The sequence below is a fragment of the Calidris pugnax genome, unplaced genomic scaffold (assembly GCF_001431845.1).
Source record: "Calidris pugnax isolate Ruff unplaced genomic scaffold, ASM143184v1 scaffold148, whole genome shotgun sequence".
Lineage (NCBI taxonomy): Eukaryota > Metazoa > Chordata > Aves > Charadriiformes > Scolopacidae > Calidris > Calidris pugnax.
This window is the reverse complement of record NW_015090926.1, coordinates 4499581-4643759: the sequence shown is the minus strand read 5'-3', so window position 1 is coordinate 4643759 and position 144179 is coordinate 4499581. Positions and strand designations below refer to the sequence as shown.

Here is a 144179-nt window from a genome sequence, read left to right as displayed (position 1 = left end):
TTAAGAGCTTGTTGGGTTCAGCTTGGAGAAGGCTGAGGGGTGCCCTTATGGCAGCCTACAGCTTCTTTGGTGGAGGGCAGAAGGACAAGTGCTGGTCCCCTCTCTCTGGTGACCAGCAATAGGACACAAGGAAATGGAACGAAGCTGCATCAGAAGAAGCTCAGATTGGACATTGGGAAAAGACTCTTCCGTAAGAAGATGGTCAGTCCTTGGAACAGACTCTCCAGGGAAGTGGTGACAGCACCAAGCCTGTTAGAGTTCAAGGAGCATTTGAACAATACTCCTGGTCATATGATTCAGTTTTAGATGGCTCTTTGAGGAGCAGGGAGTTGGACACAGTGATCCTTATGGGCCCCTTCCAACTTGAGAGATTCTATGATTGCAGTAGCCCTTTCTCCTCCTGCGTACAGTTTGAAGAACTCGTTCTTGTACGTGATGACTGAGACTGTACTTGAAGTTGCACGTGAAGACAGGGACACTAGTGGAAGCAGATCTGTAACTAAGAGTTGAGATTACCAAATACCTCTTAAAATTGCTTTTTATTGTTGCTTTTTGTTATTTTGAGTACATCAGAGTAACTGTGGTAATTTAATCACCTGATTTTGTTGTTTTGATTCTCAAAATTACCCTTTTTTTTTTTTTATGGCACTCTGATCTTCTTGTGAATGAGCAGTACCACTTTAGTCCTTCTTCAGCAGATTCTGTAGATTCTTTCCTATATTTTGTGCTGGTTTCCTTTATGCAAATACTAAGGCTATAATTTTGAAATACCCTTAGTTAATGAAACTCTTATCACTTCACTCTATCACTTCAATTCATCAGTGCTAGTTGCAGCTGTCTTTGTTTAACCACTTATACTGATTTATTTATTTATTTTAAAAAATCTTCTAATCCAGTTTCTTCATGTTTAATAATTTTCCATGTTGTAGTATAGATGAAAATATACTAAATCCCTCACCCCCAACCAGCTCTACTGCATTGTCTTTTGTCTGGGAGAAAGATTTTCTCTTTCATCAAAGAAAGATGGTATAATCTGCCAGGGTAATGTAAGTAAATTCGTATTTCATTTATTCTGTGACTTCATTTTTCCTCTGCCTCTAATTATTCTTTACTTCACTATCTGTTCCATTCCTCCTTCTCTTTGATTCTGTTTTGTTATAAGCACCTTCAGTGAAACTAAAATGAGTTCATGTGCAGGTACGTAGATGTTAAATAGCAGTAGTTCCAAGGTATGTTTGTAAACTACGGTATGATGGTCAGCCTTGTACACTTAAAGGCTGTCTGATGCTTCCCACAATAAGTTTCTCAGGTCTGTAGCTTATAATGTTGACAAATTATTAACTATTGCTGGGGAAGTCTTCCGTGTGAGGGCTGAGGTGTTGCTTTGCTGTGGATAGAGGATAGAGGACCGAGAAGCTGAGATTAAAAGAGAACTTGAGGAGAAGCAGGTGCAGAGGAGGAGTTGAGATGACGGTTAAGTCCACTGAAGCAAGCCAGCATGCCCAGAAATGTGGCATCTGTAGATACTATTGGGACTGTGACCCAATGGAGATGTGCAACCAGAAGAGGGAGAAGTCCTGTGAAGTCTGGAGATGGGTTGACAAGGATGTGAATTGGGTGAGGAAGTGGAAAACTGGACGAGGAGAAGGACTTATATGAAGTATTGACCAGAAAACTGAAGTGCAAGACTGGAAGATTGAATATTAGACTAACGGTAGAAGAGAGGAGCAGGCAGGAAAGACGGATGGGAATGGGTCATACATCTAACCTGTGTTGAAACAAATGCGTTACATTTCATGTCTTTGTTAACAAGTACTTAAAAGATTACATCAGTAATTATTGAGTATAGTTGCATGCTTTGTTCTGTGAGGTTCATTAATGTGCATTAATAATCCAACATCAGAGATACACAGTTATACTTACTTTCTTCATCCACATCTTCCCAGGAAGTCACAGCCTTTTCTTTTAGAAGCAGATGCCTGTCTGTCATCTGTGATTCCTTCCTGAACTCTCCCACTTGAGTCAGCTTTTTGCGAAGCTACAGCTTTACATCTGTTCAGGTACTGAAGGTGGTTATAGTCCAGTGTTTTATCTACAACAGCAGCGCTTATTGCTTTGGGACTGTTTTTGATTCTGGAGTGCCAGCCATTATTTTGCTCTACAAGTCAGCATCTAATACAGTTCTTTCTCCTTGAACCTTTTCCATGGTCCCTAAAGCTGGATATTTGCAGGAGTGAAGAAAAGGAACTTGAAAGCTCATAATGCATGCTTACAGCAGTCCATTTAAAGAGGAGGGGGAAAAAAAACCAACTATGAAAGCTGGCGTTCGTTTTAAATCAGCACTGCTCTGTTGCAGATTTCAATGATATATTCTTTAGTTTTCCATGGATTATTTATATTCAGACTGGTTAAATTCAGTTGGTTTTAATTCTTTTCTCAAGCATGTTGTACCCTGGACTCAAGTTAAGGAGCTGGATTGAATGGTACTAAGAATCCCAATCTCATTATGGAAGAGATTAAGGATTTCTGGTGGATTTTAATGCATCTTTTTATCCTGACTTAAAATAGCTTTTGCTTCTTGCTTGTTTACTGATGTTTGTATTGAAACAGTCTTAATGTGTTTTGATCACAAAATTATTAATTTTTAAAGTATGTTAATTTAGAGTAGTCCTTTCAGAATAAATTTCTGTGATACCTAATTTTAGAGAACTTAGCTATTCCTATAAAAGCTATTCCTATATAGCATAGTTTTATTACATGTGACAGTTATGAGAATGTTAATTAAGCAGTGATTCCTAGTTTTGTTTCTTTTTGACAGCAAAGATGGGTTTTCTACTTTTTTTTTTTTTTTTTCCTTTCACTCTCTCACCCAGCTTTCTCCCTGTGAGGTTAATATAGAATCATAGGATGGTTGATGTAGGAAGGAACCTTTGGAGATCATGTAGTATAACCCTACCCCCCTAGCTAAGTGGGGTGAACTAGATCAGTTTCGACAGCAAAGATGGGTTTTCTTCTTTTTTTTTTTTTTTTCCTTTCACTCTCTCACCCAGCTTTCTCCCTGTGAGGTTAATATAGAATCATAGGATGGTTGATGTAGGAAGGAACCTTTGGAGATCATGTAGTATAACCCTACCCCCCTAGCTAAGTGGGGTGAACTAGATCAGTTTCCCCAGTGTTCAGTTCAGGTTTTGATTACCTCCATGGTTGAAAACTCCACAGCTTCTCTGGACAGCCTTTTCCCATGTTTGACCACCCTCATAATAAGCAAGTGTTTTCTTTTGTTCAGACAGAATTCCTCATGATTCAATTTATGCCTGTTGCCTCTTGTCTTGTCAGTGGGCACTGTCAAGAAAAGTCTGATACTCTCTTCTTTGCTGTCACCCCATGCTAATTAGTCTGATATGTATATGTATGGATAAGGTTCCACCCCCTCCCCAGCAAACCGCCTCCTCTTTAGGCCATAAACAGTCCCATCTCTCCTTATATGGCAGATGCTGTAGTCCCCGAGTCATCTTGGTAGCCGTTGTCTGGACTTGCACCGGTATGTCAATGTCTCTCTTGTACTGGGTTGCCCAGAACTGGACACAGCACTCCGGATGTGGCCTCACCAGTGCTGGCTGGAAGCCGAGGGATCACCTCTCTCAACCTGCTGGTGATGCTCTTCCACAAGCAGCCTGGGATGCCCCTGGCTGCCTTTGCCATAAAGGCCCATTTCTGGCTCCTATTCACCTTGTCCACTGGGGCCCTTACTGCAAAACTATTTTCCAGCTGGTCTAGTGCCTGGGGTTCTCCCTTGCCAGATGAAGAGCTTTGCGTTTCCCTTGGTTGAAGTTCATGAGATTCGTGCGGACCCTCTTCTCCATCCTCTTGAGGTCCCTCTGGATGGCTGCATGAGCCTCTCATGTATTGGCCAGTCCTCCCAGTTTGGTGTCATCTGCAAACTTGCTGAGGGTGGACCCTGCCCCACCACACAGATCATTAGTGAAGATGTTGAACAGGACTGGAGCCAGTATTTACTCCTGGGGTACACTGAGAGTGGCCGGCCTCCAGGTGGACTTTGTGCCACTGGTTGCTGCAGTGCATTGAGCCTGGCAGTTCAGCTGGTCCACCTAACTGTCTGGTTTTTTAGACTATATTTCACGAGTTTCTCTGTGAGGATGTTACAAGAGATTGTGTAAAATACACATACGTGGGTGACTAAGTCTATTTAGTTAAAATAATGCTTCTCCAAACCAGTGTGTTAAATGGCTATTCTGGAGATGCACAGAGAAAGGGAAAGCTTATGTGGGGGTTCTGAATCCACCTGCTGCTACATGGTCAGGGTACAGCTCTAGCAATGGCTTGAGGTCGGTTTTGCTGACGGTAGTTTTGCAAGCCTGAAAACGTGTTTCTTCAGGATGTGATCTCAAAATCTAAATTGGGCTTACATTGTTAGTTAATAAGACAGAGTGATTTATGTGAAAATACCTTCTGATACCCATAAGAAACCACCTATATAATTTACTCAAGAAGAACAATTATCTTTCATATTTTCCATAACTCACAAGCCATGATGGTAGTGGCAGTGAGTTGTTATGGTCTGTCTTTTGTGGAGTGGACCTTAATGACTCTATCGTGCCAAAGATGTTTTAGCACTACAGTTTGTATGAAGGTAAGAGTTACTCTTACCGATGAGAGTAATCAGCATTTCTGTCTGTAAGAGGTCAGTAGTACATAGCAGTGGTTGTAAAGCAATCTCTGCAAGGGTCATCAAGTCATAGGGGTCTGCCCACACACACCCCTTTCAAGTGCTTCCTTTTCTGACGTCCTCAGATGTTGACCAGCACAGGCATCTCGTAAAAATTGGCGTTTTAGTTCCCACCAGAGTGTCCATTGTCCCCAGAAGTACGCTGGGCAGGTGGGACTTTGAGCATCGCTGTAAGCCGAAGGTTCCAACAGACGTCGCTGCGGGCCAGTGCAATGCTGAGACTTCTGGGGAGGAGACCCCTACCTGCTTTCTGCAAAACAGTTGGAGCACACAGCTTTTAGTGAACTGCATGTTGCAGAACATATTAAGGAGTATTGGCTAAGTCTTCTGAAATTAAGGGACAGTGTCTTTCAACAAGACTGTCCATCCAGTGCCAAGATACAACCAACCTTCTTTGGTTGCAAACAGGAACGTGATGCGCATTGCCATGTGGTGATGGCCTCACAATAGTTTGTAAGTGGTGTAACCTTGGACTCCTGCTATTCAGATTTACTAATGCTCATATGATATGAGCTGTTGGCCAGTTCCACCAACGGGTGGGTGGATGGAAGAATTCACAACTGGTGTTTTGTTAAGGCATTAGTATGCTCGGCTAAACTGGCTCCACAAGGTTGATGGGATATAAGATAAACCCATGCTACCTCTTTTTCTCCGGCCCACTGGTGAACCATTTCTCCTGGAAGTGACAGCCATTGTCTGATTTAATATGAGTGGGAATGCCTAACCATTGGCTCAAAAAGTGAAGGCCCTACGTAGTGGCCTTCTGGTTGGGTGGCCTGGGAAGTGGGTGGTACAGCCAGGTGGTTGTACGTGTATCTGCCATCACCAGTATTTATTGCAAACCTTGGCCTTTTGGAAGCCCCCCAATGTAATGTACGTCAGATGTGGCCTAGGGCCACCCAGTACTCTATCTTTCTATAGGGCTGTTTTGGCAGTTTTCTTGCTTCTGTTACTCTGCGGATCTGGTATTTTGAAAAGGCATTTTGAATGGCCTTCCAGGAGCAAGGAATGCCTCTGGTTTGTCCCCATTTGTAGGTAGCACCTGTCTTGCAATAACTTGACTTCTTACGAGCCTGCTGGGCTAACACTCCCTCATTGAGGGGTACTGCAGAAATACATACCTTAGCTGACTGATCAGCAACAGCATTGTATTCCTACTCTGGCTCACCATGATGTGAAGTGCAGGCACCTACATGTCTTAGAGAGCAATGATTTTGCGCTTGCTCTCTCGTGTTTATCAAATCCTGTGACCAAAGAGGTTTACCGTGTATCATCCAGTCATAAGTGGTCATTTACTAGTCCACAGTGTGAGACCTTTATATACTGCCCAAGAGTCAGTATAAAGATTTCTGAAGTTGATACCTCTTCCTGTACCATAGCTGCAGCCATCAGTCTGGCAACACTGGCTGCTCCCCCCTTCCCTTATAGGTTAGAAGGGTTTGCCCAGACATTTCAAAGGCTGTTCCTTCCATTGCAGTTTGTCTTTCCCATTACCTTGTGGACCCATCAGTGAACCGTACATTCTGCTATGGTGGGGCCTGCTGTGCCCAAGATGGAAGCAGACCAGGCGGTGGGACCACACTGTCATTAGCCAGGCCTGTTTGTGCTGTTTTCTTTTGTAAGGCACTGGTTGGGCTGGGAGATGTAAGCGTGGAAATGCATCATTTCCATTTCATACTGCTAGTCTGTTGTGCCTTCCCAGAGGCGTTGGACAGAAACCACTGTAAAATTGGGAGCCTTGCTGTCAGTAACCATTGCCTCTTTCTGTTTCACCTAGGGCTGAATAAGCAGCCCAAAATTGTTGTAGTTTTGTGCTGATGGGAGCAACCTCTGAGACCAGAAGCCCAACATGTATGTGCCACCTGTCTCCTTGCTGCCAGACACTCCAATAAGCCATGTCTCCATCCGATACTAGGGCTTTGAGCTCAAAAGGCTTATTGGCTAGTTTTTAGCCTAAAACTAGTTCATGGGAAACTGCTGTCTTTGCTTGTTCTTGTAAGTGGCTCTTAAGTTTTCTTCTGGAAAGAACTGACTTTTTTTTTTTTTTTTCTTACTGTGTTATGTAATGATCTTAATATCTGGGCTAAATATGGTATAAATTGCCTCTGAAACCAGGAAAGACCAATAATCTTCTGTGTTTCTACTTCGCTCTGCATTTCTGCCATGTAAAGTATGGTTTGTTTAGCTGATTTGGGCATTATTCTGCTAAGTCTCAGCCAAATTACCCTTCCAAATATGACTTCTGTGGCAGCTCTGAATTTTCTTGGGATTAATTTCCCAACCGTGATTTTGCATTGCCTTGGTAATGTTACTCAGTGCTTCTCCCACTTCCTGCTCAGTGGGACCAGTGGTCCCCCCAGGGATGCAGATAACTTCATCCACGTAGCTGAGTAATTTACGGTACGTGGAAGTATTGAAATCTTCCAAACAGTGGGCTGCCAGCCCCTGGCAAGTTGTGGGTACTTGTGGGGCAGTACTGCAAAGGTGCACTGCTGACCCCTGCGGTGCAGATTGCTCCTGTGGTTCATTAGCAACTGCAATGCCAAAGAAAGCCTCTGCTGGGTCCTACCCTGCATGCCACAGCTTCAGATACAGCTTGCTGGAGAAGAGCAATAACATTGGGCGCTGCAGCTCTGAGAGCGTGTGGGGCAGCCTTGTTTGGCCATCATTAACCAGCTGTCAGCTTTTCTGGGAGCACTCAGGCACTTTCACTGTCCAGATGGGGCTGTTGAAGGGGGTGAATGGGCTCTCTGAAAAACATCAGCCTCTAATAGCTGTAATCATCTGGGTGATCTCTCTGTAGCCTCTGGACAGCCTGTGCTGTTTGGATGCAGCCTGTTTTGAGGGAGGCTCCAAATTAGCAGGAACTGTAATCAGTTTTCCCACAGTGGTGGTGTGAACCCCAAAAGAATATTTGTCCCTTGGTGTCGTGAATAAGTTTTGCCTGCCAGCAAGGCATGACCAATAGTGTCTTCATGTGCTTTAACTGACCACACTTTTTCTATGAAAGTCAGATAGGAACCCAATTGTAATAGCAAAGAAATTTAACAAGCAGTTTCTGCTTACACCCCTACCCCCAGCCAAGGGCTAAATTTTAATGAGTTTATTTTTCATATACAGGGACAGGTCCCCGTGAATTACAGTGACGTCAGGCCTGTAACCATTAGAATGATCACCCACTGATGGTTATGACTGCTCCAGTGCACTCTCAGTGGAATATAAGGCTTGTTACCTCCCTATAGGACCCCAGCCACCCATTGCGTCTTGATGGGGGGAAGATCCAAATCTAGTTGGTTGATACAGGTTTTGTGTGTGAGTCACCAGACTCGGGTCATTAAGTGCTCCTGGTGTACTCTCCCTTTCCCTGCTGAACAGGGCAGCAGAGGCTGTGATTAGTCTATCCACTGTCCTGCTTTCTTTGTGGCTCATTTTTTCCTTTCACTTGTGAATTTTTTTCTCAAAAACAGAGGGTGGTTTCCTATCAGTTTTGTCTTTTGGGACTCCAGAATGGAGTAACACTAAAAAAAAAAAAAATCTCATTTTGGTAACTTTTTCCTGTTGCAGAGGATATATCCACAGAGTATATGCAATATATCTTCTCCTGAGAGGTGGGGTGTTTGTCTCTTTCCTGATGCCCACCAGGCAAAAGGCACTCCAGCAGATTCCCTTGCAGCAGTTGCCCGTATTGACATACAGGCTTCCCAAGTTTTAAGTACAAGGCCTGATATAGAGCATCCATGGCTTGCCCAAGATCATTAACTCCTCAAGTGCAGCGTCTTCCACAGGGCTACCAATGCACCACACGGTGTGTTCAATCTGAAATGATTGGGCCAGTGTTTAGAGAGGAGATAGTGAAGAGAACATTTCAGAGCAGGCTTCTTTTTAGAGGTTATAGTCATACCGCTTTTGAAAGCAGGAGTGCACATGATGAGTACATTAATGTAGTATGGTAAAAAAGACTGATAAAGCTGAGACTGTATCTGACCTGAAACAAAATCAGTAATGACCAGATAGATGCCATGAAAAAGAGCATGTTGCAGTGAGTGTTTCTCACCTTTCTTTCTGAAAAGAGTTGATCAAACAAAAGGGCACTGTATGTGTCTGCCTCAGTTTTGACCATGTTCTGCTTCTATCCTGAAAAGTCTGATATCGGCTTTCTCCCCGCCATGGGATATAGAATGCTCATTGCTTCTTTTTAACTGCTTTTGTCTAATGTCATCTGTTTCATCTTCAGAAGAAATTGAATTGAACAAAGCGAATAGCTGCTTCTTCTGGTTTGCTTGTGGCAAATAATTTTTTAAAAAAGAAAAAATTACTCTGAGCTGAATTAGAGACCCATTACTATTTTTGTGTGGTTTTCAAAAGACATCTCTGATTTGGAGTTTGTGCTTCTAACAGTAGCCTCAGTGTGATGTGATACTTGGCCTTTTATTCCTAAGGATATGTGAGGATAATACAGATAGATAAAGCAATAATACATTATCTATATTATTATATTGATTCATGAACTGTTGCTGTGCTCATGATATGTATCAGTGGAATTTGTGGACATGTGTAGTGAATTGGTGAGCAGTTCAGTTCTTCTGCTTGCCTTAATTGGCTTTTTAATCTAATCAGCCTAGAAGCTTTTTTTTTTTTTAAAACAAATAAGCACCGGAGCTAGCAATTGGAATTGGGAATGCATTTTGGCCACTTGCAAAAGTCAGATCAGCTTGCTGGATGTAATTCTACCATTAAGTTTGTGTCTTGTGGTAATGATTCCTTTTTTTACTGTGTTGTTTCTTTCCCCCTGGGGTAAAGGTATTGCATAGTTAGCCAATGCAGCCAGGGGTTGTCTCTTCTTTTGATTGCTTGTGACTATTTCTTGCCGTAGCTGCTGGTTCAGAAATGAATTGCAAGCATGATTTTGATTGATCAGAAGCAATCTGTGTTGGAAAACTTGCTTTGAAGTGACGTAGCTTTCCTCAGATGTCTGTGCTTAGTCTCGGTCCACTGCTTGATCATGGGAGAGGATCTTTCATCTGTGGAAATGTTTGGTTCTCTGGTCTTCCCAAGGCTATACTCTGGTGTGTACTGAGGTTTGCCTTGCTACCAAGGAGCAAGAAGAGGATATAATCATTATTTTCTGGCACCATTTTTCTCACTTCTTAGATGACAATGTAGTAGAAAACTTGCTGATATTCTCATTGGATTAATTATGTGCGTGTTTTTTTTTCTTACCATGTTGTGTCTTGCAGCCTTGAGCTTCAGGAAGATGCCTAAAACATTAACTTGTATTTGTTACTTTTTTGTAAGAGTTGAAATATAAATAAGTATTCCCGTGTAACTAATCTTTGGTTTTACAGCAAATATGCGCATACTTTAAAAGAGGATTTGTCTGTACTACCATTGATATAAAACTTGTTAGCTGTGCAACATTTAGAGATGAGCCCGTAATTGTGTATTGAGAGTGCATTTTAGTTGGGAAGTTTGGTGGTGTAATTCGAGCAAGTGTGTCATCAAGATAGTTTAAAAAAGATTCACACAGAAATGGGATTTACATGATTATCAGGGCTTTAAAAGAAGTGTATCCTGTGAGAACTCTGTCCTTCATTTTAAGTTCTGTTTAAAATGTATTTTAATACATATATACAGTAGTTAAGACAAATACTTATGTACAATATGGATTTTTTCATTTGCTACTTTTCTCTTATTTCAGAGTAGTTGCTTTTGCCAGCCAGTTCTGTTCTTCTTCTTGTCCTGCCTCCCCTCCCCCTAATTTTTTAAATTTTAATTTTAAATAGAAATTTAATTTATTTTTGAAAGGGCATTGCTCTTGATCCAGAAACTGTGACTACGTAGGAAACGGGTCTAACAGACCTAATATAACTCCCGTCTCTTTAAGGAAATCAATTTTCATTACAGGTGCTTCCTTTATTGCCATCTCTGATACTTGAAATGTGTAAAATTAGAACTGGAAAAATATATTAGTAGTGTAAGAACAGTGACACTGGTATTCTCTCTCAAAGATGAAGTGAAATAAAGCTTCATCATAGTGTAACAATATTAAGCAAGCGCTCTGAAATCAACATTGATGCTTAGACATTTTAGAAAATCTGCATGCGGGCTTTTGCAGCTGCCACGTTGCACTCCTCATGGAGAGCTGGAAAAGCTGGTTTTGTGTGAGGGAGGTACCTCCAGGTGAGGTTAGCAGTGTTCTGTAGTATCTAGTGTTAAGGTGCATCAAAAGCTGCTGGCCTTAGGTAGGCATATTCCATGGATTTTTATTAGCTTTGGGAGACCTTCCTCCTAGCGCTTCATAGCTTAACACCTTTGCTTTTTTCTGGATCCTGTATGACAGTAAGAAGTAAAAGAATAAGGTGGTGTCAAGAAGGTTTTAAAATGAGTTCACATTGGAAAATAAGCTTTAACCAAAAAATTGACCAAAAAAAAAAAAAGTTGCAGAAACTGCGAACTAAGTATTTTTCTTAGGAATACAGAAGCAACGTCAAAGTGTTGAAGATGGCTTCTATAAAATATTGCACATACAGTACTTTCCTAATGTCAAGCTGAAGTGTTTTCTGAAAATGACTTGCAAACAAAAAGGATTAATGATTTAATTAATCTCAAACCCAACTCTTTCTATTTGCATAAGTGCAGTTTCCTGTCATCTTCAGGCAATTTGCAGGTTTTGCTGCTATAAATAGTGTTCTCATTATTTAGTTACTCTTTTTGACCTCTTTTATTCAGATTCTGTTCTTACTATCCATTTAGTGGACACATTTATGCTAAATACATTTGCAAAATAGATTAGAAATTATTATCTTGTTATACTAAAGTGCTTTTTGAAGAATTTGTATTCACTGTGAAATACAATATGAAAGTTTCTCAAGGTTCAAGTTTCTTGTAACATTGGAAGCTTCACCAACAAGATACCATGTGGAGTTACTAAGGTTTGTTGGTGGTCTTGATGGACAAATACACGTGCCAGCAAAAAGGGGTAACCGTGGATTAAAGCCGCATTTGTCGTTGAAGTTCTTTGGTGCTGCCAGGATTTTCAGGATGCAAGCTGATGGACCCTTCTGGCTGTGGGCAGAGCTGCCTGCCACTCCTGCCGGTTATTTCTTCTCCTCGTGGCTCCAGACCTTTCCCCCCTGCCCCTCCTCAGCTGGCTCTTACCCAGGCTGACTTCTTGTTCTGTCTTCTTCTGTGTCTCTGTTTAGCCAGTCTCAATTTTTCATTTCTTCAACCAATCGACTTTCAATGTGGTTCGTATTTTCTTTAAAGTTGTTCCCATTAATTTCTTTCTCTCTTGCTCTAGACAGGCAGTCTCTGATTTGAAATTTGGGCATTTCTCCTCTGTTACAATGGCAAGGAGGTTGTGGGAGGGTGAAAATTAAGGGAAAGGTAATTTTCCTGCTTTTAATTACTGGATCTGTAACCTGGCCTTGTCAAAACCTTTTGTGTCTGGAGGGGGAAGGAACCCTATTTTGACAATGCTGCCCATAAATGTGAGAATGTTGGAGCTGTTACGGTTGGTACTTACAGTCTTTCTTTCCACCAGTCCCATTTAGAACAATTGCTTATCAACAAAGAGTATTACTGGAATGTGTTTGCCACGTTTCTGAGAGCTTTTTCTTCTTGTCTTTTTCTTTTTTTTTTTTTTTTTTTAGAAGCTGACAACAAAACAGATCATAAGAACACAGGTGGAAATAGCCAGCGCAAAGATTGTCAGGGAAACACGTTTTAATCTTTTTCTTTTTTTTTTTTTTTTTTTTTTTTTTTTTTTTTAACTTCCAGGTTTGGAGACTTCTAAAAATAACTCAGCTTCATAGTTATGTCTTCAATATATTCATTCAGAACAGTTGTTTGCCTATAACTGGCTTTTTTAGATTGGACTGGTTTTCTGTAGTTTTTGTGGTTTCCTGTTTGTATTCTGTGTATAGGTCTGTGCCCTCTTTTGAACTTGATTTATTTCTATCATGCAGTATTTTCATTTAATACTGAGTAGTCTTCTCCTTCAGCAGCTGAGTTGGGGAAATCAATACTGAGTTACTGCTTTATTGAAATTTAGAAGGCCACTGTTGAAAACTTCTTCATTCAGACTGACCTGAACTTTTGAATTTGTGTTATTAGATGGTTTCAAGAGCAAATATTTCCAAATAATGGAATGTGTTTTCTAGTAGCATGTAAGCTTTATTCTGTCGGTCAGTGCTTAGAAGCTGTATATTCACAACAGGGCTCTGTCTCCATATAATTACTGTGGTTTTCAGTAAGCACTAAAGCTTTTCTTTGGATGATGTTCAAGTAATGAAGATCTCCATCTGTGTCTTATTTCATCCCTGTCAAGACGACTTGACCTACATAGAACCACAGTAGGTTGCTTAGGAAAAAAATTCGAGTTACAGTGTATGTGTGTATATATTAATTGAGTATATGATCTCTTTTCAATTTTAAGAGCATCTATACAGTTATTAGTAACAAATTGAGGTAAGAGCTTTGTCAAGCTTTACAGTTTCTGGTTATTACTTTTATTTGAAGTTGGGGGTTGTTGATTTTTTTTGTTTGTTTTTTTAGTAAATGGGTAATAGTTGTCAAGGGCAGAAATTATCACTTGCTGACCTTGTTTGGCACTGCAAGTTGAAATTTCACTTGGGGCTAGATTAGCTTAGTTGCATCTAAAAGTGACTTGTTTCCTTCCAAAGCTGCATTACTACTTCATTGAAATCAAAGTCTGAACAGTTGTGTCAACCATTTACTGTGAGTATGGCCTGTCTCTTTTGAAATCCTGATGGAGTGTGATGTGGGTTCACCTTGGCTGGCTGACAGCCAGCTGCTCTCCCACTTTCCCTTCTCAACAGGATGGGGGAGGAAATAAAATGAAATAGCCCATGGATCAAGATAAAGACAGGGAGATCACTTGCCAATTATCATCAGAGGCAAACAGACTTGAGGAAGATTAATTTATTGCCAGTTAGAATTGGAGTAGGATGGGCTGTCCATGGGCTGCAGCTTCCTTCTGGGCATCTCCACCTGCTCTGGCACGGGGTTCTCCACAGGCTGCAAGGCGGGTCGGATGTCTGCTCCGATATGGGGGGCTGCTGGGGAACCTCTGCTCTGCCCCCTGGAGCACCTTCTCCTCCTCTCCTTCACTGGCATTGGTGTCTGCAGGGCTGTTCCTCACGCTTTTTCCGCACTCCTCTCTCATGCTCTGCTGTACAGCATTTCTGGCTTTCTTTGATACTCTTTCCTAGAGGCAGCCCACCTTGGCCAAGGGGCTCAGCTGTGTCCTGCGATGGGTGGGTTGGAGCTGGCTGGAACTGTGTGTGTCTGGCTTGGGGCAGCCCCGGCCACTTCTCACGGGGGTTCCGCACCTGCTGCCAGCACCTCACCACTGACACCCAATAAGACTATCAAGCAAAATTCAAAACTTCATGTTAAAAATGATGTGAGTAATCCATTGTGGGGACGCGTGCTTTATATAATCCTATAGAACAAGTTGCACAGAACTAGTTAAATGGTTCAGTGTTTCCTGATTGCGTTTGCACATGCGTCTCTTGCCGTTGAACGTAGCTGGTGAAGGGTAAAATAACTATTAGTTTTCTTTACAAAATCACAGAATAGTCAAGGTTGGCAGGGACCTCTGGAGATCATCTTGTGCAACCATGCGACTTAAGCAGGAGCACCTACAGCAGGTTGCCCAGAACCATGTCCAGGTGGATTTTGAAAGTCTCCAAAGATGAAGGCTCCACAGCCTCACTGAGCTACTTGGGCCAGTGCCTGGTCACCCTCACAGGTGATTCCTTCAGTTCTTGAGCACCTCTGCTTGTTGCCATGAATGATCAAAGATTATTGAGAGTGGCATTGCAGGGACATCAGCCAGCTCCCTCAGTGCATGGGTGCATCCCATCAGGGCCCTTGGACTTAACGTATGTCCAGTTGGCTTAAGTATTGCCTGACATCATCAAGGGTATGGCTTCCTTGCTGTAGGCTTTCCCCAGTGTCCTTGTATGGGTTGTGATAATGTGGTGATATTTAGTAGGACATTTCCTCTCATTTTCTGAGATAAAAAGAGGGCAAGGGATTGGTTCAGGTAAGGTTCATTACTTGCCAGTACACGGACATAAAGCATTTAATGCAGTAATTCAGTGGGTTTTATTTACTTTGGTGGTGGTTGTTGGTGCTGTAGCAGTGTCCGCTCCTGCTGCGGGTTAGCTTTTGTCTGGTGTGTGAGAGAGGACAGCTGCAGTCCTGTGTCTCAGCCTAGCGTTGATCTGCAAGTGAAGAATATGCTTTTAATGGAAATGTGATATTTAGGCTGAGGCACGTGCGTTAGGCAGGTGGATGGGCAGTTACTTCAGCCCCTGCAGCTCCGGTCATCTGCATTTTTACACAGATAACCGAGCTGCTCCTTGCCGACTCTTTGATTTTAAACATGAGCTTTGTTTGTGTGTACTCAAAGAATGTCCTCTGAGCCCAATTAGAACAAATATTATTACAGTCAGGATTTTTTGTCTTTGATTTAACATAGCTTCCTGAAAACGGATGGTAGCACAGACTTTGTAAAGCAGCAAACTAGTTCTCATCTTAAAAGCAATTCTAGTATCTTGCGAATCTGAATCTTCTAAGGCCATTTCCCTTGCTGTGCATGAGCTGTCAGGTGGGTTGTGTTTTTTGTGCTGTTAATCTTTGAGGTGTCTGTAGCAGATCTTAAATATACACAGTTATAACTTTCAATGAACTATACCCTAGTTATTTCCTTCTTTCAAGGGAGGATTAGGGAAAATTAGATTGTTTCAGTTTAATCACAGAATATCAGATAGGATTAGGCCTGGCATATCCAATTTTGTGACTCTCAATTAACTCATTTGCCAGCCACAACTTTCTTTTAAAAGTGAAGCCTGTCATATATTCATATTTAGAAAAATAACATATTGATTGGTAGTATAATGGAACTTCAACAGTTGTGTGAAATACGAAGCAATCATGCTGCACTGTGCACGTGAAGAGTGGAGCATATTGTGATGATACTTTGACGTGAGTTTTTCATTTGTATCAAATTCTAAGTCAATTTTTCTTCAGTTCTTGTGAGCTATGTCAAACTGTCTTTTCTCTAATTTTGCTAAAATCTTAATGCATATCTATCTAATATTTCTTGAGGTTTGTTTTGAAGACCAAGTATAGCAGCTGCATAGGAGATACCCTATGGTTTTGGCCCTCCCTGAAGTGCCATGTTGAGACAGCAGCGACAGCTCTCAAATACAAATGCTGAAGCTTCCTGGGGGTGAGATATTTGGGTGTTGGTGTGGTGCGTGCCACTTGAAGGAATGCTTCAGGCATCCTCCTCCTTTTCATCACTGGGGGCTAACGAGAGCGTGTTGTGTGAAGTTCTGTCCCCGCTTAGGCAGGGGAGAAGTTCATCAGTTAAGTGTTACATAGTGCTACCTGGCAGTACTACTCTTCTCTAAAACAGAACCAAAATATGATTATCTGTTAGGTACTATCAGCTAGCTCTGCTGGCTCATGTTGCGTGTTTAGTTAGCTCATTGTTTTGCTTTCTAAGCTCTCTGTGATTCCTGATAATCTTATGGAGTGGTTGCGTGGTATCCTGTTAGAGCTGTTCACTCTTTGTTAGTGAAACTGGAGCTGATTGTTGCAGGGAGTATTTCGGTTTTATTTAAACCGGTGTTAAGTGCAAGAGTTGCATGTGTTATCTGTAGATACAGGTTTAGAAGTATAACTATGTGGGGTTTTTGTTGTTGTATTTAAAGGACACTTAATACATCAGAGCAATCTTTTAAGAGATTTATATGCAGATGAACAAAAAGGTGCTTTGTTTAAAGGCTTGTTAAAGTCCTGCATCTCTTAGCATGGTCTGTCTTTCCAGTTTGCTTTAAATAAAATATTTTCACTGGTTTTGGTTACTTTTTGTTTTCTGCACCCTGGCAAAGCAAGTTCTACTTAAACAATAAATCCTTATCCAAAGCAATTTTCTCCGCGTTTTATACTCCAGCAAGGATTTGTAAGTTCTCATTTTTTGTGCCTACGTAGGTGTATTATACATAGAACAAAGAAATACATTAGTAATAAAACAAGATGTAGTGGCAATGGGTTCTGTTTTCTTTTTATATCGGTCCTTTTTTTGTTTATATGTGAAACCTTTTTGGATAAAACATTACAGCTGTAGATACTGCCCTTGTTATTGTTTTGCAAAGATCATTGCTATAACTCTCATTTCACTATCCATGGTACAAATCCTTTATTTTAATTGACTAGATCAAGCATGTCTGTCTCGTTGTAATAAATTTGGCCACTTTGAGTCATCTTTAAATAAAAATAAACCTTCCACCATAATCTGTATTTGCTCACCTGTAGGGCCAAGTTGGAAAGACAACTGGCAGTGTAAGGTGCATATTTCACTGCAAAGACTGCTTCGGCTGAACTAATTTAGGGAGCATCGCTGTCCTTGCTCAGCTTGCTTACCAGATGTTCTGCAAAGCATTCTCTTGTCCTAATTAAATATTAAAGTTTCCTTCATCAAAATTTATTGTGTATATTCCTGTGTAAGAGCTAGGCAGAAGCTCGTGGAAGACACAGAAATAACACACTCCATCTGTAAAATGTCCAGTGCAGAGATTTGCTGGTTCTAAAGCACTGTGCAACTGTAAATCACGTCAGCATGAAAACTAAGTCAGATATTATAATCCTTCTTGCATGCCCCTCTCTCAGACTTCCCGGTTACAGGAGAGAGTTTGTAGCCACAATATTAAATTTTCTAATTTTTGTTTTCAGTTGGGAGTTGCTTATCTGGAAAAGTAACCCACTTAATTTGGGACAGTGGCTCTTTTATTTTTCTAATAGAGAGTAGAGTTTGAGGCTGGGAACATCTGTGGCAAATAATTTGTGCCATAAGCAGGCTGAGGCCTTTTCATAACTTACTTAGGTGTAATAAAAGCTAGAGGCATCTTAAAGTGCAGTGATTGTGGAAAGGTCCTTCTTCCAGAGATAAATTTCTGACTCAAGAAAACAAGGTATGCATGTGTAATGGAGACCTTTGTGAGATTTGGAAGCAGTGTGAACTCAGTATGCTCCTTGAAGTGGAAATGTCGTTGAAGGTACTGCAGGATACTGGAGTAGAATGATCAATTTAGAAGAATCGGTATGTGGTTCTCAAACACTTAGTTGACCTTTGGTGCATTTCAGTCAGCTCTTACGCCAGCAACGCCAAAAAATGGTGGCAGCCAGTGACAGAAGGATAACTATTGTAGGATGAAGCAGGAAATTTTGCTGTAAGTATTGAACGGAAAGCTCTTGTTGTCATTGCATTGGCAGAGCTGCAGAAGGTATCATCTGATGATTGAACATGTGTTTATAAAGCTAAGGGGGTGGAAGGAGGTTAACGTGTATTTCTTCTTTAGTGTCTCTGAGAGGAGCAGTTGGACAGAGCAAGACTAATATTTTTACATGATGGAAAGTCAGGATTTACTTGGGAATTCTTGTGTGAAATGCAGAAATGTAAAATGAAGTTTCAAGAGCAGAGACAGCAGTCTTGGAAAGTGCGTCATTGTTTGCTCCCCCTAACAGGGTGATGTGAACTGCTCCATCCTTACAAATATAAGTAAATACTGTTGTGTGCACTGATGTTCCTTTTAAGGACATGTTTTGTTTTCTACCAAAAAAACTCCTCGTGTGTTTCAAGTATCCGTGTTTACAAGCATTAATTGCATGTGAGTATTGTGGCACAATGTTGTGTGTAGACCTTAGTCTTCAGAGCCATGCTTGAACTGTAGGAAAGATCTACTGAGCGTTTTTCTTCTTACTTTTTTTTTTTCAAATGCGAACATATTAATACAAGTGCCTAGGTACCTGCTGTTTGTAAATACATTACGCTGTGTCTATTTTAGAAGCAGTGGTATAGTCCTGTCTCTTTCTGATTTTCATTTTTGTAGTTAATCCCTGCATATTACATGAAGCAAATGTGCCCAGGCAGGAGGTGTTCTGCTCAGAACTCTAATTAAAAGGATGCATAGAAGACTTAGGAAAAATAGGATGTGTTTCAGGCACTTAAGGGGAAAGATTTGTGCAGCTGGAGACAGAATCACCTGTTGAGAACAGGTGTGCTGCCGCTTTTTACTTTTTTTTCTCTGCTTCCCCTCCCCTCCCTTTTTTTTTTTCCTTGAAGAGATTGGTGGAAGTGGTGATTCCTGAAGCATGTGCAGGTGTTGGTCCCCCTCCCCCAGCATTACAACATCACAAAAGATGTTTGTCATGAAGATGTGTGCGGGAATAAACAACATCTGAAAAAAAGAAGTTGTGTTAGCACTCTGCTGTTAATGCTGCTTCTGTGAAAGTCTTCTAGGAACTACCTGGTACATAATATGCCTGAAGTGGGACTAGTGCCAAATTAGGGCCAGATTTGCATGGGTTTGGTAGAACCACATGAAGTAACTGAAATACTTCACTTGGCCTTTCACAACTGTGTATTATTTATATATGTATACTCTGTGATATGATGCTGTAGAGCAAGGAGTTGCTGCTTGAGAGTACTTTCCCTCCTTTTTACCACTAGTGTTGGTGGTGATAAGAATTGTAGCTCTGATTTGGCAATGTATCACTGTAGAAAATAAGAGAAACCCTTCAGTTGGAGATGTACGTATATGAAATAAAACACAATTATCTCCTATTTCAAAGTGTTTTCTGAATTGAATTTAGTATTCATAATCCCTTATATTCCAACATACTAATAATATATATTTTGATTGTAATACAAAGGTATCATTTCCTGCTTTGACAAATAATTCTCTGATTATTTTCAGCAATATTCTAACATCGGGTAACTATTCATCACTTTATAAGCTGGTACTTCCTATAACTTGTCCTGTACTTACCTGTTTAACAGTTAGTTATTGAAATCTGGGCATAAGCCATTTAAATATGGATGGGGGGTGGAAGTTACTGAAAATATTCCAGGAAACAGTGGTGAATTTTGTGTGTGTATTCTTGATCTCTTTCGCAGAAATTGTGGGTGGGGAAAGAGCTCTGCAGAAGAGATGGGAATAAGTAGCTTGGAATGTCTGTTAATAAGAACAGGACTTCAGAATATGCTGTTGTGATTGCTTGAGCTACTCACTTTCATTCTTTCTATTGCTATAGAATTGAGATTCTTGGAAGATTAGGAGTCTTAGTCTAATAGTCTTAGAAGCTTAGGCATACGAGGAAACCATTACATGTGTCTGCAAAAATGAAGTCAAGATTGCTCTTCTATATACCAACCCTAATTTTTTTAGTACTTGAATTTTTGACCTTAAGAAAGAATGTGCTCTGCGCACATCATTATTTGCAATCCTTCTGACCGATGTTGATATCCTGTCTACAGTCATAAAAATAACATGACTGCTTATTGTTGTGGTGGTTTTGTTTTTTCCTCTTGGAACCCACTCTTTATTCAGCTCAAATGAAGACTCTTAAGAAATGTGCAAAACTGTAATTTGGCATCTTTTTCTTCCCTTTTCCTCCTGGCCCCCCTTTATTGGTACTTGTATTTGACCAAAATTGATTGGGTTTCCCTGAGGATTCTGAGATATTCTAGTTGGAAAAAACTGAGACAGTCACTTAGCTACTAAATCAAGACCTCTGAGGTGATGGATTTATTGGATTTATTTATTATTACATCCTCTGAGGGAATGGATGTAATTTACTAGATGTGCCAGTTACTGTCTGTTCTTCCTCTTCCTAAAACAGAAAGGAGGTCGTGGGGAAAGTGTTTTGGATGGTTTGGAGGTGGTTTTGTGTCAATCTAGCAATTTAAGATTGTGTATGTTTTGATTTTCACCCTTTGTAACTACATTTTCAACTTCATAGACCAGATTGTGCTACAGTTCTTGAACTTGGCTTCAGGCTGATCTATTTAGGTTTGGGGTGGGGTTTTTATGTTTGGGGTTTTTTTTAATTATTATAATTATTAATGAATTATTGAGAATGGATTAGAGATGGTAAAGGCCTTTGCATCTTTCATGCTGGCTTTAGGAGAAGTTTCGCTGTTCATATTGCTGTAGCCCTTTTGGCTTTTGGGCTTCCTAACAAGAGCTAACTAGCTTGTTATATCAGTCTCTAAACGTGGAGTTGGAGGGAATAGAGCGGGTACAATTTTCGGCTTCTGTTGAGCTACTATTTTGAGCTGCTATTTGATTCTATATTTATGTAGCCACATAGATGAGTGCTGTTAGTGTCCTCTAGAGACCTAGTACCTGTCTCAATAGAGAACCAACAAAAAAAAACCCCAGTTATGTCTTTCTACGTTTCTGCAGTTAGAGTGAACTTACTTGAATTGTATTTATGGCTTTTATCATAAAGAAAATTCTCCAGCTGTTTTCTGTTTCCACTCTCTATCTTTTCTTTTCCTTAAAGTGTGCGTAGAATATAGGCATAAAGCAGCAGAGACTATGATGGAGAGCAATACGCTTTGTATTCCATACAGTAGTTTTGAAAGCAGATGTTGAGTACAGAAAGTTTGCTATGGAAAGCAGTCTGTGTATGTGAAATATCTGAAGCATTTTGCACTTGTATTTGAAAGGGGTCCACAAAGTGTGCTTTTTTTAAAAAAAAAAAAAAGGTGCAAAATTTAGTCTGCAAGATCTGTTGTTTTGAATGACAACTGACCGTGAAAGTGGTTGGGCCAGTGGCATTCTTAATCTGTCATCTCGTGATCGGAGTTTGCGGCGTAACTGTGGAAAGCCCAGCTTCTTCGCGAGGTTTTGATTGATGTTAGAAATGAAAGAAGGACATTCATAAAACAACCAGTTTACAGCAGCTCTTCTAGCTACTCCAAATCAGAGGAATCCGAACTAACTGTGTGTTGAGCATCTCGGTGTATTGGTAGGAAGCTGGCATCAGCCTCCCGTGTAGGAACCGGTGTTGATTTCCTTAGAAAGAGGCGGATGCTTTTGCATTGGCAGGTGGCAGTCTGAACAGAACCCTGCACGTTTTAATCAGCCCCTTGTCCTCGACGTTGGCTGACAGTGGTTCACGAGGAGGTCGGGTTGCTGACTGTACAGTTCAGCATGGTATGCTGTGTTCTTGTCCCACAGGTGTGGAGCACGAACTGACTGTCTCAGCTACGATGCTAAAGAACTTGTGTAATGAATCATCCTGTGAACTATTTTTTCCTTTGGAATAGGTTTTCTGATGAAGTCTTCAGACTTCATCGTATCATAGAAATTAATGAAAGCACCATTGCAAAATTTGATGTTATTGATGAATTGACAACCACCTTTGGTTTCTGGTTTGTTTGGGTTTTTTTTTTTTTATTGGTTTGTGTGGTTTTGGTTTGGTTTGGGCTGGATTTTGATATTTTTTTTTTTTTTTTAAATACCTAACCGTCATGAGGAAGTTAGGATTAGCTTGGAATAGAAACTGTCAAAGATTACCCAATAATCTGATCTTTAAGGAAAAAAATAAAATTAATTTCAAGATTCTAACTTGCAGCTTTGAGTCAAACCGAATAGATAAAATGATTGATTCTGTCTTTTCTGGGGAACTAGTAAACTTTTAGAAGAAGAACTATTAATTGATTGTACTGCTCAGGCAGAGCATTAGCTGGGGAAATGACCAGTAAGGGCAACTCGAGTGCCTAGAAAATTCAAAACTGGAGTGTCTGCATCATTGCTCTCTAATTTGTGTTAAAGCAGTGAAGCTGACTTCACAATAACCTTATCACAGTGAAGCCAGACATACGTACAGCAAGTTCCTCCCCCATGTGCCCTTAAGAATTAAAATCCAAACTTTTTGGAACTAGAAACTAAAACCTATGTGTCTTGGACGTTTCTTTTGTCCTTTTCCTGCTCCATCCCCTCTGCGTCTATTTTGAATTTGTGTGATTCTCATTGGGCTGTTAGTTTTGAAAAACCAAATAAACCCCAGCTGAGCTATTTCTATGCAAAATGAAGCAATAATGCTGCAGTTTTATGGAAGTCTTAGCCAAAACTTATTACTCAGCTCTCCCCTGGCTGTAACATGTCAACACTGGTAATATTTACGTGAGCTTTGTCCTTCGTAAGTAATACATCAGCAGATAGTCATTGAAGTTGAGAGGGACATGTCACTAGAATAAATACCTCATGTTACAGCACGTCATTTTAAATTGTACCTGAGCCTTAATATTAGGACTTTGGCTTCTGTTGTGATCAGTCTTTGACCCTCCAGTGCAGAAGAACGCTCCCATAATTAAACCTATGCTGTGACTTGAAGAAGGGAACATCTCAATGTGGCGGTATCAGTGTGTGCAAATAGAGAAAACAAAATGCAAATGCTTATGAAATTACTACCTGACAGTATTACTTCTTGACCTGTGACTCCTGGCAGATCTTGCAGATGTCAGAAAATTTCAGTAATGGATTCAGGCTATGACACTTGTCATTTAAAAAGTCACATCACAATTAATAGATTCAGGATTCAGTGGTTTGGGGTTTTTTTCTGTATAGTGTCACACTCGTTGCCTCCATTTCCTTCTGAGCAAATGGAAGCCCAGTAGCACGAGCCTCAGGAAGTTGTTAAAGCAATTAAAGGCTTCTCTCTCTCAGCACATTGCATGGTTACCATAGTATCCTCTGCCTCCAAGTCTTTACTGATGATGTCAGTATGCATACAGGGGCTATTCACAGCATCTACATGAAGATGATTCAGCCCTTACTAAAGATCATAAGCATCTCTCCATATGTTCTATTATCTAGTGTCATTTCAGGAATTCATGAGAGTGGAAGGTAAGTGGCTTTTGCTTTTTATTTAATAAATTTTATACATCCTTAGACTGTGAGGTGTCAGGGTTGCTTTTTTTATCCTTTGTTGCATTGTTCACTAAATGCATAAAGTGTGTTTTAGCTAAAACAATTGCATACCCTGTGTAATTTAAACTTGGCAAAGTCTAGCTAATCTTCAGCAATATGAAAAAAAAGGCAAACTAAATTTTTCTGAAGTTAAAAAATGATTTATTAAGCAATTAGAGAATTTTTAGCAGTTAAAAATCCCAGAGCTTTTTTAATCATAAGAACACAAATTATATAATGGGAGCACTACCTAAGAGTTCAAGCTTTTTTATTAAAACAAAACAACAACAAAATTTAAGCCCCAACTCACATTGCCTTTTCTTTTTACTTATTTTCTTTAAGTGGATAGTATAACAGTGGATGAACATACTCTCATGCAAGCATTCCGCATGCAATTTTGTTTGTATAAGGAAATAAGAATTCTTACTGAAATCTGCTGTTACTCTTTTGGAAAGCAGAGGTTCTGTTGTTTGTCTTGAACAATGGAAAAACATAATAAAACATTGAATGAACTGATTTTATGAAAAACTCAGAATTCCTGCACATTTTGGCCTTGCAAGCTAAGTTTATTTGTGAGCCTGAGATGCTAAGCTGTTAAATTACTGGATTCGTGTTGGAATTCTTTTTCCTCTTCCAGTCCACTTTCTGCATTGCTTTAAATTACCATGATTGCAAATGGCCATGCCCAGTATTTAAAGTGTCTGATTCTGTCTTTTACTAGAAAAACAGCAAAAACCCACCCCGAAACAAAATGCCTCAACCCTATAGCAGCTAAGCTACAGAACTATAATAAATGTTCTTTTTAAAGTCTTCTCTTAATGCCTTATATAACTTCATTTTGGGTTTATTGTGTATTTGAGAACTCCACGGGGTTTTACTTATAAGGCAATCTATGTACTTAAAAGTAGAAGAATTTTGGGAAAGGGGTGGGCAATGGGGAAAGAACTCAGCATAAATGTAAACAAATTTGTAAAAAGGGAGTTTGGTGTTGCAGGAAATTCTACATTAAGATGGGATGTTTTGCACAAGCCCGCCAATTTACCAGTCTTACCACCCCCCTGCTCCCATTAAATATACAGTATGCTGTAATTTTTCTTTTTCTCTGTCTGTTTTGTTTTATGCTTTCTGACCACAATTTCCATTGCTTTATTTAGACACTAAGTATTTTTGTGGAGTGGGGTCCTCTTCTGACATTTCTTAAGCTAAGTGCTTAGTATCCACTGACTAATAAAACACTTTGCTGGTCTAATGAAACACACAAGATGAGATGCGGAAATACTATTAATCACAATAGACATGGTGCATTAGAAGAATGAAGAAGACAGTCTATTATGAGGGATTTTTAAAATGTTTTTCAGTCCACGTAGGCTGAGGATTTTTTTCTTTGTAGTACAAATATTTATGTGCATTTTCTTTGTCTACTTGACTACCTGGCTCTTAGTTTGGATATTAATATAGAGAAGAGTATTTTAGGTAAACAGAAGCAGCCAACTCGAGTTCTCTTGTAAAGCTGATGTCTATTAACCTTCATATTTGATAATTTAAAAAAAAAGTCTCGGGTTGGTCACAGTGTATTCCTTTACTTCATGACTTTAGGTGCTGTGTATCTTTTCTGTTTTAACCTAGAAGGCTATCTAGCAAGTAAGGACAACAAGATGCATAAAATGTTCAGGAATAAAATATTTAACTATATGAACTCTATTTAATTATTAGAATTTGCATTATTTTAAAGTGGCTCTTGTAAAGCTGATGTCTATTAACCTTCATATTTGATAATTTAAAAAAAAAGTCTCGGGTTGGTCACAGTGTATTCCTTTACTTCATGACTTTAGGTGCTGTGTATCTTTTCTGTTTTAACCTAGAAGGCTATCTAGCAAGTAAGGACAACAAGATGCATAAAATGTTCAGGAATAAAATATTTAACTATATGAACTCTATTTAATTATTAGAATTTGCATTATTTTAAAGTGGCTTTCCAAGATTTTGGGAAAAAAAAAAAAAACCACCAACCCTGAGAGTTCTATAGTCAGAGCTTTGAAACTGCTTTGATTAAATGTCAAAAGTTTTCTATAATTGTGCAGAAGAAATTAAGACTAAAGTTCCACTATAATTTCCCCTCCTGAAAGCTCTGGAAAAACAGTTGATTCTGAGGATTTTTGTCTATTGAATTCCATTTGAGCAGTTCCATATTATGTGAATAGAAAAACATATTTCAAGTTTTGTATGTTGGTTGTCTCATGTAGCTTCTCATGATGTTGAGAAGGCTGAAATGCAAACAAGATTATGATCCCAAATATTTAGGAGTGCTATTTTAAGCCAGAAACTGTTTTAGAAGACAGGTGGAGATTTCAGTTAGGAAAAAAAAAAAATCCTTTCTGGAGTACATTTAAGTGGACCAAACTGTGTACAGTTTTATGGTTTTCATGTATTTGTAAATTGTTTTTATCAAACAATTTTTTGTGTACTCTTTGACATGTTTTTTCAATGGGCCACAGTGAACCTAAACATAGAGAGGTTTTTTGGAAGTTGAGTTATCATATGTATGTATATACATAAGTAATTTTGGCCATGGGAGACAATTTGTTGAAGAATGTTATCGTAAAGCCTAATTATCTGACCACAGATTCTATTGACAGTTTGCTGATGATTTGCATACATAGCTGGAGATTAAGTTTCAGTTCTAGTTCATTTTAATTCTGCATAGTTATATCCTGAGTAGTTCTTTAAGTGACTTTTTTAAAATGCGAGGAAAAGTAAGCTGTGTTCAGCTAGTGGCAGGCACTGTGTGGGAGGACGCCTGATATTTTTATTTTATTATTTTTTTCTCTTCAGGAGTTCTTCCTGCTTTGTGTCCCGGCATAGGAGAAAGAATGAAATTCTGTACCCAGTGAAAACTCTTGAGTATTGTTTTTGGAGAGCAGTTGTAAGAAATATTTTTTTTTACTTTGTCACATTAGACACAACCATCCAGTAAGTAATACATGTAGCAACGGAAAAGTGATTGTCCAAGGCAAAACATGTTTTAATGACTCTTTCTATGTAATGATGTAGCAGTAGTTTGGGGGCTGCTGTTTTCTTCTTTATTTATAGGGGTGTTTTTCCCCCATCAGGACTTTTGACTCCATGTTCAGATTTCACATTCAAACATTTTGTTACAGAAACAAGACTTCTGTTTGTTCTTCCACTAAAATCCTGTTAGGCCCTTTATAGGGGGCATGTTTGGGTGTACTCTATTTGTATTGCAATACTTGTAGAGGTACTTGAGATCTTCTATTACAGGTGGTGTCATTAATCATTGGCATGTTTTCTACATTCTGAGCAGAAAACAGGCAGGATTATAGGAGGATGGGGGTAAAGGATAAGCACTACTTAAAAAAAAATAAACATGCTTTTTCCAATTCTGAACACTGGCCATAGAGAAGGACATTACAGAATTACAGGGGGTTTCAAAAGGATATTGAGAATAAAGAGATGGAGATAATTACCTTAAAAATGGACTGAAGAAGTTATTGAAAGTAAAGAATTAAACAGAGTAAATTGGGAGCCCTTTCTCTTGCGATTATATAACAAGAGAACAAGATTATGTAAGCTAAAGTTAATAAATTTTGTTGTTGTTAAGTGAATTTGGTGCCTGGCTACTGCTGAAGAGAATAGTGTTGCTCTTGCTTTCCTTGGCCTCATTCTCCTGGTGTTCTTCTCTCCCTTCAGCAGTCATAGGGTGAGTTCATCGAGCTGGCTGATGCAACAGAAACCCAATCTCTTAACGAAACAAACACCTTTTCCACAAAATTAGCAAGATGAACCTACTCTTCTTGGAGTCGTGGACTCACAAAGTCTGTTGCAGTGGAGAGGATGGGGTGAACTGGCCCATGGAGCATGAGCTCTGAGCACATTCCACTTCATTAATTTAGCCATAAAGTGGGACTGTGCCCTAAAATTTCGGTGGAGTTTTATGGTTTTTAAAATCTCTCTATTTAAGTACAACTGTGAAATAGAAGAGATGGTTGGCACAGGAGTTGCTCCCCAGGTATATGGAACACATTATGGGATGTGAGCATTTTGGATTTGCACAAGGCAACTTATGGGATGGGTAGAGGAGGAGCCAAAGTCGAGGAAAGGGGTGGAGTGAGGCGATTTGAGGATGAACAAGGGTGTTAAAAAAGGGCCAGTCATGTGCAAATAGTGTGCTGGTCAGTACACTGGTCTGGCCATGCCCTGCGCCTGGCCCCTGCTGTCTGCCCTGTCTGCTTCTTAAATGCCTTTCTGACTTTCCCTGGTGGGGCCTGTGTGTCCCTGGCACCAGCAGCTGGAGCAACGTGTGAGTGGGGCTATGGTGGCTAACGAAGGTAATGCTGGACTAGCTGGTGAGTAGCTGAAATGGCCTGGGAGCCGAACGTGTGTGCCTCCAAGGACAAGACCATGGGAGGAGATGGCCAGTGAGGGGACCAGGAGGGTGCCAGCAAGCTGCCAGAGCTCAGGCTGGGGGGCCTTTAGGGGTAAGACTGTAGGGGGTTGCCTGCTGGGGGACCAGGTGTGTGTGTCTGTGTGTGTAAGGCTGTGCCAGCAACATGAGCGTGCCTGTGGCCTCTGGGGCTCATATGTCAAGATTCCAGCAACTGGGGAGACTAGGATCCAGACGAGACCAGCTACTGAACAGACCAAGCATCTGAGTCCAGCAGCTGGAGGGACCCACCCTGCATGTAGAGAATCTTTTGGTCAGAGGACCTCCATCCTGTCTCAGGCAGAGGGGAGCAGGATGAGGCCGTTGGTGCTCTTTGTGTCCGTCTGTCTGATCTGCGTGGCTGGCCACGTGTAGAAGTAGGTGTGTGATCTATACGTGTGCTTCGTGTGCACACGCTTAGTGGGAATACATGCTTAACCTCACTGTGGTTGGATCTGGGGACTCGGGGCTGCAGCCCCCTTGCCTTTCTCAGCCTGTGCTATCTGGCCAGATTTTTCTCCAACACAAAGTTTTCGGCCATTTTGCATAGTTATATCTTTAAAGCATGGAGCTTCTGCCTTTTTTTCCCCACATAAGTTAATTATAATGGAGGAAATGCGTAGTCTTTCAGGATCAATCAGCAATGTTTACTCAATTGCCTCCTGTCTTTTACGACATTACTTGTACATCTGTATGTGGGATGGGGAGATGAAGGCCATGTAGCTTGCATTTTAGTCAATAGGAGAAAAATTGTGCCCTAATCTTGCTAAGATTTGCTGACAGGATGCGTGTAATATTTTTAGCCTTTTCAAAATAAATGAAATTACTGGGAGATAAGCACTCACATAGTTCTGTAAGATTGGATCATTTAATCAGGAGGGCTACAAATGTACAAAAATCTATATGCAACAGTTGTGTATCTTTATCGTTTGTTTTTTCTTTCCCCATTATTCCAAGAATCTCTCTTCCGTTGTGCCCCTGAGAAGTAAAATTTCCCCTCTGTAGCTGTATGAAAATGAAGAACAATCTGCATAAAAATCTTTCAGCTGGCTTTCTTTTAATTGCCTTTCTTTTGTCTGGAACAATGTTGTACATGTTTGTCTAAATGTGTATTAAAAAAAATGATAAAACAGGCAGAACTTGTAATTAGAACTGCTATTTTCCTGAATGAATTCCTAAAATTCTGGGGTTTTTATAAATACTTCCAGTCCATATTGGCTGGTGACCTGTTTTCATTCCACTAGTGCATCGATTGCCAAAATGATATTCTGCTGTTCTAAAAATACTGCTTTCTGGTCTTGGGAGTATTGTGATATCCTGTAAATATGATCATTTTGCAATGGCAGGTGGCTTAGGTCATCATTCTTTAGGAGGAAAAAACTATAAAGGCAAATACACAACAAAAATAGTAGTGTACTTAGAAAAACATTATAGCATTCTGTAGAGGTTGTGTTATCCTGAACTGTCTGGTTTATGTCTGCCGTGTTTATCTACAACACATAATTTTGGAAATTTTTTTAAAAAGCAAAAGAATCTCTTGACAGTATTTAGCTTGTTCTGCACGAGAGGGAAGTAGGACATAACTGATCTTTTTTTTCATTTTTACTTTTTATTTATTTAATTTTGGGCTTGTATAGTCTTTGTGTTTTGGTTCTTGATATACCCCCTCTTCCATACCCCCTAAGTTGGAGTGTTGTTGGTTCTCATACCCCTGAGTATGAGTCAAAACTGTGAAACCACACAATTATTTTGCCTTCTTGCTCTCAATCTTTTGACTACTTAACCTCAGGATATAAGCACTGCTGTGTGTCTAGCAGAGGCATTAATTTATGATTCAATTAAGTACCACTGTTCCTGCAGTTCCATCGTGTATTACTTCAGAAAGGTCGTAGGTGAGGGGTTTTTCTTTTTCTTTTTTTTCTTTTCTTTTTTAAACAGGACTATTATTTTCAATGTACTAGAATTAATATCAAGGTAAAAGGATTTTAGTTGGAGCTGCTGCAAGAATCTTCGCTGAAAATAAATTAGACTTCAGTGAAAGCTGTACAGTTTATACTGGGAATTAATTTGATTTTCAGTTTTCTGAACGTAAATCTCTAAGTGATTTACAATGGAAAACAGTGGAAGTCAGAAGGGAGCTTTAAGTCCAGAACTAAACCAGACCGCCTGGTCTCTACAGGGGTGAAACAGTCTTGGACCTCTCTGCAAGATTTCTGTGTCTAACTTCCATTACTTAATGAGCAACTCCAGGAGCTTTTAAAATTCATTTGTTTATATATATTTTATTTATTTATTTATTTTTAGAACTAAGCTGTAGAATTAGGCTGAAAAATCTTTTTACTTGGTGGTATGTAAGGAATCTCTTACCAGCTGTTTGTGTCCTTACAACACACCTGAAAGAAGCTTTAGTGCATGAGGAGCATGGTGGATCAGCCACTTTTGTTCCTTAGATTCTTCAGCTGCAGAGGAATGGGCTGATGGGCTAGTGAAGATTGGATTACTACAATAAAAACAGTACTGTTACAATTACTGCACTACTTCTAGTTTTTTGTTTATTCTTTAATTAAAAATTTAACATGACTTGAAGGCCTTGAGGCCTTTTGCTTTATTGGTAAAGACGTCCATGAAAAGAGAGTTGTAGTTTATTCTTTCAGAAATCCCCTCAGGGAAGTGACATATGGATTTGAAGGGCAGACAAGTAGCAAGTTCTTCAGAAAAGTAGTAGAGAACTTCAGTGTTGCAGTGAGTTGGTGTTTAAAGTGGGCTTTGTAGTCAAATTAGAAGGAAGGTGATAGTACTAAGTTTCCTTGAGGTTCCCCTGGAGTACCCTAACCTAGATCTGAAGAGCTGTGAAGTGCTCCATTTAGCAGTGTGTCCTCACTCCCTTTCCTGCTTGGAAGGACCCTACCTGGAAACAGATGTCTTAGGGGTTCCCTGGCTGACAACTCTCGGGACTGCCACCTCAGAGTAATCTCTGCTATAGACCTTTTGGATGTTATAACTCACTCCTTAGTGTATAACTAGAGCAGGTTGGCATGCTTTTTAACCCTTTCCCCCCCCACCACGTGGCTAAATTTACTAAATAACCCTGAAACAATTAATCAATTTGGCTGAGTATCAGTGCAGATTTGCAAAACTGCTAATAATAGTAGCTGTTCCCTCTTCTAAATTGACTATTTTTTTAAGGAGCACTAGGCTCTCAGAAGAAGTAGAAGGCCGATTCAGTTCCCTGCTTTGTCTGAGGGTCATCTGCCATCCTCAAAGCTTCCTCAAAGGAAAACAGGGGAACCCAAACAGCTAACTGTGCTATCAGTTCTATAACAGACACAAAGGGGGAAAGATGCTCAGTCCCTAACTTGTAATTTCAGGAAATCTCATAAAGAAGACTGTCTGGTTTCATGAATGTTTGTGTCAAATAGAAAATTATGTGTCCTGGGAGATGAGAGATGTAAGGTCACAGCACCTGGGGCAGCAAAATAATTTGAACCCCAATTCTTTCAAGGAAAAGAATTCTTTCATCCCAAGACAGTGACACTTGGCAATTTCTTTTGTTCAGGAAAAAATTGAGTTTGATTTGATGCGAAACTGCCTTTGTTTTTTCAGTTAATTGGCCTAAAAAAAATGAAAATGAAATCTTAAAGCATTTCTGGTTGTGAGATATAATGAGGCTTTATAAATCTATACTGTTTCAAGGAATTAAGTGTGCACTATGCATTTTACTTCACTTGGTGGTTACAGTAACTCACCAGTAATAGAAGTTACCATGTAAAAATTGGCAAGTATTGTATTTTCTGTTCACCTGTAATTAAAATGTGATATTGTAATAGGAAAATGCTATACCTGTCACTTGACTCCAATGCAAGCTTTTAGAAGGGTCGTATATTAGCTCTGGTGAGCTTTATTAAGGGCGGCATGACTTTTCAAGAACTGGTGTGATGTTTTGTTGTGAACAGTGCTGTGGTACGGGTGGGCTTGATTTTAGTTCTTGGCTTGGTCCCAAGGTGCTTTGCATGAACTTTTGTTTCAGTTCACAATCTGTGTAGTGAATTAGCTACTTCGCTGTATCCTGGAAATCACTAGAAGCAAAATTCAGAAACACTTGTGAATTATCTCTTAGATGTACTCGTTGAGATATCCACATATATATATAAATACGAAAAGAGTTAGGTTTTGTATTTCACACTTTTCATCCTTGGTATTCTTCAGGAATCATTTTGTGACTGAATAGTGTAGTATTTTTTCGGTTTTTTTTTAGCTTTATTTGCTATTTCAGTACTTCGTAGTATGTGTGCTTTGCTCTTCAAGTGGCATTGAATATTGCACAATTCTTTGTGTTGAATTTAACAGAGGTAAGTTATGTCTTTTATCTTTTACTTTTTTGTCATGTTTATGTGGGACAGCAGAGTATGAAATTCTTTGGTCTTAATGTAGTCTTCAAAGCTTTATGCTGGATTTTAGAGAAGAATGCCACAAAAATGAAAAGAAAAACAAATACCCAAACATAATCTTCTGTACTTGAATGCAATCTGAAAGCCTAAAACTTATATTTTTATTTTGTAAGTGAATAAGAGTTTATTTAAGTAGATATTTTCAACATATATTTTAACAGAAAACTATTTTTTTCAGGAAGCTGTTAAGCTTTATTTATTTTTTAATACTTTAGCCTTTTCCTTAGCAAACAGTGCAAAATCACTACTCATGGGCAACTTCTTTTAGTTAAAAAGAATTTGTCTTTTAATATTACAAAATTGCGAAGCCATTGGAGATATAATGGATGGTTTTGCTATAGTAATTAAAACACAGATAGAGCTTATAGCTGAGGCGTATTTGAGTGGCAGTCGGTATTACTTGGTGCTGAGCATAAGCAGCATGTGCATTTGTCCTGAGTGAAAGGGTGTTCTCAGGAGAACTTTTTCTGATTATCATGAGGCAATTTTAACTTCTCTGCGTAGCAAAATGTCTTGCTCCTGTCCAAAGATACTAAAGATAATTGGAAAATAAATCTATACTGTTGGGTAAGACAGAAATTTTAGGGTTGCAGTATTTGCTAAAGGGATGATTATTAGTGATGTCAAAGATAAGTAAATTTTTTTTTTTGGACACATAGTATTCACTATGGCATCTAGTAAATGGAGAGTTTATCATACAATTAAGATAGCAGTGAGAATGTTTCCAATTTTAAGTAATACAATGGATGCCTTCTTGTAGATTTTGAAAAAAAAATGTTTTGCAAATAATGTATTGTAAAATTCAGAATTTATCTACAGAAGAGAACTTTTCTGGGTTTTTTTGAGATAATTTACCATCAAGTTTAGACTGATGGAAAAATCTGTATAAACATTTGCTTATGTGTTTAACACACACACCCCAGAAGGAGCTGTCTTAGTTGTCTTTAAGCTTGTCCCTCGTCAGTTTTTTCCCTTAATCTCTCATGTAGTCAAGTATCAAGTTTTGGTTTATTATGTAATATAAAACCTTTCTGTCCCCTTTGTGCTTTCCTGGACGTCTTTAGAACTGCGTGTTAAGTAGAAACAGTTCAGTCACGTCTATGAGAGCTGACGGCCTGAAACAAAAGATCAAAGACAACGGTGAAGTATTCATGCTTTTCATTTCAAACAAATACTGAATTGACTCCGAAGTACAATGTTTTAAAGTTCAAAAGTAACCATTTCGTTGCTGATCAAAGCAGACACAAAATAGTTGCCGTAGGCAAAGATTCAAACAGTTGGGATGCAGTTTCCCCAATTGAAATGTAGTTGGTTTTATGGATTTTTAGCTTATAAGAAAACTGGTCTGCTGTCTGGGCTGGAAATCCAGACCTATCAGCTCAGGCAGCTTGATTTTCTCAATTCATAGCATGTTCATGACCATAACAAACTGTGGAAATTAAAGCAGTCTTTACTATTACTACTTTTCTTTCTTACAGTGCAATACAGTTTTCAAAATGGGCTGAATAGTGACATATTTAACTGGGAAAATATTCCACTCTGTACTGAAAAGATTAGGTGACTTCTAAAAATTAAAACTCCCACTTGGATTGTTTTGATTTGGGCTTCTTGAGACTTCTGAGAGACCATGTTATTTAGATGCAATCTATGTTTTCTTGTTTCAGTCAGCACAAAGCTGCTTAATTGCACTTCCCTGCTGGAGCTTACCTCTCTCCTGTCCTGCCAAGAGCTCTGTGCAGAACTGGGAAGGAACTTGCCGAAGTTTGAATAAGCTGCTACTTAAAAATAAACAAACAGCAAACAAACAAAAAGTCTCTTCAGTGAATTCAGCTAGCTGATGTAAGGATGAAGGTGTTTCTGTTGTCTCAGAGGCACCGTACACAAACAAGCATTTAATTTGTTACGGGTGAAGACCAGGATGGAGATGGGGCTTTAAGCAACCTGGTCTGGTGGGAGGTGTCCCTGCCCATGGCAGGGGGTTGGAACAAGATGATCTTTAAGGTCCCTTCCAACCCAAACCATTTTATGATTCTAAGTATAACAGGGTATAAAAAAAAATTCTGTGACTTCTGATTTTTAATGGGAGTAGTTGTAGCTATCAGTAAAACACAATTTTGAAAATGTTTGATCTGGTAAGATTGTTTTGAAAAAGAAAACAAACTTTTTTGATTATACTTTAAATAGGGGTCTTCGCATTGCTTGTGCGAACAGATAAACTTTTATGAATTACAGCGGATTTGCTTTATAAATCTACTTTTTTTTTTTAAAAACAAGTTGACAGATTTTTATTTGTCAATTTCCGGGAGTTTCTATTTTCTGATTCTTCGTTTGTACAACATTATGACTGACAAAACTGAAGTTAGGGCTGCTACTGAATACCTGGCTTCCCACTGTGTTTGATAATGGATTTTTATGATTACTTTGTTTCCTGTCTTTAAAATCAACAAACACTTAACAGAAAAGCAAACTTCAGATACACACTGCATCTGTGTCCAGAGCGGTGTCTTGGAAGGACAGTTGTAGTTGGTATCTTTTTGCTTAACTTTCTGGAACTGGGTGGCAGGAAAGCACGTGGTGCAGGTATGCTTTGGTGTAGATCTGTTGTCTGCCTCAAGTCAGCGGTAGCTGCTGAAGCCCCCTGGAAAGCTGTCAGGCTTTCTGCTTGGTACTGCCAGTGTTGCGGTGAAAGGGAGCAGTGCTGGCTTTTATTCGTGCAGTGCTAAATATAGCTTATATTAACACAGCTGTGTTTTTTGGTTGGGTTTTTCTTTCCCTTCTCAAATGCGTTACAATGACCATCAAATCATACCAGGCCTCTCTGCTAAATAACTTAAAAATGCAGAAAGTGTTTTTCTTTGCAGCTTAATGCAGAACCTGATTACGTTCTCTTTAGCCAAAATATGGTGCCAGAACTGATAGATGATGCAGCTGTTTTGTCACCTGATAACATCCGATGCAAAACACCTATGGAAGTACTGGATAAGTAATGAGAGATTAAATAGAGCTGCCTGTTTTGAGAAGGGGATGAATAGGAAAATCTAAACATCTGGGGAAAGCAAGAAATAGTATTTTAGAACCCTTTCTACCTGTTCTTACTAGAGAATGCTGGCAGCATCCTCTGTTTCTGTCTTCTCCGTTAAAACCTCTTTGAAGTTCTAAAAGCTGTTAAAACTGTTTGAAAGCAAATTTGAGGTGACTCTGCTGCTAGTTACGAGTTTCTGGAAAGTTCTTCCATGTGGTAGGTATGTGGCAAGGAAACGAAGATCACCTTCCATCTAGCAGTTAAATTAAAAACGTGTGAAGAGTACGTGCAGCCAAACTGCACCAGGGTTGGGGTTTTTTTGTGGTGCCACCTTTTTTCTGCCTACGTGCCCTTCCTCTGCACCGCATGCCCTTCGCTTCTGCAGAAGTTGAGCTCTGTGGCTGTTTCCTTAGTCAACTGCCTGTAAAGGGAGCGTGGAGCCTGAGTAAAGAACAAAGCCATCTGTGGCCTCTCCGAGGCATCTGGTTGCAGGCATGGCAGTGGCGCTGGTGCTTGCTGCTTCAAAATTGCTTCTTTGCACTGGGTGCAGATAGTTCTTTGTACTTCAGCAGGTTGCCTCTAGGAAAATACGGCTTTGTGACACAAGGTTAAGGTTTTGTTGATGTATCTAGTATCTATTTATTGCAGTACCAATAAATAAAGCCTGTTATCTGTGATTGAAACCCCATGCAAATAAGAGCACAAGAGGGCAGCTCAGGCTCCTTCCTGGCAGCCTCCCGCAGCTTGTCTCGTGGTGCTTGCAGAGCTCGCATGCACGCTGCTGTGCAAGTACCAAAAAAAACCCCAAAAAACCCCACTGTTTCAATCCTGTTGCTTCAGGTAGCTTAGGTGGAGGAAGCAAGCAGTGCGTACAGTCCCAAAGTGGGAGTTAAACTCCTAGGTATGCTGTGATAGCTCTACTCAGAGTATGGCACTGTGGATGGTATGGGTGGTTGTGTTTCTCCATGAGTATTCATTTCATTTACGGTTTCTGCAGACTTCCTCAAGGAATAAATAAGGTGTGCAAACTGTAAGGCAGTTAATTTTGCAGCAGGAGCTTTTTTCATTCATGTAACAATCTTTAACAGAAGCATAACATGATTGGTTTTGTTAAAGCAATCACTTTTGTTGCACTGGGGAGGAGGGCTGTTTCGAAAGTGGTACTGCTCCGAGTACTCCACCCCCTACCTCAAAGAAATAGCAGCATGCATTAGGTTACTCATTGTAAAGCATTGACTCAGTTGATGCTTACTTACTCTATTTTTTTTTTTTATTGCCATATAGATGCAATTTTAATGATCTTGCAGTTCAGCTTGTTTGCTTGCAGGTTAGGATATCAAAACATGTCTGTGGTGGGTTTTGTAGGGTTTTGGTTTGGTTTTTTTTTTTCCTTGGTTGGTTTGGGGTTGGGTTGGGTTTTTTTGTTTGTTTACTTTGATTTTATATTTCCAAACTGGCAGTTTCAGCTTCATATTTGTTAAGGTGGCCCTTCGCAATAACAATAGAGTCCATCTACATAAAACTCTATAAACCTTACTAAAAACTTTCTTTGTTTAGTAGTGACATGTAGTGGTTGCAGAACGCAATAAAGGCTTAAGGATAGTACCATCAAAAAGAAGAGCTTAGGTTATTCGTTAGCAAGAGAGTGCTGACAAGATAAGAACATTGCGTTGCTACTTGCTGGAAAAACTGAAAAACGCCAACAAATTGCACAAGTGATACAACATTTAACAACTTTTCAAGGGCTTGTGGGTGCTGTGGTGGTTGGAGGCTGTCTTGGGCATAGTGATCACAAAATGACAGAGTTCTTGATTCTTGGGGAAGTCAGGAGGGGGATTAGCAGAACTGCTTCCTTGGACTTCCAGAGGGCAGACATTGGCCTGTTTAGGGAGCTGGTTGACAGAGTCCCTTGGGAGGCAGGCCTGAAGGCAAAGGAGTCCAGGCTGGACGTTCTTCAAAAAGGATTTCTTAAAGGCTCAGGAGCAGGCTATCCCAATGTGCCGATAGATGAGCTGGCGGGGAAGACTGGCCTGGCTGAACTGAGAGCTTTGGCTGGAACTTTGGGTGGAAACAAGGGTTTATGACCTTTGATAGAAGGGGCTGGGAACTTAGGAGGGCTACAAAGTCGTCATGAGACTCTGCATGGAGAAAATTAGAAGGACCAAAGCCTGACTAGAACTTAATCTGGCTTCTGCTGTAAAAGACAAAAATATTTCTATAAATAGCTGAGCAATAAAAGGAGGGCTAAGGAGAATTTCCATGCTTTATTGGATGCAGGAGGAAACAGTGACAAAGGCTGTGAGGAAAAGGCTGAGGTACTTAATGTCTTCTTTGCCTCAGCCATTAATAGTAAGACCAGTTGTTCTGAGGATACCCAGGCCCCTGGGTTGGAATACAGGGACAGGGAGCAGAGTGAAGTTGTGCCAGGGGAGGTCTAGATGGGATATTAGGAAATATTTCTTCACTGAAGGGATTGTCAAGCGTTGGAACAGGCTGTCCAGGCAAGTGGCTGAGTCACCATTCCTGGAGGTATTTGAAAGATGCATAGGTGTGGATCTTAGGCACATGGTTTCGTGGTGGACTTGGAACTGTTAGGTTAATGGTTGGACTCAATGATCTTAAGGGTCTTTTTCAACCTAAACAATTATATGATTCTATCTGACACCCCCTAATGTGCGCCTCTGGTGCCTGCACATGACTCGTTAAAGGAGATGCTGTTGACAATCCCTGGGCTCAGAGATAGTTGTGGCAATTACTTAAGATTGAATGTGGGAAGGAAGAGGCGTAATATAGGAAATGTTCTCAAGTCCTTTGCAAGGTAATGGCTGCTTTTTTTCATTTCCTTCAGTATTACCTTACTAATGAATAGTTTTATTTAATTGTATAAGTGTCATAAATAAACACGTCCTAAACTTCTGTGTTATGCAAGTGCACAAAGAAGTCTACTGTCGCATTATCTGATGATACGCCGACCAGTAACAAAGTGTTTGAGTTGCCTCTGCTTTCAAGCATTATCTGAAAAAAAAGTAGTATCAACATGTTTTATAAAGATCTAATAAAGTGCTGTGGTTAATTCTAATATCAAGTGGTGTTTGTGGGGTCTTTGCTGATGATACAGCATACCATTTTTCCCTTGAAGGCTTTAGCTAGAAATGACATTTATTCACTGCAGAGAACCATTGCTCTGTGATAATTCTGTATTCCTCACAAACAATGTGACTTTAAATAGACCAGGCACTGTGGATGGTATGGGTGGTTGTGTTTCTCCATGAGTATTCATTTCATTTACGGTTTCTGCAGACTTCCTCAAGGAATAAATAAGGTGTGCAAACTGTAAGGCAGTTAATTTTGCAGCAGGAGCTTTTTTCATTCATGTAACAATCTTTAACAGAAGCATAACATGATTGGTTTTGTTAAAGCAATCACTTTTGTTGCACTGGGGAGGAGGGCTGTTTCGAAAGTGGTACTGCTCCGAGTACTCCACCCCCTACCTCAAAGAAATAGCAGCATGCATTAGGTTACTCATTGTAAAGCATTGACTCAGTTGATGCTTACTTACTCTATTTTTTTTTTTTATTGCCATATAGATGCAATTTTAATGATCTTGCAGTTCAGCTTGTTTGCTTGCAGGTTAGGATATCAAAACATGTCTGTGGTGGGTTTTGTAGGGTTTTGGTTTGGTTTTTTTTTTTCCTTGGTTGGTTTGGGGTTGGGTTGGGTTTTTTTGTTTGTTTACTTTGATTTTATATTTCCAAACTGGCAGTTTCAGCTTCATATTTGTTAAGGTGGCCCTTCGCAATAACAATAGAGTCCATCTACATAAAACTCTATAAACCTTACTAAAAACTTTCTTTGTTTAGTAGTGACATGTAGTGGTTGCAGAACGCAATAAAGGCTTAAGGATAGTACCATCAAAAAGAAGAGCTTAGGTTATTCGTTAGCAAGAGAGTGCTGACAAGATAAGAACATTGCGTTGCTACTTGCTGGAAAAACTGAAAAACGCCAACAAATTGCACAAGTGATACAACATTTAACAACTTTTCAAGGGCTTGTGGGTGCTGTGGTGGTTGGAGGCTGTCTTGGGCATAGTGATCACAAAATGACAGAGTTCTTGATTCTTGGGGAAGTCAGGAGGGGGATTAGCAGAACTGCTTCCTTGGACTTCCAGAGGGCAGACATTGGCCTGTTTAGGGAGCTGGTTGACAGAGTCCCTTGGGAGGCAGGCCTGAAGGCAAAGGAGTCCAGGCTGGACGTTCTTCAAAAAGGATTTCTTAAAGGCTCAGGAGCAGGCTATCCCAATGTGCCGATAGATGAGCTGGCGGGGAAGACTGGCCTGGCTGAACTGAGAGCTTTGGCTGGAACTTTGGGTGGAAACAAGGGTTTATGACCTTTGATAGAAGGGGCTGGGAACTTAGGAGGGCTACAAAGTCGTCATGAGACTCTGCATGGAGAAAATTAGAAGGACCAAAGCCTGACTAGAACTTAATCTGGCTTCTGCTGTAAAAGACAAAAATATTTCTATAAATAGCTGAGCAATAAAAGGAGGGCTAAGGAGAATTTCCATGCTTTATTGGATGCAGGAGGAAACAGTGACAAAGGCTGTGAGGAAAAGGCTGAGGTACTTAATGTCTTCTTTGCCTCAGCCATTAATAGTAAGACCAGTTGTTCTGAGGATACCCAGGCCCCTGGGTTGGAATACAGGGACAGGGAGCAGAGTGAAGTTGTGCCAGGGGAGGTCTAGATGGGATATTAGGAAATATTTCTTCACTGAAGGGATTGTCAAGCGTTGGAACAGGCTGTCCAGGCAAGTGGCTGAGTCACCATTCCTGGAGGTATTTGAAAGATGCATAGGTGTGGATCTTAGGCACATGGTTTCGTGGTGGACTTGGAACTGTTAGGTTAATGGTTGGACTCAATGATCTTAAGGGTCTTTTTCAACCTAAACAATTATATGATTCTATCTGACACCCCCTAATGTGCGCCTCTGGTGCCTGCACATGACTCGTTAAAGGAGATGCTGTTGACAATCCCTGGGCTCAGAGATAGTTGTGGCAATTACTTAAGATTGAATGTGGGAAGGAAGAGGCGTAATATAGGAAATGTTCTCAAGTCCTTTGCAAGGTAATGGCTGCTTTTTTTCATTTCCTTCAGTATTACCTTACTAATGAATAGTTTTATTTAATTGTATAAGTGTCATAAATAAACACGTCCTAAACTTCTGTGTTATGCAAGTGCACAAAGAAGTCTACTGTCGCATTATCTGATGATACGCCGACCAGTAACAAAGTGTTTGAGTTGCCTCTGCTTTCAAGCATTATCTGAAAAAAAAGTAGTATCAACATGTTTTATAAAGATCTAATAAAGTGCTGTGGTTAATTCTAATATCAAGTGGTGTTTGTGGGGTCTTTGCTGATGATACAGCATACCATTTTTCCCTTGAAGGCTTTAGCTAGAAATGACATTTATTCACTGCAGAGAACCATTGCTCTGTGATAATTCTGTATTCCTCACAAACAATGTGACTTTAAATAGACCATTACGTAGCCATACAAAGAAGATTGTAAACCTGTGTTACCAAAGGAGACCGGGAGTGCTTACTGAACTGGCAAGAGTAGCTGTTACAGTAATCCAGCTTTGAGTAGAGAAAATTGACATTGAGTTCTCAGGCCTAATTTTCAGAAGAATGAGTATATCTGAAATCAATACCCTTGGTTTTAGTTTGTAAACGGTTTGCAATGCCCTAGTCATTGGATAAGAAATGCAGTTTAGACCATGGAGTTTCAGTGGTGGGGTTTCCTCCGTCCTGATTTCCGGCTTCCCATCTAGTATTTCTGGCCTTTGTTTGTATTTGTCATCACACAGCAATTCCCATTTGAACCTTCTTTTTCTTAGCTTTAAACATCCAAATTTAAGTTTGCCATCAAATCAATGAATCCTCTAGACAGAAGACAGAAGAATGCAAACCTCAATCCTCATGGTTCTGTGGCCCTCTTGAACAGTCACGGTGCCAGCGTGCACTGGAACTTTTATGGGACATTGTACCATATTATGTCTTCATACAAAGACAAATGTCCCCAGTGTTGCAAAAAAATCTGTGGAGAAGATGATTTGAAAGGCAGTCTAAAAATCAGGTTTGTCATCTGGCTTTTTGTAACAGTAAGGTTTTATGGGTTTGGTTAAAAACTAGGAAAGATAATTCTGCTTATGATGCAGTGTATAAAATGCAACAGCTTTGTTGATGCTACCAAAACACTACCAAAAGTGCTCTGAGTGGCAAAAGTATTGGTATTATCCCTTCCTGCTGTTTAAGTCTGAATTGAAAGATGGAAGCCCACTTCTGGAGAATAAAGGAAGACAGAAATATAAAGTAAAAGCTTTTGAGTCACTGAGGCTGTCGTCTTTGATGATAACAAATAGCTGTATTTGGAAAAGAGCTGTATGTCTTTAGACCTACAGCCCTCATTTGTGGAAGAGTCATGAGGTAGTCTTTGAATAAAAAGAGGGAAGGACGCAATTTGAACCTGGGGAAAACACAAATCTCTCTTTGACTGGTGTGGAGGTTCTGCTCTGTGAGTTATGCCCTCGTTTCTCATGCAAAGAGAATTACTGTCATTTTTTTGTTGTTTGGTCACATGGCTTCCATCTTTACTTGGAGCTTGAGCTTCACCTTATTAAACCATGTTCTTTCGTACTTTAATTTCAAGTGCCTATTGCCAGAAGGCAGTTCAGGTAGAAATGACAGATTTATGGCATGCTTGTAACTGTGGAAATCACAAATTTAATTTGAAAGGGTAAGGGCAAGTAAACACTGTACTCCAAGGTGAGCTTGGAGTGTGTTGTATGTCCCCTGCCAAGCTGTATGCCTCCATACAGCATTAGAATATCAGAAGCGGAACTGATGTGTAATACTAAAGTCTTTTTTCCCCTTTCCATGATGGTTGTTTAAGCTATCCAGATTCTGTGGGCTAGCTAGTGTGGTCAGACTTTTTAAAGCGCTTTATCGTAATTACTACCTTATTTTTATTTACAACAATTTATTTATTAGTCAGTGAAATGACTTACTTTATATTAAGTTGTCAATCCATTGGTTAACCAAGTCTTTCCTCACTTGGGATAGTAATAGTGTTAAAAACTTTAACTGTTCTCAACTGATGTAGGTACTGAGCTTTCTGATAGTGTGCTTAAGTCTGCTCATAGCTGACCTGCTTCTCCATTTTTACAAACACACTAAAAAATCTGGTTTCTTTCTGTTTTATCAGTGGTTAAGGAGGACTTACAATGTGACAGTGAAATGTTTGTGTGAACAATTTTTAATGCTGACCTAAAAAAAATTAATCTTTGATTATTATTTTTTTACTTTGCTCTCAGATCTCTTTTTCTGTCTGATTACTTTCAACTACTGCAGCTCTGAAGTCTTTTGGGATTCAGTTTTTGGGACTGAGCTTGAATAATTTACTTCTGAGTAAAAGGTGTGTCTGAAACTAGAAGTAACTCACTCTAAAAATCTGTATAATGTTTTGTTTAGCGCTTGAGAGGTAGGTGAAGTGAAAAAAATCTGTAACTAACTCAATATGTAGTACTCCTTATATTATTTTTTAAATGAACGTTTTTGAAAAGTCTATACTGCAAAGATGGATGTTCTTGTCCCAGGAGGAACAAAATGCAGGAAAACAAAATACTCTATAATTTACAGAGCAGTAAACCTGTAAAAAGTGCTACAAACTAAAAAAAAAAATAATACTCTGTTTTAAAATCCTGGTCTTTATTATTATTATTTTAAGCTTTTCTACTGCTATTTCTATACAGCAAATGAGTGAATTATTTCTTGTCTCCTCAACCCACACACCCCACCACCGCATAGCTTCCACCCTCTATCAGAAAAATCAGTCCTGTGGAGTGGGGATTTGGGGAGTGGGGGATTTGGGAGTTCTTGCTAAAGAAACAGATGATGTCATGCTAGGAGGAGCTAAAATACTACTTTGAAGAATTGGTACACGGAGGTAGGTGAACCTGTGCTGTGTTTGAAAAAACTTCTAAAAAACACTGCAATGTCTAAGAAGTCTTTCAATCCGCTGTTATTCCAGTATCTAAAAGTTCAGTAGTACGCCCTTAATAAGAATCAATATATTAACTAAAAAGTGTTTCCCTTTACTGGTCTAAAACTTTATTTTTCTTACAGGTTCATAAAGTTCACTAAACAAACGTGAAGGTTCTGTAGTTGAACTAGACAAAATACAGTTTCTTCACAAATCTGATTTTGGACGAACAGTCTCTTATCTCTAGTTTGTAGTTGTTCCCTGCCGCTGCATTACAGTGAAACCCTAAAATGTCATCTGAATTAAAATTAATTAAGAATAAAAATTTTATACAAATTTCTGATAGCAAAATATTTTCCCTAGGTTTTAATTGAACTAGTGCCAACTATGGGAACTTGATTATTAAAATACAAACCATAAAAAATAATGTCTGTTATGCTACAAATAAAAGTCATTCCAGCATTCCTTTTAACATATGCATGTGCTTAACGTTTGGTGATGGTTATGCAGCCTGGATCATGGCCAGGTTTCCAGTGCATATGCACATGAGCGAGCCTTCTCAGGAGTAATCCAGCTGAGTTCACGGGATCAGGCTTGCGCTCGTGTGGACAAGTCATGTCTCTGCCGATTTGGTCTCTATGGGCTGTATTTGTAAGAGTACTTAGTATTCAGTATGATTATAGCTTTGGAGAATCTGGCATAAAGGAATTGCAAGCCTTTCTGAAACTTGGCTTCTTGATATTTGTGCAGACAGCCCGAATCTCCTTCTGCATGCTGGTTAGTTTGAATAGCGGAGTGTTGATCTTGCGCATTTCTTCTTTTTTTTGGCTAACTGAAAAACTTGCACCAGAAAAAAGGCATCTCATCTATGAATAAGAAATGTTTGTGATGCTTCATGGGTTTTTGTATGTCAGAGTGATGAGTCTTTGGGCTGCAGTAGCTCTGATACCCTTTCATGGATTGTGATTATGTTCTTATTTTTATTTTTTGAAAGGCACTCAGTCTTAATCTTGGTAAAGTTTGTCCCTGCCACCTCTTGACAAGCCCAGAAACATGGTGGATCTCATTGTTTCTTCTCTAGGATTTACGACCAGAAGTGTTTGTCTGTTCCTTGTGTTCCATTTCTCTAGGAATTCATGTTCTGACTGTAAGGCTTGGATATTTCTGCCATGTTTAAAAATGTCTTACATATCAGTGTAAACTGATTTTTATCTAAGAGACTAAAAATTAATAGGACTGAAGACATTCTGATTACAAACTGAAATAAACCGGTAAGTGATGAAGAAAAAAATAGGCTAAATGGTTTTCCACTCACGATTCCTTTTATTTAAAAGTTTAAAAGACTCTACCTGTAAAATAGTGCAAGTAAATGTCCAGGTAAAGAAATGCTACCTTTCATTCTGCATCTTGTTAGACTGTGATACTGTCCTCGGGATTCTGTTAAACCTAGCTGCAATTGAAGCAAAAACAAAACAACAAAAAAACACCAAACAACAACCTGGGTTTTATTACTGCTTTCTAAGCAGATTACCACCTTCTCAAGCAAAAAAATGATGACCTGAACTGAGCAGCAGTGCTGCTCAACAGAAAACTTGAGAACTGTTGAACCTGTTGAACGTTTGCAGAAGATCTTCAGAAGAGCTTGCATGGCGGCTTGTTCACCAACTTTCATGTCCCCATTTCTCATTTTCTGTTAGTGTGTGTCCAAAATTGATTAAACCAAATTCATAGCTGTGAACAGCAGAACAGCTTGCCCTGGCTTTCTCTGAGTTTGTATCTGCTCTTACCTACCACCATGCTTTTGTCATTTAGGTTGCTTGCCTACCTGCTCGGTTATCTTGGTGTTCCTTTCCCTGAAAAGTCCCCACCAGAGTCCCTCATCTCCTGGGACCACCCCCTCACCTCTGCCTGTGCGAGAGGCAGGACCTGGTGTTGGTGGGGCTGAGCTGGCAGAGGGGGTTGAGCAGGAGGCCAGGCAGAGGAGCGCTGCAGCCCTTCCTGGAGCAGGGAAAAGGGACTCAATCTGTCACATCCCCTCATCGCTGGTCATCCTGGAGAATTTTGAAGCTATTTCCAGCTTGGCCGATTTCAAACAAACTTGGAGTGAGTTGAGAAAAGGATGTGCAATGCTACTACATAAACATTTCTCTTAGCCAGATTAAAAATCTTTACTGGTGTAACCTGATGGTAGTAAGCTTAAGAATTGCACAGTTTTGCTTTCTGTATTTAAAATTATAACTTCTCAGCGTGCAGTATTTCTCTAACACTAATCTGTGGTTGTGTATGTGTAATTTGTCTGACCTTGGGTGTTGGTTTTCAGCAAGTTTTAACTTAAGCTTCTTGGAGCGTTTGCAGTGTCACCGAGGCTGTAAAACTAAGCCTCAAAATGGGAAAAATACTGAAATAAAATATGTAAATCACTTCTTTGTATCCATTATTCTCCTTCAATTTTCAATTATCTGCTGTTCTTGCCATAGTTCTATTACTGCTCTGTGGCTGAGTCTGAGATGAACTTTTACTCTAGAGTTCTTTTGTAATGCTGGACAATTACCTAATTAAACAGTCCTTGGTTGTCTCTAATGAATTGTTCCAAACTTCAAACATTATGGTCTGATATTTGGAAGTAGTAAACGCTGCTTTTAGTCACAGGTAACTGTGCTTTCAATTAATGTAATACTTTAACAGGGGGCGTGGGGGTGTGGTAGAAATCGTCTTTTCTCTTCTATTTCCACCTCTATTTTTAAAGCATGGTGTTCCTGATTGACAGGTGGTGAATATTCAGAATTAATTTGCTTTGGGAAGAGGTTTGGCATGGCTTTTATCTGCCACCTTTTCATCATGTGGAACTGTTTACTTCAGATTAGTAGAGCGATATTATTAGAGCTTCAACATCTTATAGTTGAGTTGATAGTGTTTTGGACTGTTGCTGTGTTCACTGGCAGTTTTTTGTGTGCTGAACAGTTTCAACCTAAATGTGTTGCTGCAGGATAGACTCATTATATAATTTGTATTTACTCTGCCATTCATTCCGCTTATGGGTAAAGGCTGTAACTTAAGTGTCGTGAGGAGAGGCTGAGGGACTTGGGTTTTTTTAGTCCAGAGAAGAGAAGGCTGAGGGGAGATCTGATCAATGCTTATAAATACTTAGAGGGTGGATGTCAAGAGGATGGGGCCAGTCTTTTTTCAGTGGTGCCCAGGGACAGGACAAGAGGTAACACGCACAAACTTGTACATAAGAAGTTCTACCTAAACGTGAGGAGGAACTTCTTTCCTGTGAGGGTGGCAGAGCCCTGGAACAGGCTGCCCAGGGAGGTGGTGGGGTCTCCTCTGGAGACGTTCAAAACCCACCTGGACAAGTTCCTGTGCAACCTGCTCTAGGCGGACCTGCTTTGGCAGGGGGGTTGGAATCAGTGATCTCCAGAGGTCCCTTCCAACCCCATGTGATTCTGTGAGCTTTGTACGTACATATATATATATTTATTTCTTTTTAGAGATCACACCTGTTTCGTTCAATTATCAGAGTAAATACTAAAGGCCTCTTAGTAAAGTACTTTGCTTGATTCTAGACTTTTATTCTGTTTTACAAAAGGTGCTGCGTTAGAAGTTGTGTATTGTTTGCTACTTCATTTGGATTGGTAGGAAAATAATGCCATAACACATGGAACAGCAATATGTATGGCTTTGGAGAGTGTACCCTGGGAAATCTTCTGAGGGGTTTGAAGGAATTGATGAAGGATGGATGAGGGACAAAGAGTAGTCTTTTGCTTCAGAGTACAAAGTGGTTTCCTTGAGGTGTGTTTTCTGCTGGGGTTTGCACTACCTGAATCTGCTCTGCTCTGTAGAACCAGGATTCACTTGTTTGCATTTACAGGATTCTTCTGTGGTTTTGATTTAATTCTGTATCTTTCAATGAGCTGGATAAAAGGCTGTGCTTTAAAGCATACATGGAAAAAGGAGTTACACTGATTCTGCAAGCAAATGTTCTTCCACTCACATCCAGCATTTTAAAGTATTTGACCTTGTAACCTGATAATGTCAACACTTTTGTAAAAGCCAAACTCAACAGCAGTATCTGCTGTAAAAGTAAGCTTTCTTACATTATGACCTTTCTAAATTATATAGGGAAATTTTATTCTTAAGTGTTTGATGGTTTGCCATTTCTCTTGGTTCTGTTGAATCTGTTTTGGAGGGAGAGTTGAGGGTGAAAGTTTCTTGGGTCTGTCCCTGCATGCTTAAATACAGTATTCAAGTATATTTTGTTACCTGTCTGAATAAGCTTTTTGTTACTACTTCTAGAATTTGTTGGAGTAGCAAACTAACTTGACGCTTGGTACTATAAAAGACTTCGAAAATCAGGAGCTCAAGGAGCTTGTTTTAATTATTGCTATTTTTGAGATGTTGTAGGATTTCTCTTTGTGTGCTATTCCAGAAATGGCCAATCTTCTTTGAAGGTACCCCTCTTTCTCCTTTTCCCTAAGAGGTTAGTTTACGGTTTATCTGTTTGAATTAAGTTGTTATTGTTAAATAAATAATAGAACATTTTTAAATAAACTTGTAGAAAGATTGGTCAAAGATCCTGAAAGTATAGGTTTCTGTCTTTTTACTTCATTCTGTATTTGATTACTGACAAAGGACAATAAAATATGTCCAGTTAGAGGAGTGGGCTATTCGGGGAAAAGGTAAAATGGACATATAAAGGTGTATAATAAAAAAATTATTATATTCTACGAGGTGTGTTGTCTAGGCTATTCCTAACTCTGTCCCATAAAATGAAATCTCTAAATAGAATGATATTAAAGACAATCTTGTAGATTTTTTTTGTTCAAGATCTGGCCTATAGTTAAAATGATCTTTGAAAGGTGTTCAAACACCTGCTTCCTGCAGTGTTTAATTTGTTGTTACTGTCTGTCAAACTGTCCTGTCCCCTTCTCCAATAGTGGATCAATTCCTGATAAAAACTCTGTGTTTTGGAGTCCTTTCTGGCTCACTTGCTTCTTAAGCTGTTATTTAACAAATACCATTCATAGCAGTTTACTGGCATAAATCAGTTATAGGGTGCTTAATGAAAGACTGTTTTGGCATGAGAAGTCACTAATAAAAAGAGCCTTTTTAACTTTTGCCTTTTCAGAGAATGAAAATAATTGCCTGGCAGATGGAATAAAACAGGAGAGAGATTGTCTTCTGAAGAAAGAGGCAAACAATGCAAAATTTATAAAATAATTAGCACGTAGTTGGGGTTTTTTGTTGGTCTTTTGTTTTGTTGTTGATTTTTTTTTTTAATTGATTAAGCTTTGCATTTAAATACCTACCTACACATTTACCGCTGTTGTCTTGAGTGTGAAGAGGTGGGGGGAAATCTCTTGCAAGAACAGTATAGGGTCTTCTAGAGTGGTCGTAAGCAATGAGACAAATACTAAGCCAAATAACTGAGTCCTTTCTTTAAAACTGAAGAGACTTCATTACAGCTCTTGAGTTATCTTCCATTTCTGTCCTTGTAGTACAATTTGAGAGTCCAGAGGTCAGTGAGATTCACATTTACTCAGTTTAGGAAAAGTAACCAAATTTTGCTGTTTCGTAAGGGAGATTTCTGGTAAATCTTAATTTACTTTGATTTTCAGTAAGCAGTGGTTGTACCTTGACAGCTGAGAAAAGCCTAATTGTGTCTTGGCATGTTCCAGTTTCTCTTTGCCATGTACCAAGGCTTTAGCAAGGGAACTTCCATAGCAACAAAGCTTAAATCTTTTGCTTTCTGGTATACAGTCTAGAAGGGATTAAACCTGAATTCTTAGGTTCTGTCCAAACTGGGTATTCCAGAAATGCTTTTCAATTAATTTGTTGAAATTAGTTAACCTAAGGAAAAGCAATGTCTTGTCCTTAGTTTTTTTTTTTTATTAGAGTAGATTAAGATTCTTCCTTATTCTTAAATCTTGGCCGTCATGCAGGAATCAGAAAACATAAAGCCTAAGAATTTTGTAGAGTGCTATATGAAGGGCAGTGTGATAACCAGTTTTATACCCACATCTGTCAGAGTTTTGTGGAAAATAGCAGTAAACCAGTATCAAGCAAAGCTATTGCCATTGCTTCTTGTATTATGGTTCTCATACATTCTGTGCAAGATTCTCTTTAAAACACACAAAAAACCCCTTAGCAGACATAATCATGGGGGGGAAGGGGGGGGGGAAAGATGGCAAATAAACTGAAGAAAAGCTGGTATGTGATTTCCCAACTAAGATGTAGGAGATACTTGCCTGAAAATATGGCTTTGTGATCCAGTGCAGCTGGTACAAAGCAAGCAGGCGCCTCTTCAAATTTGTGTTCAAAGCATAATAAAAAGAGTAGTCTCAGTGAATGCTGTTGCTAAGTTCAATACAAAGGTAAGTGGGTGAAGTGTACTGCTCTGCTGGGGATAAGAACAGATGATCTTGCAGATCTTTCTGACCTGACCTAGTAGCCACATACACAGTTTTGTGTGTGGCTTTGATTTAGGCTATAAGCACCAAAACTGAATTCAGCTGACATGAGATCTCATTCTACCCAATCCTGAAGAACTTTTATGTACAGTGAAACTTGATAAAACTTTGTTGTTGTTTCATTGGTTTTATTGGAGCTATGGACTTGTGTGTGTGTATTTATTAAAACTGAATTGAAGGTTATGTGTGAAATTAAGTTAGTTTTGAAGGTTGTTGAACAGTACAGCTCTGTGTGTGTGATCTGGATTTGTTCCCCCTGCTTACTGCAGTTGTGCACTCTCAAATGCATGCAGTTTTCTGTCCCACAGCAAGATCTTGTTTCTTATCATATATGCATTAGGAATTGAAAGTAGTCATAATAAATTTTTTTATGGTTCATAATTTAACTGGTTGAAAGTGTGTGTACCAATGTTGCAAAAATGTTTAGTTCTGCAATAAGGAATTTAGTTTGTTCCAAGAGGGACCAGACGATAGGGACAGTTGCAGTGAACTCCTACCCTTGCCTCTGCTCCCACATTGGGTCCCTCTCATGGGTTATAGTACTTCAAGAACTGGTCTAATGTGGGTACTAATCTCCATGGGGTACAGTCCTTCAGGAATGGACTGCTCCAGCATGAGCCCCCTGTGGTGCCACACGTCCTTCCAGAAATCCTGCTCCTGTGTGGGTACCTCTCCATAGCCACGGCTCCTGCCAGGAGCCTGCTTTGGTGTGGGCTCTCCAAGGGCTGCAGTTTCCTTCAGAGCACATCCACCTGCTCCCCTGTGGGGTCCCTCCTACTGACTTCTGCCACAGAGTTGCGCGTTTTGTACAAAGTAATAGATCATAGTGTCGTCTTGGCATTTTTTTTCTCACATTGGTCTTGGTTTCTGCTTTTTTTCCTGCACTGTTCCTTTCCCAGTGTGCCCTGTTTTTCTTCCATTTATTCCTGTGACCTACTCTTATTTTCCCTTATATAATGGTGACTTCTCGCAAAGAAATTCAGGTTGCTTCTTGATTATCCATCTATGCCCTATATACTCCATATATATAGACACTTCATAGAAAAATCTAGTGCCAGTGTAATCACTGGCAATTGTGTTGTGCTTATCTCGTTATTTCTTAAAAAATCCACTTACTGTTAAGACTTGTTCTGCTTAAATGCTGGTATGTTTTATTGTGTTCAGTTACCTTAGTATTAGTATAATTGTATTTTGTGATATTGAAATTCTGGATCCTTTTTTAGAGATGTTAGATTTCTAGCTTTTTTGTTTGCTTGCTTACAGAATTATTACTTTTACTAGTTTAGAAAAAAAATACAATATTCAACTAGAAAAAAAGTTAGTAATAAAAACACCTATAATAGTTGAAAAATCATTTATCTGCTTTTAGTATCCATTTTACATTGCTCAATTGTTAACTAACACTAAATTGAATTAGATTCAATGATTTGGTTTTCATCTTCCACTCTTCTCATTATCTTTTCTTTAATTAAGAGGTGTTGTTATCTGAGCCATTTGGAACAAGGAAAGACTACAAAATTAGTTTTGTAATGAACTCTAACAAACTTCTGTTGAAATATTTTCATTTAGTGAAGTTGCTTGTGATTTTTATGAAGCGACAATGCTGTAAATCTCAGTTTAATTACGTCATTTAGGCTGGGTGTGTAGGAGGATATTCCAGACTTTTTAGAAGTGTCCTACTATGCACAATTCAAGGAACAAAATATAGTGCATTTTGTCTGGGTGGTGGGCAGAGGGAGCATGCCAACAACCCTCTCCCCTACATTCCTCTCAAATAAAATGTAGATCTGCTATGCAAGTCTGCTAGTAGACTGACCACTCATAACAAAACTGTAACATAACATAACTCCACTGATAACAATTTTTTTTTCTTGCACTCACAGCTTCTGTTATCCTTTAGTAAGGAAAACTCATTTTCTAAGCACATACCCAAATAATAGTAGTCCTCCTCTTTCCTCCTCATGGTCTTCCCCTGCTCCAGCATAGGGACCCTCCTATGGGATATAGTCTTCAGGACCTTCTCTGATGTGAATCCTTCCCATGGGCTGCAGTTCCTCAGAAACTGTTCCAGTGGGTATCCTCTTTTAGGGTTCAGTCCTTCAGGAACAGACTGCTCCAGCATGGGTCCCCCCATTGGCTGCAGCTCCTGCCAGGAGCCTACTCCAGTGCAGACTCTAAAGGAGCTGCAACTTCTTTCAGGGTATGTCCACCCACTGTGGTCTGGGGTCCTCTAAAGGCTGCAGGGTGGATATCTGCTCCAATATGGTCCTCCATGGGCTGCAGGGGAACAACCTGCCTCACCATGGTCTTCTCCATGGGCTGCAGTGGAATCTCTTCTCCAGCACCTGGATGACCTCCTCCCCTTCCCTGCAAAGTCGTTTCTCTCACATTTTTCTCGCTCCTCTCTCGGCTGCTGTGCAGTGTTTTTTACCCTTTCTTAAATACGTTACCATAGAAGCACCACCAGCATTGCTGATGGGCTCAGCTTTGGGCAATAGCAGGTTGAACTTGGAGCTGGGTGAAATTGGCTCTGTCGGGCGTTGGGGCAGCTTCTGGTGTCTCCTCACAGAAGCCACCTGCTACCAAAACCTTGACCTGTAAATATGTAGAACATATTTAGAAAGTTCTACACATTTTGACTGAAAGAAATAATGCTTTGCTCTTTTTAAGTATATACCTTGTACACAGGCAATTCAGGGAGCCTGATTTGAAGTCCTTTTTAGTGAAGGAACATGCAATGAATTTAATTCATAGTTCATATGAAATGTGTAATTGAACTTAAAAATTTTAAATGATCTTTCATTTGCTTTATCCTTAGAGGCTAATCCTAACTCTATAAAACATTCTTCCTTTAGTATTTTCCATTTTTGCATAACAAAGGGAAAACAAAGGGCACTTCAGTGAACCTTTATCCTTATTACATTGTGCTGCTGATAGTGATCTGGATATTAAAATGAAAGTGGAGGCTTCTCATGTGTTTTCCCTTTTAAGCAAGTAATTAGTATCCTCCAACTTGTTCATTTATTCAGAATATGAAATTAGCAGTTTGTTAAGATGTCATCTTTCAATGAAAAATGTTGATCTTCCTTGACAACAGAATTTTACCTGTTTTGATACCTGGTCAAAGTAGAAGTATTACAAGGTAATATTTTTTTGTGTGTGTGAATAAAATGCTTTTGAAATGCAATTAAAATGCAGAATGTGAGAACTAACACATACTCTCTCTCTCTGGTCTTTGGGCTTCTGAAAAATATCTGTGACTCCCATAAGAAGAAAAAGAGGCTTTGCGTTGCACTCTTTTTCAAGTGTTTCAAGCAGTTTCATGAGTTTGTTTCACAATTATAGAAGATTTTATTATCAATTTAGTAGTGATTATTGAGTTAGCAAGTTGTGACCATTCTTCTAAAGGATGATGATGGGGGGGGCGGAGGGGGGGGGGGAAGATTAAAAGGCTTTAATTCTTAGACTTTCCAAGAAGGCAGGCAACTTTCCTGATGTTTGGCTACAGGGTTTTCTACTCTGTGGATGTCCAAGAATGAAAAACCACATTATAAAAGTGAATTTCTGCTTGAAATCTTGTACTGTTTTAGCAATGCAAGTACATGTATATTAATATAAGCATGAAAGGATTTTGGATGGTGCTTTCCTTACATACGTCTGTTCTATCAAAAGAAGTGCAATTCCTCCTTCTCAAAGAAATTTATGTCTAGTAGTTTGCAGTACGGTGATGGACAAAATGGATTAAAATCTTACCTGGAATTTTTTATCACATTCTGAAAATCTGAGCTTAGAATTCTGAAATTTATTTACTTTTCCAGGATTTCCATGAAAATTAGTTTTATTTTCGTCTGAAACACACCAGCATGTATTTCTAGATTTCATAGTATTAGATGTCCTTCTTTTCAGGTCTTTCTTTGTCTCACATCTGAGTGTGCCTTGTTTTGAGGAGTGGTATTTGTCATATTTACTTTGGAAAAGGGGAGAAAATGTAACCGGGGAGGTGGTAATAGGACAGCTCTACTTTGTTGGCAGATAGGCAAGTATTAAGAAAAGCCTGCTCAATAAGGTCACATTCTGAAGCAGCAGTTAAACCTTTTTGCATCTTTTTTTCTTAAACCTTTTTTTTTTCTTTCTATTTTCGGTGGCTTTTCACTGCTTAGAAAATTAACTGTTCTAGAAGGTGATTTGACAAAGCCAGGTCCGCTTGAAGGCTTTGAAGTTTAACCCTTTCGGTCGTCTTGAGGCACTGAGGGCAGCAGCTGTGGGCAGAGCTCGGGACCTGGACTGACAGTGATTCTGACACCTTGACTTGTGCATCTTTTTGCTTCTCTTGGTTCTTGTGTTCTATCTTGTGCATTTCCTGGTACTCACAAAAGAATTCTGAGGCTGGTTTTAATTTCTATTCATTGTATAAATTAGTAGAGGATAATAAACTTGGGTTTTGCCTAACTCTCCTGGAAATAACGTTCCTCTTTCCACAAACACATCTTATAAACTGTTCTCTTATATCCTTTTGTTTCTGATTTCCAGGACTGCTATTGCTGCATGAGTTGCCAACTAAGTATGATTCAAATGTTTCCTTTATTGTTCAGTGAACAGGGTTTGCTTATGGCTTGGGGTGGGGGGTTTGTGATACCCTTGTGATTGTCACTCTTTATAGGAGTTAAGAGCCTGCAAGTCATGTTGTGAACCCGATCTCCAAAAGGGAGAGGCAGAGTGTAAATGACAATTCTTCATCCTCTATTTCTTTCCTGTATAAAACTTCAATTAATTTCAAAAGAAAGCTGTGTAGTAGGTAAAACACTGCTGAATTGGCAGAGCATTTGAAGGATTTTGCTTTATTGATTTTTCTCGGTACAGATAGCCTGTCTCCAGATAGTGAGTAGAACTTACTTTCCATGTAGGAAACCCATAAAAAATGATTCATTTAACAAAGAGCACATAAATGGTTAACAGGTCAGTGAAATTCCTTAAAATAAGTTTAGATATTCAGGTATTTAGCTTTTCTAACAAATTATGTTTCCTTTATAAACCATCCTTTTAGTCACTGCTTAATACAAATTTTCATTTAATACTTCTAGTCAAGTAGGAAAGAAATACACATTGTCCAATTTCAGTATATTTGGGAAGCATACAAAGAGTAAATCCATTTAGAAAGCATCCAAAGAAAATTCAAGTCGTTGTTCTTTATTCAATGTATAAATACTGTGCTTCCTCTGATGGAGTGCATAATAGGTTTCTTATCATCATGAAATATTTCTTCTAAAAATATGCACTGTGCTTATGCTCAGCAGATCAAATTTTAGAAAAGGTTGTTCTTAAAAATAGGGGGAATCATATATCTCTTTTATCCCTTGGGCATCTGTACCTGAAAAATGCTTTGGTAGCTGCAGATACAAATTTGTTAAATCTGAATTACACCAAGAGGCAAACTATTTTTGACAGCTTAGAATTCTCGTTTTCAAAAAAACATCTTTAATATTACACCAAATCCAGTGTGGACTGCTGCCAAAAGAGGGTCTTCCTTTCCAGGCCCAGCTGCATGCTCACACCATTTCTGTTGTTGTAGAAGCATAGCAGCTGCCTGCTGGCACATTGACCAGTTGATCTGATGGAAAATTAACATATTGCTAGGGTAGGCAGTGGTGGAGGGCATCAGCTTCCTGAACCAATTCAGGGCAAGAGGAGAAGGAAAATACGAGGCAGTCAGCAGTTGCAATGGGTTTGGTATATGGTGAAAATTTATCTTTAACTCTTTTTGGAGGAACAGTCCAATGAAGTCTAGTTTGAAGCAGCTTACGGAATCACAGAATTGCCTAGGTTTGAGATCATCTAGTCCAACTGTCAACGTAACACTGACAGAAGCAGTCACTAAACCATATCACTTAGCACTTTATCTACCCATCTTTTAAATACCTCAAGGGATGATGATTCTACCACTTCCCTGGGCAGTCTGTTCCAATGCTTGATAACGTTTTCAAAATTTTGTAAAAATTTTTCCCAATATCCAATCTAAACCTTCCCGGTGCAACTTGAGGCCATTTCTTCTTGTTCTATTAGCTGTTACTTGGGAGAAGAGACCGACCCCCACCTCTCTACTGCCTCCTTTTGGGTAGTTGTAGAGAGGGATAAGGTCTCCCCTCAGCCTCCTCTTCTCCAGGCTGAACAACCCCAGCTTCCTCAGCCTCTCCTCATAAGACTTACTCTCCAGACCCTTCACCAGCTTCGTTGCCCTTCTCTCGACCCCCCCCAGCACCTCAATGTCTCTTTTGTGGTAAGGGGCCTAAAACTGGACACAGTACTCGAGGTGGGGCGTCACCCGTGCCCGGTAGAGGGGGATGATCAACTCTCGGGTCCTACTCACCATGCTGTTCCTGATACAGGCCAGGATACCGTTGGCCTTCTTGGCCACCTGGGCACACTGCTGGCTCATGTTCAGCCGACAGTCGACCAACCCCCCCAGGTCCTTTTCTGCCAGCCACTGCTCCAAGCTTGTATCACTGCCTGGGGTTGTTGTGACCCAACGGCAGGACCTGGCACTTGGCCATGTTGAACCTCATACCACTGGCCTCGGCCCATCCATCCAGCCCGTCCAGATCCCTCTGCAAAGCCTTTCTATCCTCAAGCAGGTTGACACTTCCACCCAACTTTGGTGTCATCTGCAGACTTATTACGGGTACACTCAACCCGGCATGCAGGTAATTAATAAAAATATTAAAGGGAACTGGCCCCGGTACCAAGCCCTGGGGAACACCACTCATGACTGGCCACCAGCTGGATTTCAATCCATCACCACTACTCTCTGGGCCCGGCCAACCACCCAGTTTTTTTACCCAGCAAAGCAAACTCCTATCCAAGTAAGGAGCGGCCAGTTTCTCCAGGAAAGTGCTGTGGGAAACGGTGTCAAAGGCTTTACTAAAGTCCAGGTAAACAGCTCTAGTCCATCATCTTTGTGGCCCTTTCTTGGACTCCCTAGTACGTCTGTGTCTCTCTTCTATTGGGAAGCCCAGTATGGGACACACTACTCCTGGTGTGGCCTCACATGTGCTGAGTATAGGGGAAGGATCTCCTCCTGTTACCTGCTTACAGTACTTTGACTAACGCAGCCAAAGATACTATTAGCTGCCTTTGCAGCAAAGGCACATTGCTGGCTCATCTTCAGCCTGGTGTTTACAAGGACCCCTAAGGCTTTGTCTGCCAAGCTGCTTTCCAGCTGGGTGGCCACCAGCCACCATGTACTGGTGGCTGGGGTTGTTCCTCCCTAGGTGCAGGACTTTGGAATTTCTTCCCCTTGTTGAACTTCATGATGTTGCTGTCAGCCCATTTCTTCAGCCTGTCAAGGTCTCTCTGGGTGGCAGCATGACCCTCTGGTGTGTCAGCCACTCCTCCCAGTCTGGTATCATCAGCATTGTACATTTGTGTTCCTGGTAATTGTTCTACCAATCCCTAGATATCTTAACTGTTTTGTGAGAGAGATGTTTTTCATTGATTTTTGAGGCTCAAAAGGTTGTCTGATTTGACAGATTCTTGCCAAATTCTGTTAGTATGCATCTTTGACCAAAGTGTCATAAGTGGCCGAATTTAGAGCATTAATGAATCCCTAAGCTGATCCCACAATGTATTTATTTTCCTGTGCTGTTAGAATCAAAGTGCTTCAACTTGAAGTCCTAGCTGCAGTTCATTTGTTGAACTGGCTATTGTTCATATACCCAATTGTTGGTTTAAAGTTTTGTCTAAGGTGAAACATGAACTCTCTGCTCTAGCTAAAGACAGAACTTAAGTAATCCGTGCTGAATTCTATGTTTCCAATGCCTAAGGCACAAGAACAGAGATTCAGCTATGAAAAATTTCCACCTGTGGTAGACTTTTGTATCAATCCCCATAAGCTTTCACCCATCTTTTTCTTTTTTTTTTTTTTTTTTTTTTTTTTTGTCTTTGATGGTAGTGATGGTTGAAGGTGAGGTTTCTGCTTCTGGCTCATTCTCTTGGTACTGTATATAGTATGTTCTAGTGATGAAAACAAAAAAAGAAATTACTATAATGCTCATCATGAACTTGTGATTGATACAGAGGTTTCTTTTTCTGTAGCTGATTTTTGGAAATTGATCATTTAATTGCCATTATTTTAAAAGACTCACTTTTTAATTTGAATAACATTGCATGGAAATAGTGTTACTTTATTTTGTGTAGTATTTTGAATTGTATTTTGAATTCTGGCTTCTTGGCCACATTTTTTACTTTTTTTTTTTTTTTCCACTCAGCTATTCAGTAACATGTCTTGTTGCCAGTTGCTTTTGGTTGTTTTGTTTTTCTTCACTCCCTTGTTTTATATCATTGTTTTTTGCTATGTCTGGGTGGGGCACATGGGATAAAATAACATGCTTACGTTGCCCAATGTAATTTTCATCTCCCTTTCTCTCCAGGCTTTGTCTTTTTAACTTCTCTTCTTCTGTTCCCTTGGGATCTCTTACCCCAAATTGAAAGCAAAAGAGTGGTATCAAGATGTCCAGATAATGAACCTAAGTAACTGTGTAATCTTATTATTGAATCTCTCAACCTTGCTTTTTTCTCTTGTTGTTCCTGGTAGTCTGGTATTCTTGTATGTTACGTCATATCTATAATTGTATAGAGATCTCCTCAGGATAGTGCTGTCTTTTTTTTATTCTTTTCCTCTTTACTCCCAAATATAAAATTTGGTTGTGCAGGGGTCTAATCATAAGTACCAGGTGCATTAAACTTTTATCCATTTCATATCCATCCAGCTGATGAAACTGTAGTTAAAAACCAAGCTTGTGGATTAAATTGTCTCATTTTTTAAGGAGAATGTACAGGTGTTAGGCATACAGATATTGATCACACTACAGATTTAATTTCTTTGTGTTTTTTAGATAACTCTAGGTTATTATTTTTTCTCCCTTCTTGCGCACATCATGCTAAAAGCCATGAATTGTCAGATACTCCTCTGTAACATTAATCACAGAATCATCATAGAATGGTTTTAGCTGGAAAGGACCTTAAACACTTCTCGGGATGAAGCATCTGCAGCTTCTCTGGGCAACATGTTCCAGTGTCTCCCCACAGTAAATAATTTTTTCCTAATGTCTAATCTAAATCTACCCTCCTTCCAGTTTAAAACTGTAACTTGTCATCCTATCACTGCTCCCTGGTAAACAGTCCCTCCCCATCTTTCCATATAGGGCCCCTGTAGGTACTGGTAGGCTGCTATAAGGTCTCTCCAGAGCCTTCTTTTCTCCAGGCTGAACAACCCCAACTCTCTCAGCCTGTCCCCATAGGAGAGATGCTCCAACCAATTCATGTCCTTCTTGTGTTGGAGACTCAAGAGCTGGATGCAGTACTCCAGCTGGGGTCTCACCAGAGCAGAATAGAAGGGCAGAATCACCTCCCTTGACCTGCTGGCCATGCTTCTTTTGTTGCAGCGCAGGTTGGCTTTCTGGGCTGCCAGCGCACATTGCAGGCTTATGTTGAGCTTCTCATCAACACCCCCCCCCACCCAAGTCCTTCTCCTCAGGGCTGTGTCATTGGTAAACTTACTGAGGGTATGCTCAATCCCAACGTCAATGTCATCAACAAATATGTTAAACCTCACTGGCCCCAATACTGACCTCTGAGAAACGCCACTTGTCACTGGTCCCCACTTGGACAACAAGCCATTGATGGTGACTCTGAGTATGACCATCCAGCCTATTCCTTATCAACCAAAAGTGGTCCATTCATCAGATCCATGCCTTTCCGATTTAGAGACAAGGATATTGTGCAGAACATTGTCTAATGCTTTGCACACGTCCAGGTAGATGATGTCAGTTGCTCTTCCCTCATCCACCAATGCTGGAACACTGTCATAGAAGGCCACCAAATTTGTCAGTTATGACTTACTCTTGGTGAAGCCACGTTTGCTGTCACTGATCACCTCCTGATTTTCCACATGCCTTATCAGAGTTTCCGGGAGTATCTGTTCCATGAACTTGCCAGGCACAGAGGTGAGGCTGATTGGCCTGTAGTTCCCTGGGTCTTCCTTTTGTCCATTAAGTTGTATTTTGGTGATTTTTCACTATTACCATCCTTAATTCAGTAGCTTCTTGCTGCAGTAAAGAAACCCTCATACTTCGATAACGAGGGACTATTAATGATCAAGTTTCTCAGCAACTATTTTTTATGAATTCATATACCAGGTAAATGTTTGTAACAGACTTGGTATCATCAATCTCAGACTTCTTGAAGCTGGCAAAAATGAAGCACTTGGTTTTATTCCTAGTCACTGGAAAATAACTTCTCAGATTCCAAAAAGTTGCGTCAGAACATTGTAATTCTGTGTATGTTACAATCCAGTGTATTCCTCTTGTGTCTGCTCTTTTTTTTTTTTTTTTTTTTTTTTTTTTTTGTCTTTGATGGTAGTGATGGTTGAAGGTGAGGTTTCTGCTTCTGGCTCATTCTCTTGGTACTGTATATAGTATGTTCTAGTGATGAAAACAAAAAAAGAAATTACTATAATGCTCATCATGAACTTGTGATTGATACAGAGGTTTCTTTTTCTGTAGCTGATTTTTGGAAATTGATCATTTAATTGCCATTATTTTAAAAGACTCACTTTTTAATTTGAATAACATTGCATGGAAATAGTGTTACTTTATTTTGTGTAGTATTTTGAATTGTATTTTGAATTCTGGCTTCTTGGCCACATTTTTTACTTTTTTTTTTTTTTTCCACTCAGCTATTCAGTAACATGTCTTGTTGCCAGTTGCTTTTGGTTGTTTTGTTTTTCTTCACTCCCTTGTTTTATATCATTGTTTTTTGCTATGTCTGGGTGGGGCACATGGGATAAAATAACATGCTTACGTTGCCCAATGTAATTTTCATCTCCCTTTCTCTCCAGGCTTTGTCTTTTTAACTTCTCTTCTTCTGTTCCCTTGGGATCTCTTACCCCAAATTGAAAGCAAAAGAGTGGTATCAAGATGTCCAGATAATGAACCTAAGTAACTGTGTAATCTTATTATTGAATCTCTCAACCTTGCTTTTTTCTCTTGTTGTTCCTGGTAGTCTGGTATTCTTGTATGTTACGTCATATCTATAATTGTATAGAGATCTCCTCAGGATAGTGCTGTCTTTTTTTTATTCTTTTCCTCTTTACTCCCAAATATAAAATTTGGTTGTGCAGGGGTCTAATCATAAGTACCAGGTGCATTAAACTTTTATCCATTTCATATCCATCCAGCTGATGAAACTGTAGTTAAAAACCAAGCTTGTGGATTAAATTGTCTCATTTTTTAAGGAGAATGTACAGGTGTTAGGCATACAGATATTGATCACACTACAGATTTAATTTCTTTGTGTTTTTTAGATAACTCTAGGTTATTATTTTTTCTCCCTTCTTGCGCACATCATGCTAAAAGCCATGAATTGTCAGATACTCCTCTGTAACATTAATCACAGAATCATCATAGAATGGTTTTAGCTGGAAAGGACCTTAAACACTTCTCGGGATGAAGCATCTGCAGCTTCTCTGGGCAACATGTTCCAGTGTCTCCCCACAGTAAATAATTTTTTCCTAATGTCTAATCTAAATCTACCCTCCTTCCAGTTTAAAACTGTAACTTGTCATCCTATCACTGCTCCCTGGTAAACAGTCCCTCCCCATCTTTCCATATAGGGCCCCTGTAGGTACTGGTAGGCTGCTATAAGGTCTCTCCAGAGCCTTCTTTTCTCCAGGCTGAACAACCCCAACTCTCTCAGCCTGTCCCCATAGGAGAGATGCTCCAACCAATTCATGTCCTTCTTGTGTTGGAGACTCAAGAGCTGGATGCAGTACTCCAGCTGGGGTCTCACCAGAGCAGAATAGAAGGGCAGAATCACCTCCCTTGACCTGCTGGCCATGCTTCTTTTGTTGCAGCGCAGGTTGGCTTTCTGGGCTGCCAGCGCACATTGCAGGCTTATGTTGAGCTTCTCATCAACACCCCCCCCCACCCAAGTCCTTCTCCTCAGGGCTGTGTCATTGGTAAACTTACTGAGGGTATGCTCAATCCCAACGTCAATGTCATCAACAAATATGTTAAACCTCACTGGCCCCAATACTGACCTCTGAGAAACGCCACTTGTCACTGGTCCCCACTTGGACAACAAGCCATTGATGGTGACTCTGAGTATGACCATCCAGCCTATTCCTTATCAACCAAAAGTGGTCCATTCATCAGATCCATGCCTTTCCGATTTAGAGACAAGGATATTGTGCAGAACATTGTCTAATGCTTTGCACACGTCCAGGTAGATGATGTCAGTTGCTCTTCCCTCATCCACCAATGCTGGAACACTGTCATAGAAGGCCACCAAATTTGTCAGTTATGACTTACTCTTGGTGAAGCCACGTTTGCTGTCACTGATCACCTCCTGATTTTCCACATGCCTTATCAGAGTTTCCGGGAGTATCTGTTCCATGAACTTGCCAGGCACAGAGGTGAGGCTGATTGGCCTGTAGTTCCCTGGGTCTTCCTTTTGTCCATTAAGTTGTATTTTGGTGATTTTTCACTATTACCATCCTTAATTCAGTAGCTTCTTGCTGCAGTAAAGAAACCCTCATACTTCGATAACGAGGGACTATTAATGATCAAGTTTCTCAGCAACTATTTTTTATGAATTCATATACCAGGTAAATGTTTGTAACAGACTTGGTATCATCAATCTCAGACTTCTTGAAGCTGGCAAAAATGAAGCACTTGGTTTTATTCCTAGTCACTGGAAAATAACTTCTCAGATTCCAAAAAGTTGCGTCAGAACATTGTAATTCTGTGTATGTTACAATCCAGTGTATTCCTCTTGTGTCTGCTCTTCAGAGTTCTTGTTTATCAAGTGTATTTATAGTATGGGCTGAAAATAAAGGCAGAGTTTCTTAGGTAATATAAATTTTAAAAGTACTAGAACTTCCAGCTGTGTGTTGTACAAAGATTATGAAAGCTACTGTTGCATAATTATACCTTAAAGAGTAAAAGTAATAAAGTGTTCTGTTCTTAATAGTTGTTTTAACTTTTTGTGAAGCATATCACACTTGTCTTTTTTGGGTTTTTTGCATTATTTTTCATTTGCATCATGGTAAAGCTTTCCATAGTGCACTAGTGAAGACAATTTAGATCACAGAAGTAAAGACATGAAAATTTGCGTAAAAAAGAAGAATTAGGCTTGTATGGTTGCTTGCGTAGATGATTTTGGGCAGCTTTGGCATGCTTTTGATGAGCTGAAAGCTAAGATGAAATCTATTTTTAGTTGCTTGTGACTGAATCTTTTGTGTCATCCTTCAATGAAGAACATGTGCAAGTCTAATGATGATTAATGTAATCAGGTTTTTAAATCTTACAAATAGTTGAATGGAAATCTAGTGTAGCTGCTAAACAAGATGCAAGTGGCTAGCATGGCTTCTTAGTCTATGCATAAGCACTTTTGCTTCGTGCGAGGCCTTTTCAGTACATGTGCCCTGAGATTAAAGTGATTTCTCATAAATCATGTGAATTTTAATTGTGTTTCCTGTCAGAATCCTTCTTTTCTATTTCATCTTTATAGCGATATTTTCACTTTGTCTTCCAGGGCCTGGGAGATGGTTGGTTTGGACTGCTTTTTTCCTATTAATATTTATCTTAAAAGAATTACTCTATAATACATTTTAAAGATTTTGATTTTATTATGACTTGAAATTTTTCTTCTGCCAGAATTGGAATGCTCAATAAAAATACTAGTGTATGTCTTCAGTAATGCACAGTCTGATTTTCTAGCATATTTAGAAAAAAACTTTAGAATTTGAAATTAAAATGTCACATCAACTAGAATGGGGAAGAACAGTTAAAGCAAGGAGGAGAGTAATGGTTTACATTCATACAACCTCAGTATATGAAAGGATAAAAAATTATTCAACTAATATAAAGCAGTCTGATCTCAATAGTTTTTGTTGCAGTATTTAAAAAGAAAAAATTGTATCAGTTTTCTGAAATGGATATTACAAGTTACTAAAATACCCAAGAAACAAATAAATGATGTAGTGGTGTATTACAAGTTGTATTGAAAGTATTTTCCCAGCCTGCAATATGTGCAGAAACATTTAGTGATAGCTGATAAAATTTACAAGCCTTGATTCTTCCCATGTCAGTGTTTGGATTTTTTTTTTGCTGCATGTAGAACACATTATGCTAGTGTTTGTAGGTGTGAAATACTCCGTGGTTTGCCTTTTGCGTATTGAGGGGGTTTTTTTTTATTTCCTCCTATAGTGTAAAATGTGTCTCAGAGTGCGTTTTGTTTATCAGTATGAAACGTGTTGGTTTCTGACCCTGTATGGATGGGAGGGGAGAAAAAGGGGGAATCAACAGACTTGGTGCAATCTTTACTGGGTTGGGCTAAAGCTTGTGAAAGAACTTACTAATGTATTAAAATGCCTCAACAGGGATTTGCTGAGAACTAATGCTGTAATGTGTTAGTCATCCTTTATCTGCTTCTATTTTTACAGGTTCTGAAGGATGACTGACGCTGGTTTCTGCGATGCCACTTGGAATCTCTGGCACTGTGGATTGATAAGTAACATGCAGATTTAACTGCACAACCTGGGGAGAGAGCATCAGGAGCGCTACTTCTTTTCAGCTCCTTAAGTGGACAGAAGTACAGTGTCATCTATCTGCAAGGGAAGATTCTTCAACAGATTTTTACAGCTAATAATAAAGACAACATAGCATCATCCACCTTCCTGATTTACAGCGCATCACCTTCCAAGACAGATGGTCTGTCAGAAGCTGGAGGATGCCCGCAGAGCACATAATAATGAAGTAGTGAATTGATACTGCTGCTGCTGCCGCCGCCTAATTGTCAGGATCACAGCCGATAGAACTGCACTGCCCTTTTTCTGCTCGCTTAATCAGGCCAGAAACAGCGGGGTGGACATGGCTGGCCTCGTTAACAACCTGCTAGTGCTGTGTCTTGTTTTTCAAAACATCTGCTGGGGTTTCAGAAGCCCACTTTCTGTCTTCAAGAGGTGGGTTATACAGGAAGACCTTATGTGTTGAATGCATGCAGTCACTTATGATATTACGGAAGTATGAAAAAGCATGTCCTAGATAAAAATGTGCATGGTATTTCTTCGGTTTTGGTCACTTGCTCTGAATTTTCTTTCTACAATTTTGAAACGGTACCCTTGTCATATTGAAGACTCTTGTTTCATCCAGATGTTGCTCTATAAAATGTGAGGTTAGGATGATAAACTAACAATTAATAGAACTTTTTAGATAATGACACAGGTGTATTTGAGTCTACACAGGGAGTAAATATATTGCAGCTGCTCTGGTAAGCTTGCAGCATAAAATGATGTTATAACAAGAAAGCAATAACTAGTTTAAAACCAGGCAATCCTGGGAAACTTGGGGAGAGGTTGAATGCAGTATTGCGTAGGTAAACTCTAATGTGTTGTGGACAAGAGAATTGTCCTCTTAGCTCTCCAAAGAGGTGTTTTACTGTTTTGACGTACATTGGGCACTGTAGTTACCATGCCACTTCTATATTTTATATATATATATATAAAAAAATATACATATTCAAAATATGTATCAGTGTTGCATCATGTTTCAGATGTCTTACCATTCAGTTCCTTACAGTGATCTACTTTTTTTTTTTAACAACTAGTTTATATATTACATTTGATACAGACTTTGATATTTACATAAAATTGTAAAGCTTCTGTTTTACTGAACCACTTATAGGAGGAGTTGCTATAAATGTCGTGGTGTTGGAGTTAAAAATTTCCCCTTTACACATTATTTAAATTTAATCTGTACTGAATTATACATTGAACACATAGCCTTTTAAAAAATCCCAAACTGTCATGAATGATTAACAGTACCTTACATTTTTTAGTGAATTAATTCTCTGTGTGTACATCCATGTACCTCAGACAATTATTTAGATGCGATGACAGCTTTGTTTTCAGCTAGTGTTTTCCAAACTTGTCTTCTGATTCAAACTGTTTGATAAGTAAGATGTTTTCCTCGGCTCATGGAATGAAATTTCCAGATCACTTCTCAGCATTGTCAAACTTCCATACTAGTTCTGAAGACCCTTCTTTTTAGAAAGATGTAACAGAAATCAATATTTTAAAAAATCATTCCTCCTTGTTTTTAAGGTACAAAGATACTACCAGATCCCTTTCCAGTGAATGCCTTGGGAGCGACCGGCCGGTGATTTCACTTGGTCTTTCAGATTTTGCATTGGACATTCGCATGCCTGGGGTGACGCCTAAGCAGGTGAGAGAAATGCAGTTTTTTCTTTTTGCTGCTTACTCATGTTTTTTATAAGGTAGGAAAATAAGGCCTTGCCTACAATACCACTCACATAAAATGAACAAACGAACCAGGGTAACTTTTATAGATATGTGTAGGTCTGGAGACCTCAGTATAGGAAAGATATGGACCTGATGGAGCAGGTCCAGAGGAGGACCACAAGGATGATCAGGGGGTTGGAGCACCTCTGCTATGAGGACAGGCTGAGGGAGCTGGGGTTGTTCAGCCTGGAGAAGAGGAGGCTCCGGGGAGACCTAATAGCAGCCTTCCAGTACCTGAAGGGAGCCTACAGGAAGGCTGGGGAGAGCCTGTTTACAAAGGCTTGTAGTGACAGGACGAGGGGAAATGGCTTTAAGCTGGAGGGGAACAGATTTAGACTGGAGATTAGGAGAGGGTTCTTTACTGTGAGGGTGGTGGAACAATGGAACAGGTTGCCCAGGGAGGTGGTTGAGGCCCCTTCCCTGGAGATATTCAAGGTGAGGCTCGACGAGGCCCTGGGCAACCTGGTCTAATTGGAGGTGTCCCGGCTGACTGCAGGAAGGTCAGACTAGCTGACCTTTGGAGGTCTCTTCTGGCCTGGACCATTCTATGATTCTATGTGTACGTCCAGAGAAAAGTAGGAAAAAGAGTAATCTCAAATGAGAAAAAAATCTTTTCATCTGATCAATTTTATTTTTTAAAAAATTATTTTCATAAACTGAATAGCAGAATTTAAAACAAGGAATATGAGTTTTATTAAAGCAAAGTATGCCCAGCTGTGCTAGTAAGTATATACATTTATTTAGAGTTGCAGTTTACACCATATCTCAGATGATGCCTCAGTGAATATAGTTACATTAAATTGAACATTGCTGCAACTTTGGCAAGCTGAGAGAAAACAACCAGAAAGCTTTTTATAAGGGTAATGCTTTTGACCCAGTACTTTAAACCCTTAAAATTTCCCAGGAAAGCTACTATAAGCAAGTGATCACAGTATACTCTCTCAGGTTTTAAGTTGTTTATCTTCTACTCAGCTGAGTAAAAATAAAGACAATAATTAAAATTTTTAACATTAGCATTTTTAAGATTTATATAAAAGTCTGAGATTCTACTGTTATTTTCACATGTAGTGTCATTAAGCAAGATAAACAATGATAAATGGGGGGGTGTTGCAGCGAAGCCCTCTTTTAGAGGGCTGCAGGTGCTTGGATAGAGCAGGATGTTGTGCTGCAGTAGATGATGACTCATTGTTGCAGAGAGCACTTTCAAAAAATACTGAAGGTAAAATGAGGTTTTCAGCTATTGGGGAGCACCCCTCTGGAACATGTAATTTAGAGGAAGTGGTGTCATTTAAGTGAGTGCAAAACAGAAGTACAGTTTAATACTAGATGTTATTTGTATACAGTAAAATATTAAACTTCTCTTTGAGAAAGAATGAAAACTACTCTTAGTTCTTCCAGGTGCACATTTGTAATTATGTTTTATTGATTTTACCTGAGGAGCCATCAGTTGAAGAGCTAGGAAACACATATGAAGGGGTCAGTCACTTCAGGTTCCTATTAAAAAAGGCCTGAAAACCAAAACACAACACCAACAAAAAAAAGGCTGTGATAGTTAACAGAGAGGGTATAACGCTTTTCACATTGATGTGTACCTATAGCAAACAGCCTTTGTGTACACAGTAGACTGAAATGCTACGGTCTAGTGTAGATTTGGTGAAAGGATGGGGGGAAGACAGCAATAGAAAGCAACTTGCCAAGTTAACTCTTAAAATGGTAGATGAAAATAATCAATAATTAGCCTTCTATATTTTTTAGTCTAGCTTTTATTTTCCTCTGTCTCACCTGCCCTTATTATCATTTCCCTTCCTCCTTCCACACTGTTCCACACTATCTGTACAGGAAATTTGGTTCCCATTTAGACAAGTTAAACACCGAAATACTCAGCAAGAAGCAATAGCAGAAAAGATGATCTTTTATTTTCTTGCACTTCACAGAAGGAGATAACCAACAGCTTTGTAGTTCTAGTGCCATTAGCTCATTTTTGTGGCAGAAAGAACATGGAAGGGAAGAATCCTACTTAGAAAGAGATTCTTCTCTAGTGGCTTCCTTCTAGCTCACTGTTTTCTTCATGGACCTCTTGGCCCAGTTGTGGCAGATGTATTTAGTGACCATATATCTGCTGTGAGTTCAAGTTGTCCATACTGATGTGTTTATAAGAGCATAAGTTGGCAGTTCGACTCAGTGATCCTTATGGGTCCCTTCCAATTCAAGATACAGGCTTCTGCTTCCAGGGTCTGTCTGCAAGTTTAGCTCTGTTCATGAAAGATGCAAATATAAACCGAAGAGCAAGAGGAAAATTGAAATTGCTAAAATGCTTTATTAAGAGCTTTCTGGAGATAGCAGTATTTTGCAGTTCCTGAGTTCTCAAGCATAACAATTTGTGTGGGAAAGGTGGGAAAAGGGAAAAAAAAAAAAACAAGGGGGAAGAGCAGAAATTATTGTAGAAGATATGAATAAGTTAAATCTAAAGAAGAGAAGATCATCTTTAGAGAAACACCAGTATGTTCTGTGCTAGATCTTCTTTGTCATGCGTTTTTGTGAAAAGGAAATGTTATTTCAACTGGATTGTTATGAATTCTGAATTCATTTTTGGCCGCAGGTTAGTACTTTCAGAAGACTTCACAAACTGAATTCTTCTGTCCTCTTTTGGTGGTATGCACACATGACAGTCACATTTCTTATCTAAGTCACAGCTAGCTAACAGAAAGATGTCTAATGGAACCAACTACTTTGTTTATAATTTATGACCAGTGTGACTAGCAGTAGACATACAATCAGAAGGCTAGTGTAACATAAGAATTGTTCTGGAAAGGCTGGAGTCATTGGTTGTTTAGTCAAAAATGTCTCCAAGCTGGAAAAAGAAAGCGAACTTTTGAAATAGTACTGCTGCTGAGTTGAGTTCTTCCGTGGCATCACTGTAGGCAATTGTATTCAATTTTGTTTTCCAAGTTCCTTGATACTCCAACTTCCCAGATTATTATCGTTGAAAACAAACACTGAAAAAGTAATCTCTTTGGATCCCAAGAAGTCTAACCATCTGCATGTATTCGCTGAAATTGAGATAAATTTTTGGTGCTACGAGTAAGGTTGTACCTAGATTATGTGCATTGACCTTGTTGTTTTGGAGTGATTGCTGTAGGAATCATTGGGTTCTGTTAGTGTGGGAGCATACAACTACAATACTGCTTAAACTCTGTAAGATGTGTACCTGGTTCACAGAGGAAATACGTACACATTTCCACACTGGAGGAGGAGGGAAAAGAGACCCCAGATGGTTTTGTATCACCTGCTTAGGTAGCACCTTGTAATGGTGGAGGTGGTATAATTCTTTGTGGAATGATTTGCAAGTGGCTGGAGCAGTGTTTAACATCTGTCCTTGTTTAGCTGCATAAAATTCAATTCATGTGTATCTTGTGTTGTCAGGGCTGTAGGAAAGATTGCCAAAAAGTCTTGCATTTTTTTCCAATGAGTTACTTAGATTTGTAGTGACTCTGGGGACCTAGGGGTGGGGAGTAGGAGTGCCTTACGTTCTGTAGCTGCAGCAGCCCCGTGGGTGAATCAGTGAGAAGCAAGCCCTTACGCAGCTTAGGCGTGTGCTAATTAACTGTGCAGATCAGCCCCCGGGGTGTGCGTTCTTTCTGCTCACCTACCAAATGTGAACATCCATGTGAAACTGTTCCGAGCCCTCCCTATGAACAGTGTTGCTGAACTGGATATTCAGCAATGCAAATCTGGAAGTCAATGAGGTAGAATGGTTCTCTAGCTCGGCTAACAGATGTGGCTTATATTTGTCAATTTGTTACTTTTGAACAGTACCACCTCTCCTAAGTGGGCGCAGCAATATCTGCAGTACTTAAATACTGTGTGTCTTTCTTAATAATTACTCCAATTGCACAGTAGGGAGAAATGCAGCTAATATATCACATGAAGAGTCATTTGGGTGTGCTGCTGAAGGGTGCAGGACACCTAAGAGCTGTGGAGAGGAAGAGTGAAGGGCTTGTTCAGTTCTAAGGGAAAAATTCTGTAATCATTCTTTGTACTTAAGATAATTATAATAAAATTATTCTTCTGCACGGCAAATTAATAGTATGTTAGGACTTATTTAAACAGGAAGCCGTATGTTTTATCTTCCAAGAAGAGATGGCATCAGCTCATTTTGAAAACTCCAAATTTCAGATACAAAAACCCAACGTTGTTAAGCAAATTGAAGGCTATTTTGTGAAAGCACTATTAAGAATGTAGGTGAAACATGTTTACTCTGCTAGTAACAGTTTTGCTGCTGTGAACACCTGTGTTTGCTACAAATCAAATAAGAAATAATGATAAAAAATTATAGTGCAATTAAAACTGTATCTCAAGTAATTTTATTCATAAATAATAGTTTGCTTGGGTTTTTTAATTAATTACTACTATGACGTTGAACAAACTTTTCATTGATAAATTAATTTCAGTACAGCCTTGGCTGAGTTCTTAAATGTACACTTGAAACTTCATAAATATTGCTAAAGGCACAAAAATGTTGCAAAAGATGTTATTTGGTGGGATATTGTTAGACTGGAGAGGTTGTGGGTCGAAGGGTTCTTGTCTAATGGATTCTGCAAGGTTTTTGTTGTTGTTGTTTTTTGGTTTTTTTTTCTGGAAACTGCCTACCTTGAGCTTCTACCAGTAGGTCAGCAGTGACCCGTAATCTTGTAATACCTGCATATTCAATTTCGTAACTTTAGTTTATCAGTTTGAAGTCTTTAGTTAAAATTTTCTTCTCATATCCAGTTTATTTGGGTATACCATACCAGATAAAACTACATAAAATGAGAAGGAAATTTGATCATTCAGATACCCATAAATTACTGGCATCTCTTTCTTTACTATTGCTACAACAGTCAAGTTAAGATCTTGCCCTAAGATCCCCCAAGACTTTCTCTGACTCCGGAGAAAGTTGTTTGAATGACTTGGTTATTACTTAGGGTGAAGTTCTGTAAGAAGTAGAATTCAGTTACTTATATGAATCTGGACCCTGGCACAGTGAGTATTGATACCAGAGATTTATGAGAAGTCATGTAATTATTAGTCAGTAATGGCCCTTACTAATAACAAAGACTCTTCCTTTAAAGAAAAGAGATGGGATGGAAAAGTGTGGAGTTTTTCTCTTCCCCTCTCCCCAGTATGCTTTCAAAAGGCAGCACTTTGAAACTTTTGTTTCTCTTGCCTTTTCACTTTTTTTGAAACATCTGAATTGATGGGATCCTGCATAGTGAAGCAGTCTCTCTTCCCCATCCCTGCTTGTTTGTTACACAAGCTGAAGTCTACATAATTTCCTTCTGAAAATGGATCAAATATGCACGCTAATGCTCACAGACCTACTTACAGTGAAGTAGGGTAAACAGGACAGAATTATTGTGGATTCTGCAATGTGCCTTTTGTAATGCTTTAGTGTCAGGATGTTCCTGCTTTTCTTGTGTTTGAAGTCTGGAACATTGACAATTGTAGATAAGCGACCAGAGTCTGTTTTGTTGAAGCCAATAGCTCTTTTTTCATTTGCTTATTTTGTGTTATTAGCTAAATACAACCTGGCTTGTACGTCAGAAACAAAATTGAAAGCCCTTGTGACTATGCCAGGATGAGGTTTCATGCCAGTAACGTTAAAGACTTCAGAATGACTACATTGATTAACTGCATTATCCATTTGGCCAAGCGATCTCTTCTCTGAGTATACCTAATAGGGATTATTTTTGGAAAGACTGTAAGAGGTAGGATAGGAGAGCAGTAATGCAAAAACTAAAACATACCCTCCCACTTTATAGTAATACTGAGAGGTTGCTGGCTTGGAGTTTAGTCCATACTATCACATTTAATAGACAGTGATAGTTGTATCATGAGTTTGTCAAATAAATTTTAACCCATAGATAATAGAATTTTTATTTTTTTTCAAACAGGCTGCTTTCATTTTAAGAAGTTATTGGAAGCATTTTGAAAAGGGTTGTATTGAGGGTAATTTTGTGGCTTTGTTTCCCGATTTCTCTGCTTTTGAAAAACACATTTTCATAGAGGAGATTTTTTTTAAAAAAAAACAATGTAGATAGTAGGATGGAGCAGTAGGAAGGGGTAAAGGGTATGAAACCAGACCATGAGTAGTATGGAATTTTAACAATTCAGTGCCTATACTGATCATCTCTAGACTTGTCATATTAAAATAAAGGTGACCAGGATCTCTTGTTAAAGAAATGGAATTGCTTCATATTACTTTGGAGGACAATCTGAAGATGACTAGTGGAAGGCAATACAAACAATAGCAAACAGATGGAAAGTAAAAAAAAATGAATATTCCCTTTCTTCTCCCTACCCCCCTCACTCCATCCCTGTTTCCTCTTCAACACAGTGGGTCTCATTCACTTTTTTGCTTTGGTTTGGTTTTTTTCTCTTAAAAAAAACTTTGCTCTTTTTTGGGATTAAAATCCTAAAGGCACATCAGATTACCAAAGAGCATGTCTCTAAACTATACAATGTGTAGAGTACATCAGTATTGTAGAGAGATGACAAAGAACATAGAAGGAAAATGTTTAACTGGAACAGTTGCTACAACACTGAGTCAGAAAGGCATGACTGAGTGCTGCAACAGCTCAGATAAATAAGTAGCATAATACCATTTTAATACATCTATATTTTCCAGTTAACAGTCTTTGATTAGAAAAAGGAAGCCAAAAATATTAGTACATCTAGACTTCTGATAATCTTTGTAGATGTTACTACACAAGTTATAAAATCTCAGCTGTTGCTTCCATGGTAAATCGTAATACTCTGTTCTTAACTAAGTTAATTCTTAATTGGGTAAATGATACTTTAAAAAAAACCAAACATGTCGTCCTTATTTTAAATCCACACTGTTTCTAAACCCAGTTTGTATTGTGTTTAGACAATTGGTTAAAGACAAGGAATCTGTTTATTTCTACTACATTGTGAAGCATTGTTGCCATTGACTTTCAAAGTTTGGGTATAAGGTTCTAAATGAAGTTTTTCTTAAAAAAAAATCTACTGCTGAATCTAGGTTAATTAGAAAAGGTAGAATATTTCACTTTCTACTTATAGAAGTCTCTAATATGTTCATTCTATAAATGCATATAACTAGAGTACACAAAGACATTCACATCTGTTTTATCAGCTGACCTGTGTTCATCCTTCCTGTCTGCTAGCAAAATCACAAAAAATGGTTTCTTATCTCTGTAGATCACTGCTTTGTGTAATGACATATTGTTATCTCCGTTGTACCTGTCCTTTCTTCTCAGTCTTATTTAATTGTTTACAACTATTTGCAGTGTCTTCTTTTAAATTAGATTTGAAGTTTCTCATAGCAGGAATTCTGCCTTCATCTTTTAGCATAGTTCTTGTGAAAGTCCTGTCAGATTTTGAGTTCATGGGTGTAGTGAAATTGCAGCAGCTGACATCTTTCTTTTCTTAAACAGCCTTAGAAGCTGGGGAAAAAAAAAGGTTTAAAATAGTTAATAGTATAGCTATCAACCTAATAGCCACACTGCTACTTTATAGCCTAATCTCTGTTACATGTAAATAAACCATGACAATTAATTTACTTCTTACAATAGTAATTTAGATATGGTACATCATCTTTGCCCAAATATCTCAGTAAAGCAGGTGGTGTTTTTTTCTAGATGGTGCTTTTGTAGTACCTGCCCTTCATCTAGCTGCCAAAGATGAGACTGACTTCATTTTTTGCTAGTGTAGTTCACATGCATTGTGCTATTCCAATTATTTACTTACTTTTTCTGTATGTTACTTGCTCTGTAAGAGCATTCATTTTAATAGGATTGGCATATTTAGGTTTTACTGTTCTCAAGGACTTTGTTTTATATTGCAAGTTCTTTCATAGTTATCCAAGGTGCTTGTAGATGGAAAACGGATTATTATTTTTTTGTGGACATTGCTCTAAGTTTGCTGTGTTTGCATTTTAACTGTTTCCTATTGAATCCAGGAATACATCCATTGCTTAATGCTGAGCATTTTAAACCAAAAGTCTTATAGGCAACAGAGGCAACTGTAGCATCATGAAGAGGGCATCATTGATAATTTTTCTGCCAGGAGTGCCTACTGTATCTTGTGAAGATCGTTCACACAATTGCTCCAGGAAAATGCTAGTCCTTTGCAGCGCTTAAGCAAGAAAATCATATATCACAGAATCTTCATGATTGGAAGGGACCTCTGAGATCATTGAGTCTGGCCATACACACACGAAAAAAAACCCAGCAATCTCAGGCACTAGACCATGTCTACACGTTTCTTAAATACCTCCAGGGATGGTGACTCCACCACCTCCCTGGGCAGGCCGTTCAGTGTCTGACCACCCTCTCAGTAAAGTAATTCTTCCTAATATCTAATCTAAACCTCCCCTGCTGCAACTTGAGGCCATTTCCTCTGGTCCTGTCATTATTCACTTGGGAGAGAGGCCAACACCCACCTCTCTACAACCTCCTTTCAGGTGGTTGTAGAGGGCAACGAGGTCCCCCCTCAGCCTCCACTTCTCCAGACTAAACATGCCCAGTTCCCTCAGCCTCTCTTTGTATGACTTGTTCTCTAGACCCCTCACCAGCTTGGTGGCTCTCCTCTGGACACGCTCCAGCACTTCAATGTCCTTCTTGTAGTGAGGGGCCAAATTATCAAATTGTTTCTTTTTTAATTAATTCTTTTCTTTTTCTTTGTTTAAAAGGACATATGCTGTTGGTTAGAATATCCAAGGAAGAATATTGTCATTAATCATAATAGAATCAGATGCATGAATCAATAATATGTGTATAATAAATGTATTTCTATGATTGCTGATGCAATGGCACAACGTTTTTACGCTTTTTGGTCCAGTTACATAAATCTTCAAATAGGGTGAAATACTGCTATAGGTAGCTGTGAAGTCATAGAATCATAGGATATCTCAAGTTGGAAGACACCCATAAGCGCTGTCAAGTCCAACTCTGTGGTCTTTGCAGGACTACCTAAAACTAAACCGTATGACTAAGTGTTGTCCAGATGCTCCTTGGACTCTGGCAGGCTTGGTGCTTTGACCACTTCTTGGAGAGCCTGTTCCAGGGACCGACTGCCCTCTCAGTGAAGATCCTTTTCCTAGTGTCCAATCTGATCTTCCCCTGGTGCAGCTTCATTCAATTTCCCATAGAATCATAGGATATCTCAAGTTGGAAGACACCCATAAGCGCTGTCAAGTCCAACTCTGTGGTCTTTGCAGGACTACCTAAAACTAAACCGTATGACTAAGTGTTGTCCAGATGCTCCTTGGACTCTGGCAGGCTTGGTGCTTTGACCACTTCTTGGAGAGCCTGTTCCAGGGACCGACTGCCCTCTCAGTGAAGATCCTTTTCCTAGTGTCCAATCTGATCTTCCCCTGGTGCAGCTTCATTCAATTTCCCATGTCCTGTCACTGGTCACCAGAGAGAGGAGATCAGCACCTCCACTCAAGTGCCATTGATTCTTAGGTTATAGTAAGCTTATAAATACTGAGAAATTAGTGCATACCAAGATCACAGTGAATCAGAAGCTCAATAATTCTTTTCATTTTATGTAGCACGCCCTTTGATTCATGCTGTTTATATGGACATCTGGAGGGTACTGTTACCCCTTCAAGTTTTTAGTGTGTGTGGAGGGGACATTGTTAACCACTAGAAATAAATTCACTCCTAAGGTTTATAAATACGGAATTTTTATATATTAGTTTGTTCAATATTCCCACATTCATCTTCAGAAAGTGTAGAGAATTTTGATGCTTTGTTTCTATTCTTTTCATTTTAAAAATTCCCAACTTAAAAGTAATTTCTGTTCTTTTGTCTTTTAATAGTCAGATACCTACCTCTGCATGTCAGTACCCTTGCCGGTGGATAATGAAGCCTATGTAGGTGAGTATTGGTTGACTGGAAGATCCTAAGCAAGCCATTTTGAAGAAACTCAGCATTTTTTTCTTTTTCTTTGACTCATATTGACTTAATCTTTGGCTATCAGAGTTTCCAAAATGCATTCATCATGGCTAATGCAGAAACAAACTAGAGAGAGCTACTTAGAGTCAAGATAACAAACTGTATCTGGAGAGATTCATGAGTAATAGTAGTTAAAGAGCTGCATGCAGATGCCTCTGGCAGTCAGTACCAAACAGTCCCATTTGTAAAGTATTGGCTTTCTGTCTCTGGCCAGATACTTAATTCTGCTCCACTGAGCAGACTGTTTATTTACCTGCTGGTACAGGCTGTAAATCCTTTGCACTTACAGTCAGTGTTGTCTGCAGTAAGATTTTACTTATCTGGGGGGAAGAAACGAAACCAACCAAAGCTTCTCCCCTGCTTTTTGTTTTGTTTTTTAAATGTCGTGGCAGACAAATAAAAGGGAATGCTGTAATAGGTACAAATGCTGAGATCATATAGATCAGCAAAACACCACCATCTGTTCAGAAAGTCTTTGAGGTACCTTTATTTTGCTTTGCTTGTGAACATACAGTGGTTCAGGTAGAGAGAAGGCTTGTTGGTTTGGCTGAAGATCGTCTCACTATCAGAACATGCTATAAACTGAAATAAAAGAAGACAATGAGAAGTTAAAGTGTCTATATTTTCCTTTCTTTACTCTTGTTGCATGTTAGGATATCCACACTTAAAATAAATACAGTGGGAACCCTAAATAGTTTTTGTTGTAGTATACTGTGAGACTTTTTTCCATGTGGATTTCCATGTGGAAATCCTTCAGAAATAGAATATTGTGTTTAGATTTTCATGTTGTGTTACAGTAACTAAAAAAATTCAGTAAATTTTCTTCAGTGCTTTCTCTGTGTATCTGTTTCGTATAGAGGTAAGAACCTGATCTCACATTTTGGCTGTTAGTTTGACCACAGGAAGAAAAATGAGCATAAAAGAGAGTGCGTGTTCATCCTCTAATAAACTATACTTGCTGTGCAGCTTGTGCAATGGATTCTTCAGCTTTCAAATGATTCATAGTAAGACATACTACTAACCTGCTGCTTAAGCAATTTTTATTTAGTGCTTCACTGAGTTGCAAAATTGCATAGTTCAATTCTTTATTAGATTGCTGTGCATTTAGTTCTATCATTTGGTGTTTACATGTGTTAAAGCCATATAAACTTCTCTCAGTTGTGTGTATGTTTAAAAGGACCTACTAAAAGAATTTTCTTAAAAGTAGTACTTATGCAAAGTCTCAATGTGAGTCATGCAAGCCAACCCATTTTGTTCTCTGAAGACTGAGAAACTTCTGGGTTTTAGGTGTTGACGTGTTCTTCACTAGATTTTCATAGGATTTGGTCCCCTTCCCGATGATCACTGAGCCTGAGTACATGTCATTACAAAGCAGAATAAGGTCTGGATACAGAAACCATTATTCTTGTTAGTTGGAGCTTTGAAGAGCAAGAGGAACTTGATGAGAAAATTTACAAAAAAACCCACAGCTTATTCTGTAAACCTAAAGTTTCCTGGGATAGCATTGCTTGCAGCCTCTTGTGTTTGGATGCCTTGAAGATGAAACAAAATTGCTTGCTTTTTTTTTTTTTCCCTCTTTTGTCGCTTCCACCAAGATGGGTAGGCATAGGGTCAGTCAAGCATGTAATCAGTTCCACCTCACTTCAGTAAAGTCACCGGAAAGTGTTTTCAGTGGAAAAGATACGTCAGATTGGAGTCTTCAAAATCAACAGAAGTTACCTAGTAATTGGAAATAGTAGACTCAAAAATACATCCAACTGTAACTAATGAAGGAATGCAAACTAACCTATCTTATCAAATACCTGGATAGCAAATTAAATCTTCTCAGGAAAGATGCTTTTACAGTAGGTATCATTGTCTAAGAAATGAGATGCTTAATGGATTTTTTCCTTAAATACTTCTTAATACCATTAAGTGTTGTGAAGCTATTAACTTTCTTACATGCATGTACTTGTGTTGCTTGAATAAGCAAAGATTGACACACAGAGAATGAAATACTTCTTTTTGGAAGGATAGTGGAGTAAAAAGAAACAGTGACTGTTGTATTAACCAGCAGGACAGGTGGTGGCTTTAGCAGACAAGAGGCCTAATTTTCAATTTTGCCTTTATTGAAGGCTGTCCTTCTGGGTGTTACTTACAGTATGTTTTGTACCGGTATCAAGTTTGGTTGTAAAGTTTGTTAATTTTCGCATCTGTGACCTGCTTATGAACTCCTTCAGAAACTTAATCTCTCACTTGAATTGTTAACAGCATTTTAATACACCTGAAACACCTGAAAAATGAGGTGGCAAGTCCACATAAAATAACACATTGTCTGTCTCATGTGAGAGTTAACCATAACTTCACTGCTGATTGTTACTGATAAAAATAGCAAAACAAAAGGTTTTTCTGTAACACAGATTAGTTTTTTGGCTATGAAATGAGTAGGATTTGCTTGTAGGAAAAAAATATGATGTTATGTAGTCTTTAGATTTTAATCATGCTGGCAAGTTTAGCACTTCTGAATTCATAAGTGGTACTCAAAGTATCTTTCCAGGGTATGTGGTTGCATCTCTTACTTCCCAAACCAAGCCCTCAGCTCTGGCGCACTCATTTCCGTACAATCTGACTGCACACCTTACATCTTCAGGCTAGCAGTTGACTTCCATGCCTTAACTCTTGGCGGGTTTTCCTCAGGTTTTCCTCGCTTTTCACAACAGGCCTCAGCTCCAAAAATAGGGTTAGAAACTATTTTATTATTATTTTTTTTCCCTCATGAAACTGGGACAGTAATCCATGTCATCCTTCATTTTAGGAACCCTGGCTTAGCCACATGGTAAAATACTGAGTGCAGATAAACTCTGCTTTGCAAACTCCAGGAGCAGAATATTCTTTCAGTGGTTTGCAGCTTCACCATCTGCCAATATTAAGACTCTTACAAGAGCTAGAAGACACTTACTTGAAGGCTTCTCATTGTCTATGTACACGTAAGGGCAGGAGTGACATGGCTTCAGAATTTCTGCTGTAGAATAAGGTTAAAAGCCCTCCAAGGTCCTGCTCTGTCTCATATGAAGAAAAATTCCATTGTATTCCCTCCAACACATCATTTCAGTACTAATAGAAGAAGTTACATGATGTAGCTTGCTTTATTTCTAGAAATGCGGTCATTTTACATTTATGGTCAATATTACTGCAGTGTGGTGTTGGTAACCTTTTTCCTACACTAAACAGGATCACGAGCATTTGAGGAACCGAAACAGCGTGGTTTGCAGCATGGGATAGAGAACAGACATTTGAGTGCTGAACATGCACCTTCCTCTAAGTTTCTAATGATGAGAAATATTTGTGTTGACTTCAAACAAATCTTGTTTTTCCATTCCAAAGGTTTTGACATATTAGTGAGAATAAATCATAATCCCTTTTTGTAGCTGTTGTCCCAAGAAAGATGCAGCAAAAATGTAAACCAGGTGGAATACTGGGAGAAGATATTGCTAATACATAAATTGTTAGTTGGCTCTTAACTGTAACTTAGTGTTTGTTTGCATTTTTCATGAAGAAGTACAAAAGTAGTTGGAAAATATTATTAAATCACAAGGGCAATTTTGAAGCTAGATGAAAATTAGGCTAGTTACAGTAAAATTTTACAGTTTGGGATGCAGTGATATGTTTACTAAGTGTCATATTGAACTTTTGGGGAAAAACACAGAATTTCTTTTTCTTAGTGCCTAAGTGAGTTACAGTGTTTTATCTTGGGAGACAGGCTGTTGAATGGGAATTTAAGGAAAGATTTTAAGTGGAATGTGGAAGGTAAAAAGTGGGTAAGGACATACCTGCTTTGTTTCTAGCATTACAGAGAAAAAAATGGCACAAAATGCTCTTGCTTATTTAACTTATGGTGAGAGTAAGGCTAGCTTACTTGTTTTGTCAATTTGTTTTTCAGTTGACTTTAAGCCTCATGCCAGCATGGACACTGTCCATCACATGTTACTCTTCGGATGTAATGAACCCTCTTCTACTGAAAGTTACTGGTAAGAGTTACAACTTGCTTTTTTTATTGCACCTAACTTTTCTTGTGTTAATTGCTTCCACATAACAATTTTCAAGTGTCAACATTTCTTGGAAAAGCAGAAAAATCTGCAAGGAAGAAGAAACGTGTAAAATTCCAGTCTTTCCACACTTGAAGCGTTTCCCTTTTTTTAACAAACTCCTCTGTGAGGTGGAGAAAGAGATCTGTTTTCTGATTCTTCGTGACTAATTGACTGTCTGCAAGGAGGAGACAAGGTGTAGTGAGCAGGGTACCAGTGGATACCAAGAAATCTAGGCTTCCTCTGTAGTTCACTGCTTTTCTGTGTGTCAAGAAGTATCGCATCAGGTGTCCAAAGGAAACTGAGTGAAGGGTAAGCTGAAGAGGAATCTCTCTGTGAAGTGTTTTGGTAGGTGCCTTGCCCTTCAAAATGCCTAAGCAGTGAGAGCAGAGGGAAGCCCTCAGTGCCATTAAAACAGGTGTGGGAAGCCAAAGTGAAGAGAATGTAAAAGTGGGTGGAAATTAATGGTCTGTCTAGTAGTTTTGCAAGTATTTTCCAGGTTTGCAAGAGAGAGCAGATGAGGTGGTTTTGCTGATGCTGCAAAGCTTGTGTGACTTACTCTGATGTGGGGAACAATTTTAATATAGATTTTCTGATAGAGTAGTGTCATCACAATTCATCTTTTTAGTATTTGCCGAAAAGGGAACTAGAGCTGGAATTTAGAGCTACTGGTATAGTATAATATATCTTCCACAAAAAATATTAATTTAGCACTTCTGATAATCTTTGCATGTTTTTGGGAGAGTATTTGATTAATACATTGAATATACAACAAACTTGCATTGAAAGTTTTGTCGCCCTTCTACCTATCAACCAACTGTTCTAATATTGAAAATGGTATAATCTTCCCTGGCAAGACAAGTGTATGCTTAAAAAGCTCAGAGAAAACTGTGACAACACAGAATTTCTATTGGTTTATTTTCCCAACAGACAGCTTTTCTGTCTTCTCTTTATTGTATCTCATGTGTTAGAATATATATTTTGCATAGTTCAATGTGAAAAGTATACCAACATAAAGCTGTTCATATTGCGGCCTTTTAAAACCACTTTATATCTTGATGTCCGTTTTAAAACTGACTGGATTGTACTTGTAGCTTGTTTTGTTTTCATATGTCTGGAAGTAGTTTTATTACAGCCTTGAAGTAATCTGTACGTGAAAGAATAATATTGCTATAGGTTGATCAGGTGCTTGCATTGGGATGAAGTCACAAGATCATCTTTAAGTCACATCTCATCTGAAGATGTAGGTGAAATGCTTTGTTCCTGGGCTTTCAGGTACAAGAAGACAGATCAAAAGCTGTAAAGTCATTAAGTTCTCCAAAGCAGAGTAAGACTCAAATCCTAGGTTTGAAACTAGGGTTCAGGTAGTTTGAGCTCCCTGGTTGTATCTCCGCTTTTCCTGGAGAAGAACAATTGCCCAGCAGATAACTCGGCAGTGGCAATCTGTGCAGTGTGGCAGCTAATACTGCTTATGTTCTTGATTGCTGTACCTAACAGCTGCCTCTCAAATGATGAAACATGTATCATCAGCATCATACTGTACATGTCATCAGTGGTGCGCTGGCTCTGCGGAGTGCCACATTCACTGCAGTGTGGTAGAATCTTTATCTAAAGAAACGCTAAAAGGGTGCATAGGTGTTTCCCTTGAAATACCCAAGCCTTTCCACAGAAATAAAGTAAGCTTCTGGGTCCATTTGCTCAGGCTTTGCTCAGTGCACCAAAAAAAGAGGTGTAGCTGCTTCTGTGTCTTCCTCATAATTGCTCCTAAAAACAGTTCAGCCACTAGGACCAGAAGTTTTGCCTGAGCTGATAAACTGCTGAAATCAAAGTATCATGCCTGAGCTGATTCATCAAAAGTTCAGATTCTCCATAGATAATCAAGAATACACTTGAATGATTTAAAAGAAAATGTTGAATTATGCAGAACTTCTGAGTCTCCTGGTAAGCAAGGTCTTACGTGGTGTCAAACCTAACACTGACATGAGCTCCCGTTAATGAGATGGTTCATAAACATAGCCTTTATTTCAGGATCAGGTGGGGCAACTTTAAATAGTTATCAAACAAATGTAAAAGTAAATGTAAAATGTAAAAGTAAACAAATGTATAAGTTCAGGTCATAGAACACCACTCAGTGTTTTCTCCATCAGACTAGCTGCTGCTGTTGGCAGGAGAGCATGGTTGTGGAAGCATTTGACATCAATAGTTCAGTAAAGGTTGCAAAAGGTATCAAGACTGGTTCAATAAAATACTTTTATTTCACTGCTTAGGGGAAAGTGGGAACAACATAAAGGTTAGTATTTCTGATTGTAGTTTTTTACCATTGTTGCTGTTATGTACCATTCAGCTCAAGGACTGAAAATTATCATTTTTTCTTACTCAGTCACCTCAATTATCTTTTTTACAAATTTTAGTTAGAATCTAGGAGTAGAATATAATAGTAAAAGAAGCAAAAGTTCTCTGTTTTCCTAAACAATTCAATTATGCTAAAAGCATAGCCAAGTACTGGTCTTACTGACATAGTGAAATATTTTGCAATCAGTCAAAAACTCCAGTGCCATTAAAAATCCCCGGTCTTGAGCTTATCCAAGCCTTTGGAGAATGCCTTTGGAAAGTCCAGGAGAGTTTGCAAAAAACAAAAACCTGAGAAGCAGTCAGTAAGGTCTGTTTCCACGCCCTCCCCTACCTGCCTCCCCAAATTTGTACTACAGTCAAAATTAGTTTCTAGTACAGTACTGTATAGTATGCAGTTATAGTCCATTTTAAAGATATTCTGTGCTACTTGTTATGTTCAGATGTTTTGCATGTAAAGAAGCTGTGAATTTCAGTGGTTAGATAAATTTTTTGTTTGCAATTTTATACTTTTTACTAGCTTCCTGCTTTTAAATCTGTTAATGAGTTATCTTAACTCTTCTTTGTAATCCCATCTGCGTTTGTTTTTTTTTTTCTGAAAACGATGTTTCAAGATCAGCCTTGACGGCTAAATGAGAGGGTTGACTGGTTTTTAAATGTAATGAAAGAGCAATGTGTGTGTTTCATCCTTCTCCCCTGCCGACTTCCCCCTTCATTGGCCAGTGTCTCAGGAGGAGAGTTTGGAACAGCTTGTGCAGGGATTTTTTTACCTGGCTAATGTGGTCCTAAGGAATACTGTGGTATAAATGAAGGCAACCTGGCCCAGTTGGGGGGTAGGGTGAGAAGGGAGATGTGGCTGTGTTTTCTGCTGTTGTTCCTCCTATAACCAATCTCTTCAACGCATTTCCAAACTGTGCAGCTCAATACCTGGTTTCACCCCTGAAGTCTTTGGGTTTTTTTTTAGATTTGTGACAGTTGAAAGATGTGCAGCTTTTGCCTGCAGCTCTTTGAATCATCAGTCATGAAACACTTCACTTATCCTGAAGATAAGTTTTGCTTGTACACTGGGGCATGTTTGAAGGGAGAGATGACCAGACTAGTACTTGGTGAAGGTCTGGAAATATGTGTTAAGAGAAAAATTAATGAAAAGCAAGAAGTGGCATGTTCCCTTTTCTCTTAGTAGTCTGATGATTACGGCAATGCTTCCTGTCAGAAGAAAACACAGCAGCTGTGTTGCAGCAAGTTTCTCTGGGACCACAGAAATGCATAATGTCCCACTGAGGTGGTTTTGCCTCCACGCCAGAAGAACAGGTTGTCCCCAGGAGAGCAGCCTGGAAAGCACAGTTGTTTGTTCTGAGAGGTATCACATATGGCTCGGGCATCCTCAACAGAAACATTACTGAGTCTGCATCAACTAAAAGTCTTGTTCTTTTATGCTTTTATACTCTTCGTCACACTATGTGAGATTATTTTCCCCAGTATTTAAGGTGCCTGAAACCCTGCTTTATGTCTAGAAACGTTTTCCCAGGTCTCATTTTACCAGCAGTAACAAACAGAGAAGGGGCTGTGCCATTTTGGTTTTGTTTGAAACCTTGGCATGTGTATCAGCCTTCATCACATGTGGCTTGGATCAGTTGATGGTAGTCTGAATGGTTTCAGGTTGAGGCTTTCTGAAAGTCATACCTGTGTGTGGGAATGACTTCTACACTCTGTGCTCAGTGCTGCAATGCTTTGCCACTCAAGAAGTTGAAAATACACTCTGTAAAAACTCCTTTTCCCTAATAGAGGATCAAGAGGGAAAAGCGTCCTTTAGGTTGGGTGTTCAGAAATCCCCTTAGCATTACTTACTGGTTTATCCTTCTCCTGTAGCCTACACCCACACACAGCAGTCAGTACTCTCTTGGATGTGGTCCAGGTACCTTGTGCCGTCTGTGGGACTGTGTCTGACTGACCTTTTACAGATTCAGTAGTGTCTGTGCCCCAAGCTTATCAGTTCCTGCAGATTCAAGCTATCTAGAGCTTAACAGTCTTTGGGAGTCTTTCACACTTCACCCTTGGTGTCACCTGCATGGTGTTAGCTGCAAGAGGCTAGGGACGACTCCAGAGCACTCAGATGCTTTTAAGGTTTTGTGGCCTGTTTGTGTTCTGTAACTTGGGAAACACTTCTGTTTTTCTTTTTTTTTCCCTTTGAGTGGGTTTGTTTGGTTTGGTTTTTTTGCTGTGTGCAATTTTTTTTCTGTTTATGAAAAATAAGAACTTGTGTGGTGGAATAAAAATTAATTGCACTGCACTGCAGTGAGATTGCATTAAGTACAAGGAAGAGCATGACTGTCTCCCACCTGTTGGTTCACATACAGCTACCTGTCACCTCTTCCTTCTCCCCGCAATGATTTTTAAATGAATTTCAAATACCAATTTTGACTTAAAGCTTTGAAGTTTTGTGGCTTTTTTCTGCTTTGTGAACGAGTCATGTCCTTCTGTGTAAATGTGGTAGCCATTGCCATTTTGAGGCACTTGAGCTAATAGTGCTAGAAATTTTCATATGATTCATTCTCACAAAAGGTTCCTTTGGTTTTTTCATCACTGGCTAGTAGACTGGGAGGGACTATCAGAACTGCCTATGGTTTTGACCCTGTTTGCCTAACACTATCCTAAGGCAGAGGGAAGAAAAAAAAAAACCCAACAAGATGAAGGATCTAATGATATCCAGGAAAGCCGTCTACGTTACAAGAACTGTGTTTAGTCAACATACCTCCAAAAATATCTTCATAGGTCCTAAAATTGGTGGTTTTGCATGTAATTCACCTGATTTCAAAATTTAAAAAAATCATGTTCCCTTTTGTTTTCTTCCCTCATTTTTTTAGGGACTGTGATGAAGGAACATGCAAGGACAAGTCTAACATCTTGTATGCTTGGGCAAGAAATGCTCCACCCACCAGGCTACCCAAAGGTATTGTACCTTTAATGTGAAGTTCTGGTGTACAAGGGCAAGGGAGAGAAGAGGATGTAGAAGGAAGCACCTGGCATATCTAGGAATCTCCTATAATATTTTTATTATGTCTAGTTGATGGAGACTGTATAAACATCAACCTCATAAACTATGAATATATTATGTTAGCTAATATACTTGGGGTTTTTGTCATCCTGCTTCCTAAAACATTATGGGTTTTGGTAGGGGGGGAAGAAGGCTAAGGGAGAAATAACAGACATAACATAATACTTCATTTTTGTATAGCATTAATCTTGCTTTTCCTACTATATTGGAAGGGTACTATTTATATATTTTTCAATAGCCATGGGCTGCATTAAAATATTTTTATGTGTTTGGGAAAGCACAAATAAGTTTCATCTAAACATTGAATTTTTTTCTGTCTTAAGTACACTTGACAATTTTGTGTGCTTTCCATTTCTTAATGCTTTGATGTGGTTGAGCAACGTGTTTATATACCCATTTTGTTGAATGATAGATGACATTGCTGAATTCAATCAAAATTTTTTAAGCTACTTGGAGTGGTATGTCTGGAAGACAGGGAGAAGTGGTTCTTTCTAATAACCACCAAGGATCCTAGAAATATCTGCCACCTCTATAGCCTCAATCTGAAAATACCTTGAATTCTAAAAATTTTTTCTTTTATCGTCTACTGCCTCTTTTCATAACCAGGAGCAGTGCACAGCATCATAAAGAGGTTTATTTTTAATAATCCGTTTACACACTTATCAGCACGAATGTTATTTGATTTGGTTATCAGAATGTCAAGTTAAAAAAAATATTGCTTGGAGGATTCTATGGAAACCTGGTATTTGCTTTGCTGTTAAACCCCAGCTAGTAATAATTTACTTGTCTCTAAGCTGTCCATAAATACAAGGTTTGTGGGCAGGGTTCATAATGATATTACATTTGTGCACACAGAGGCTGCAGTTCCATTTATAAGCAGGCTTTGCCGTGGGCAGTGTTTAATCTAGTGGGATTCACTGACCAAATAGGAAGAAATTGCTTTCTCTGCTTCTTTTGAGGAGTGTTCATTGTGGAATTGGTTTAGAGAAATCCCTTTCGGTGATGACGATATTTTCTTAATTTCTTTGTTTAAAATAATTTCAAAGTCCTCCATTTTCTTCTGTGCCTGTGCTTACTTCTGTCAACAAGAAACATATCTTCATAATTTTCACAATATTTTTTCTGTATACAATATTAATTTACATCTTCTTAACTTTTCATTCTCACTGTGTTCTTAGTAAGTCATGTTAATCAGTTTGTATCATTCATAGGTTGTGTGAGAAATGAAGGTTCTACCAAATCCTACAAGGATGGCAAAATGTGATTTATTTTTTTTATATAGTTGTATATATGTACCAAATTGTATTCATATTCTTGGATTGAGAGAATTATTTGCTTAAAGCAGATATCTGTTCATTAGTAACTAAGTTACGGTCCTAGCTTCTTAGCCTGTTTGGGAACATGTTGCAATAGTGGTTTTCCCAGTTTTCAGAACGTTTTCTTCGCTGGTGTCTCAGTGAAATTTTCTACCCCTTCACTCTAAGCCATTACAGTGATTTGTATTTTTATATATGGTCAGCAGTGGTGAACCATCTTACATTTTATTGCTTCTGAAAACAATTTATTTTCCTTCTCTTAGGTGTTGGATTCAGAGTTGGAGGAGAATCAGGTGGCAGATTTTTTGTGCTCCAGGTGCACTATGGGGATATTAGTGCATTTAGAGGTATGTATTTGGGAAATTTTTTTCTGCAAGTTATATCACTTACAGCATCAAAAATATTTACCTATAGAAAAGAATTTTGCTCTTAATGCCACTCATGAAAAAAAAGATCAGTGGGCATATTTGTAATAACGTTTATATATTAACTTGACTTCTTTATAATCTTGCTTTATCTCTAGAAGTGTTTGAAAGACGAACAGATTTTTTTTTTCCTTCAAAAAATACAGGGCAAATGACTTAAAGTAATGAAGAAGCAGCTAATAATTTTAAGTGTCAGGTGAAACTTGTTTTTCTGTGCATAACTCAGTGTTTTCTTCAAGAAAATTGAAACAAATACATGTAAACACCCTTAGTCTGTCACCTTACTTGAATAGCTGGTGAGAAGGATGAAATACACTGGCCAGTAAATCACAGTATCTGTGTTTGGAAGAAGTTGTAACTAGTGGAGACAGTGTCTTCTCTCTTTTTTTTTTTTTTTGTTGTTGTTGTTGTTTAAAAGATGAAACACTCATTTCAAGCATGGCAATGTAGTTATTGTTGTCAGTAAGACAGAATCACAGAATCATTGAGGTTGGAAAGGACCTCTGGAGGTCATCTGGTCCATCCCCGCTTGCTCAAGCAGGGCCATCTACAGCTGGTTGTCCAGGTGGCTTTTGGATATCTCAGAGGATGAAGACTCCACAACCTCTTTGACCAACCTGTGCCGGTACTTGGTCACCTTCACAGTAAAAAAGCTTTTCCTAATGTTCAGAGGGAACCTCCTGTATTTCAGTTTGTTGCCCCTGGTCCTGTCACTGGGCACCACTGAAGAGAGCCTGGCTCTGTCTTCTCTGCATCTTCCATTCAGATATTTTTGTACATGCATAAGATCCACCCCAATCCTTCTCCAGGCTGAACATTTCCAGCTCTCTCAGCCTTTCCTCAGAGGAGAGATGCTCCAGTCTCTTCGTTATCTTTTTGCCCCTTCCTTGGACTCTCTCCAGTATGTCTATATCTCTCTGTTATGGGGAAGCCTGGCACTGGACACAGTATTCCAGGTGCTAAGTACAGGAGAAGGATCACCTTCCCCTATCTGCTGGCAATACTTCGGCTAACGCAGTCGAGGGTACAGTTAGCTTTCTTTGCAGTGAAGGCCCATGGCTGGCTAATGTTTTTTGGTGTCCATGAGGATCCCCGGTGCCTTCTCTGCCAAGCTGCTTTCCAGCTGTTTGGCCCCCACCATGTACTGGTGGCTGGAGTTGTTCCTCCCTAGGTGCAGGACTTAGCACTTTCTTCCCCTTGTTGAACTTCATGATGTTGCTGTCAGCCCGTTTCTTCAGCCTGTTGGGGTCCCTCTGGTGTGTCAGCCACTCCTCCCAGTCTGGTTTCACCAGTAAACTTGCAGGGTGTATACTCTGCCCCATCATCTAGCTCATTAATGAAGATGTTGAACAGGCCTAAACCCAGTATTGACCCCTGGGGTACACTGCTAGTTACAATCCTCCAGCTAGACTTGCACAACTGATCACTGCTCTCTGGGCCTGATCATTCAGCTGGTTTTCAATCCACCTCATGGTGGATTGAAACCCATAGATTGTAAGCTTGGATTAATGAAATTTGGATTTCATTAATGCATATTGAGATACTGGTGATCTGAGATATTTTGGGACAAGATTATTTATTTATTTATTTATATTCCACGTTGTACTTTGTTCTTTAAACCTGAAATGCCTTGTTCTGACACCTCTGAGGTGTATGAATTCTTACTTTTACTCTGTGAATCATGTCCTCTGTGCAGTTCTTGGGTTAGGTCCTCTCTGGCCTTCAAGAACCAAAAACTTGTGCATCTTCGTTTTCTTGGAATGTGTCTGCGATACATTACTGTATAGGATTTAAAGAAGAATGTGAAGATCCTCATGGGCTGAGTGATAATCAAAATGTTGGACTAGAAAGAAGGAACAGGAAGTAAATTGAATAGCAGCAAAAAAAAAATAGGGGAGGAATCTGCATTACACCAGCAGTTTGAGTTGTGCCCATGGCCTTTGAATCCTTCTGTGGTACCATGGAAAATGATCCACAGGTTTGACTCAGTTTTGAACAGAGAAGTTACCCTGTAGCTGGCAGCTTCCCAGTGCCATGCAGCCTCTCTTCTGTACACCTCTGGGAGGATGTGGTGAATACTCATCTAAAATCTTCAGCAGCACTGTCTGAAGCTGAAGGTATGGTTTCTACCATGACATGTAGGTATAATGTAGGATAATGGCAGTAATGATAACTGAGGAGGAGGAAAGAATAAACTGAGTGTGCCAGCACTGTTTAAACAGAGCACATAAGTAGGTGTGCACAACTGAAGCTGAAGGACTTGATTTTCATGAGACAATTCAGATGGACCCATACAGCCCATGAGATTTTTCGCCTGCTAAAATCACAAATAATTAAAGTTACAAACCTCTAAAGAGAGCCTGTTAGTTGAGAGCCTGCTCTTCATTATTGCTTGGGGACAGTGAGAGTTCTCATTGTTCATTTTCGCTCTTAAATATAATTTATGTATATGTAACTTATTAAAAAAAAAAAAAGAAAGAAATGAGATCAGTAACCTCCGTTGCACATTTGTTGAGGATGTGTTCAGAAATTTTTATAAGTAAATTAACTTGGTAGTCAAAGCCTCTACATGAGAAATCCACTTGCCCACTTAGAAAAACTATAGTGAAAGAAGTTACATCCCCCCCTTGCAGCAGACTTCTGTGTTTAAGAAGTGTGAACTGATAGGACTATAGTTTAGGAGATGATACCAGTATCACTGTTACAACAGTTAAAGAGTATGACAGAATGCCCTCTATTTTATTTCTGTGCCTTTTACTTGGTAGTCTGATATGTGGTTTTTTTTAAAGTGAAAAATAATTTATCTTTTCTGCCGCTTCTGTGAGGAAAAAAATGTTTTTAATGTGGTCTGTCTGTGAAAATTCCGGTAGAGAAAAATATATTTTAAATCTCCTAAAAATTTAAATGTCTTAATCCTTTGACTGTGGTGTTCAAGGATACTCAGGGCATAATCTTCAACTAGTTTTACAGGTACTTTTAAACTTGAGTCGTGACCTAAAGGGAGCTGTTTCGTATGAATGATATGTCTGTTGATAACTGTGGCTTGTCAAAGTGTAAGAATATAGTCATTACACTTTGTACGTAGGCGCATGCAGTTGTCGCAATTGAGAACAGAGGACAAATGGTGAAATATTGTCAGTTAACTTGTGATGCTTTCGGTAGCACATCAAAGATTCAGAAGCACTGTTTAGAGTTCAATTTTGTGACATAGTCATTGCAAATATAAAATACTTGGCGTCAGGTAGTAATTATCTATGTATTAGCACCCCATTCTACTTCCTAATAATTTTGGGGGGGGAAATGTCATAGTTAAAATTTATCATCTCTCATTTTCAACTCTTTGTAAAGAGTATATTTCTTCATTTCATTAACTAGCATTAAACTATTCTGCTTTCCCTCACTCCTTAGCTATAATCCAGAGCTAAGTATTCATATTTAGATGTGCACTTTATGCTCAGATATCAAAATAGACGTTATTGTATCTTGTCTAAAATACACAGAATTTAAAAATAAGTTGGGAAACCAAACATAAATTCTACCCAAAAATTGGTGTTATCTTTTGTCCAAATTTGGCTTCTTTCTTATTCCCTATCTCATTCCCTCTCTTTCCTTGCACAAAGCATGCATAATATTTGTGTTCTCAACTCCTCCCAACTCCCATCCTTCACTGAGAATAGATGTATTTCTTCGGCTATCATTCCCTACAAGAATTGCGTTACCTATATTACATATATCACAGACATACCTGCTTTTATGAGAGATGTCTGAGGTTCTTAGTGTTTTTGGTTTTTTGGGTTGGGGAGATTAATTAATTTTGACCACCAAGCTGGTAGATGTCTTAAAAATAACCGTTTTCTTCTTAAGCATGTGGATTGTAATTGGTCATTTGAGTTCTAAGCTTGTTCGAACACTGAATTCAGTGTGCTTCTCTTTTATAACCAGAGGCTTAACATCAATGTCTTGAATAAAATTAATTTTGCACATTCCCAGAAATTCATGTCTGTGATATATTTTGATACCTTTTCAGCCTCTGTGACCTTTACCAAGGTATTTATTTGTTAAAAAATTTATACCAGGCCAGGTCAACAACTGCTTATCTCTTTCCTATTTGGAAAGTAAGTTGTGAAAATGGCACTGGGGAGTCTGTGCTTGCATCTTGTTTTTCAGAAACTGAATGAAGGTAGAGTTTCATTCTACACTTTACTAGACTCTTAAACAGAATTTTTCCAAATTGATTTTGGATGAGTGAACAGATCAGCAAAAGCAAGCACCTTGATTCTCATGAAAAAAATTGTTTTAGCTAGTGGTCTTTTGTGTTTTAAATATTAGGTATCAATATTGAAGGCAACATTGAATTTGTCTCTTTCTTCACTAGAACTTCAAGTTTATTTTTGTGCTGCATGTCTTTGTCTTTTTAAATAAAACTTGTACAAAGTTACTTCCCAGTGGGCATTAGCTTTGGGACTGCCTTGCTTAAAGGTTGTGCTCCAGTGTTGAGGCTACTTCTTATCTTTAATGAGGCAAAGCCAGTTCTGAGACTGCTGTGTGGAGATTCTGGTACAAATCAAAGGACTGACTTTGAAATAACAAGGGGTTTGGAGCTTCTTAAAAAGCACCACTCTCTTACAGTGAAAACTTCTACGTATTCTAGTAGCCATGTGTGAGTGCTGTACTGTTCCTATGAAATATTAGAAATAGAGTGATTAAGAAGTGGAATAAGTAGTTTGAACGGTGTGCTCTGTAATTTATAATCCATGTACAAAGAGTGTAAAGAAAATACGTTTTTTTAAGTGTTTATTTTTCTAATTCCGAGTAAAAACCCACAGAATTTTAAGTATCTAGGAAGTCCTAGAAGTCTCAATTTCTATGGAAGATTATCATACATGTAACTAAGGAGTTCAGGACTGTAGATCAGGATAGACATACTGTCAGGAAGCCTGTCAGACTCGCAGTGATTGACTTCTCCTCAGTTATGAGGGTCTCATTTGACAAACTGTATTTCTAGTATTTGAGATATTTCTCCTAGAAAACATGATTAACATCAGTAGCATGTCTGATTCTTTTTTAACTAACTTAAAAGTTTATTGGCAATTAAACTTCAAATTACCATTACAGATTTGTCATATACAATTCTTAAAAATGATGTATTCAAAATCTGAAGCCAGAGTTAGGCTTTAACATGCACCATTGATTTTGTTTGACATAAGTAAATAAAAGCAGGGAATATTTAATACGCTTGTGTTGTATTTGCACACCACACAAAAAGCAGCCATAAGCACACGTTCTAGTTTCATTGGAGTTGGAAGCTCTGCATGGACAATTGGTTTTCATTTGAACTTATTTCTGAGGTATATAAAAGTGCATTTTCCACTCTTTGTCACATGGCAAGTAGTAATTAGTAATTTCTTTGTCCCAGAGCGGTCTATATTTGCTGTACAGCTAAAACTAAGACATGGAAGTAGCTAGATAAGCTGGACAGACAGACTGGAAAGGAAACCCTAAGATTTTGTTTAGTTGTGCATTGTTTAAGGATATTTTTGCTGAGGTCACACAGCAAACCTCAAAAAGAGTGTGCACACGGCCTTGCTGCAGTCAAACATACTAGATATGCTGATACCCTACATTAACAAATACATTAACTATTTTTACTGTCCTAGGATATCCAACGTTAAACAGAACTGCTGTCTGCATTGGTATCTCAAGTTCACCTGTTGACTTTATTACAAGGGTTTCTGGCTGCTTTGTTATTATGTCTAAAATCATTGTTTTTCCACAAATCTTTCATTTTTCTAACTTCTGTCAAAATACTCATTTATTTGAAACAGACCAACTTCTGCTATTGTAAAAATGACACTGCTTCATTTTCCAGATGCTAGTTCATAAAGATCTGAAATTTCTAGTGTCAAAAAAAGCAGTTAGCTTTTCATTCACCAGAGTTTTGCTTTGTATTAGGGTTTTGGCACAGTGCACCACTTTGATGTTCAAGTTTGTGCAAAGCTGAGTAATACTTCCATAGTATGAAAGTTTTCCTGCAAACAGTACAATTAAAATTTATTTTGTCTTCTGATGGTTTCATACAGCAGAAGAATGTTATTAATGTGGAATAATTTCACATGGTTGCTGATGATTAAACTGTCTTGTGATTTGTACAGATAAACACAAGGACTGCTCCGGTGTAACTTTACATCTGACACATCAAAAGTAAGTATCTTTAAAAATACTTCCCTATTACGATTTTTTTCACCAGAGCAGAAGAAACCCCTCCTTTAGATTCTTTTGAAACCATGTGAAATAAAAATAATATAGCCTTCACAATATTAAGAATTTTGAAGCCAATGTCATCTGTTGGCAAAAAAATTAGTTTCTGCTGAGAACCTTGATGAAGCAGTGCTATCAGTACTGAGTTAAACCATCTTAACAGCTCTGTATTTAGAAATCTGGGACAAGGACAGCAATTATGTAAATGATCGTTTTGTCCTATTTCATATACTTTGTAGAAGATAGTTTAAAACATGTAGCTCAGTATGAAAAAAGGAGGAGGGAAAGGGAAGTGCTGTGGGCAGCTGCTTTCTCAGCAGACCAGTTTCAGGTGCAATCCAACATTTAGAAATTAGTGGTGTTAAATGGCCTGGCATATTGTCACTTGCAGTGATGTTCTACAAAGGACTCTTTTAGCAGAGCTTGGTTTTTGAATTGCAGGCAGCCTCTGATTGCTGGAATGTATCTTATGATGTCTGTGAACACTGTAATACCACCAGGAGAGAAAGGTGAGTCCTAATTCTACAAAGTGTTTATATAATTTCAGCATCTGATTTATTTTTACTTCTTATTGCAGAAGAAAATTTAGCAGAGACTCACTGTGTTGTAGATGGACAAATTGATTGCTTAATTAAATGCATGTGAAAAAGTTGGCAAAGGGTATCAATAATGTAGGAAACAATTTGTTCAAAATAAGTGATCTGTGCAATATTGAAGTTTCTAGGATACTTAAGAGTATTTCCTTGATTTATTTTCATCTTAATATTTTACCAAAAAACCCTACTATTTTCTTATTTCCCCTCTCCCCCCAAAAAAACATGTATTTTTTTGGACTCTTCCGTCTGCATTTGACATTCATACTATTTGTAATTTACTAAGAGTTCAGTTTTAACAAATTAATTTCTACCTGTAGGGAGCTGCTCTTCAAAAATTCTATTCCTATGTTCCAAGTTGGTCAAAAGGCCAAAATGCTGAAAAAAAAATTGTGAAACAAAATCTACAAACAGTTTCTATTCAGAATCCTACTCAGTGGAGTTTATCTGCAACTCAGCTTGGATTCTCCCAATATCACTTCTTCAAGCTAGCATGGAATGTTCTGTTTTAAGAAAAGTAGAACACTGACTTTACATTTTCTTATGCAATACCATCATTTAAATGAAATGTCCAAGAATATAGTTTGTCCCATTTGCAATGAGCTGCCTGCATAAGATGAGGTGGTCAAAACTCAGCTGACTTCAACTCTTTGGTGAATTCAGCAACTTGGAATCTTTTTTAATTTGAATTGAAACTTTATGTATTTTGCGCTTCAGTATGAAAATTTATCAAAAGAACACACACACCCCCACCAAAATGTTTGATTGATGCAGAAATTTACTTTTTCAGCTGGATGGGTAAGGGAAAGGGAAATAAAAACAGTTCAGTGCCTGTTGATAACTGCCTTCTCATGTTCAATCAAATTTGCAATTCTTAAGTAAAGTGTGAAGTTGTTATAACAGGAAAAATGTGGCAAGTCCCCAGATACCTCTCAGAGAGGCATCGGCAGAGGAATTTCTCTGTGGGTTCCTCTTTAGTTGTTGTTATTGCACCTAACACGAGCACTAGCCTGCAGACATTGTCTGCGCAGCACTTCTCTGACAAAGTCTGCATCTAACCCTAAACCTTTAAGACTGGGCATAGAACTATAAGATCTTAAAACCGATCCTTCGATATAAATTCTATCAATTTAGAATCATATCACTTTATTTTAGTTAATTTTAAGTGTCCCTCAACATGGCCCTTAAGCAAATGTGTTACTGTACAGTAGTGTACGCTGTAAAAAGTAATACTGAGTTTCAGCTCCATTTTGTATGTACATTGTCACAGAAAGTCACTTTTACTATATTGTATTAGTTTTTCATTACAGGTGTCTTGAGGTAGGAGTCCAGAAATACAAAATAGTTATTCCAGTATCTTTTAAAAATGTCTATTGTCCAGTGTAGGTATACCCTTTGTAAACCACACTGAATGAGGTGCAGTAGTGTAATTTTTCTCTGTTCGATCAATAATGTGGGATTTTTTTTTATTGTGATCATATTTTAACAGTGGTTGACGCAGACATTGCCTGCCATTACAAAAGGTTTCCAATGCACCTTTTTGCCTACAGAGTTCATACACACAGACTAGGTAAGAGTTTTATTGCAACATAGGAATATCAAATACTTAACAGAAAAATGTTGACACTACAATATATTTTTTTAGAGGTATCTCTCATGTGCTAATAAATATTGGTATGTTATAGGTAAAGTAGTGAGTGGATACAGAGTGAGAAACGGTCAATGGACATTGATTGGTAGACAGAGTCCACAACTACCACAGGTTGGTTGGGTTTTTAATTCTAACTGTAAATTTTAATTATTATTATTATTTAAAACTGAGAGGCTGAATTGGAAGTCATGTACTCACATATTTGCGTCACAGTATTTCCACTGCTACATGTTGTTGTGCCACTGGAAGTGGATACTGCCTAGTATTATCATGATTACATTATCACGTCATACTGCCAAGTATTATCATGATTACATTATGATGCAAAAACTGTCCTGAAATTACTTTTCGGTTGTGTAGCCCTGTCATTCTAGTGTGTGTGTATTGGCATAAATAATACGAGATGCTTTCACTGATTATGTTGAATCATCCTCTCTTTCAGGCATTCTATCCAGTAGAACATCCTGTGGATGTTAGCTATGATGATATCCTAGCAGCTAGATGTGTGTTCAGTGGTGAAGGCAGAACTACAGAGACACATATAGGGTAAATTTTCTCTATTTGCTCCATTTCCTAACCATTTTTCCCAAGGTATTGGTTGTGTCTAGAAATGTATTTGTTTCATGTCTTCTTCCAAGATAATTCAAACAGACTGTTAGATTTTGCCAGAATGGGCTGTTTTGCTGTGTAGTCTGAACTCTGTGATGTTCATTGCCTTTACTTATGTGAATAATCACTTTGCTGAAGTGTTCAGAACATTCCTCAGGTGAAACTATGCTGCCAAACTGTTCTGCACTTAGAGAAAGATTCAAAATACCAATTCTAAAAAATGTATTTTTTAATAAGTTGAAGTTATTGTCTGTTTAAAACAGAATAATAAAGCTTCACAATTTCTCTTTGTTATTGCAGAAAGAAAATTTATGGAGGCTTATAAAATGCTGATAAATTTTGATGCATCATAAAATCTAAGCTTAAATTCAGAATAACATACCAGTTACCTTTTTTTTAAATATAAAAATACACAGGCTTTTATAAAAAACCATAAAAACATAAATTATAAATAGGAAAATCTGAACTGTGTTTGTTGGTGATGCTGTTCAGCTGAAGATGACAGAGCTCTATAATACCAAGTTGACAAATACAACTGTAAAAATAGATGCAAAATTAGTCTCATAACTGGCTCTAGTTCTTTGAACTGTAATTTACTCCATATGTAGGGATATGGAGATACCCTGCAGAAATCTCTCTGTTCTGGAAGTATGTGCTGCAGCACCCCAAAAGACCAGTTTTTTAGTGCGCTGAGTACCCTAAAATTGTATCTCAAGTAGAGGGGTAAGGATCCAACACAAATTTATCAACTTTCAGTGATAAATTTCAGTGGGTAGTTAAAATACTGATGAGTAGCAGGCTGAAGCAAAATGAATTGTTTGAGACAAAGGTCATAACACCAACTACAATATATCCAATACTTTAATTTGACTGTAGGCCTTTTTTTAGCAAGTTACAAGATTTTCTGTCCCATTTCTGTAACATTCCCCAAAGTAGTTCCTGTTTGTTGAATAATTCTTACAGTTTAAAAAACTGTCCAAGTATAATTATGGTCTTTTCTTTGGATGCAGTAATATGCTTTCAATGAAAAACAGAAATGAAAGCAGCAGACCTTTAGATTTTCTACCTATGAACTTTGAGAAACAGCGCATAAGCACTTTAAGCAAATATTTAAACTGTTTCACAAAAGCTGATGCACAATATGGAAATATACATGGTTGGAAAAGGATTATGACCTTAATATGAAATGATTGAATGAAAAGGAATACATGCACAGCAATGCTGGGTATATGGATAGATATACAGCTAAAATAAATAAAATGATTATTTTTTTTTAAATCTTGGAAAATATTGCCCTGGTGTTGCAGTTGTCTTGCTTTGATTCAGAATGACTCATCAGTTCAAAAGAAATATTAGAAGAACCTTTGAGTTCCAAATACAAACACTGAAAAAATGGGAAATGTGAAAGTAAAACTGTAAAATAATACATATCCAAAAAGGATCAGATCAAACCTGCATGTTCACTTTCCCAGTCTCTCTATTCAATTTTCTGTCAGAGTTTTTTTGTTTTTTCTTAAACTAGCTGAAAAAAAAATCTTAAATCCCTTATGCGATTTATGTTTAGTATACATAGAAGGCAGGGCTAAAACAAGCTTAGAGTTCACTTTGTCCATTTGACTTTCCAAAGCTGATCAGTTAAAGCTTAATCGTTTATAATATATGCTAACTAGATAAAACATGACATATTCTCAATGTTATACTTTCTCAACTGTGGAATAATTTCTGTGATAGTCAACTAGTCCCTTTCATATGAATGAAATGTCATTTTTGGCCAAATCTATTACTTTGTGTCTAGCTTGAGTGGGGAGGACAGGTGTTTTTGTTTTGTTTTTATACCTTTCTTACTGTGGTGTTCGTTTCTTTACACATTTGGTCTTGTTTTTCTTTAGTTACACTAGTTGCTTTACATTATCTCATGATCCCCATGGTTCACACTGACCTTTTTCATCCTGCTTCCTCTCGCAATCTGAGACATTAAATTAGATATCAAGGCACACCTCTTAAATCTGTAGAGTTTGGCAAACCAAGGTTCAGAAGTGAAACCTGATTTTATTTGTGCAGTTGACTACATACAAGTTCAGGGTAATTACATGAGCACAGACTTAATGTCTGTGGTGTAAAAAGGTGAGGCAGGAATCATCTCTTCAGAAGTTTCGTAAATCGTCCCTTTCAGTTAGTTGGATTTCTCCTCAAGCTCACATGTTTGCAGATTGAATTATTCTTTGTCAAATAAGGATGACATCAACTATTCCTAATTTATAAAGCAAGATTTCTTCTAATTTTTGCAACAGATCAGTAAGTACTCCATGAAAGCAGCCACTGCAGTTTTATAACAGATAATGATGTTTCAGAGTAAACATTAGAATTCGTACAGCATTGTGTAGTATGTATCTTACCAGTCTAAGAGATATCAAAGAGCTGGAGCCCATTCAGTGAAAAGATCATATCTTTGTAAAGGAATGTGCCATTGGCTGTGGTGGCTGTTTGTTTTTCCAGTTGCAATGCAGTGTATTGTTTGAAACTCTCAACGGACAGGAAGTAGTGAAACCTTTATCTTTCCCTTTCAAAATACCTTTAACAGGTATTGTACCATTCCAGAGAAGTTTTATGTGCCTGTAGCCAAATGTTCCTATTCAGTATTAATTCCTATTCAGTATTCTTTAAGTGCATTATCTTGCTTTTGGATGTGAAGTCCTCAGTTTCATTATGCTTCACTGTGCAATGTTAACATACCAAGATCTGGATTACGGTTCTAGGTATCTGTGGCAGTGGTGGAGGGTGGTTAACAGGAGTATGGTTTTTTCTATTTCTTTTTAACTCTTCACCAGCCTTTCTACTTATTAAACTCGTTCACTAAACAAGGTTTCTCAGGAGTTCAAATATCTAACGGAAGGATTCTGGGTTTTCAGTGTGTTTACTATAGCTGTTGTTGACAGTATTTTTCAGTTTGTTTGGGTTTTTTTAACCGTAAATATTTAAAATGCGACTCTAAAATGCTTAGACACAGTAATATATGTCAGGTGAACCAGAGTTCATGTGGGTTCCACATGCCCTTTTCCACTGTAGTTTTGAAGGGGAGGCAATTATAGTGACAGATATTGGGAGTCCAGCAGTGAAGTTAATGCTTTCTAAAAGCTTAAGCAGAGCTTGCCAAGTCAGAGTCTGATTTTTGTGGTCTCCAAGGGATGCTAAATTTTCAATGCATGGAAAAATACCAATTCCCCTTTTGAAACAGTCGCTTCTCCCATGTTCCCCCTGTCTCCCCTCTGGCTGGTGTCATTATTGTTGCTATGGTGAATAAATGAATGCTGCAGGATGCTGCTGGAAAAGTCAGCACTGACGTCTTTTGCAAACAGCTAATAGGCCACCCCCGTATCTTTTTTACGAGTGTGGACTCACTGGTCAATTGTGAAAGCTAATTAAAAAATCTTAATGTAAACCCCTTTATTTTTTTAACCTTTCTTTATAAGTCCTAGCTTATTCTATTGTTAGGATTGTAGCTATAAATAAAAGATATCAACCTGTATGGCAGAGGAAAAAACTGGAAACAGATCACAGTTGCAAAGAGGCCCTATATTATCTGCTTCACAAAGTAAATTTTCAGAAAAAAATCTTTTTTGTACCAGCTGTTTTTTCTATTGAAGACAGGATTATGTAGCAGTACAGAAGAGCCTCTTCTGTTTCAAGTACATGTACAGAATATATCAAAGAACTAAATTTTGCTAGTGTTTAATCATTCCTCTTGCACTCATGTGTTTCCTTACAGAAGCTTATGATCAAGTTATTCTCAAGATGGCAGTGGTATCTTCTCTTTAAGAGATATTTATGGTGTCTTAGTATGTACTGAAATTAAGTTTTGCTGCATTAGAACGGATATGACTGGCCAATAAATGGATACGCTTGAACATGGGGTGAAAAAAACCTGCCATAAAAGATAGCTGCTGGAATGAAACATAGATGTTATTTGCAAGGAATTTAAATTAGGTTTGCCCCAGATTGTCAGAAAAGTGTATGAATGGGGACATAATGAACGATACAGTTCTGTTGCATTTCATCAGAACATGTGCATAGTTGATGACACACTGAGGACTATGAGGGGTATACTGGGGAAATGAGAAGGAAGAGCAGTTTAAATACTTCATGCAAGAATCAAGAGCAAATTGTTAAGAATTTCTGAGATACCTGGGGAGTTTGTGCAGACTGGTATTCTCTAGTATAAAGTGAAAGAAACTTTTGATACTCATTACAATAAGGTGATTAAATATATTAGTGTGGGACTTCCAAGTGTGTCATTGCGATTTTTTGATATTCTATTAAACAAGTTAGATGAATTGAGTAACAGCTATATTAAACTCATTTTTTCCTAACTGCCGCATCTTTTCTGTGTTGTGTAGGGGAACAGCCAATGATGAAATGTGTAATTTTTACATTATGTACTATATGGAAGCCAAGCATGCTGTCTCATATATGACCTGCACACAGAATATAAACCCTGAGATGTTCAGAAGTATACCGCAGGAGGCAAATATTCCTATTCCGGTCAAGTCTGATATGCTAAAGATGACACATGGGCATCATGAAGGTGAAAAAAACTTGTTATCCATTTTCCTCAAGTCTTTTCATGCTCACTGATGTGTTTGTCTGTGTTAGTTTGATATATTAAATTTTCGTAAGAAGGAAATGCAATCCTGAATAAAATTAAAATTGCTAATTATAGACCATCATGGGATTCTACTCTTGTTTTTGATGGAATTGTCTGCCGTAATCTTTTGTCCATTTCTTGCTGTTGTCCTCTTTCAGTTTCCAACATATTTTTATAGCTACAAGCATTGTGTACCCAAATGGTTGACATCTTTTCTATGCCAAGTAAATACCAGTACTTCATTTTAATAGTATCATAATAGTTGCTTTAACTTCTGTCTGTTTCCTACAAAGAATCATAACTTTTCCATGGTTTTGTGGATCCCACTGCCTTGTTACAGAAGGGACTAAATAGTAGGCATGTAAGTTGCAGCAGAAGTATTGTCCAGAAGTAATCTGACTGGTATGACTGTTTAGCAAAGTACAAATCTTAATTTTTTTATTCCAGTTGCTTTACTGCTCCACTGTTTGGTACAACTACTGTAGATAGATAAAAATACCAAGTGTTCGTTTCCAAAGGGCCTTTTTTCCCCAGTAGAAAGATACTCAATTCCATTCACACGCAGAGGTTAACATCATATCCTAAATCCATTTTTCAGATATGAAGGATACTGATAAAAGTTCTTTGCTACAGCAGGCTGAAAAAGAAGAGGAAGAAATTTTGGATCAGGGTATGTACTTGTTTATTTCTATGTCAAGGGAGAGACTCAGCAGTGTAAAATACTGATAAATTAGATCCTGATTGTTAATGAGTTATGAAGTTTTTTATCTGTTTATCTTTAATTGATGCAATTTGCAATGTTCTGTACAGTTAATATGATTAAATGCTATGTAAGAAATAATTTTTAAAAAGTCTGCCACTGGTCTCTAGCCTTGTAGGTAAAATTTATTAGTCCGTTTCAATCTCATCAGATATTCCTGTCCTTGGTTTAATTTGCTAAAGAGGTTGTAATTTATCTGTAAGTACAATCGTAAAGAATGATCCCAAAGAAGTAGTTCTATAGTATGTAACTATACTGTATTTTATATATAACTATGTGCTATTAGCTCTTAGCCTATTTCTCAGTTTGTATTACTATGTGTGTAGTAGGGAATAATATGTTCTTATGCTTCGCTATTAGTTGTACATGAAGTGGGTTGAGTGCAGCTTATGTTTAATACTGAATAATTTGTCGCTATGTTTCTGTGTAAGTGCCTATATATATAATAACTCATGCAAAAATGTGTGTAGTACTTAGTTGCAGGAAGAAAATCTGTGGCATATAAAGCTTCTAGAAATATGCTGAATGTTATTTTTGTTTCAGAGATATATTAAAATAAGACTGGACTTTAAAGTTCTGGTGAATCATATGCTATTAGATAAATATTGGTTTAGTATCAATCTACATCTCATCAATCTCATCAGCTACAGTTTCATACTGTTTTCATTAAACAATGTTGAGGTTCAAGAACTAAATACATTAAAGGTAAATTTTCTTTTTCTTTTAATGAGAGCAAAGATTAGGCTAGTGTTTAAAGTTGTTGATAATATTTCGCAAGGGGTTAGATTTTATATATACTCTGCCATTTTGCAGAGTTAACTCAAATCAGTGAGTTACAGTTATGTAAAAACTAGCTTCTAGACTGTAACAGCGTCTTGACTGAAAGTACCGTAAACTACTAGAGATAGTATTTACAATTTCATGTCTGAAACATCATAGTCAATTCAAGATGGACTTTTTTTAGAAATAAACAGAATTCCAAATTTTTGAATCCTTCTCCAGAGTAGAATTAGCTAGCTGCTTGCAAGTTTATATCAAGATTTATGCTGACAATTCACCCTTATGTTACTACTAAGTGCATTAGCATTTGGTAGAGGTTCTTACTATCTGTGCGTTTTACTGAATTCGTTAATGTTTGAAACAAAGTGTTGAAACAAGGTCCTGTTTTTAAAATCTTTTTCATTTGTCTTTGAAATGTATTTCAAAGCCACATTTCTGCAATGCAGTCTCACTTGCTGAGACCACTATTTAGTATACATACTCGTCTAACATGTTTCTATGGAAACACACTGCATGGTTTTGTCCATTTGAAATTAGTTGGGTTCATGATGTGAAATATCAAAACACAGTAGTTGCTGTGAAAGAATTTTGTTTCATGTTCTTAACTGTTAGTTTAAGAAAATTCTCCCATTGTTTACAGGAGCCTAGCTTCAATTTTACATTGATACAGCTCTATCTTCAGTTGAATTATGTGTGTGTAAGCAAAAAAAGCAAAAAGAAAAATCAGATCAGACTTGGTTTTCTTTTTGTATCCATAGAGGGAAAGTTGAATTGCTGTTTTAGACAGTGGTTTTTGGTCTTAAAAGCACATGAGCACCTGGTAAGATACACTGGGAAAACAGGAGCTGAAAGTAGTCTGCTTAAATGTGCCTCTAAAAATGACATACAAATTGGAGTCCAGTTTTCTGGGGCAAAGCCATTTTATGTAATTGCATTGCCAGTTTGTCCATCTCCTCGAGTAACTTTAGTGAGTTAGCCAATACCAACCAACTTTGAACGAGGTTTTAATGACAGGAAAAATCTACAGTTGGAGAGGGAGGAGCAGTGAACCCCTAAGCTGCACAGAAGCAAATATGTACTTTCACAGAGGTAAAGGTTATAACATAAATTTTTCTCTTTATGGTTTGTGTGACATACTGTATGTGATAAGCTTATCTACAAAACACAGATCTACAAAACTCAGGCTCTGATTAGTTCTGTTGCTCCTGAGCTATTGCTCAGTAAATTCAGCCTTTGATTTGCTTTGAAAATAATACTTCAGTGGTTTTTCCATAATTCTGTGTTTTATCTTGTGTGGTTTTTTTTCTTGATGACTCATTATGTTGTCACAATTTAATTTTCCCCTCCATAGTTTCAGGTAACTAAAGTAAACACTGTTACTTCATTAAAGCTGAAATAGTTGTTAAATTGTTGTGTTAGCCTTGGAGATACCTACAGATCTGGAGGGCTAGAAGCGTGGTCAAAGAAACAAATTTTGATGTGAGTAGTATTACATCTAAGCATTTGCCTCAGAAGGAGAAAATGAAAAAGCCTGCCATGAAAGTATTTGCTCTCTAATTAAGTGAATATCACATGATTGCCTGGGCATAGGTTTAGAAGATGTACTTCCTGCTACACGCAAGCAGTTTGTTATATTGGCACCTCTAGGAGTTATCATTGCTTTTACTTTAAATTTTCAATTTGGTCACCTTCACTCACCAGAAGTACATTAATAAACAATGTAAATATATTGAAATAAGTAGTAACCATCATGAAGTGAACCACCACTCAGCATGAAGACAAAGCTGTAGTGTTAAAATTAAGCTGAGCTTGGCTTACCACTGACCTCATTATATTGTTTCTGAAACGGAATTGTCACTGTTTGGTGAAGATAAACTGCTCATAGGAAGTTAACTATTGTAGGATATGCAATTGATTTAGACATTTGTGCATATTGGAGAGTTTCCTGTTCTGCAGAACCACAATGTCCCTAGGAAAACAAATATTATTTTTGTTTATTTTTCATTCATCAATAGAAGTTTTATTAAATGGCATTCAATAGATACAGTAGTGAAAAAAACTGTTACCTGTTCATAGCATTCACCATGTCTGCTAGATGTCTCTTTTTTTGCCTGTGGAAAAAAGGCCTAAATGTGTTTCATTGTGTTTGTTCAATGCATTCCTGGCTGTAGTCTGTGGAATAATATAACACAGTTTAGGTTTGTTTTGGAATGCAAGCAGTGAATTAGCCCTTACTATTGAGAAGGTCAGCTGTTGCTGTACCTGAAAGCTGTATAGGCACAATAGCGAGAGTACTTTCTTAATAACAAGGTAGGAATTTACAGGTGGTGGTTAATCAGATGTGCAATATTTAATTTCTTGACCTGTGGCTCATGATTTGATATCTCATTTTGTGTGCAGTAGATGCAATCATAAACTTTCTTTTGAAGCATTTTTTTCCTAGTAAAGCCAATATAATTATTTTTAAATGGTTTAAAAAAAAATAAATTCAAGGCTGGCTTGAGCTGAAAATTCACTCACAGCTTATAAACCAAAAATTAGATTCGATTTTTTGTTTTAGAAGGGCATGTGTGTACACATGTATACGTTACTTACACTTTACATGGGAGAAAATAGGGTATTTTCATTTTACTTCTAGTTTTAATGTTTACTGTGACTCTTAGAAAAGTACATTTTTGCTTGTGTCTGACTTAGGGAATTTAGAAGTCAGTACCGAAAAAGTAACACGTTTTTGGCTCTGATAATGGATTCTGAAGTGAGAGTCAAAGTTGTGATTCTTTTGCTCTCAGTATTCATCAGTCATACTGCCCATACGGGCTGTTTCTTACCCTTCTCCCCCATTATTTCATGATTACCACAAGTGCAAGGTATTCCAGGAGCTCAAATGCTCATGTTCAGTACAGCTGAACTTAAGGTCTCTCTTTATGCATGTTCCAACTAGACTTGTGTGAGGTCCCTTTTTCACAGGTGAGTGTTTTAACTGAAATCCCATTAAACCTCCTATATCTAAAATAGTATTACGGCTTGAGTCCAGTCTTCAGAAATTAGCTTTTATAAAGTCTGCAATTACAGAGTTGCTGTGCTGTTGATGAGACAGGTTGCAGAGAAAAACAACTCGCTGGACTTCTGCCGTGTTGTTTTAGGGATTAGAATGTGCAAAGTGAGTGAAATAGAAAAAAATGTAAAGAAAATAATATGACTTTATGTTCTAAGGCAGTTTAATGCTCTCTGAGGTATGGTTTACTCTAGACTGTTACCAGAGTTGCTGAATGGTTCTGGGTAGCTGGGTACCTTTGTGAATGAAGTCTCATTTCCTGTTCTGTTTTCCAAGTCTTTAAGGACAGACAAAACAAAGAACTGAACCTAAGTCTTCCATATACACAGCTCCTACTGAAAGTGACTGGAAATGTGGCTTGAACATAGGATGTGAAATATAATGATAAATACCCTGTAAAATCACATCTTGAGATGTTTCTAGATGGGCACCCAAAATTAATGACAGTTCTGGCTGTAATCTCTAGCAAAGTACCAGTAATTATGGACCTTAATTTCATATGACAGGCTGTGGTAATGACGTAGTGTAATGTGAGTATTTCATAAACAGAGGTGTTGGAATAGAAATTTAATGTTTCTGTTCAGTTAAATCACTTGTTGAGGAATGCTTGGAGGAGGATTCTTTGAATGACATTGAATATAAGTATATAGTGATGGCCCATTGATTGTAAGAGGAGGTTTCTTTGTAAGAAAAATTAACATCATAATCCATACAAAATAGGTCCTGAATTAAGGTTAGATGTAATTCTGCTACTTACTACCTGTTGGATGCCTAATCCATCTTTTCAGTTGTAGGCTATGTTTGAACAGGAGTGCGTGCACGCACACACACATACAGACAAAAGGCACATCATCTACGTAGTAGATGAATCTGAGTTGAGAAACTGAGATGTCGGTTCAGTGTTGCATATTTTGCTGCTTACTTGTGCATTTCCGTGAAAAGCTTGTTACAGTAAAAATGTCCTGAACAAGGCTTTTTGTATCTGTGATAGAAATGTCTGATTGATTTAAGTGAAAGGAAGAGGTATAGCTCCTCCTCTTTCTGCCTCATCTCTCTTTTGTTTCCTTCTTAGAAAAAAAAAAGGAAAAAAAAAGAAGGCAGGGGGGAATGTGAAGGGAGGTGTACAGTTTCTTGTGGTTCAGGTTTTGAAAGGAAGAGGAAAGGAGAATCATCATGCAGGCAGGTCCTTGATTTTTGAGGTAATGAAGTAGTATATTTCTGTGACAGTATTACATAGCAGAGTTAAACAATAAGACTTCATGTATTTTTATGCCAGCATATGTAGCCATGAGTTACATTACTTTCTAAAATAAATTTGTCATAATTTACCTTTGCTAGTTTCTGTGTGGTTGTAAGAAAAAAGAGAAGTTCAATTTGGTAGGTGGTTAGAATTTCTTAGGTTGATGGAGAGAGGATGAGGCTTGAAACAGAAGACATTCACTTCCCAGTATTGATGTGGAATACCTAGAATGAAGTGTTAGAGACATTTTTAGATTAAGGCCAGACATATGAGAAAGTCTTTAGATGTTTTAAGGGTTGGGATGCATGTTTGGTGCTCAGAGATTATATGAGGTCCCTTAAATAGACTGCAAAAGTAAGAGAAAAGTGACTGATTTAAACCTTGGAAGAAAATGCTACTGAAAGGCATTAAGAGCAATATTTACAGTTAGAGAAGTATAATTAGGAAGATTCAGCATTGCAGAGGATTTGTTTGTTGTTTTAACACCGAAAGATCCTGCTTAAAGTTTTAAATAGAAGATAAGCCTTTGATTTGGTTAGAATAAGGTTGTGCATATTCTTCACAAAAGCATCTTCGGCACAGTAAAGAAGGGAGCATCAGATCTAAGCCAAAAAATTGGAGTTGGTATAGGTTGCATACCTAAGCGGGAAAAGGATATAACAAACATGGAAATAAACCATTTTAAATTGAATGTTTCAGTCTTCACTGGTTTACTCCTGGTTGATGTTCTCTGGTTCTTAAAATTAAAGAAGGACTTTCCTTAGGTATTTTCTGTAATGTACAAGACTTCTTATCAATAAACAACTGCAAAACCTGCTTATAATATCATTAACATGTCAGAAGAAATGGAAAGTGGACATTGTATTAGTACAGGAAGAGTTCAGAGAAATGAAGTCATATCACAAATATAAAACACACCAAACATTTATTATTAATAATGCTATTAATATTATTATTAGCAAAATGTTTTTCTCTTTTATAATTTTCGTGTCTTTTTTTTTAAACTAAAGCATGATGATGCTTAAAATAAATAAATTGAAGATAACAGAACAACTTTTTAATAAACATAGCTTCATATATGTCATTTTGTGAGAAGAAACATATGTACTGCATGTAACAGAATTTTGAGGTGGAACTGTCGTACCGTGCCTGAACTACAAATCTGTGTAGAATATCAAAATAAGCACAGCAAACTCCTATGGATTAAAACTGTTGTGTTTATTGCTAGTCATTTAGCAGTAGCTGATAAATATATTTTATTGTAGCAAAATGACGGAAACTTGTCAGTAAGGAAAGAATAGGGCAATTAGGAAACTGCAATCAGCTTGGGGTTTGAGTCTTAGATTCTGATTTGTTGATGAGGAACACACATTTGTAACAAAATGTAATGCTTAGTGAAGATTCTTTGATCTTCTTGCATACTTTCTTACCTTTTAACACTCTCTTTGTGACTTACGAACTGCTTTAACCGTGTGATGTTATAAACTATGCTCAGACTCTCAAAACATTTGTACATTAAAGCATTTTGACAGTTGAAGAAAAAAATGAAAGTATTAATTAAAACCAAGGAAAGTTCACTTACATTGCAATAGTAGTAAAAGCCCTTCTTAGTGACATGCAGACATAGAAGAAAACAGCTAATAGTGTTATTTTTTAATTTTTTCTTCCATCTTTTTTAGCTCTGTAAGCTGCTTAGAAAGGCCTTGAGAGAGAAGATACAGTCACTGTTCTTCAAACGTGTCAGCTTGGCTATGTTATAAAGGATGACCAGGAATCTCTAGAGCAGCTTAACCCTTTTCATTTCCTGATGTCTATGACTCCTTCCTCCAACCTCCCCAAATCCCTTCAAAATGAAAACAGCCTTGCTTAATATTTTTTATTTCTCACAAATCTTTCCAGTGCTTTCATCAAAGCAACGGATTAAAGCAGTATGGTAGGACTTGCATGAAAAATAATAAGCAGGCTATTTTGACGCCATTTTGAAAGGTTTTTTTGCCTATTACATCAAACTGTGTCCAATGTCACTTCAAATAAATAGACATATTTTGTTCACTTATGCCTTTTTTATGCCTTTCTCCCCTTCTTTTCGACCAGCAATGTTATGTATGCCTGTTAGAATGAGCTTAGTAGCTTCATCTAGGAGCCAAAGAAGGCAAGATTAAACTTTTCATTTTGATAAATGTTTATTTGGAAGACATTTATTTATGGTGGTAGAGGTTGCAGCCAAATTTGCTTATCTTCATCAGGAAGATAGTTCTTCAGCTAAAGTACATGTTCTCTGATATGGCTCTTAACATATTACATAGACATTACCTGATACTTAAGATGAAGCGAGTCCATATCATTTGGACCCTGATTCCAGCACTTGTGACAAAGCAAAGCACTCACCATTTTTCCCAGATGAACACACTAAACAGAAACACATTCTGTTAAGAAATGGCTTCAAGTTGTGCCAGGGGAGGTTTAGATGGGATATTAGGAAATATTTCTTCACTGAAAGGATTGTCAAGCGTTGGAAAAGGCTGCCCCGGGAAGTGGTTGAGGCACCATCCCTGGAGGTATTTAAAATATGGGTAGATGTGGCGTTTAGGGACATGGTTTAGGGGTGGATTTGGGAATGATCAGTTAACAGTTGGATCTGATGTTCTTAAAGGTCTTTTCCAACCTAAACAATTCTATGATTCTGGGATTCTAAGACAGAAAGATGTAGTCTCAGAATACACTCCATTTGATTCAGAGGTAATAAGGAAACCCAAAGTCAACGGCGAAAACTTGTCTTTTTTTACAATCATAATAAGATTGAGACATGAGTTTGGAAGGACAAGCCTAGTGGCTCCATGTCGGATCAGACATGGTCAAGAAGAGGAGACTTTCAATACAAGCATTCACACATTTATCTGTGCAGCAGCACACAGATTAACTGCAGCACCTTTGCCTTGTCAACACAGAGGGCTCAGAGAGTGGGGTTGCTCAGCCTGGTGAAGAGAAGGCTCCAGGGAGTCCTTATAGTGACCTTCTAGTACTTTAAGGGGGCCTACAGGAGAGATGGGGAGGAACTCTGTATCAGGGAGTGCAGTGACAGGATGGAGGGCTAATGGTTTTAAACTGAAGAAGAGGAGATTTACCTTAGATATCAGGAAGAAATTCTTTACTGTGAGGGTGGTGAGACACTGGAACAGGTTGCCCAGAGACGCGGTGGATGCCCCATCCCTGGAGGTGTTCAAGAATGGGGCTTTTAGCAACCTGGTCCAGTATAAATTGAAGATAACAGAACAACTTTTTAATAAACATAGCTTCATATATGTCATTTTGTGAGAAGAAACATATGTACTGCATGTAACAGAATTTTGAGGTGGAACTGTCGTACCGTGCCTGAACTACAAATCTGTGTAGAATATCAAAATAAGCACAGCAAACTCCTATGGATTAAAACTGTTGTGTTTATTGCTAGTCATTTAGCAGTAGCTGATAAATATATTTTATTGTAGCAAAATGACGGAAACTTGTCAGTAAGGAAAGAATAGGGCAATTAGGAAACTGCAATCAGCTTGGGGTTTGAGTCTTAGATTCTGATTTGTTGATGAGGAACACACATTTGTAACAAAATGTAATGCTTAGTGAAGATTCTTTGATCTTCTTGCATACTTTCTTACCTTTTAACACTCTCTTTGTGACTTACGAACTGCTTTAACCGTGTGATGTTATAAACTATGCTCAGACTCTCAAAACATTTGTACATTAAAGCATTTTGACAGTTGAAGAAAAAAATGAAAGTATTAATTAAAACCAAGGAAAGTTCACTTACATTGCAATAGTAGTAAAAGCCCTTCTTAGTGACATGCAGACATAGAAGAAAACAGCTAATAGTGTTATTTTTTAATTTTTTCTTCCATCTTTTTTAGCTCTGTAAGCTGCTTAGAAAGGCCTTGAGAGAGAAGATACAGTCACTGTTCTTCAAACGTGTCAGCTTGGCTATGTTATAAAGGATGACCAGGAATCTCTAGAGCAGCTTAACCCTTTTCATTTCCTGATGTCTATGACTCCTTCCTCCAACCTCCCCAAATCCCTTCAAAATGAAAACAGCCTTGCTTAATATTTTTTATTTCTCACAAATCTTTCCAGTGCTTTCATCAAAGCAACGGATTAAAGCAGTATGGTAGGACTTGCATGAAAAATAATAAGCAGGCTATTTTGACGCCATTTTGAAAGGTTTTTTTGCCTATTACATCAAACTGTGTCCAATGTCACTTCAAATAAATAGACATATTTTGTTCACTTATGCCTTTTTTATGCCTTTCTCCCCTTCTTTTCGACCAGCAATGTTATGTATGCCTGTTAGAATGAGCTTAGTAGCTTCATCTAGGAGCCAAAGAAGGCAAGATTAAACTTTTCATTTTGATAAATGTTTATTTGGAAGACATTTATTTATGGTGGTAGAGGTTGCAGCCAAATTTGCTTATCTTCATCAGGAAGATAGTTCTTCAGCTAAAGTACATGTTCTCTGATATGGCTCTTAACATATTACATAGACATTACCTGATACTTAAGATGAAGCGAGTCCATATCATTTGGACCCTGATTCCAGCACTTGTGACAAAGCAAAGCACTCACCATTTTTCCCAGATGAACACACTAAACAGAAACACATTCTGTTAAGAAATGGCTTCAAGTTGTGCCAGGGGAGGTTTAGATGGGATATTAGGAAATATTTCTTCACTGAAAGGATTGTCAAGCGTTGGAAAAGGCTGCCCCGGGAAGTGGTTGAGGCACCATCCCTGGAGGTATTTAAAATATGGGTAGATGTGGCGTTTAGGGACATGGTTTAGGGGTGGATTTGGGAATGATCAGTTAACAGTTGGATCTGATGTTCTTAAAGGTCTTTTCCAACCTAAACAATTCTATGATTCTGGGATTCTAAGACAGAAAGATGTAGTCTCAGAATACACTCCATTTGATTCAGAGGTAATAAGGAAACCCAAAGTCAACGGCGAAAACTTGTCTTTTTTTACAATCATAATAAGATTGAGACATGAGTTTGGAAGGACAAGCCTAGTGGCTCCATGTCGGATCAGACATGGTCAAGAAGAGGAGACTTTCAATACAAGCATTCACACATTTATCTGTGCAGCAGCACACAGATTAACTGCAGCACCTTTGCCTTGTCAACACAGAGGGCTCAGAGAGTGGGGTTGCTCAGCCTGGTGAAGAGAAGGCTCCAGGGAGTCCTTATAGTGACCTTCTAGTACTTTAAGGGGGCCTACAGGAGAGATGGGGAGGAACTCTGTATCAGGGAGTGCAGTGACAGGATGGAGGGCTAATGGTTTTAAACTGAAGAAGAGGAGATTTACCTTAGATATCAGGAAGAAATTCTTTACTGTGAGGGTGGTGAGACACTGGAACAGGTTGCCCAGAGACGCGGTGGATGCCCCATCCCTGGAGGTGTTCAAGAATGGGGCTTTTAGCAACCTGGTCCAGTGGGCAGGGGGGGTTGGAACTTGATGATCTTTAAGGTCCCTTCTAACCCGAACCATTCTATGATTCTATGACTGCTTGCTAGATTTTTTGCTCTTAACCCCTCATTTCCTGGAAAGGTGTAATTTTGTCAGAGGGCTGTTTAAAATCCTGTTCTGTCTGATTCCTAGCAGAAGTATGGAATGCCAGTGCCATACCTGAACTGCTTGCAGTGAAACTTGTAGAGGCGTTATACACAAATACGTATTCTGGATAGGAGAATTCTCAGAGACCACCAAGGTGTTCTTGCCCTTTTTTTTTTTTTCCTAAAATGCGGTGAAATGAGTTTCGACATAACGTATCTTGAGAGCTGCCCGTTCAGGCTCCCCGGAGGGGTGGTGGTTCTCCCCCCTTCCCTGGCAGCGTGACCCTGCAGCACCACGGCCAGGGCCCGCCTCACGGGGGCCGCCTCAGCACCATGGACAGGGGCCGCTCGCGGCGGGTTGGGGAGCACGGGCTCCGGCGCTGGGGGGAAAAAAGGAAAAAAAGGAGAAAAAGAATAAAGGACTGGTTTTAGACATGGGTAGTTCAACACCCTTGGGATCCTTCCCAGACCTCCTTTGGCGGTCAACATGCTAAACTGCCCTATTAAACTTAAACCAATCTGGTCTTCTGTTGAGGTCAGGTGAGGTTCAGCTCACGGTTGACGATGAAGTCACCCATGTCATGATTTTATTTTCTAGTGTAGAAATGCTGTAGTAATTAAGTTTAAACTTACTGAAATATGCTTGTGCGTTGTTTCTTTCTGGAGATGTTGGTCTTGACAGCTGTCACTTCCTCCGGAATAGAAGAAACTGTAGATATTTGTAGCCAATTGCCTTTTACTGTATTACTTAGGAGTGTCCTGATAGCTTACACATAAGAAGCACATGTAAGTATCCTCTCTGAAACTAAAGTAATCAGTTAGCTTCCCTGAGACTGCAGTGCTAGGCTTCAGCTAATTCAGCAAGAGCAAGTCATTAATTCACCTGTGCCTTCTTCTAATCATACTCAGGCATTCTAAAGGCCAGGCTGTCTCATCTCAAACAAGACCAAACAAATAACTTGCTGCATCTTGCTGGTGTTCCTTTCCTGCTGAGTATCTTCAGGCAAGCAACATCCTTCAGCTGTTCCAGCTGGTGCAAGACAGCTGTAAAGCAGCAACACAAGATTGTGCTTTGATGTTTGCTGGATATTGCTTTGGAGAGAGCAACTGTTAATCAGAAACAACATGAGTCAGCTCTTCACTAGCTATATGTGGTGAATTCTAAGCTACTTCTTAAAAATATGCCACTAAGAAAGTTATTGGAGTCTGCCTGGGGATCGCAAACAAAGCTGAAACAAGTTGGTCCCAAATAATGTGACACCTCCATTCAATGTGTGGAGTTTAGGGAACAGTTACATACATTGAATAATCAGGAGACTTCAGTTCTTCCCTTTCATATCTGCACATGTCTTTGCTGCTTTGTAGGTAGTTGCATCAAGATGCCAAGAAATTGACAGAGACTTCTGCCTACTTGTAGATATGGAGATGCTGGGCAGATATGTAGGCTTTATGGATGTCTTTACGTCTTTTGAACTTAAGATGTAGAGATTTCATATTCACTGTCTCAAACACATTTACTTAAGGTAAAAATCACAGTTTCAGAGCAGCTACACTTCAGACCACTTTTACTCTCTGAGGCACACCCTTTTTTATACATTCAGACAGTTCCTAAATATTCTGTTGTCATTACAACAACCCTGCTTAATGAAAGCACTAGTAGGACATGCTCAACTCAGATCATCTATAGCCACTGATAGTGATGTATTCAAACCACCTTACTCTGTACTCCACTGTTTGAAAGTTCCTCATATATCTTACAATCATAGTCTCAGTACTAAGAGAAGACTCCTACTTGGAGTTGAGTCCCTGATTAAGAGCTCCCATAAAGACCACTGGAATTTTCTATGAGAGCACATTGTCCTAAAAATTGTTCCTTGGGCTTTTTTTACTTTTAAGATGGATTCCTCTGATCTTTTTTCTTGTCCTTCACTGAGTCCTCTCTCTCAGCATTTTCTTTTGTAGTAAGAGAAGCAAATTTCATATAGGTAAACTGAAGCACTTTTTGTTTGCTTGCTTTTTTAAATTAACAAGCAATACCTATTTTAGAGGGTAAGTAAATTATTCTGTGGCAACCAGAATAATTTGCACAACAGAAGTAGAATGCAATGCCTTTGGCTGAAGCAGAAAGCTGGCAAATTTCATTGCTCAAATAGAATAAGCGTATGAGTTGTGAGTTAGGAGTCTGAGACCTCTATACAAGCTGTAGCATGTTGTTCTTTTTGTGACCAAGAATTACATGTAAATTGGCCAGAGTGTTGATACAGAACAGGAAAGAGGGAGCTGGGTAAAGATCACTAAAATTGCTTTAAAAAGGTCTGCCGTTTAAAGTGGCAACAGGCTTGCTGGTTTGGGAAGACTTTTCACAGTTACATTTGGCAGAACACTGCTTTTACCATTCAGACCTCTCTGTTGGAAATCATGGCATATAGAGAAGTCAGTGGCCTTTGCTCTTCTGTGGGTCTCCAGCCATGGATAAAACCAGCTGCCCCGAGAGAGGGGTCTGTGCCCTGGAAAGCGTTGTGGTTCTAGCTGTGTTTGGTGAGCTCTTGCTGGCCTCTGAAAATCTGGGGGAGAGAATCTGTTGTTCATCTCAGTGGCCAGTCTGGTACAAAACATGACATATTCATACATGTGAACTTTATTTCACTTCTACAATGGTTCCAAAATATAATTAAGACCAATGGAGAGTATTTTAATACCAAATGTTTCCTGTGTAAAGGAATCTCAATGCTTTTCTACGTCAGCACCGATGTGATGCCTTAAGTAGAGATTACTGGACCTGATTAATGTAATTGTAAAGCTTCCCCAGAATAAATATGCTTTGTATCCAAAACTTCTATTATGTCATACTTTTTTGAATATTTGGATTTGTTCTGAATCAGTAGTGTGACTGCGATTGTGAAGGATTCTATCTTCACAATTGTATTTGAAGGAAATAATTAATATTTGTTACATAGCTTAACAATATTCTCTCTTACCTAATTTGCATTGTTCATTTCATTGAAATGGGCCCTGTTACTTCAGTAATTATTTTCTGGCAGAAGATTTCATCTGTGATATTTCATTTCTAAGGGCAAGGAATGAAATCCTACTCAAAATCATTGAACAGGACTGTTTATAAACATGACAGATCCTCTTAGGGTCATTTTCAAAAGACTTTATTTCCTCTGCCCTAGGCTGCTAGTGATGGGTTCTGGTTCTGGATGGATGTTTTCTGGTGAAAGCTTCATTAGTTATAGTTTTGCTTTTGTAAAAGATGTCTTGTGTAGCCTGACATAAAATAATACAAATTCTTAATTACAAGTGAGTTGTACTTAAGATGAAATATACCTACTTGCATCAAATCTTAAAGCATATTAGATGTCTCTTTCCATTCAAATGGTGCAGTTGTATTTAACAGAACTGATTATAGTTTCGAGCAGCCAAGGTATTTGATTAACAAATTCTAACAGGTTGGGTACCCGCTGGTTACCAGAGAATCCCAGGACAGGGATATACTTGTCATCATGTCATCACTTTATATAATCCTGCAAAAATCATTTAACACTGGCTTCCTCAAAACCTGATGGGGTGGTTTGAGTATTTTCTGAAGAGAGTTGTGGTTCTGGAATTTGCATACCTGATCTGGGGGTGTTTGCTTTGAGCTATTGTTCTGGAATTTACTGAAATGCTTGCTGGTGTCTAGGAAAGCTATAGTCATAACTGGATTTCTAGCAAGCAGCTTGAGAGAATAACTGTTCCTTGCATCGCCAGGTGGTATTGTAACTAAGGGGTGTTACTGTTTGAACAAAGAGGAGGGACAGGACCCAGACTGAACTAATCAATGAAAATTTAATGGATCACTCTATTTTACTAGTGTCTTCTTTCTACAGCTCTATGGAAACTGTTTCCAAATGTGAAAGTTTGTTTTCTTACAGCCTAAGCTTCTTATGCGATGACAGATTTCAAAGAAATATATTTTGAAATCTACCATGACTCTCTATTGTCTTTGTAAGTGAACAAATTGATAAAACTATAGAATTTTTACCTCTTTGTTTTAGAAAAATAGAAGTCTGCAGTAGCCTGGTAAATCCAGAAAATTCCATCATAAAAATTCTTTTACTGAAATTTGCATGCTTTTTCCTTTTACCTTATTCTCAAGAACATCTGTGCAGAGGTGCTTATTTTTTGATGCCAGTGTCAGGTAAAAGTGGACATTTATATGTGAATTAAAGTTGATAAAGATTTGACACTATCTTGCCTTACCAGAGACTTGGCTCATTGAATTGTCAAGGCTGAAACAGTTCCCTCTTAAACTAGTTTTGACAATGACTGTTTGAGTAACTTTGTTACATTATAGTTTGCTGAAGCTTTCTAAAACTACACGATCTGCTATAATTGTTTTTTCCCTCCTTTCCTCTTATCTTTTCTCTTTTCTGTACAGGTGATTTCTATTCACTCCTTTCCAAGCTGCTAGGAGAAAGGGAAGATGTTGTACATGTGCATAAGCATAACCCTACAGAAAAGGCAGACTCAGATCTTGTAGCTGAGATTGCTAATGTAGTCCAAAAGAAGGATCTTACCAGAGAGATCACAAATCATGATGAGAGGCACAATACTATGCTTGTCAGAGACAGAATTCACAAATTTCACAGACTAGAGTCTACCTTGAGGCCACCAGAGAGCAGACATTTCTCTTTACAACAGCCTAAGCATGGTGAGGGAAGCTGGGAAAAAGAACATACAGGAGGTGGGTTAGGGGTTAATTTTATACAATGAAATGCAATGTAAAAGCTGTGATCCACATTAGCAAAATCTGAAGGGAATACTAATTGATGTTTGGAAGTATTTTACGTGACAGTTTTCCTAATTATGGAAATGTTCTATTTTAGAGAAATTTCAGTGGGGTTCTCTCCCCCTTCATGTGTGAAGAAAGAATGTATACCATGGCACAATAGTAGTACTTTTTGGAACACAGAATATTTTTTCTACTCTCAAGACTTTTACTTAATGATTTGATATCAATTATGCTAAAACAAGGTAAACACAGGATATAGTAGTCACGGGAAGTGAACAATTTTCTTGGTAAAAGTAACTACAATAAAATGGTCCCTTGGATAATCAATGCATTTTATGAGTTTTCCGATTACCTTGGTTTGTCAGATAGAGGATTTTGTAAAATTTATTGCTGCAATTCTGTCAGACCTTTTTTTCTTTCTTTCAGAATGAGTGGTAGTTAATCTTGAGAAATTTTTGAGAAGTAGAATTTCTCTGTATTTATTTGAAATTGGGCTTGGCTCTCCAAATATTTTTGGACAGGCTGTTTTATTATAGTAGGCTTATCATTCATTCCCTTCAGGTTTCTATGACAGCAGAAACCATGGAAGTATTGTGTTTGTTTTACTTGCATTTTGGTCTCTGTGATATTGATTGTGCTTAGTCTTACTTGCTAATGTGGAAAGCCAGATAATGCAGCATGTGACGAGTATCTCATAAAAGAAACTGGTACGTATGCATGAAAGTCATCTGTATGCATAAGCTGTAGCAGCACATGCTTGCTTTTATGTTGCAACCAGCCAGCTTGATGTTTTTAAGTACTGTTATCATTTGTTAAGTACAAATATACATCATTCGTTGTCCATTTGATTTTTATTTCAGTTCAAGATATTAACGTGTATTGTCTCCGCTTATGTGAGATTCTATTAACAGTATTCAAATTCAGCAAAATTCTGGGTTTGTGTTTAGCTGAAAACCAAAGAAGACTTTCCGGTATTACGTTATGCTAGTCAGTTAAATGAGAGCCTGTCGAGTTATTGGCACAGGAATGAAAAATAGGTGAAATATTTCCGTATGCCTGACATAAGTGTATATCATTAATAATTCCATAAGCGACACTAGGATTAAATGCTTGGAAGAATAATGTGTTTAGCGTTCCTGCAAAACCAGTTTGTTCAGTTCAGGCTAATAGCATGTGGTGTGTAGAGAGGAAAAAAAGACATTTCCTTTCTGTTTTAACTGATCCAGAAGAGGGAGTGTCAGTGAATTGAATAAATGGCTTGGTTGGCACACCATATGGCAAGAATTCTAACTACAGGAAGCGTTTGCACACATACTTTAGTAGCTATATATTCATTTTGGGGGAATTTGTTGGTGGAGGACTAATTAATAAATGGACTTTCAAATTAAGCATTTTTGATTTACAGCTAAAAGGAAAACTAAACTGATCTTAATTAGCACTGGGGTTTTTTTAATGTTTGTGATACAGCTAAGTACAGGACTTCTGAACTTCAGAAGCAGTCAGCGCCATCTTTTGGCAAAAGAACTTTTATAGCAGTAAAATCTTAAAGCACATCTTTAGTTTCTGTTTTGTGAAGTATTTACGTATTGGAAGAACAGAATCTTTCATAACAGAATTTCAGTCTTCAAGGGAAGTAGTGGAATATACAGTGTTTTAACTTGTCTTGATTTAATAAAAATTTGCACCTTTCATAAAATTCTTTTCTATATTAAATTTAAAAAATTCTCTGTATTTCTTAGGACGAGACACTGGTTGCTGTTAAATTAATTTCATTTAACTGTTTAAAAATTACCCGGATTAAAAGAGGTTAATAATTTTAGTCTTATAAATATTCCAATTTTAAATATGTAATTGGCCTAAAATAGCAAGTGAATGTATTTGCTAAGTGAGGTGGTTATAAATGTTACATTTATACCTTTATATTACTGCTCTTCCTGCACTGTTGTTACCTTGTTACCCCAAGACTGGTCACTAATCAGTCAGGTTATTCAATATCACTGCAACCAATTATACCTCCTAACTAAGGTAAACAGTGTAATTTTCCAATTTTTAAAACTCCTTTATGCAGTGCTTACTTATATTTATTGAGATTTAAATGAATACCCTGATGGCAGGGAGTAAATGCAACGTGACTAAAATTTGTGATGTTAAAAGCTAGCAAGAACTTCCAGGGATTTCTGGACAGTGAATTGCAATTTTGCCAATAAATAAGGCTTTATTCTTTGAGTTGTAAAGAGTTTAGAGGCTGATTTACATGTTCTAAATCAATGTAATTCTTTATAGCTTTATTGATTAAAGAAATTACTCTAAATTACAAGGTAAAAGATCTGGTGGTACTTAGTTTAGGAATCTCATTTACAATGAAACTGCTGATTCTTTAATTTTTTTAAAAAGTAATTGTAAAGTATTTTAATGGGGAAAAATAATTTTCTTTGGTTTTGTGTGTGACTGTTCCATGGGCCACTTAGTTTTGTAGGGAATTAATAATCAGTCTTAAATAAAGGAAATTTAAATTTAGTAAGTTTTTGTAAAAAGCCAGTTGCCTTAAAATAAGCCTGTATCAAAGGACCTTGAGTATGAGGCTTGCAAAGGAAAAGAAAAGATAACAATAATAAAACAATTTTGGAAAAGCATGAGAAAATATAAAGATTGTGTAGAGGCTAGAGTTCCTGTAATTAGATTGTATGTCACTGTACATTCATTTTATTATTTTGATTTATCAGAAGACCTTTACAAGTAAGTATTTTATAGTATACGCCTTTTCAGACACTGAATTTTAGAGAGGCCAAAATTTAGGCCTTCTGTGCTTAGCCTTGTAATTTCTTCAGCCTTTCTGAAAAGGCTCAGACGTCAAGGGACACTGTAACATTAAACATACACAAGTTTTCTGCAAGTTAATTTAGACTAATATGGGATGAGCAAGTGAGGAAGCAGACACTGAATTACCATCCTTTTATTCTTTTCAAAATGCTAACATCCTTGTATATACCTGGACCTGCACCTGCTGTGACCAACTGAATTGTACAGAAGTAGGAATATGAGTAATTTTTTTTCTTAATGGCTTTCCTTTTAGCTTGGAACTTTTGTTCAGGTAAAATTGCTGAGATTGAGTTGAATTTCTAGTTTTAGAAGTTTTTGATTGCTGTCTTGTATTCACCTGATTGCCTCAGGTTTGTCTTAGGTTTGTGTTAGACGAGTTTCCCTATCACCTACTCTAGCTATGGTACCTATGGATTTGGGTTTGTTATGGGTTTTTTTCTATCAGAATTCGTGACATTTTTCTTGCCAAAACGTTTTTTTTTTTTTTTTTTTATTTGGGGGAATATTGTTCAATCGTCTCTTAATACTGGCAGAGCAACCCAGACCAAACTCTTCCAGATAGCATTTTAGCAGACTGTTTGCAGAAAATGAAACCTTCTAGCCAACACTCTGCAACTTTTTCAGATTTTGGACTGTTCCTGCCTTTAATGAGTGTAAGTCTGTTTGTACATAAAAGGGATTGAAGTAAATATTATTTTACATTTTTAATTTTAATGTTTAAGTTGAAACTAAATTTGTCCCCCTTAATTGAGGAGTTTTACAATTTAAATGAACACAGGAGGTATCTGACTTCTTAGTAGTGGTTCACTTACTAAATCCTGTGCTGTTGATTTAGTGTGAAAATCTGATTTGTGGTATTCAAAAACTATCCAGTATTTATTCCTAAAAACAGTTGTTATGGCATAAACAATGATAGATTTTCCGCCCTTCTTCATCTCTTTCATCAGATTTAGTTACCTATTTATTTCCTTATGGTGTCTATAATACTTGGATTAGGGTATGAATGCTGTCCAGAACTAGTGTGTATGTTGGCTGTAAGAAATTCCTTTAAGTAGGCAAACTTAAAGGAATTTCTGTTTTATTTGCTTCTCGATGCTGTTTTTCTTCCTTCCCTGTATTTTTTTGCTCAGTTTACAATCTTTTTTGGGAAAAAAAAAGTCATGACTCAACCACTTCTGGTACGTAGTTGGTTTAGTGATTTGTTATGTATTTTTAGTAAAACATTGATAGGTTAATATTTAAATTTGCCTGCTGATTTTAGCTAGTAGTTGTATATTTCTCTAGTCTTTCAATGTAGAAAGTATTTGGAGTTCCTAAAATTGTATACCTGTATCCTTATAGGATGGAGAAGAAAATGCAGTTAGAAGCTGTTTTGAAATTTCAGTCATCCTATACGTAGCAGGATGTCAGTGCTTGTGCATGCTTTACTATAATTAAACTATGCTTGAAATTAAATTGCAATGCATTAATGGAAATACTGCATGTAAGAAAATGGTCATATAATTCCCAACGGTCTGTATCAAATGTCAGTTAACCTTTTTTTTTTTTAATAAATATGCTACATGAATGTCTGTCTTTTGTTTATTTGTTTCTTTGGTCAGATTTCCACATAGAAGAGGCTGTGGAGTGGCCTGGGTTAGACCTCAAACTAGGCCAAGTTTCTGGGTTGGCCCTGGATGCTGAAAACAATCTAGTTATCTTCCACAGAGGTGATCATGTTTGGGATGAAAAGTAAGTAGATATTCTGCCAAATGGCATGTTACAAGGTCACATTGGTGTGTGCTGTTTGTATATCTTCTCCAGAAAAGAAAAGGAAGACTGTTGCTTTTCTATTTAAAATTCAGTTCTTTAGCTGAAAGTGCCTTTGGGAGAGTTGGAATGGAAGTGGTGACTGGCAGTTGAAGATGATGGGGTTACTAGGTCTTTAGACTGAAAGAATATGTCTCCATTAGGTCCTTAAACTTTATGACCATGTTAGTATCATATTCACTGAGATTAATTATCCTTGCTTCTCCGTATTTTTTAGCAGAACTAATTAGCCAGGGAGAATGATATTTTAGTATGGTATACTACTATTAGCACCTGGGTTTAAGACATGCAAAGCTAGCCCTGACGTATCTTCATTTGTTGTGTGTTCATGTCCACTGAACAAAATTGGATTGTTAAAGGCACTCTCTCAAAACAGGCTTTGTTCTGCTAATTTGATAAAATTTACTACATTTAGCATCACCCACTATAACAAGCATTTTTCTAGTGTTTGTAAAATAATATACTTAAAGGTATATTATTTTAAGAATAGAGTGTAGTGTCCTTATTAGTACAATGTCCTTATGTGTTTGAGCTTTGAAATAGTATGTCAGACTGTTTGGATGTACACTTCGGAAAATATCCATGAAATCTTAAACGGAACACGCGGAGGAAATAGTATGACCCTGGAACAGAATATTATGTAGTACCTTTTTTTTTAATATGCTTTTTAAACATTCTTTCTAAGCTTCTGTTCTCTGTGTATAACTATAAGGCTAAACAGTAGGGTTTTTTTTCAACTCCTGGTGAATTCATTTTAAGATAACATAGTTCCTGAAAGTTAGAGGGGGCAGCTTTCTCAACCCTATAACAACAAGTTATTATTAGAATACTGTTTTATGGAGGAAAGTTGTTGGGTTTTTTAGCTAAACAACATAATGCAGCAGATAAGGCAATCATTTATGTCTCGAGCATTATATTAGTGATCTCTCCAGCTCGAGTGTATATAAATACAGACTATAAAACTTGAAAGGATGACGCATGCTGCAGGTTGTATTACTCAAGCTTCAAGTAAAAGCCAATATTGATTTGGTTTTTTTTCATCCTCCTACACATGAACACAAATGCTGTTCTTTCTATCATTGGAGAAAGAATTGAGAAAATATTTGAAAGTAGACTGGCAGTTGTATTTATTTCTTACTTCTGAAATGTGTATTTTTGAGTGTCTGGCAACTGAGATATATCCACAACCCAGAGCACAAAACTGGAGTTTGAGACCAAGCAATATTTGGAGAGCCTACAGATTTTAAACAAAACAAAATAAAAAATTAATGTTTCCTAAAATAGCAAGTAAGCACAATGAATCAACCATGTGGAGAGAGAGAGAGAGATTGAACTTCAACTTTCTTATTTTTTGGGTGCAAGAAATAAGGGCAGCAGTGGGGTCTGGAGTCTGGAAATCCATGTACCTACCACCTGTGCCGGGTGTCACTGCAGGTTCACTTAACTCAGCCCTGGCCTTGGCAGCTGCCGTTGTTCGTATTCCAAGAATTTCTAGCCTGGGATTATCCGACTCCTCAGAAATAAACTTTATCTTAGATTTACTGTTAGTTTATATTTGGTATTAGTAGTGTTAATCTGTACATCAGCCCTGTGTGGGAGCTAGCCATATTTGCCATCATGTGGGGATTGAGTTTGTACAAAGTGAAACCACCTGGCCTTATAAATATCACGGGAAGCATTCAGCCCCAGATATGTAACCAAGACTTAAGATGAGCTGCTGTTAACTGAAGCCGGTTGTGAGCTTTCCATAAAGATAACTGCACATTAAATCCTAGTTCATTTCAGTTTTGTTCACAAGTTGGTGTGGTTTTTTTGGTCTTCTTGTGGAGCACAGTTAATCAACACATAGTCTTGGTAGGAAGCCCTAAATTACATAGGCTAAAACTTCTGTAGGCCAATTCTATAGAGTATTGTGACATTAAAACAGTATATTTGGAAAACATGCCTATTGTTAAGCAGTTGTTCCATATCTGGCAGAACAGAGAAGAGGCACACAGAAATGTGCTCAGCCAGTCAGCCTTCCCTTTTTATCTTTGGGTATGCCATGGGCATATGAATTAGTCTGGGGACCCTTTCGTGGGTTGTGCTGAAATGGAAGGAGTATATGTGTTCTCATTTTTCAATAAAAAGGAATAAAAAATGAGTATTTGAAAGGGGCTTATCATGACTATTGGGATAAGAAGTTATCAGACTTTAAAGTTAATGTTTATCATTAGCTGCAAATACACAGTTAATTGAGTATAATATTTCTTACCAAAACATAAACATGATGAATCAATCACGCCTGAAAGCCTGGAATTTATTTTCTCTGTTTCAGTGCTTCAGCAGCGTAGTATGGAAACAAATTAAACAAAAATTATCTGTGCTGTTAGGCAGTGCACAAATGTTTCCAGTGCATTATTAATATATGTCATAAAAGCTGGATTCTCATTCAACTAAATATAGCTGGATGAATGGTCTGTGCTGTTTTATAAGGCAACTTCAGTCTGCTTTAGAACGCAAAAGCAGTTACGCAACAACAAGACCTGTAATAGAGTAGCAGCTTTTCAGTGGCTGTAGCAGCCCCTCTGTGCATGATTAAAAGAAAAAAAAAAATCCTTTAAAATTAGTCAGGTTCTTATACCACATCCTCTCCTCAGTTTTAGAACAGTCTTTGCTATATGCAGCGTGAGAAAACAATTAGAACTATTCAGCTGGCTAAGCAATGAATCAGTTGGAAGTTATTTTGCATTTTGTGGTGAAAAAATGTATACTATTCGTGCAAGTTATACAAGACATAATAAAGAATATAAACTGCATTCTTGTTACTGTATTCTTAACAAGCTAGGCAGGTTAATTTAGGCTGAGCACAGTACTACAATGGTGATGGATATTGATCAAGAATTGAACTCAGGGTTGTGCCTTCAGGGGTTATGAGATCAGGTGGTCTGTCTAAATTTAATAAGTAGCCCACCAGAAAGACATTAGATTTAGCAATAAATTGTTTGTATTAGTGTGAGGTGGCCAGCTGAGAAGTGGAAAAATAGCTGTGGAATTACATTGAGGTTTGAAATTAGTGACATATATGACATATAATAGTAAGGTGTTCGGCTGTTTTGTTCAGTTCATTTTGGTCTTGCTGCTTTTAAGCTAGCAGTAGTCAGCATCATTTGTGTCCTCATTTATCAGTTGAAACAAAGGAACATTGGCTGCCTGGGAAATGGGTCTCGGACTCTGGGAAGAACAGAGCGACTGTGATTCTGCAGCATGCCAGTCTTCCTCCTAGAAGGGGAAGTTTGACAGGGAGAAGATGCGTGGAAGATCACTCCCATAAACCCATTTCGAAGTTCACTAGGCTTCTTTTGCATAGAATACCATAGAATCTTGTATTTACACTGAGAGCACTCATTTCCCAGAAGAGCTCTGTAGTTGTTAGGAGGGAATACTTAGAAGTCTGGACAGCACCGTTACTAGGAACCAAAATCATAATAAGGAAAGCCAAACATTTTTTAAGATCTCTAGGTAGTCGGTTCTCCAGAGATACAATCTTGTTTTCTGTGGACTTTTTTGTACCATGCCTACAGTCACTAAGATTCTCTTCTGAGATGAGCTGTGCTAATTAATAATAACATTAGTTCAGTCTGTCCAGTGTTGGTCCTCCAGTTGTGTTTATCCATACCTAGAGCAAGTCCTTACACACATTAGACTTGTTTTAAATGAAACTCTTTACAGCCAAGAGAACTTGTCACAGAAGATTATTGTCAGTAATGGTAAAGAGCAAGACAACACCTGCTAAGCCACGGTCAAACCACCAGATGCTCACCTGTAGGCCATTGTGTGCCAGTACTGTCTACCCTGTCTCCTTACAGCATTATGGAAGAGTTTTCAGGAGAGCTCAGCCAAGAATTTTAGTAACTATCCCCTTATGCTTAACCGTTCATAGTGTAAAGGATTTATTCCTATCAGAATTATTCCTATCATTCCTATTATTCCTATCAGAAAATAAATTAATAGTCACAGATATCCACCATACATAGTGGCAATATCTAAATATTATTTTTTAATCATAGCCTATGCAGAAGCTTAAACACATCCTGTCATAGATTTTTCTGGTTGTATATGAAGCCAGTATTGCTTTTCCACATAGAAAATTCTAGACATATAAATATTTAATGTTATGGAGAGGTGAGGCTGCTAGTACTGTACAATATAAAGTTTTAATAGCTTTATTCATAGCCTTCTCTGTGACTACAAAATATATTCTTGTTTACCAAGTTGCATCAATCATAGCTGGACTTCTCTTGGGATTAGCAAATGGATTTAAAAATACAAGGTGGGAGGGAGGAGCATGTCTTGTGTTTGCACATTTTTCATCCAGAGTCAAATACCATTTTCTAACATTTAGACTTAAATTTTGTTCAAAATATTTTACACTCTACTTACCTTCACTAAATGCAGAATGTATATTTCAGCAGGTTAGAGTAATAGTCACCTTCACTGTCGGGGTACAGACAGATGTATTTTCTATTATTTGTTAAGCACATGATAATTTTATGCAAATGTCTTCTGGAAAGTTAATCCCAGTTAATGTCTGAAATAGGGATATGTTTAAATGTTTATTAATATAGTCCAAGTATCCTGGAAGTTGAGTGTGGGTAGGAGAAATGCACATCATATCCTATAGTCTCCTGCAAGCACAATCTGAAACTCAAGACCTGAATCTTACAGTAGTAAGCTCTAACAAAATACTGAACTAAGATTGAAAAAAAAAAAAGAAAAAACAAAAGACACACAATCATGCACACGCTGCCTTAGACAGTATGAACTATACCTCTTCTTACTGGGAATTAGCTATATTTTTACTTAGGCTACATTGTTTAATTTCCCATTTCTGATTTGCCACAGCAAAAAGGACAAAAAAAAAAAAAAAAGAGTTTTTTTGCTTGTCTGGTTTAGGTTTATCTTAATTGTTGCTGTGTTGATTTGGTGCTCCTTTAGTTTGGAAGTCGTTATATCAGTAGGAAATGCAGACATCCAACACTGTAACTCTTAACCATCGTACAGTAATGCAGTAAGACTTGTTTAAAGACTAAGAAGCCAGTAACCCCACACTGCAGTTAAACTATGAAACTCTTCCTTAAGATGCATGGGTCTTGTTCATTAGTGGAACCTTCTAATGCTGGCTTTCTATTCCATTATTTTTGTGTAGTTCTTTTGACAGCAGATTTGTTTATCAGCAAAGAGGACTTGGACCAATTGAACAGAACACAATTCTTGTCCTGAACCCAAGTAATGCAAAACTGCTTCATGCCTTGGGCAAAAGTCTGTAAGTTATTTTTCCTTTTATTAATAAAACTAACATTTCTGTATATTTTACTCTCTGACCCTATTTTCGCATATGTTTCATATTACATTGTGTGATTGTAGCCTCTGGGTTCATAATAATTACAAAATCAAGAACTAATAAAAATAATTTGCCATCTTTATCACCTCTGCTTTCTAGCAATCTATACAGTTTCTACCAGCCAGATTAACAGAAACGCAAAGCTCATGAGTACTGTATATTGTCCTTAAAGATACCAAATATTAACCTGTGTGAGATACCAGAGATCAACTGAATTTCAGAGCTGAGACACTTTTATCAAGAAAATTATGTTCCATAAAGCTATCTTTTTTATTAAATACTACAAATAGTGTGTGCAGTGTTTGTTATCTGTAGATAAAAATTGAAATCTTCACATCTATGTCATTCTTCCTGAAAGATGTTTTTAACTTGATTCTTCTACATTTGTGCTTGCAGATTTTATTTACCACACGGTTTGAGTATAGATAAAAATGGTAACTACTGGGTCACTGATGTAGCTCTTCATCAGGTATGTTTTGGAAGCTTTAATATCAGGACTTCAATATTTTACCAAAAAATGTTTTTGTTTTCCTAGAGATTTGACATAAATTATTTATCTAGGCCTGTTAAGATAAACATTAAGAATATGCCTATAGAAATTGACCCCTGTGGCCTTCATGGAATATGGTTGTGTTGAATAATTCGCTACATAGACATAGTACTCAGAAATAAAACTATCTGTTTTAAAAAAATGAATCTTTTGAAAAAGAACAGATTTTTCTGCTACATCTTTGCTTCTCAGTTCTCCTATGTTATTTAAATCCAGAATGTGAAACTAATTAGTTTGCTGTAATCACAGGAAATTTAGGCAGAAATTTCCTAGATTGACACTGTTGAAAAACTGGTAATTGATGTCACAGTCAATACATTAAGATTACGTTTGGTATATAAATTTATTTTATATACAGTACTAGATATTTTTCCATAGGCAGTCATCCCTCTTATATTTTATTTTACATGACTGAAACCTCTTCTCTTTTCCCATCAACTGAAAAAAAGGTTTTCAAACTGGGAGCAGACGACAAAGAACCATTACTGATCTTAGGGGTGGCTTTGCAACCGGGCAGTGACAGAAATCATTTCTGTCAACCAACTGATGTGGCTGTGGATCCGACCACGGGCAGCATTTACGTCTCTGATGGCTACTGCAACAGTCGAATCGTTCAGTTCTCTCCAAATGGATTGTATGTGATGCAGTGGGGAGAAGGTACAGATCAGAGCGCTTGGTGCTTCACTCCTACTGCTGTTACCATCAGCACATCGTGAACCATGAGCACCTCTCCTATGAGGACAGGCTGAGAGAGTGGGGATTGTTCAGCCTGTAGAAGAGAAGGCTCTGGGGAGACCTTATAGCAGCCTTCCAGTACCACAGGGGGCCTACAGGAGGGATGGGGAGGGACTGTTTATCACGGAGTGCAGTGATTGGATGAGGGGTAATGGTTTTAAACTGAAATAGGGGAGATTTAGATTATATATCAGAAAGAAATTTTTTACTATGAGGGTGGTGAGACACTGGAACAGGTTGCCCAGAGAAGCTGTGGATGCCCCATCCCTGGAGGTGTTCAAGGCCAGGCTGGATGGGGCTTTGAGCAACCTGGTCCAGTGGGAGGTGTCCCTGCCCAGGGCAGGGGGGTTGGAACTAGATGATCTTTAAAGTCCCTTCCAATCCTAACCATTCTGTGATTGCTGATGTTACTGTTACTTACATTTATAAATTTTCATTAGTGAAATACCTTCCCAGGCCCTAGATGAATTCCAGCCTTGTCATTGCATTCCAACTATCTATATTCAATTTGTACAGCTACTTATAGTATTCGTATATTCACTAAAAATAAAAAATGGGAATTTGTTAGCATGCTAGTACAAGTATTGGCATGTGCTGTCTTATCAAGAAAATGTTCTGACTTTCACAAAAACCTTCTTTTTCTCTTAGAACATTTGATCAAATAGTATAAGCCTTCACCTTTTTTGCAAGACTTATGCCATGCTCCTATCTATTTTAAGTTTTATGAGTAATTATGTTTCTGCCTGACTCTGATATTTGTATCAGGCATTAAACTATGCCTAATATTACAGGAAATAGTGAATTCATATATTTAGTATTTACAAAGGCAACACAAAGGACTACTATATACAGACTACCTAAATGAGAAAAACTGCTAGGAGGAACAAGCAAGCTGACTTTATTTTTTTCCTGATGTTATATTTCGTTATGCGATATATTGCTGTTTCTAAGCAAAACTGACACTTTCGGTGTGTACTTTGACACAAACCTGGATGTCTTGTGTTGCAGAGACTTCTTCAGGCACAGCCAAACCTGGGCAGTTTCATATCCCTCACAGCTTGGCCCTGATCCCTGACTTCAGTCAGCTCTGTGTGGCAGACAGGGAAAACGGTCGAATTCAGTGCTTCAGGCTAGAGACTGGGAAGTTCGTAAGAGAGATCAAGCACAAATCGTTTGGAAGAGAGTTGTTTGCAGTTTCATATGTTTCAGGTAATCTTTTTCCTCCTCTTCAGATTTCAAGTAGTTGCTTTATGCTGCTGTATCACAGTACACAATGTTATTTCATGAAGACTGTTATCAGTCAGATATTTATTCTCTTTCAGAGTACAGCTGATGTAATGGAAAATTTTATAACTATCTTGTTTTCCCACTTGAGGGATGAGGAGAGCTTGCATATAATCTCTGCTTCTGAGAAGTGACTGATTAGACTCCCTAAATGTGATGTCACAAGTAGATGATCTTGTTTGCTTCCTAGTGACTGCACAGTCAATAATTAGTTAATAATAACATTTAAAAATATTTATTTCAAGCTCCATTGATGAAAGCAAAATAAAGAGGTTCGAAAGTATCAAGAAAAGTTTTGAGTTTCGTAAATCAAAAGGTCTGAAAGCAAACAGTTTGAAAAAGATGCCATTTTTGATACCACAATCTGTTTAATAATTACTGTATTAAGGTTTTGGGTTAGATTTTTAATACTGATATTGAAGGTAATGTGAATGTCAAGAACTGGATGAAGAATTTTGGCATGTCAGACTCCTGACTCTGTAGTTGATATCAAATTTCATATCTTGGTTATCTGTCTTGCGTCTGGCAAGAACATAAGAAATGCTGTAGTGGATGAGATACCTGATACCTGTAGCTCTGCCTCTGACAGTGGCAGCAAGAGAGGCATTCTGTGGAGAATGTGTAAGCCTGGCTGCATTTTGTGGTCCATTCCTCTCCCATGTATCCACAAGCACTTTATTTAAGGGTGTTAGGAGGTAGCTCCTGACCTCTTTTTCATGTCTTTCTATAGACCTACTGCCCATGAGCTTTCCTCGTCCTGTTTTGAACTGGCTTGTACTCTCTGCCTCCTTGACCTTCGGCAGCTACAGGCTCCATAAGTTCACTACCCACTTCATTTTTTTTTTAATTTAAAAAGGTGCCCTAGCTTCATTGAATTGAATCCCAGGATTTTGGGAGCTGGTGAATAACAGTTCCACACTCCCCATACCTACTGCCTCTTAAGTCTTCCCCTCTCCAAAACAAGGTTCCCCAACCACCTAAGTCTCTCTCCAGAAGCCATTTAACTGCTTCAGCCTTTTGACTACTGTGGTTGCCTTTCTCCTCTAGCATCTTTAACTTCATTAGGACCTTCTTGAGATGCAGAGGGTAAAAGAGCCCTGAGTACTCAAGATGTGGGCATGCTAAATTTTTGCATAGTGTAAGAAGTGTCTCCTCCATTCCTAATCTCTTCCCGATGATGCCCAACATTCTGTTAAAATCTTGGCTGTTACTGTACGTGGAGCCAAAGGTTTCGGAGCTTTCAGTGATGGCTCAGAGGTGTCTCTCCTGAGTTGTAGCTGCTATTTCTATGACAAACATCACGTAGGCATGATCTAGATTATGTTTTTACAGAAGCATCACTCTACATTTGTCTATGCTGAAGCTCTTCCACCATCTGTTTGACAACTCATTCTTATAAAGAGGTTTTTTTGGACTTTATCAATATCATCAAGCTTTGGACCACTCTGTAGAACTCGATACTTTCCTCAGACTGAGAGATGTCACTGTTCGCCCCATTTTTCAGGTCACTGATGAAGGCTATTGAATGAAATTGTTGCCAGCTGGAAATTGTTTCTGCAGGATCTCACTACGCAGACTTCTCTGTCTGGAAAAATTTTAAACTCTGCCCTTAAGCTCTGTTCTTTACTTCCTGTTCATTACTGGGTCTTTCATTCAGCCCTGTGACAAATCATATTTTTTAATAACCTCTGATGCACAACCTCGGCAAAGGTTTTCTGAAAATCCAAGTATGTCTGCTGAATCTCCTTTACCTTTGTGCTTTTTCTCCCTGTTCAGAGGTGAGAGTTAGTATGACTTAGCATACTAACTTGTTTCCAACAGTCTGCACTTACCACAACTTACTCTTCATTATGGATTTCAGCATTTTACTGGGGCTGGAAGCTGTTATTGTTGGTGTGTAGGTCCCAGGCACTCTTTTGAGCCCTTCTTGTAGATGGGCATTAATTTGGCAGCCTGCTAGTCTTCTGGGGAGTGGCTGTTTGCAGTGCTAGGTTACTCAGCTTGGCCCGAGGTCTGTAATTTCACATTTGACTTCCTTCTGAATGAGAGTGAATGCCTTCCAAACCTGGTGAATTATTAACCTCCAACTTGTCTAACACCTTTTGTGTATCTTCCTCCAGTTGAGCTGGCTCCTCTAATCTCTTTGCTGTGATAAAAATTGTGTATCAGAATCTCCCCGACATATTGAACCGAAAAAATGGTCAAAAACTGAGCTTCACTACTCATTTAAAGAACTTTTCATTATCAGAACAAGCATTCTTAGCAAAACTTCCTTCAGATTATTTTTTTTAATGCTTTCACATTCTATTTACATTTAACCAATCTGTAAAATATTGCCTTATTGCCTTGTTTGTTCTTATTTGGACAAACTTTCACTTGTTACAGCTTACTTTCCTTTTGTGATATAGTTTCCTGTTGAGTTACCTCTGTCTCTCTCTCTTTCTCTCTCGGACAGCCTGTTTTCATCTGTACTGTTACAGTTCACCTTCACTGTAGTTTGCTGTGTGTGGGTTGTTAAAGCAAATCTGATGTTGTTGCAGGTGGTCTCCTCTTCGCAGTTAATGGAAAGCCTTATCCTGAACAGGCAGAACCGGTGCAAGGATTTGTGATGAACTTCTCTACTGGAGAAATAATTGATACTTTCATTCCACTTAGAAAGGTAGGGTATTGCACGGAGTGCCTGGTGCATACAATTGTATGCATGAGAATGTTAGCAACATCCTATTTCTCCAACTTTCATAAGACTATTACAGGAAATAAGATGTTTTATAATGTAAGGTATTCAAAAGGAATTCTTAAGAATAGTAACTTAATAAAGACATTAGAATTTTGGGTCTTAGTTTCTACAGGTAGTACGCATTTGAAAATTATACTACCCTCAAGATGATTGCTACAGATAATACCTTTAGTCAGGGTAAGCATGACTCAGTGCTGTCAGACAGTTCTTAAAAGCAAATTTAATAGAAGAACGAATGACTTGAACTATTCATATATTTAGATGCTAGTTATTTGACAGAAAATAGACTACATTCCTGAGCAGGAATAGTATTCAACTGTACGGTTACATCCCTTCTTTACAGAAGATCAGTGTGGAAGTTAAGGCTAAATGTTGTTCATACAGTATTGCACATAAAAATTATGTTTGTCTTTAAAAAAAGTTTCCATAGATTGTCTTAGACTAACGAATTAATGTTAAGATTCCTGTTTATGGAATCTGTTACTTGCAGTCCAGTTTTAAAGTATATTAGAGAGAGTTATTTTTTCTGAGTAGAGGAAATAGCTGTGTTGCATACAAACTCTGACAAAGACTAAATATGTGGGCTGAAACCAAGATTCATGACTTTTAAAATACATATTTCACAGGATAATATTGAATGCAAAAATATGGATATAAATATTATAGATATAAAAATTGCTTATAGAATAATTTCTGTGGTGTTATCCCTAGAGAAGGCAAACATACAACAGAAAAAGAATTCCTCTGCCTTCAATAACGTTAGGCCTTCACACCAGCCCCCGATGCATTTTCCAGTCTAAGAACTGAATGTGACCAGTCTCAGGTTCAGGGTTAAGGAAGCCTCATGAAAGAGTAGACACATAAGAGTAATCTGCAACTGTTTATCTTCACAGAGCTTTGAGATGCCGCATGACATTGTTGCTTCAGAAGATAGAACAGTATTCGTTGGAGATGTTCATGCCAGAGCAGTGTGGAAGTTTGCATCCACAGAAAGTATGGGTTTTTTGTTCTTAATGTCACAACTTCACATCTTGTATCTTCAGATAAGTACCACTTTTCTGGTGCCACTGGCCAAGAACGTGGTGGCTTAATGGCAATGATTTAAGTACCCTCCAAACTGTGCTGCAGGAGCCGTGTGCTATTGCTCAGCTTTCATTAAAAGTTTTCGTTCTTCAGCGTTGCTGCATGCTCTGTCGAGGAAGAGTCCTGCACGTGTGAGTTCATTTGTTGCAGGGGGAATCAAAAGGCATTTGCCTTGTGGTAGATCCATCCCTTGTCATGTCAGCCCCTGCATAAACAAAAGCATAACTCTCTAGCATTTTAGTAATTTTAATGGATCATTTGCTGAGTAGCCAACTACTTCCTTTGTGGTTATCACATAGGAAACTCCGAGAGGCTGAAGTAAAAACACAAGTCAACTTAAAATTTATATTAATTTCAGTGGGAGTATTTATCATTAGAAAATGAAACTAGTATAATTTGAAGTCCTATTACCATGAAGTGGAAACACTTCCCGGTTTTAATCTAGTAACCATAGTAAGGCAAGCAGCTTGGCTTCAGGGAGAGGGACCTGATTAGTCAGACATCAATTTAGTAGGGTTCAGAGAGAGATTAGATATTTTACAGGAATAAAAATATAATCCACTGTTACATTATATTGGATAAAAAATGTATGAGAGAGATAAAGCCCCAGGCTTCAGGGTGTTAGTCAACCAGTAAGAGTCTGCTGTTATAAATGAACTTCTGACTAAGCCAGTTATCCCATATTTGTCTGTTTATAATTCATGGATTTTCCTTTGGGGCATCTGGTATCAGCTGCTCTTAATAACAGGAAACTTGACCAGATAAATTGTAAATCTGACTGGATATGGCATTTTCTGCATATAGTAACCCGAAGAAGAACACTTCTAGGCTTTTATTGAAAGAAACATGAGAACAAAAAAATAAAGGAATTATTCGTCACTTACAGGTTAGATGAGGAAGGTCCTTGTATACCATTTTCTTCTTAGCTTTTGCTGCAGCATGAAACCGCAGTAGCTAAGGAGCCCTGATTCAGCCAGCCTTTAATTCACCGTGATTGTGATTACAATGAACAGTTTTATTTCTGTGGGACTCCTCGAACCTTTACACTTCCCCATAAAATCTCTCTGTGGCATAAGAGTTAATTATTGCAAACACCTTGCATGAGTCAAGCTCTTTCTTTTTTCCATGGCCTTGTGAGCTATTGAATGGTTTATATTGACTCTCCTTGGTGAAGTTCAGAAGCTGATGGGATTGTTTACTGTAGGATTGTACTGTACATTTGAGAAAGCTATCAGGAGAATGTCACTGAGCGTCTTTCTGAAATGTCAGTTGTCCTGAAGAATAATTTTGTTTTACAGAAATGGAACATCGGTCAGTTAAAAAGGCTGGTATTGAGGTACAAGAAATAAAAGGTTAGTCTGATTCGTAATGGAAATGAAGGAACCAGTTTTTTTTTTACATAGACTAGGACTGCTGCTGCCAAGTTGGAAGGAAAAATGCGAACTAGTTTGACTGTTTTGTTTTTCACCATAATTTCATACAGATACAGTGAGCTGGCAATAGGAAGCACTAGAAAGCAGCTTGTAACAGTGTTACCTAGTAGACACTATTTTACAGCCAATCTAAACATTTAATTTTCAGTGATGACAAGCGCTTCACAGACACCGAGATAAAAATTTAACTAGTGGATTAATTCTGTACCACCATCTGGTATGGTCCAGATTGGTATCTGTGTCAGCTCCCCTACATGCAGAAATAGCTCTGAATTATAACTGTGATAGTTCTCCCCAGCACCCTTCCCCCTGCTCCACAGCCCTCAACCACTAAAAAAGGGTTATTTGATGTGGTAATTGGTTTATCTCTCTGCATAGTCTTTCAGTATGCAGCCTTGCCAGTCACACCATATGGCAAAAAATACCATTTTTTCTATTTAGATTTTTTTCCCTAGATCTACTGCTTTCCTTTTTTTTTTTTTTTTTTTTTTATTTAATCCTTTAAATAGTTATTATTTGAAAGGGAAGAATTCCCTCTGAGTCCTGTAAGAATATTGTTTATAAATATTTGTGCTTTGCATCTCTGTAAATGAAAATTACCAAAGCAGAACAAGGATTTATTTTCAGTTCTCTTTAATCTCAAAGTTATGCTTTGTACTATATGACATGGGCTTGACCCGTGCGGGACTGGATCCAGCCTGAATTCATATCTCACTTAAATCCACATTTGTACATTGCTCAGGGTGTTTGTTCAGGAAGTTTTAGCCTGTCTGTTTCAAATAATTCATACTTCTAGTACTCAGTCTCAGTAAAATCCCCAGGGACTCTAATAGGCTTTGCAAGCACTTCTTCAGGTGAGAATGTATTCTTCAACATGAATTTAGGTTTAATACAGTGATAGAACATCTTCCTCTCCTCTTCCTTCCCCTCTCCTCCCCTTTTTTTTTCCCTAATTTTTTTCTTTTTTTTTTTTTTTTTTTTTTTTTTTTTAATTAATCTGCATGAAAATGAAGAAAGAAAATAAAAAGAAAATAAAACCCTGTAGAAACTTAAGGAGATAAAGAAATACATGTGGAAGAGGTTGGAAAGGGTAACATAGCAATTCAGAAAGATGAAAAATAATTTGAACCATTTGTATTCTGTTACTTAGGTCTTTTATGTGGAAAAAGAAAAATTCATTTCCCTTTCAGAAAAACAGTATGAGGCTATGGAGAGGACTTTATAAAATGTTCAAAAATTCTTAACTGTTTTTCTTTGGTTGAATTCAGAGCTTGTGTGATTCGCTTTAGCCAGGTGTATGCAGGGAGAGGAAAATACCAAGAGATCCCAACTGCCGATTGCAAGCATGTAGAGTGAAGGAGGCTGAGATTATAAAGCAATGAAATCCGTATTGCCGAAACTGTTATCCTTCTATTTCATCTTTGTTGGTACATCAGCCCTCCTGAACCACTGACATTACAGCATCCACAGTGCAACATAGGGACAACAAATCTAGGCATTTTGGGTTTCTTTAGGAGGATAGCATGCTAGCTGACACCTCCTCTGCTCAATGAATTGGGAGGAGCGGCGTGCGCTTTCACAGGCCCCTGGTGACAGACCGTTGGCATCGCTTGCACTGCCATGAAGTGGGGAGCATACAGGGAGAACTGTAGCTTTGCCCAGAGACGGGCAAGATGGTGGAGGAAAAATGCTTTTGGCTATAACTACTACTTCAACAGACAGCATGTTATCATTGTGTTAGTGATATCACTATGTTTATCATTGTATTAGTGATAACAATGATATCGTTGCATTAGTGTTAAGTGTAAACTGAAGCATTTGCTGTTTTTCAGAATAGAACATCATTTTAAGTTTGATACAGATTCAAAACAGAGTTGATTTAGAGCACGTTTCTGACACAGCTGCTTCTCAAGACATGCAGTGAAGTCAGCTTTATATAGTTAGACAGTTTTACTCATTAAAGTTACCACAAAGCATGTGATCCTTTATACACACACAAAACATCGTAGAAGATTTTGATGAAATTTTTTTTCTTGTAGGTGCAGAGGTAATAAATTAGTCAGGAATGATCGGATGCAGTTTTCAAAAGCTATCCAGATTTACAGAGTCAAAGTACTTTCATGGGATGTAGCAGTTCCAAAAATGTAACCCTTTGGTACAAGTTTATTAAAAATAACTTTAAATGCTCTTCTTCTTGTTTATGATAATATAGCATAACTGGACATCTATAATTCTTGTAGAAGTGTTATTATCAAAAGGAGATATTTCAATGATATTACGTCACAAGGGTAGTTGCAAAAATAGATCTTTTGGGGATTTTCCTATGTTTTAAATGAGAAAATTACTATTTTTTAAATTCAGAAAAGGGGAGGGCATCTTTGCTAGTGAGTGATATCATTCGGACTCTCTCTGCTTTGTGTTTGGGATCACATCAGCAAGAGCTAAAAATGTCTCTGTAATTGTTTGTCTTTTGTTTGCTTGTTACTCAACACTTCAGGTATTCTAGCTTGTTCTTTTCTTTAACACCTTGTTCTGTGTTGCTTGATGCATATGGATTACATACTGAAATTGTCTTCTTTTTAAAGAATCAGAAACAATTGTAGAAGCCAGATTGAAAAACAACCCAGAATCAACAGACCCTCTAAAGAAGCAGGAAAAACAACATTTGGTCCAACAGACCAGCACTGGAGTTTCCTTTGTTCTTGTTACAACTCTTCTAGTTGTCCCTGTTGTTGTCCTGCTGGCAATTTTAGTATTTATTCGGTGGAGGAAGACAACTGTCTATGGAGGTAACCATGAGTAACTCTAGAGAACAGGCTTTTATTATTCCAGTTCAAAACACCGCTGAATATTAAGGGATGAGGGTATGAAGAGAGAGGCTTAATGTCCCTTTAACCTTCTGAACAGTTACTGCAACATTGAATGCAAACTAAGATTCAGTGTGCACACAGCAACGGCGTCCCCCTATGCCTTTAATATTACATCTCAAGCCACCACCTTTTCAGAACATGCATCTAAAACTTTAATTGGTGTCAAGCTGAAACTTGTTATCTCAGAAATGACTAGAATATATTCATGTTATTGTCTACAATACATAAATTTTAATGCTCTGAGCGTAGTTTGATTTTTGGTTTGGGATCGTTAAACTGTTGAGAACAAAAGACTCTGGGTATAATAAACATATAAGCAAAATGAAAACAAATAACATTTAAAAGAAATTATATATTATTGTTCACTAATACCTTACTTATTTTGTGAGTCAGGCGTGTTTCCATAATGCACCTCCATCCATTGCTGTGAGACCTTTAATTGGTATTTACAATGCTTTGTAAACTTGTTCTTAATTCATACTATATAATAACATTATTTTGGGGAAACTACTAGATTGCAGTAGGAATCACTACACTTGTTATTTTGTATCATATAAATAGTTTTATCAAGATGATTCCATCAAGAGAAGAAAAGGTACATGGAATAGACAAGTAATGCAGTTCTGCCACTGGCCAGGACATACTGTGACAGAGTAGATAATTCAGCAACCTATTATTGCTGTGCAACTGATTTTGGATGTATTTTATTTGAAGATTTCAGCATGCACCTTCCTGTTTGTGTTCAAAAATGTTTAACACATCAAATGTGCTGTCGCTCTAGACTACTGCAGAAGTACTGCTGTTAATGGGTATGATCTAGCACAGCATCTTTGCATTCCATTTGGATACAAGCAGTGCTTGAATTTACTGTGTCAAAGAGCATGATACAGTTACATTGGTAAAAGTAAACTTCCTACACAGATTTATGGAAACTGAGTAGTATATAGGAAAAGATAGTTTGATCATGGCACTTAATTTTTCTTCAGATGAAGGATGGAAAGAGTTACCAGGGAGGAGGATATAGTTTGTGAGGGGGAGGAGAAAGTTCCTTTAAAATACCTGAAGAAATTCACAGATCACTGTCTTCCAGAAAGTTTCTCTGAAGGGAAATTACACCATTTCAAATGTCAAGCTGTATTTTGCTGTGTGCTGGACTGTAGTTGTGCGCATTGTAAATGACAAGAATCTTGTCCTTCGTGCAGACTCTTCACAGTAACTTAAGTGAACAACCAAGGGAATGAAATTCTCAGAAATAACATGTGAATCTTCATAGGGGCTAATTTGGCATAAACTGAGTATCCACGGTATCATAATTTTGTTAGTAATTATAATTTCACCTTAATCTTGAAACTGAAAAGTATCAGTTTTGCTTCATAAAGCTTCTGCTCAATTTGTTGAATGTCTGTGCTTTGTATTGGAAAATACAGATAATTATTCAAGAGTATTATTTTAGCTTATTTTTGAAATCTACCTTATTTTTCAGCTGATGGGGAACACAAACTCGATTCAAACTCAGGCAGAATTTTAGGCAGACTTAGAGGTAAGTCTAAGTCATTGAGTATCTTTTAAGAACACAGTAACTGGAGGGTTTTTTCTGTATTCACTTCTAGTTGAATAACAGATTTGATGGAACTTTCTGAGAGGAAGGACTGGGGGCAAACCTCAGGTGTTTTGTGGGAATGTCTTTCATGACACCTTTCATCCATCATTATTGGCCCCTTGAAGAGGAGGTATCACTACCAGTGGGAGAGCAGTAGCTGTTATAATGAGTTATCTGTGGATCTGGTGAATGAAATGAAGCACTTCGAGACTAAAGGCAACCTGGTGGGAACACAAATACCCTGTGTAAAGGCTTAATGAAACCATGAATGCTGAAAAAAATAGTTCGAAACTTCAGCTTCAAAAGATACATTTCCTTCCTCTTTCATAATCTCCAAACTCAGCTTTTCTGGCTCTTGGGCTGGTCTTTAAAAACAGTTTCTGGAAGGATGCTTAAAATAATTTGCACTGCACTGTTGAATGGGTATATGGATTTTTATTCCCCCCATAGAGCAAAGCAAACCTTATGACCAGCCTTTCCTTTCCACAGGGAAAGGCGGTGGTGGCCTTAACCTGGGGAACTTCTTTGCAAGTCACAAAGGCTACAGCCGAAAAGGGTTTGACCGTCTGAGCACTGAAGGAAGTGATCAAGAAAAAGATGAAGATGATGGCACAGATTCAGAGGAAGAGTGTTCAGCACCTCCACCCCCACCAGCACCTTCATCATCCTGAAACCAGCCTTTGAGTTCTCCATTATACGATTCAACCCAGAATGTCAGATTCCTTTTCCCTTAAGCATGTTTAAGATTTTGTGTATTTAATTGTAAACTGTACTAGTCTGTGTGGGGCTGTACACTGGTTCCTTTAATTTTTGTTTGGTTTTAATTCTGTTTTTTAAGTGGAGGAGTATATGAAGTTCCATATCAGTGCCGTTGTTTTTTATGTGACCATCTTAATAAAGCAAACAGTCTTCTAATTGCAGCACTGATTTAAAGCAGTAGTATTTGCTCATCTTAACTTGGGGATCTTGTAAATAAGTCTTACTATCTGCTTCATCAAAGTATTTTTCCCATAAGTATTAATTTGCCAATTTCTGTTTTGTGCCTTTCCTCTTCAATGTCCTTAACCTATTGCAGTACAGAGAAAATACAGTGCCACAAGAAAATGAAGCTGCTAAATCTTCTTCTATTTTTTTAAAATCACTAACATTATATTGCATTGAAGGAAAGAAAAAAGTCTCTATTTAATTTTTTTTCTTCCTAACTTGATGTGTTTCTGGGATGTCTTATTTTTAGATGGTATCACTGTTAGAACACTATTTTCAGAAGCTGAATGTAATTTGTGTAATAAAGTATTTGCAGAGCATTAGCTGTCAGAGTGTACTTTGGAATTTTTGCATACTTCTAAGTTTTTTGTATACAACTGCTGTAAAAGTTACACGGACCACTTCATACAGTAGAAATCTTCATGTCTTCTACCAGCAAAGAAAAAGTGCTATTTTGTATGGAAGCTAGAAAATTTTGATATGTCACAAGGGATTTTTTTTAAAGACTGGTGATTTACATACGTGACAAAGCCAAGCTTAAGCATTTAAAGAAGAATTTTACTTGTAAAATAAAACTGCAGGGTGTTTACTTTAATAAAACATGGTCACAGCTAAGAAGAAACCTGTGTCTCAAATTAAATGTGCAAATTAGTTAGGGTAGGCATCTAATACTACCTGATTTGTAGTACTGATTTTCTTGTTTCTCCACACTTCCTTTTTCATTCAAACAGCAGAAGTCCTAAATCCTGTGATGTGCTTGCTTATTGAACAGGAGACTTGCAGAAGACCTGCTAGATAATTATCCTGGCTGTGTGAGTCATCTGAAGTGTGAATCATTGTGTGATGTCATCGTGAGTTATCAGTCTAGTATGAGGATCAGAGCATGATTAATCTCCTTTTAAAGCCTGTATTATGAGCAGAGTGTACACAGCTGTAATTGCTGCAGGGTTTTATGAAACAGTTTCCATTCTCGTCATTGCAGGTGTTGTAATAGGCTATTGCTGGTTTTGAGCTTGAAAAATAGGCTTTCAGTTTCCTGTGGTTGCAGGTTTTGGAAGGTGTTTTTTGAGGGAATAAAGGTAATGATAGTGGAGCAAAAGATAAGATTTCCTCCCCCAGCAAGATTTTATAAATCTCCTTTTTCTGGAACAAAAAGTTAAAATCCGTGACAGATGTTTGTTTTTTTTTTTTTTCTCAAGTATGGCAAAATCTCCAGGATAGCTTTTTAAAGTGCTGGAGTACAGGCTCAGTTTCATGTGATATGTATTTAGTGCATAGGCTTGAGTTGCTTCCTCTCCTGCTAATTTCTGTTTTCCTAATTTAACAAGGAAAATGGCCTGTTTCTGTCTTGGTTCTGAAAGCAAGGCAGTGTTATTTTTATCTGTGGCCTTGATCCCTGGTATATCAATAAAAACCAAGAAGGTAGCTGGGAAGGATCTTCTAAAGCTGTCTGCAAAGATCAGTCGCTCGTTTACAGGAAGTTTTCAATGAGAGCAATTAAAGCTGTGGCAGCAGTGCTATTGTAGGTGGTGCATATGGCATCAATTCTGAAAGATTACAGACTTTTCTCAAAAGCAATCAGGGTACATTTTTCTAACATTTGGATAGCTCACATTATATCCATCGGAGGTTGGGTGTTCTCTACTTCCATGGTATTGGGTCAATTAAGATAATATGCAGCTGCCTCCTTCCTCCTTTCCTTTGTTTGTCCCTTATCTCCAGTTTTAAGAGTGCTTTGTTGAGGGGGGAGTAGCTGAAGACCGTTTAATTGCCAGAACAAGCTAAAACAAGCGTTAGTCATAATCTCTGCTTTCTGGAATTCAGAGGTAGGTCTCTAAGGCTGGGCTGCATAAAGAGAAGCAGGTCGAGGGAGGTGGTTCTCCCCCTCCACTCTGCTCTCGAGATCCCACCTGGAGTACTGCATCCAGCTCTGGGTCCCCAGTGCAAGGAAGGCCTGTTGGAGTATGTCCAGGTGAAGGCCACAAAATTGATCTGAGGGCTGGAACACCTCTGCTGTGGAGAGAGGCTGAGAGAGCTGGGGTTGTTCAGCCTGGAGAAGGCTCCCAAACACCTCATTTCAGCCTTTCAGTACTTAAAGCAAGTTTATGAAAAAGACAGAGATCGTTTACCAAGACCTGTAGGGACAGCTCAAGGGATAACAGTTTTAAACTGAAAGAGGGTAGATTTAGGTTAGCTATTAGGAAGAAATTCTTCACTCTGGGGGTGGTGAGCCACTGGAACAGGTTGCCCAGGGAAGTTGTGGATGCCCCATCCCTGGAAGTGTTCAAGGCCAGGCTGGATGGGGCCTTGAGCAACCTGCTCTAGTGGGAGGTGTCCCTACCCATGGCAGATCTCTGAGGTCCCTTCCAACCCAAACCATTCAGTGATTCTTCAGTAACTGCATTGACAAGCAGCCAGCTACTTTCTAACAGCAAGCAAACTTCAGCACCTGAAACCGCGTACTCCAATTTCATATAGGTACCAGAGCAGAAAATGTGAACCTATTTGAAGGCACTGAATGTCCTTTATCTCTTACTAAAGCTACATCTTATGAAAACAACGTACCAGAGACTTCATACTGCAATAGCAAATTCACATAAAATGGCAGACACAACCTTTCTGTAATCATAGCTCTCGTTTTAATAAGCCAGCAGACCGTCTTCCATCCTGGCAAGTTCTGTGTGCTAATATTGTTATTTATGTATTAAATGTTGAATACTGGTTATTGAATCTCGGCTAGTAGATTTGGAGTGCATGTGTTTTATTTAGTTTCAGCAATTGTCCCAGTCAAGACTATGCTTTTTAATCAACAAGGTGGAACTGCACATTTTGAGACTCCAAAGACACAGCACTAACTTTTGTCGCTGTAGGGGCTGCCCATTTTCCATCAGGGTTAGGCTGGTGAAGTAGCCAAGCACCTTTCCCTGTGGCAGAAGCCTGTTGAGCATCTGCCTGTTGTGAAGTGTCTGAGGTACTGGAAGTCCCCGGGAGCGGTGGGAAGGTGGCTGCTACCCACTGGCAAGTGGTGGGGCGAGCTCCCTGTGAGCCAGGGAGCAGGCAGGGGCAACTGCAACCTCAACCACAGCCTGCAGGTTGTCACCCAGGTCACCTGAAGGTGTCCCGATTAAATGAAATTACCATCCCAATTAAGCAGCTGTCCTTGCCACAAGTATCATTAGGTGTAAATTGATTCCTTGGGAAGCATCTTGATTAAGTAGAGTTTTCTAATTAAGCAGTGCACTGTAGTAGTTAATGAGGATTTATAGCTCAATGCAGTAAAATGCAGCAGCTGCTTACTTGCTTGCCAAAGCTAGATTTATTTATGCTTTATCAGAACTCTTAGGTCAGTAACACGTTATGCTACAGAGGGTTAGGATTTAGTGTGGGTCATGGTGGAGAGAAGGGACTCTGTTGATTTCA

General features: G+C 38.2%; 1 protein-coding gene across 5 annotated transcripts; it reads left to right on the top strand.

Moving 5' to 3' along the window:
- Positions 1–23355: 23355 nt before the first annotated feature.
- PAM (peptidylglycine alpha-amidating monooxygenase) lies at positions 23356–141082 on the top strand. 5 transcript variants are annotated; one of them, XM_014951482.1, is made up of 26 exons: positions 23356–23484; positions 64462–64980; positions 66121–66241; positions 76166–76223; positions 80221–80308; positions 85579–85664; positions 87349–87432; positions 93663–93711; positions 94210–94277; positions 95851–95931; positions 96047–96123; positions 96455–96558; positions 101016–101203; positions 101862–101933; positions 117118–117423; positions 121893–122022; positions 127289–127405; positions 127880–127952; positions 128483–128690; positions 129777–129977; positions 132593–132711; positions 133683–133782; positions 135171–135224; positions 137891–138094; positions 139659–139715; positions 140265–141082. In XM_014951482.1, the coding sequence occupies exons 2-26, from the start codon at positions 64889–64891 to the stop codon at positions 140444–140446; spliced, it is 2919 nt and encodes a 972-aa protein (XP_014806968.1). In that variant the 5' UTR covers positions 23356–23484; positions 64462–64888; the 3' UTR covers positions 140447–141082. The 5 variants fall into 5 exon arrangements, with proteins under 5 accessions (XP_014806968.1, XP_014806969.1, XP_014806971.1 ...); XM_014951483.1 differs by lacking the exon at positions 135171–135224; XM_014951485.1 differs by lacking the exon at positions 117118–117423 and having other exon boundaries at positions 140265–140446.
- Positions 141083–144179: the final 3097 nt, after the last annotated feature.

Excerpts from the sequence above, each read along its gene's own strand:
- PAM (XM_014951482.1), top strand. The coding sequence starts at position 64,889 with ATGGCTGGCCTCGTTAACAACCTGCTAGTGCTGTGTCTTGTTTTTCAA. Across the intron at positions 128,691-129,776 it reads TGTGATGCAGTGGGGAGAAG|AGACTTCTTCAGGCACAGCC; the intron begins GTACAGATCAGA and ends CTTGTGTTGCAG. Across the intron at positions 129,978-132,592 it reads TGCAGTTTCATATGTTTCAG|GTGGTCTCCTCTTCGCAGTT; the intron begins GTAATCTTTTTC and ends ATGTTGTTGCAG.